This window comes from Malus sylvestris, chromosome 12, assembly GCF_916048215.2.
Source record: "Malus sylvestris chromosome 12, drMalSylv7.2, whole genome shotgun sequence".
In the NCBI taxonomy this organism is placed as follows: Eukaryota; Viridiplantae; Streptophyta; class Magnoliopsida; order Rosales; family Rosaceae; genus Malus; species Malus sylvestris.
In genome coordinates, this window is record NC_062271.1 from 14,447 (window position 1) to 158,625 (window position 144,179).

Below are 144,179 nucleotides of genomic sequence, written 5' to 3' on the forward strand. Positions count from 1 at the left end.
TCAAATGAATACGGGTAATGAGAACATCATCCCACTTTATGGGTCTACGAAATATATTTTCAAGATCCAACTATAAATTTCATAGGTCATCCCTTAAAGATCATTTCTGCCAAAAATATAAAAAAAATATGAAACAATACGACTGTTGAATTGAAAGAAAACTGCTCGAAATACAGATTTTTGAATAAATACGGGCAATGAGAACATCATCCCATTTTATGGGTCTACAAGTTATATTTTGAAAATCCAACGTACATCTCGTAGGTCATCCCTTAAAGATCACCTCTGCAAAAAATAAAAAGAATCCGAAACTTTTAGAGGGTTGAATTGAAATAAAAGTGCCCAAAATACATATTATCGAATGAATACGGGTCATGAAAGCATCATCCCACTCTATGGGTCTACAAGTTAAATTTCAAAATTCCAACTATATATCACATAGGTCATCCCTTAAAGATCATCTTTACCAAAAATAAATACAATACGAAACTTTTAGCATCTCGAATTGAAAGAAAAGTGCACGAAATTCAAATTTTCGAACGAATACGAGTTATAATTCAAAAATCCAACTATACATCTCATATGTCATCCCTTACAGATCACGTCTGAAAAAAAAATAAAAAGAATACTAAACTTTTAGACTGTTAAATAGAAAGAAAAGTGCTTGAAATACAGATTTTCAAATGAATACGAATAATGAGAACATCATCCCACTTTATGGGTCTACGAGTTAAATTTCGAAAATACAACTTTAAAAATAATTGGTCAACCCTTAAAGATCTTTACAAAGAATAAAAAGAATACGAAACTTTTAGACTGTTGAATTGAAAGAAAAGTGCCCGAAATACAGATTTTCGAATGAATACTGGTAATGGGAACATCATCCCACTTTATGGGTCTACGTGTATTTCAAAAATCCAACTGCACAACTCATTGGTCATCCCTTAAAGATTATCTTTGCCAAAAATAAAAAGAATACAAAACATTTAGACTTATCAATTGAAATAAAAGTGCTCGAAATTCAAATTTTCAAATGAATATAGGTTATGAGAATATCATCTCACTTTATGGGTCTACGAGTTATATTTTGAAAATCCAACTATACATCTCATAGGTCATCTTTTAAAGATCGTCTCTAACAAAATTAAAAAGAATACGAAACTTTTGGACTCTTGAATTGAACGAAAACTGCCCAAAAAATAGATTTTTGAATTAATACAGGTAATGAGAACATCGTCTCACTCTATAAGTCTACTAGTTGATTTTCGAAAATCCAACATTACATCTCATGGGTCATCCCATATCACCTCTAAAAACAAACTAAAGAGAACACGAATCTTTTAGACAGTTAAATATAAAGAAAAATGCTTGAAATACAGATTTTCAAATGAATACGGGTAATGAGAACATCATCCTATTTTATGGGTCTACGAGTTATATTTTGAAAATCCAACAGTACATCTCATAGGTCATCCCTCAAAGATCATCTCTACAAATAAAAAATAAAAAAAAATACGACACTTTTAGACTGTTGAATTGAAAGAAAAGTGTCCGAAATACAGATTTTCGAATGAATACAGGCAATGAGAACATCATCCCAGTTTATGGGTCTATGAGTTTTATTTCAAAATCCCAATTGCACATCTCATAGGTCATCCCTTGAAGATCATCTCTGCAGAAAATAAAAAGAATACGAAACTTTTAGACAATTGAATTGAAAAAAAAGTGACCAAAGTACATATTTTCAAAATCCAACTACACATCTCATAGCTCATCCTTTAAAGATCATCTTTGCCAAAAATAAAAAGAATACAACACTTTATTGCTGTCGAATTGAAAGAAAAGTGCTCGAAATATCGATTTTCGAATGAATATGGGTAATGACAACATCATCCCCCTTCATGAGTCTATGAGTTATATTTCGAAAATTCAATTGTACATCTCATAGGTCATCCCTTAAAGATCATCTCTGCCAAAAATAAAAAGAATATGACACTTTTAGATTCTTCAATTGAAAGAAAAGTGCACGAAATACAGATTTTCAAATTAATACGGGTAATGAGAACATCGTCCCACTTTATGGGTCTATGAATTATATTTTGAAAATCCAACTGTACATCTCATATGTCATCCCTCAAAGATCATCTCTGCAAAAAATAAAACGAAACGAAACTTTTAGACTGTTGAATTGAAAGAAAATGACCTGAAATACAGATTTTCGAATGAATACAGGTAATGAGAACATCATCCCACTTTATAGGTCTACGAGTTATATTTCAAAAATCCAACCATACATCTCATAGGTCATCCGTTAGAGATCATCTCTGCCAAAAATAAAAATAATACGAAACTTTTAGACTATTGAATTGAAAGAAAAGTGCCCGAGATACATATTCTCAAATCACTATGGGTAATGAGAAAATCATCCCACTTTATGGGTCTACGAGTTATATTTCAAAAATCCAACAGTAGATCTCATAGGTCATCCCTTAAAGATCATCTCTGCAAAAAATAAAAAGAATACGAAACTTTTAGATTAATGAATTGAAAGAAAAGTATCTGAAATACAGATTTTCGAATGCATATGGGTAATGAGAACATCATCCCACTTTATGGGTCTACAAGTTATATTTTGAAAATTCAACTATACATCTCATAGGGCATCCCTTAAAGATCACCTCAACAAAAAAAAAAAAAAAAAAAAAACGATGCTTTTAGACTCTTGAATTGAAAGAAAAGTGCCCGAAATACAGATTTTTGAAACCAATACGGGTAATGAGAAAATTATCCCACTTTATGGGGCTAGGAGTTATATTTCAAAAATCCAACTGTACATCTCATAGCTCATCCCTTAAATATCATCTCTTCCAAAAATAAAAAGAATACAAAACTATATCGTTGTTGAATTAAAAGAAAAGTGCTCGAAATATAGATTTTCGAATGAATACGGGTAATGAGAACATCATCCCATTTTATAGGTTTACGAGTCATATTTCGAAAATCCAATTGTACATTTCATAGGTCATCCCTTAAAGATGATCTCTACCAAAAATAAAAAGAATACGAAACTTTTAAACTCTTGAATTGAAAGAAAAGTACCCAAAATACAGATTTTCGAATTAATACGGGTAATGAGAAAATCATCCCACTTTATGGGTCTAGAAGTTATATTTCAAAAATCCAACCATACATCTCATAGGTCATCCATTAGAGATCATCTCTGCCAAAAATAAAAAGAACACGAAACGTTTAGACGATTCAATTGAAAGAATAGTTCCCAAGATACATTTTCTCAAATGAATACGGGTAATGAGAAAATCATCCCACTTTATGGGTCTACAAGTTATATTTCAAAAATCCAACAGTACAACTCATAGGTCATCCCTTAAAGATCACCTCTGTAAAAAATAAAAATAAAACGAAACTTTTAGACTCTTGAATTGAAAGAAAAGTGTCTGAAATACAAATCTTTGAACAAATACGGGTAATGAGAAAATTATACCACTTTATGGGTCTATGAATTATATTTCGAAATCCAACTATACATCTCATAGCTCATCCCTCAAAGATCATCTCTGCCAAAAGTAAAATGAATACAAAACTATATGGTTGTCGAATTGAAAGAAACGTGCCCGAAATATATATTTTCAAATGAATACAGGTAATGAGAACATCGTCCCACTTTATGGGTCTCCAAGTTATATTTCAAAAATCCATTTGTACATCTCATAGGTCATCCCTTAAAGATCATCTCTACCAAAAATAAAAAGAATACGAAACTTTTAGACTCTTGAATTGAAAGAAAAGTGCCATAAATACAGATTTTTGAATTAATACGGGTAATGAGAACATCGTCCCACTTTTTGGGTCTATGAGTTATATTTCTAAAATCCAATTGTACACCTCATAGGTCATCCCTTAAAGATCATCTCTGCCAAAAATAAAAAGAATACGAAACTTTTAGATTCTTGAATTGAAAGAAAAGTGCACGAAATACAGATTTTCAAATTAATACGGGTAATGAGAACATCGTCCCACTTTATGGGTCTATGAATTATATTTTGAAAATCCAACTGTACATCTCATATGTCATCCCTCAAAGATCATCTCTACAAAAAATAAAACGAATACGAAACTTTTAGACTATTGAATTGAAAGAAAATGACTTGAAATACAGATTTTCGAATGAATACAGGTAATGAGAACATCATCCCACTTTATGGGTCTACGAGTTATATTTCAAAAATCCAACCATACATCTCATAGGTCATCAGTTAGAGATCATCTCTGCAAAAAATAAAAAGAATACGAAACTTTAAGACTATTGAATTGAAAGAAAAGTGCCCGAGATACATATTCTCAAATCAATACGAGTAATGAGAAAATCATCCCACTTTATGGGTCTACGAGTTATATTTCAAAAATACAACAGTAGATCTCATAGGACATCCATTAGAGATCATCTCTACCAAAAATAAAAAGAATACGAAATGTTTAGACAATTGAATTGAAAGAAGAGTGCCTAAGATACATTTTCTCAAATGAATACGGGTAATGAGAAAATCATCCCACTTTATGGGTCTACGAGTTATATTTCAAAAATCCAACTGTACAACTCATAGGTCATCCCTTAAAGATCACCTCTGCAAAAAATAAAAATAAAACAAAACTTTTAGACTCTTGAATTGAAAGAAAAGTGTCCGAAATACAAATTTTTGAACGAATACAGGTAATGAGAAAATTATCCCACTTTATGGGTCTATGAATTATATTTTCGAAAATCCAACCGTACATCTCATAGCTCATCCCTCAAAGATCATCTCTGCCTAAAGTATAATGAATACAAAACTATATGGTTGTTGAATTGAAAGAAACATGCTCGAAATACAGATTTTCGAATGAATACAGGTAATGAGAACATCGTCCCACTTTATGGGTCTCCGAGTTATATTTCAAAAATCCATTTGTACATCTCGTAGGTCATCCCTTAAAGATCATCTCTGCCAAAAATAAAAAGAATACGAAACTTTTAGACTCTTGAATTGAAAGAAAAGTGTCATAAATATAGATTTTCAAATTAATACGGGTAATGAGAACATCGTCCCACTTTATGGGTCTATGAGTTATATTTCGAAAATCCAACTGTACATCTCATAGGTCATCCCATAAAGATTATCTCAGCAAAAAATAAAAAGAATATGAAACTTTTATACTGTTGAAATGAAAGAAAAGTGCCCGAAATGCAATTTTTCGAATGAATATGGGTAATGAGAACATCATCCCACTTTATAGATCTACGAGTTATATTTAAAAAATCCAACCATACACCTCATAGGTCATCCGTTAGAGATCATCTCTACCAAAAATAAAAAGAATACGAAACTTTTAGACTATTGAATTGAAAGAAAAGTGCCCAAGATATATATCTTCAAATGAATACAGGTAATGAGAACATCTTCCCACTTTATGGGTCTACGAGTTATATTTCAAAAATCCAACTGTACATCTCATAAGTCATTCCTTAGAGATCATATCTGCAAAAAATAAAAAGAGTACGAAGCTTTTAGACTGTTGAGTTGAAAGAAAGGTGCCCGAAATACTGATTTTCAAATGAATATGGGTAATGAGAACATCATCCCACTTTATGGGTCTATGTGTTATATTTCGAAAATCCAACTATACATCTCATAGGCCATCCCTTAAAGATTATCTCTGCCAAAAGTAAGAAGAATACGAAACACTCGAAATGCAGATTTTCGAATGAATATGGGTAATGAGAATATTATCCCACTTTATGGGTCTATGAGTTATATTTAGAAAATCCAACTATACATCTCATAGGTCATCCCTTAAAGATCATCTCTGCCAAAAATAAAAGGAATACAAAACTTTTAGACTCTTGAATTGAAAGAAAAGTTCCCGAAATACGGATTTTCGAATTAATACGAGTAATGAGAAGTTGAGAACATCGTCCCACTTTATGGGTCTATGAGTTATATTTCATAAATCCAACTTTACATCTCATAAGTTATCCCTTAAAGATCATCTCTGCAAAAAATAAAAAGAATACGAAACTTTTAGATTGTTGAATTGAAAGAAAACTGCCCGAAATACTGATTTTTGAATGAATACAGGTAATGAGAACACCACCCTACTTTATAGGTCTACGAGTTTTATTTCAAAAATTCAATTGTAGATCTCATAGGTCATCCCTTAAAGATCATTTCTGCACAAATAAAAAGAATACGAAATTTTTAGACTGTTGAATTGAAAGAAAAGTGCCCGAAATACAGATTTTCGAATTAATATGGGTAATGGGAATACCATCCCACTTTATGGGTCTACGATTTATATGCCAATAACGTGGAATGATTTGTGTTCGGCTAGACATGCTTGTCTATGCCTTGCCCTAACTTTCGATTTGCTTGACACTCTCAGCCTTTTATGACTCTTTGCAAGGGATAGCTTGCCCTTGGTTGCGCAGGATTTTTAAGATAAGGGTTTAGGACGGTGGAATACTTCGAGGAAACTAACCGTACCCACCATCATCTCTTCCTTGCCTACCACTGTTAGGACTCTGGTTTACTAGTAATAAGATGTTTATCATTAGGGTGTTATGGTCTTTTGAATTGTATGATGTTGGTTGCATCCAACGGTCTGTGAAGTGATGATGTGTTTTAATCGCACACACTCTTGCATTAGGGTTGTATATGAACCAGCCTCCACCATTTGGGGGAATTATGAATGAATGCTTTGGTTTATTTCTTCTTCCTTTCCTTTTTCCCAGCTTCCCTCTTTAGTTCGATCCTACCATTTGGTATCAAGAGCCATGCTATGTTGCTCCATGAGCAAAAGCAAAGCCTCCATAGTCGCGGCCGATGTCACGGAGGCTGATCTCGAGCTCGAGTATCAGTAACACCAAATCCTTGAGCAGCTCAACGTGTTCCATAACTCTGTGTCGTTGTTGGCCACCCGCTAGGAGTCATTTCAATCCCACTTGACGGATATTCAAGCGACCCTGGCCAATATCAGCCTTGTTCAATCCCATCTCATAGAGGAGCTCCGGTTCTCCCGCCCACCACAGCCGCCACTTACCCAGGTCTCCCAGATCCCAATCAGTTCTTTCCACATTCTGATTGGTTCTGCCTCCACCCCTCTACCCCACCCTCCTGCTGTCGTCCCTCTTCCTACCTGAGGCTCTCACTACTCCAAATCATTCCACCTCCCTTACACACATTCGCCATGTAACCGGCTACCCCCAGGCTTCTCCCTAGTTCGTCACCGTAACTACCGTTCTCCGTCCTCAGCCTTCCCCTCCCTTTTCCCAACACCCACCCCACCTCATCCTTCCTGATACACCGTCCCCTTCCACTCCTCTCAAATTCATGAAAATTGAACTTTTCTGTTTCTCCGGCGATAACCCATATAGCTGGTTAATGTTAGCTGAGGAGTACATGGACTACCATGGGGTCGAACCTCACAACCGGATCACGGTGGAGGGCCTCTATTTCACCGACGATGCGGCTTTATAGTTCAAGTGGTATAAGTTGCATGTAGGGTCAGCATTATAAGCCACATTCACAGAATGCCTCATTTAACGCTTTGGGTCGAGTGACCAATTGGACTTTAATATGTCCTTCTTTCATGTAGCCCAAAAAAGCTCTTTGGAGGCCTATATGAATGACTTCATCTGTTTATCTTGCCGCGCCTAAAGGTGGACCGATGCACAGCTTCTGGGTGTCTTCCTTGATGGGCTTAAGATGGACTTAAAAGATGATGTCTTAGCCCTGGGCCCTCGTTCGTTGGCCCGCACCATTGATCTTACCCGTATCTACGATAATAAGCAACAACAGCGTCGTACTTCTTTCAGCTCATACTCTTCTCGCCCTTCCCACGAGGTCCCGGCAGCATCATCGATGGTGGTTGTTTCCCACACCAAACCACATCTCTCCTCCCCGGCCCAGCTACCGCTGCACCTATCTCCAGCCGAAGTCCGTGAGCGACAATCTCGTGGCCAATTTATTACCCAGAGAAGTATTTTCCTGGCCACACTTGTACAACCCCCCACTTGTTATTGTTAGATGTCGCAGCTGTCTCTGAAGTTACCTTCGACTTGATCCTCGAAGACACTCCGCCTGTGTCTGACAAGCCCTTGCTGGATAAGACAGTGCCCATTGCCCTCAACACCCTGGTTTCGCCCAAACGCACCCAAGGGCGTGTCATGCACCTTGTAGGGTACAGTGACACATTGCCTATCTAGGTTTTCATCGACTCTGGCGTGGACTTTAATTTCCTCAGCCCCTCGATCGCGATGCATCTTGGCTTGCGCATCGATCATTCTCTGGTGGAACAAGTGGTTGTCGCTAATAGGAGTATCTGCTATACCCAAGGTATCGCTTGCAACTTTACAATGACCCTGCATGACTATACATTTTCCACTGACATTCGCTTACTTGCGGTACAGGGCTGCAATTTGTTCCTCGAGGCTGAGTGGTTAGAAACTTTAGGTTTTATTGGGTGGCATTTCAAGCACAAAGTCATGGAGTTTCAAATTGAGGGCCATAATTATCGCTTGGTGGGACTCCACTCCTCGGATTCTCCTCCCCATTTGCCTTCATCACCGTCGGCATCCTCCAGACCCCGCATTGAGTCCCTTCTCGCCTCTCTTTTGAGTGCTTCGTCACCACCTGAGGCGGTCCACCCTATACACCCATCACTCATCTCCCTTCTGGACAGCTACTCAGACTAGGGCTGGGCACGGGCCGAGCCGAGTCGGGCCGGACCTAATTTTCAAGGAACTGGAGGTTAAAAGAAACGGGCCGGGCCGAGTCGGGTACATCATATATCATTACAGGAATCGGACCGAACCCGGCCCGTTTGAAACGGGCCGGGTCCACCGGTCCTTGGGTTTTTTTTTTTTTTTTTGCGAAACCGCTACGGAAAGGACTCCAGAACCACCGCCATGCTGCCTTCGTCGTCGCACCACAGCTTCTCCACCGAGCCCCGTGCCGGCACCGCCACGTTTCTCACCATGGCCAACATCCTCACAAGCAACACCTCCATGCTTTCCGACTCTGGTGGCACCTGCTCCGTCTCAGACTGCATCCCTCTCTGCTCTCGGACTACCTAATGGAAGAGAACAAAACAAAACACACCATTTTAATATTCAATACCCAATTTTTCAAATGGCAAACAGATCTGAAGCAACTAAATTCCCCAATCAAATTATAAAAACTTATCGACTCACACTCACAGAACCCCCACAACATCAGTCATTTAAAAATCTCCTTTTAATAAAATCATTACGAAGAAAAGAAAAAAACACAGCTGCACAGCCTCATACCACCTCAATCAGAAGACATCAGAACAAGGAATCATACAAAGAACAAATTTAAACCAACCCAATACAAATTTGTAATAAAAAAAAAACAAATTTATCTCATAAAATAAAAAGGTGCGTCAATTGAAATAAAAAAAAAGGAAACGAGGTACCTGGAGTCTGGAGATACTTGAGCAGTTGAGAAGATGCTTTCGTATACGAGTCCAAAGGAAAGGAGAATGCGGAAGCCCGAGCCACCTGCAAAATCCCGAAGAACCCAGATCACCAATTAGATAAACAATTACCAAATTGGTCCAAAATCCACACAATTAACAATTCTTCCCCAAAATATATACCAAAGAACACAAAAAATAGAAGAATTCAGCAAACAGTAAAGAATTCACCTGAACTGGCGGCGGCGATGGAGTGTTCGTGGTCGCGACGGCGGTAATGTCGTTCGGGACGAAAGAAGGAGAACGAGAAGATGGGTGGTATGGGACCGCAGGTGCCTGGGTTCTCTAAGTCTAGGTAGGATGTCCGATGTCGTCGAGGAGAAGAATCGAAGAATACTCGATCAGAGAGGAGAGACAGTTGAGTGACTTGAGTCACAGACGGCAGAGCATGACGGCGAGAGACGGAGAGGGTCGAAGACTGAACAGCGGAGCTGCGGAAGAGCGGAAGAACCGAAGAAGACAGATTCAGAGGAGTCGAAGTCGATCAGAGAGGAGAGAAAGAGAGTAGACTAGGGTAAAATCAACGGTGAAGATTGGACGTTATGTTCCTTTTCAATCTCGTCCGTCCATTTGGTCTAAAAACGGGTAGGTCCGGGGCCCCGTTTTTCTATACATTTGGAATCGGCCCGCCCCTAAAATATCAAGGGCCCGGCCCGGCCCGCCCCGTTTCCCCTATTAAATAATTGAAACTGGCCCGTACCCACCCCGAACCTTAATTACCCGCCCCGACCCGCGGTTCCTGTACCCGTTTGCCCACCCCTAACTCAAACCTCTTTGTTGCTCCAACGAGCCTTCCTCCTCATCAGGAATTTGATCACATAATCACTTTGTTGCTAAGTACTCATCTATCAATGTATGTCCTTACCACTACACCCATGTTCAAAAAAACTGAAATGGAAAAACAGGTGGATGAAATGTTTGCCGCATGCCTCATTCGACCCAGCTCCAGTCCATTCTTTTCTCCCGCACTCTTGGTTCACAAAGTCGACCTGACTTAGTGCTTTTGTGTGGATTACAGGGGCCTTAATCAAGTGACTGTCAAATTTTCATTCCCGGTTCCCATCATCGATGAGCTTCTTGACGAACTCCGGGGTGCTAAGATTGTTTCTAAGTTAAATCTCCAGTACGGATTTCACCAAATTTGTATGTATGAACCAGACATTCTGAAGACAGATTTTCGCACCCATGACGGGCATTTTGAATTTTTGGTCATGCCTTTTGGCCTGTGTAATGCCCCCTCCACATTCCAAACACTCATGAACTCCATCTTCAAGCCATTTTTACGTAAGTTTATCTTGGTTTTTTTCGATGATATCCTCATCTTTAGCCCCAACTTACCTACTCATCTGTATAATATAACCTCTGTCTTTGATGTTTTTAGAGCACATGCTCTGAAAGTGAAGCAGTCTAAATGCTCTTTTGGCCAACCTATGGTGGCCTACCTTGGTCACAAAATTTTGGCCGCAAGTGTAGCTGTGGACTCTCAAAAGGTGCACTGCATCATGAAGTGGCCTCAACCCCACACTCTCAAAGCCTTGCGTGGGTTCTTGGGCCTTGCTGGCTATTACCCAAAATTTGTGCGTCATTTCGGCCTTCTCGCTCGCCCTCTATCATATCTGAAAATTTGTGCGACATCTTCATTTTTAATCTTTAACTGATAGTAACCCAACCTCAAGTCGATCTTAGAAAATACGCAGGCACCTCTGGGTTGATCAAATAAATCGTCTAAATGAGGCAATGGATAATGGTTTTTAATGGTTACCCGATTCAGTTGCCTATAATCAATGCACAGCTTCAAAGTTTCATCTTTCTTCCTCACAAATAAAACTGAAGCTCCCCAAGGTGAAGTACTCGGCTGAATAAAACCTTTATCCACTAACTCTTGTAACTGAACTTTCAATTCCCTTAATTCAGTAGGAGCCATTCTATAAGGAGTTAAGGATATGGGATTCGTACCTAGAAGCAGATCAATAACAAACTCCACCTCTCTATCTGGCAGCAATCCAGGCAAATCCTCAGGGAATACATCCGGAAAATATCTAATCACACGAACATCCTCCACACTACTAGGAGTATCATCATTCAACACCACATGAGCCAAATATCCCTGACAACCTTTCGACAATAGTCTCTTTCCTTTCATAGCTGAAATAATATCATGCCTCACCCCACTAGGTTCTCCTACAAATGTAACTTCAGGTAATCTAGGACAATGAAATGTGACTGTTTTTCCATAACAATCTATCTTGGCACGATTATAGTGCAACCAATCTGTGCCCAAAATCACATCAAAATCCATAATATCCAACAGCATAAGATTAGCCGGCATAATAACGTCATCTACTACCACTGGACATCCTAGATATACCCGATCCACAAAACATCTATCCCCTATAGGCATAGAAAACTCTAAAGTATATCCTAGAGGTGTAGGATGGGGTTGTGTCACTTGAGCAAATGTATGAGAAATAACAGAATATGTAGCACCACAATCAACCAATACTCTAGCAAAATGACCAAGAATATTTAACATACCCATAATTAAATCTGGATTATTTTGGGCATCTTACAGTGACATGTTGTGGATACGCCCTTGTTTCTACTATCGTCCACCGCGACCTCGGTTGGCATGAATACCACATCCCTGCCTCTGCTGACCCGACTGCCTCGAAGATCCTGCACTACTAGCAGCAATCTCTCCCTACTGGGGTTGTCCCCCTTGGTACCACTGAGATCCTCTGGCTGAATGAGGCTAATAAGACATAGATCATCCCTGATACTGAGGGTACCCACTCTGATACTGAAGGTCTTGAGAATACTGATGTTGTCCTGAGGTGTAGGGAGCGGCGTCGCCCTGATAGTGGTAGGCACCTCCTCGTCCAGTCTGAGTATAACCACCAGATCCTAAAGCTTGCTAGGTCGGTGCAGGTGGTAGGAAAGAAGGTTGTTGGGGTCTCTGCTGACTCTGAGGACATTGGGCAGCCCTATGACTCATCTGTCCACAAGTAAAACATCCATTATTGCCTCTTCTACACTCCCAAAATGCCGATTATTACACATGCAGCATAAGAGAGCACCAGATCCACCTGAACTCCCAAAATCTCTCTGTCTCTAGAACCTAGGGCCTCCAGTAAATCCACCACCTCTCCTCTGCATATTAGTACTCAATCCTCTGCTAGAAGAGCTGGAACTGCCACCACTCTTCTTAAAGTTTTGGGTCTTGCGGGGTCCCTAAAATGCTTGCCCTTTTCCTTTGTCATCTTGTCTCTGGCCCCCATTATTTCCTTCCTCATCCTCACTTTCACTAGGCATGTTCTCTGAGTCCTCAATCCTCAGTAAAATCTCATAAAACTCCTAGTATGTAGCACAGTGAATAGATGTTGCTATGGAACGCCATATCTTCTTAGTACCCAAACTGAAACAACGAAGCATCTCTACCGAATTAGCAGTAACCTCCGGATCATATCTCGATAGATCAGTAAACATCCTGTAATACTCATTAGCGGACATCTTTCCTTGTCTCAAATGAGTAAACTCCTATTTCTTACAATCGATATACGCAGAAGGAATGAACCTTTTCCGAAACAGCTCCTTAAACACTCCCCAATCCATAATCTCTATTGGGGTCAACTAGTAAGACTCCTGTCTCCACCAGGATGCAGGCTGTTCTCCCAAAAACTAGGTAGTCGTCTCGACCCACCTATCAGGAGAAAGATTCCCCTGACTCTGCATCACTTGAAAGGTCTTCTCCATATGATTCAGCCATTTTTCTGCCCCCTCATGACCTTCATTTCCAATGAAGTGAGTCAACTTCATATTATAAATTGTCTCAAGATGTGTCCTCTTGGGAGTACGGAATGCAGTCTGAATAACAGAAACTATAGCTTCCCCTAATTGAGAAATATCAGGGAAACTAGATTCAGCTGATTGACGGGGCTCTCTACGAGGTGGCATAGTTCTGACATAAGACATCACAAGGATTAGAACATTCAAGAATTATACAAGACTGCTAAACCTGGCTCTGATACCAAACTGACACATCCCGACCGAGATCAAGGCATGTTGGCCGTCACGTGGGAGTGACGTAGCCATATGCACAGTGTGGAAGCAATATTAAAAAGAAATATACGAATAATCAAAAACCAAATTACTAGAATGCACTACCAAACAGGAAGTGATAGGAGTTAGTTATAAACGTAAACATTCCTAATCAGAGCATAATAAGTCTAGGTGCAGTCCAGTAGGACAAGTACTAGTTATACAGTACGAGGAATGTCCTACTATTATTTAGATAGGTCAGAACTGCCGACGTCCTCAAGCCACCTATAGCAAGCTTACTTAAAACCTAGAGAGGCGCAAAACAGAAAACGTGAGTGGGCAAAAACAAATGCTTAACAAAACCATTTCATTTATCAATATACTAATCCCTTGCTGAAAAACATGTATAATCTTTCCTAGAATCAAGATATAAGCATACACATAATATATATATATATATACATATATATATATATAAACATATCAATTCAATTCATGCATCACATAATCATAATCATATGTAAGTCATGCCAAGATATAACAGAGTAAGCAATTCAGGTAAGAATAAATTCATAGAAACATATCATGTTAGCCGGAACCCCTGTGGTAGTCTGTACGGCATAATTCATAGCTCAAACTCAATCTAGCCGGAGTTACTACTATGACCTATACGGCAATATACTGCACATAAGTCGGAACCACTAAAAGAAAAGTATGTATGACAAGGTTGGGTGTAATATAATTATGCTCAATTTTACTCTCTCATAATAGTCCGGCAATAAATCGCTAGTCACCTACGAGTCGGAACCATAAATAAGGTTTGTACGACAAGACTGTGCACTTAAGTTGGATCCAACATGAGCCTATAATGCGGGAGGTGACATAAATAAACAGGCATGTACTTCATATCTCTGGCTAAATCATAATCACCATCGGTGCAGTTTTATGAGCTCAACATCATTCAATCACATATCACATCATCGATGAGTCACATAACCAAACATAACTTACCTGAACTTACCTATGCCTCCACAGCACCACATTTATATATATGCAACCATGAAATGCATATTCAGAATATAAAAGCATCTGGCATATTATTTCAAAGCATACTTTCCTTAAAAATGCAGTTCTGGGAAATATATCAAGTATATAAATATATACTGAAAACAAAAGCCCACTCACTAGTATGTCGACGGGTCGTAACCCCCGAGTCACCCGTGGATACGCTCGTCCTCGAGATAAGTCTCACCTATATGCGAATTAACTATAAAAACGTTATTTTAAAGCACATAGGCAAAACTAGATAATAACTTCTCATACATTGCTCAAAATGGGTATATGAATACACCACAATGACCTACACAACCTCAAGATCATCCTCATATTTTTAGAAAAAAATTTGGAAGCCTCACGCGCCGTGCCAGGCACACTGACGGCGTCAGCCGTTAGGAATATTCTGGGAATATTTCGTTAACTTCTAACTGTTACCGTTAAATCTAACTAACGGCGTGAGAATATTCTGTCATACTTGACGGAATATTCCTTCACCTCCTACCTCCAGCTCCGGCAACCGTCCCTGACATCGAAAACTGGGCAATTTTTCAAACTCTTTAATCTCGCTCATTTCTTCACTATTTTTCATGCAATTTCCACCAAAATGAAGTTTATGAGGTAGAGAATCGCGTTATACCTCTTTCATGCCTTAAATCACATGAAATCATGTCGGAGAAGTCCTCGAACTCCAGCGACCTCTGCAAAACTCCGTTTTTGAGCTTCCCGTGACTCAAATCCTACCAACGATGCACTCTGAGCATTGTGAGGACCTCCTTGAGCTCACTGTGGTCCTAAAATTCACAAAAACTCAAGGGTTTAAAAGTTGATGAATAGTACCCAAGTCGAAGGTCTATTTTCTGGGGTTTTCTAACGTCCAAAATCGTTCCAATTTATGCCAAAACAACCAAGAGGACTAGGAGATTACCTTTTGAGCCTTAGAATAGCTTGAAACATCCACGAACTGGTTTGGTGTACTGTACACCCACGGCTCCCTTTCAAACTAGGGTTTCTCGAAGGTTTCCTTGTTGAAGATGGGTACCACTCGACTCGTAAGGATCCTAGGAACACATTGGAGACCTCAGAACCTTCGATCCGTGTTGTTTTGGGTTTGATTGTGTGAGTCCGTACGAGTTCGAAGAGGGAGAGAGAGAGTTCGAGTGTGAGAGAGAGAGCACAGGGAGGAAGATAGAGGATGGATGAGTGATGTGTGATCCAAAACTAGCCAACAACCCAATCACAACCAAATTTTCTTAGTTCCTAAGTGGTTCCAAAAACTTAGGAAAAACTTAATTAATCCAATTCAAAATAAATCAGACACCACACATTTTAACATCCAAGGGTAAACTAGTCTTTTCACATTAATGATAAATGTTTCTCGGGACGGGCTATGACACTTGTTTAGCACATCAACTATGAAACTCTCCAACCCTCGAGCTTGTTACAGCCACTCCCAATCCCCACTCAAATCTGGACTAACATTGCAATAGATTTCATAAAGGGACTTCCTTCAACTCATGGTCGTAACCCCATCTTGGTTGTTGTCGACCGTCTCTCCAAGTATGGTCATTTCATACCCATCAAACACCCCTACTCTGCTGCAAAAGTTGCTAACATCTTCATCCGGGAGATATTCCGCCTTCACAGCATGCCTACTACTGTGGTCAGTGATCGGGACCCTGTGTTTATCAGTCAATTCTGGGACTCGTTCTTCAAAATGCAAGGTTCTAAACTTTGCAGTAGCTCGGCTTACCACCCTCAATCCGATGGGCAAATTGAGGTATTAAACCACACCCTCAAACATTATCTCCGCAACTTTGTAGGCGACAAACCAACGTCATGGGTTGACTGGCTGTCATAGGCTGAATGGTGGTATAACTCCATATTTCATTCAGCCATCAAGATGTCCCCATTCCAAGCTGTCTATGGTTATCCCCCACCTCGAGTTCCATCGTACTTACCAGGATCCTCTCCAGTTCACTTGGTTGACACTACGCTCCGTGATCGTGATGCCTTTCTCCACCAGCTGCATGAGAATCTCCACCTTGCTCAAGAACAAATGCGTCACTTTGCCAACAAGAAGTGTTCGAAACATGAATTCCATGTGGAAGATTGGGTTTTCTTACAGTTACAACCTTACCGCCAGTCCTCTGTCAACCACACTAACTGCCCCAAATTGGCACCTCGCTTCTATGGACCATACAAAATCCTTGCCTGTGTCGGCAATGTTGCATACACCTTGGACCTACCTCACAACTCCCGCATCCACCCTACTTTCCATGTCTCCCTCCTTAAACCTAAGATGGGCTCTCATGTGATTCCCTCCACCATTCTTTTGCCCTTGACTGATACTAGGTTAGTTGCCTGGACTCCAGAAACTATACTGCAGCGAGGCATGTTAAAAAAGGGGAAACCGCGCCGTCACTCGCTGGCTGATTAAATGGGTAAGCCTGCCCGACCACAATGCTACCTGGGAAGACGCAGACTCCATCCTTGAACGCTTTCCAGACTTCCACGCTTGAGGACAAGCTATTTCTTAGGGGGGGAAGGTTGTTAGGACTCTGGTTTACTAGTAATAAGATGTTTATCCTTCGGGTGTTATGGTCTTTTGAATTGTATGATGTTGGTTGCATCCAACGGTCTGTGAAGTGATGATGTGTTATAATCGCACACACTCTTGCATTAGGGTTGTATATGAACCAGCTTCCACCATTTGGGGGAGTTATGAATGAAATCATAATGCTTTAGTTTATTTCTTCTTCCTTTCCTCTTTCGCAGCTTCCCTCTTTAGTTTGATACTATCAACCACCATAAGAATCACCTCTACTACCACCTCCGCCTCTACTGTCATAACTACCGAAATAAACTCTATTTGGGTTTGAGCTCAAGGGCTCCATTGTCTCTGCGTTCAAGACGAGAAGAAGGAATTAGTGGTGGTTGAAATAAACCCTATTCTAAACCTTACCGCACGATCACCACCAACACCCGAAGAAGAGAGCGTGCCACACTTACAATGACAAGGTAAAACATGCCAAGGCATGACCGGCTAAGCATGTTCTCCCCTTATCACACTTTGCCTTTGCCTCACTATGCCTTGCCACGGCACGCCTTACCCTTATGTGCCTTGACTTGGCATGGAAAGGCGCTTCCGTTGTTTATCTTGCCTTGTACACGGTTGATATTTACATTGGACACACAGTTGGGTTTTGGGTCGCTATTGTTTTCCAATTGAATTACGTCTTTTATATGCCACTTTATTCTTGTGTAAAATTGAAAGTTAAATATTCATAAAAAGTTGGGTCAAACAATGGTCACTGTTACACTTGCATCACAAGGTAAATTTATCTGTTGCAGACAAATGTCGGGTGTTAACCGCATGGATTACACAAATTATGAAAGGCTCATGAATTTACAATTTGAAGTACCCAATGCTTTTGATTTAGCCGCAACTATGTACAACACATTGATAAGTATAACCAACGTTATAGTTCCTCATGCACATAGTTGAACAAGGAATGCAATCAGCATCAGTGGATAAGGCATTGTCACAGCAGCTGCATACAATTTGTTCAGCCACAACTATGGCAACGAGGACATCTAACATCAAGTGGTCGGCAATTCTCAATTGGACGGTTGGACCTACTGAAAAATTTGTAAAGTCAAAATACAAGGGGAAATGCCATCTATTGGACTTTACTGCAATTACTAATCAGCCAAAATACAAGGGGAAAGCCATCTATATTTTTACCCAATCACGAATACATGCAACAGAGGCTAAAAAATCAATACTTCCAGTCCAAGAAAACAAGCATGAGTATCCCACATCCATGCCCCCTGGCAGGGTAAAATTTCAGCGCCTCAGAGAAGTGACTAACTTCAGTACTTTGCAGCCAAATTTCATTACAAAGTACTTTCCAGCTCCCTCCCCCCATAAGGGTCAGACTAAAAAAGGTCGTACCCAGTGCACAAGGCTCCTGCTTTACGCAGGGTCTGGGAGAGGTGAATGTCGGCTAGCCTTATCCCCATTTATGGAGAGGCTGCTCCCAACCATAAGGGCCAGACTAGAAGAAAAAAATGAGAACCTCAAAAGCTTGTGAAGATACCTTAGTGCTAATATCTCTGTAATACATGCGAGACCGCAAGTATCATATAAGGTCATGTTGTAGGCCGTGTCATAGTTGATAAACCACGCCCAACAGGGAAGATTCCTGGAAAGCCATCCACTGATTCTTCGACTTCTAAAGAAGCAGCACAATACAGGTTTTCATGAGATAGAGAAAGCAAGTTGAACTGATGAATGGAACTAACACTAAAATGATGAGGAAAAGGGTGAGATCTTTCAAGGTCTCATTGCCACTCTAGCTCAAGTAAAAACCATTGTTGATTGATTATACTCTACTGAATTTTTAAGAGTTTCAACTATGGTATGTGGATTGATAAGAGTAGAACACGGTACAAAATATGTCCAACTCACCAGTTATTTCATCTCCAGCTTGAGCTCCAGCAACTCCAATGCACGAGTACAAAGAATCATCGCCTACTTTCAATTGATCATATGCAAGGTATATGTCATCAATAGAAGCAACCTCATATAAATTTGTGAGATCTTTGATGCACGATATGTCCTGGACCAAATAGCACTATGAATCAGAATATCTTCATGTAAACAGTGTATTTGATTATGGACCATTATTTATTTTTATCTTTTGATCGACTGAACAGTCAGAATATCTTCATGTAAACAGTGTATTTGATTATGGGCCATTATTTATTTTTATCTTTTGATCGACTGAACAGCCACCTATTATAAATCAAAGAGATAATTAAGCACTGGTACAGGAAAAATATCAACTTATATTTTTTTATTAGTACCATCTTTAAACACTAAAGAACCTTTCTGTTTACCTTCCTTGGAACAGAAGAAGCCTGCAAATGAGCCAACAGTCCAAGCCAATACGCATTTGACTTGATCTCAGCTTCATGCCTCATCAGAAGGGTCCGCTTTGCCTTAAATTTTGAGTAAATAAACAAGTGACGTGGTCTAGATAATCCCACTTTACTTTAAAAAATGATAACATAAAATAAAAAACCCAAAAGAAAAAAAAAAGGAAGGAGCAACTAACCCTGTCCAACTCCCTTTGGCAAATCTTGTTGCCATGTAAACCTCTAAGGACATTCTTGCATGCATCCACAGCTTTGTGAACCTGAATACTCAATAGACCTAAACATGTGAAGAGAGTGCAAAGTGACGGAACATATTCTGCTCGAATATATACAAATAGAGCATACACACCTTCGCAGGGGTTGATGTTACAGATATGACATACCATCCAAGATTCAGCCTATCAAAAAGGTTCAACTCGAATGATACATCATATGTCAATCCAAGAGAGTCTCTGACAGTCGTAAAAAGCCTGTGCAACACCACATAGAATATTTCACCACCAATCAAAATAACAAGAACCACATATTTGTCTTAAATATCATCTTGAATTAATGATCAAAATCTGTCCATAAAAGAAAAGTTAGTTTCCAATTTTGTCCTTCAAAATCTGTCAATTTGGTTGTTCATTTGTTAGGTGAACAATAACAGGCTTACGTTTTGATGTTGAGGGATTACAAAGCTACAAAAGGCATACAACATAATATTACTGCCACATCAGTAACATGTAAAAGACAAGTAATAAATTTGGTTTAGGTCAATAAATATCTCCATATTTCGGGATAGGTTGACGTATTTTAAATTACTTATAGGTTCCTAAAATGTGTTAAACAAAAACAGGATTATCACCATCACCAACCCCAAAATACATCTGCCATCGTCAGTATCACCACCTCCATATCATTTCAATATCCTTGCAAACCATCTCCCAATTTCTTTGTAATTGGTTACAAAGGAGACTAGAACCCAACTCTCAGCCTACGCGGCTACGCCTAACCAGAGTATCTTGCATAAGAAATTTTGTGCTATAATTTTGAGACTTCCATCCAAAGTCTGCTGTAATAGACAGTTGAGGGCATGACATGGTGTCCACCCACGTTGTACTACTTCGGATGCTTAGAAAATTACACCTCCAAACTTATAACAGTACTCGGTACTGTTTTCAAGAAAAGTATAGAGTTTTTATTTTAACAATCATTTGGTCAATGTGGTTGTTGCCCAAGATGTGCTCCACCCAATAGAGAAAAGTAATACATTTTGCGCATAAATAGCTGACCATTCAGAAGGATGAACACATTCATAGATAAACTACAAGTTCACATGCAAGCTTTGTACTGAGCAAAAAAAAAATTACCTAGAATTTATAATCTCAGCCAGGAGCCCCATTGTGATGCCAAAGAACAGGGGATGACCACAGAGTTTTCTTTGCACATCCTTCTGAGTATCCTCATCCACCATAAGCACCTCCTCCGATTTCAGTTTTGCATCTACATCAGAAATTATAGCTACAACACCTCTCTCAATAAGATGCAAATTCAAAACCTAATTCCAGATTTGATAAACTCACCATCGTGAGTTGAAATATGACTAAATAACTCAAACAGATCTTTGCCATCGACTGTAAAACCCCATCGGTTTGGTGCAGGGCCTGCAATATATGCACATGCTCTCTCATCCGTATCCTTCAAGAATACCTGCTTAGATGTATATGAACCATGAGCACAATTCAAGGTTACAGAACTTCTGTCATCCAAAGTATCAAGCTATAAGTGTACTCACTTGCTGAGACTGCAAATCAGAAGGAGATGATCGGAATACAATAGGATTATAAGCATTCTCCATCTCATAATTTCCTTTCGATCTTACGGTTCCCAAGTAATCAAGAATACAAGACTCAACATCCTCCTCTGAGAAGTCCCCAACAATACTTACCTATGCAATAAGCAGACACAGCCATATATAATGAGAAATGTTTGAGTATTATAAATTATTCGTCATGTGCATACTTTGTAAAACTACAACCAAATCAGCAAATTACGCACCTCCATGTTACTGCCTACAAATTGGTTCATCACTGCATCCTTTACAGATTGCAATGTCAAATTTTGCAATGACTTTGGTGTAGGCTCTACAAACCGCTCGTCTCCGTCCATCATTGCTAACATGAGTTTGTGAGCAGTTGAGCGCTCCAAGCTTTTGGGAATGGACTGATAATATGACAAATACAATTGCCTTGCTCTATCAAATGCATCATCCAGCCAGACACTATGCTGCAAGTGAGCAAACATGCATTATAAATTAACCCATTACAAGGCATGCGTCTCTAATGAGATGACTCCTATGGAGCAGGAACTACAACAACATTGTGCCCAAAACATGTCGACAACAACAATGACGAGAATCCCTCATGGAATCCACATACCAGAACAGAGAGACTAAAAGTTATGATGGGTTACCTCAAGTACCATATGAAGCAACTGGAAAGCCGCACGCATTCCATTATCTCTTAAAGTAAAACGGAATTCCATAGAAATAAATTCCTCGGTGGACTCCAATGAGCAGTTAATCAGGTGATTCACACAGAACAGTTCTACCTGATAAAAACAATTTGCATACATGATACATAATCTCAGCAAAATGAGGAATTAAAGATAGTGAAACGAATGGTGAGATCCTAATATTAAACAATAATTACAGACGGCATATGGATAATCTGAGTATATGATTAAGGATCTCATCTAATTAAGCAAATGCATGTCACAAATATTGCAACTCATTGACATCAGTTGGCAACAAATATGATAAGGAATAAGCTCATGAGCATGCTTCAAATTCACATTTTCTTGGAGGGAGAAAAAGTTTATAGTTATAATTTACAATAACAAACATGCAGCACTGAGCTATTTACTAGATATTTATTTAACACAGAATACAGAAGAACACACCAGCTATTTGCTCTTCCAACAACTAGTGAAGTTGTGCATGCTTGTTTACACAATGAGCATTTATGATACCTAATTTACTTACCAAGAACCTATCTCAAATAAATAATTTATAGAATTATTAAAGAGGAAACAAACTCCTATTTAAGTAGTTTAGCTATACTATGTTAACCTTCAGAAATGTAGAGAGAGAGAGAGAGAGAGAGAGAGAGAGAAGTAGAAAATGGAAAAACTTCATTGTATTAATTTCTTGTCAATTAAGCAAGTACATTCAATAGTATTTATACACTTCTCAACACTTCTAACAACTGAACTAACTATCTGACTCTCTAATCTTCATACATGTGGCATAATCTCAGCCACACAATCTCTCTCTATCATACTATTGGGAAAATAAAAAAAAAAGCTCCGTGCATCTGATATATATACATATATAAAATTGTGACAAAGAGAGGAATTGACATACCTGCTCCCTTGAGAAGTTGCCAACACGACCTCCCTCACTAAGAGTTCGTACACCCACAACAACAGAACCTCTGGACTCAGAACTTTCAGCTGCCCGTCCACCGCCAACTATAAGCCTCATTACGCCTCCCCTTGCCTCACTTTTTGAAATCTGTAATGAACAAAGATATAACTTGTTATTATTAGTAAGTCTTTACTCTGCACATATACATCTAAACACCATAATCATCTACAATAATGTATCTCGTGATTAAGCTCTGCTCACTTTTTCACTGATTCTCTATGTCAATCTAAGATTTTACACAAATAAGTACATGACTCACAAGACAAATGACTGACTTAAAAACATTACCAAATCTTCAATTACACATCAATGAACCCATTACCATATAAACATCAGATGACATACCTTGTAATTTACAGAAATTCCATTTGACAGACGACATTTAGTGATCCCCGTTTCTTTGTCATAAACTTTAGTCACATTTATTTCTGGACTACAGGGAATGAAGGATGGCATGCGCCGCTGCCTTAATTCCTGTAACTGCAACGAAGATATCAATTCTTTTGGCACCTCAAGCTGCGCAAAATAGAAGAGAAAAAGAATCAGCCATAATCTTAAATTTGACAGCATAGATATATATAAAAACTTAAGCCAGTAAAAGTGAGAAAGCTAAGTTTATAAAAAAAAAGACACCTCTGGCTCAGGTTCAATGGGTTCCTCCAATCCAGCTTTTGTAGCAGCTATAATCTCATTAGAGGAAATGGTGAACTCAGTTTCACCTATTCCCTCTACATGCACTCTCTTTGGAACACAAGCAACAATCGCTGCAGGAAGAGGTGCAGTAGGATTTCCAAAATTAGAAACAAATTCCAACACCTTGGTGCCAATAGAGTTGACCTACACACAAAAATTTGAATTATATGTGGTATAGTTCATCAATCTCAGTGCACATTGCCTCATAATATCAAATTTTTCTTTGCCTATAAGTTGGCAGGTAAAACTTGAACTCTTTGAAATCTTGTCAAACTTTGAAAGGAGATTAAGTAATAAGGCTTATTAAGATTTAGCATCATGATCCTGTTTCTAGTTTTCCAACAGTGTGTGTTACCTGGATCACTACACATATACATGTATGCTCAGGACCACTAAATTGACTCCAACTTTATCCTCTAATTATCTTTATGATTAAGAAAGACACAAAAAGTCATTCGTAATTACAAAGTCTTAACCAAGAAAAGAACAAAATTATATATACACAATTTCATTTATGATTAACCATAATACAAGATTCCATCAACAAAGGAATGCGGTCATTGCATTACAAGTTCTTAACCAAGAACAGACACAAAAAGTCATCTGTGTTCCATTACATATCTTTATTACTAAGATATAGTATATAAACTATAAATTAAATCTTATATCATATAAATGATAAATTAAACAAATTCTCACTAGATCAATCTTTTATTTTTTACGTGTCATGACTCGTTAAAAATATACCAAAGTGACCCTACGTAGCACTCCAATGTGTCACGCAGTCCAAAATGGTGAACTATCCTATTTGTAACAGGTACATCTTGGCAATATTGATATGGCATGTATTAGCATTATAAAGTACAACTTCTAAGTGTGCCTTTTTTTTTCCTTGGGAGTTGTGCTTTTTTTTTCTTTGAGAGAGAATCTAGTTATGCTTATATATGCCTTTTATGGTTAATTCAGATCAAGTAACATTAACAAATGATAATGACTTTGAACATCACCTCTTCAAGAGTAACTGTTCCAGCAACAGCAACCAAACTCTCGTGTCCTTGCCTCTGATCCATTACTGTATGCCCCAGTGCATCACTCTCCATAATAAAATCCAAATTATCAACAGAAGACACATTATCTATCATAGCCGCCAGATGTTCACTATCTTTTAATAAGGCATCCATATAGCGAGTTAATTCACCCTTAGTAACACCAAATTCCTTGAGCCTTCTAACCTGCACCGAATAAAATATAACAAATGAGTTATGTAACATATGTAACTGACATGTAAACTACATTCAGAAAATCGTAAACAAACTTCCCTTCCAAAGTGTATGGAAGATCAAGATAGAAATACCAACCTCTTGTACAGCAACTCTAATTGCACCTTGCCAATTCTTGGGTTCAGCAGTTACCGTAAGAGTAGTGACAGTACATCCTTCCCTTCCAGAGTCACTATGATCCAATTCAATTGAAGTAAATGGTGGATTTGAACTCTGTCATTTCTAAAGATTAGCAAACTTACAAAGAGCTGCAAGGTTTCTCAAGCAAATACATAAATTAAGTACATGACAGGATTTCGGGTATACAAATATGAACATTTCAGATATTAGCACTTAAAAAGAAATAGATGGTAACTGATTATTAGCACTCAAAAACGACCTACAAAAATGGGATATTCAGCCTACAATATCTTCATAGAAAACTTTGGTGGTGTGCAATCTTGGCTCTTTTGTGGATTGTTTGGTTGTAAAAATAAAGTAAATTATTTTATTTTGCTTTGAAGGTGTAACTACCTGGATTTTGATGGACTTCTCCTATTTTACCTGTATCTTTTTTTTTTTCTTTAATTAAGCTAATTGTTCTTAGTAATACATAAAAAACAATAAATAAAATAGCTAAATTTTCAAAAAAGCAACGTAGTGACTTTCTTCATGGTGGAAACTGGAAATTGTGCTCGTAACCCTAAAAATGCACCTTGTATCTTGTATTAATTCGGAAATGCAAAGCAGACAGAAATATTCTCTTCATTAGAACATTTCGCAAGTCACCATATGTTTGAACCCTGCTCACAGGAACCTGCAGCAGTTCCACAACAAATATTTGTGAGAGAGAGAGAGAGGGGTAACTAAATCTCTAAAGCACGTAATTAATGCAACTCTACAAGACCCCTTATACCTTGCAGAACATATTAAACGAAAAATTTTGAATCAATTCATGCTGAAAAATCTGTGGAGGCTTCAAATCCATATTACTTCCAGGAAGTGACCAATTATGTTTCACAGGAAGACGAACTGTGTGCCTTTCCTTTTTAAAGATTTTAGATTGATCAACGGAATTAGAAGAACTTCCAGTCAGCCCAACTGAAAGCTTGGGCACAAGGAAACTAGCCATTGCACCAAAAGCACTAGGAGCAGGTGCAGGAACTGTCTCATTTTCTAGGCCAGTTTGTCCAAAGACAGCCTGCAATAAAGCAACTAATTTTATTCTACTTATGACTCTAAAAGTGAACACAAATTACTCAGCTAGACAGGATATAAATGATTCAATAAGTGAGCTCTTGCATACTTCAATCTGGTAAATCGTTTTTGAGATGTTATCAATGTCCCCAACAATGTATAAGGTTGCATTTGCAGGGAAGTACCAACGCTCATGGAATTTCCTTATTTTATCTACATCCCACTTCTTAATCTGCTCTTCTAACCCAATCGGGAACCTTTTGCTAAGCTTGTTTTCAGAATGCAGATGTTGTAATAACTACACCCAAGATCAAACGAGTAAAAGTTGAGATATAGCTGAACAAAAAAATTATTAACCGGCTTCAGAAAATAATAAAACTCCCCAGTCAAACCTGGCAGTCAACGCGATAATCTATAGTATTCATCATCTGTAATTCTGACAGAATCGCATGCCGTTCTTTTTCAACACGAGAAGAAAGGAATTTCGGGTGAAAAGCAATCTGTACACATGTATGGAGCACAAGTAAATAAAACTGAAAACTATCAACTTCCAGTTCAGTCCTTTTTAGTTAATTTTATTTTTCCGTCACATAGATGATTATACAAAGGTATTCTGAAAATAATGAAGTGATGAATTGAAAACAATATAATAAGTCCATACAAATATGTACAATATATCTACACCCAGGAATATACCTAAGCCCATATAGAAAAATCAATCATCCATACCTCATTCAAGGCATCCAGTACATATGGAAGCAGATCACCATCAGAATCCTGGAGAGCAACATATACTCGTGAATATGTTATATGTTTAGAGGCCTAGGTTGTAAGAGTGATATACATATTAGCTTAAAGTGAATTAGTCTTTTCTATTCTTGCAAAAACATAACAAAGTTTTGAAACAAACAGTTACATATTCGTTCTCAGATCCTTGAAGCTATGTATTCGTTCTGTTTGATACATAAATCTACAAATACTTAAAATGACAAACACTCAATAATGTTGGTGCAACGAGAAAGGACCTTTGAACTAATGGGCGAATGGATGTGAAACACTGTATGATGGAAGTCAGTGTAAGCATTAGATCGAGCCCCTGTCCCAAGAAGTTTCTCACGTTTCTTACTTCCAAGGAAAGCAACATGTTCAATCATATGTGCAATTCCTTGCTCATCGTCTTGCTCATCAATTGATCCTGAATGAACTTCCATGTGTGCTTCAAACCTAAACTCCAACAAATGTGATCTATTGGTAAGGGATATGAGATTATCTTATAAGTAAGCTGCACATGAAACCTGGCTTTTGTATTTCCAGCATAAGCATAAAGCATAAACCAATTATAAGTGTTCATGTAAGGAGGCCAACCTGTTTGGCGGAACTTTATTTGGTAAGATCACATAGCGCAGCCCATTTTTTAGTTGCCCTCGATACAACTTTGGATGAGATGGAATTTCAGAACTTAAAAACCCCTCTAACTTTGTTTTTTCTACTCCAGGATATAATAAATCCAGCTCCTGTTTCTCCAGAATAACATCTTGCCAGGCTGTACTTGCTGCATGTGGCTCATCTGGGCCCACGGTTGCATATGAAACATGAGCATGTTTGCCCTTAAAATTATATGGACCACAATAAGTCAGAAAAAAGGCTGTATTGAAAGCAAGAGCAGAAGTTTCCTATTGGAACCTTCAACTGCACCAGCAACTGTTATTTTCCTAATGAAAGTTTTTTTAAAAGTCACTGATAATTGGGCTTGTTGGGGAAGTGCTTCTAAAATGACTACAAGCACTTTGGAGCCAATCCTAGGTAAAAATGCAAGTGAATCCTGAAAAAGCAGTTGAAGTGCTTCCTACAAAGAACACATAACTGATGCTTCTTGCAGGAAGCACTTCAAGTGCTTTTGGAACCCAAAAACATTCTCTCTAAAAGCGCCTTCAGCCGTTTTAAAAACACTTTGTTTTGTGAACACAATTTCTTAAAAATTCACTGAAAGACTTTAAGTTTCACAACTTATTTCACATCTTAAATTATTGTTGCATACATGCAACCCACATAGAACGTGGCTCTGTAATTCAATCAAACTGAACAGTAAGTTTGCTGTTTTGAGCTGAATCATCATTGTAAATCTGTAAATGTCAAATGTTAAAATAATAGTTTCTTTCTCATATTAATATTAGTATTAATAATTTCTCAACTGTTTTTGCAGGGATTTGCCCGCCACTGTACCAAACAAATGAGAATAATTTCCAAACCTCGAATATGTAATCATGAATGCACACACAATACATACGGTACAAACATATCTAAACACACCAGCTAATAGTTAAACACAAGGCATAAAATGCAAGACTGAGTAACAAAATGCATCAACAAAAACTTGGGGTGCTCTACTTACAGCAACATTTCCAAGTTTAGGCTTGAATAAACAAAAAGAAGTTTTGTCATTAAAGACCCTTGGTGTAGATGTCCTACAGTGATGACGACTTCTGTTTTGGCAAAAAGAGCTAGTAATGCAGTTATACTTTCCTGGAAAAAGTGCATCAGTCACTGGCTCTCCAAGCATGGAGACACATTGTTCCCAAGTATTAATTTTCTTTCTATGTACACCTGATCTACCTGCACCAGCTTCAAGTAGACGCCTTTCACCCACAAGAAAGTGGCCAAAAAGTCAACAAGAGTGATATAGAGGGCACTGAAAATGTATTGCACTATAATATAGAGGAACATTTTAACACAAGCAATATATTTAGGTCCATACTACGCAATTATTAAACATGTTAAATAGGCAGTGAGCTGCATAGTGCATAGTAGTCAACACTGTTATCTTCAGGTTAAGTGGGTTGAACTGAAAGACAACCGGTTGGCAAAAAGATTAGGCAGTGAGCTACAAATTGCAAAAAGATTAGCCAGTCATACTTGTTCTAATAGTATATACTACATACTATACACAGAGCCCTTCCATAGAGGGATCCACTCTGGAAGGGCCAGCATATATATATAGCAAACAACAAACACAATCTACCTCAAAATCCAATCGCAAGTGATAACTCACAAATGGAGTCCCTTAAGTGACATCAAGATTGGAAGAATCAATAAATTAAACAAGAATGAATGCCTAATTCTGATGTTTTAAGCAGCAAGTATAGTAGAAGTTGTGCACTTTTTCTTTTTGTTTTAGAATCGGCGTTTATACCAACAATTGGCAGAAACAGGGGTGTGAAAAGCAGAGTCTTCAAAATGACATGTTGCATTTATTACGAGTACATGTGATTAGCGTGACGCTAGCAAGATTAAATATCAAGATTAGGAAAACATACAAGGACTAGGAAGAAAGAGAGAGAGAGAGAGAGAGAGAGAGAGAGCATAGAAACCGCTAAGGCAGAAGCTAGGATTTGAAAGAAAGATAGATGAAATTACCTGGTTGGAGAAAATAAAGACAGACGATTGATATGCAAAACGGTGAGAGGGCCACGAGCACTGCGAACACAGACCACCGAATTCAGCCGCCTATTCGAATAAGTGTCGTCGTCTCTGCTTATTCTCCGGGACGGACGGATTAGGGGGACGTTTACAACAAGAGAGCTTATGGCCGCCATTGCTGCGATTTTAGATTCAGTTGAGACTTGAGACTTGGAGTTGATGAGATAATATGGAGTAGAGACACACACAGAGAGTTGAAGTAAATTATAATCGATGTACTTGTCCTCCGCCTGGGTCCTGACCTGAGTCCTGACTCTCTTGAGTCAGTCGTGCGGCAAGGGGCGTTACACACAAAGGGTCTGTGTGCCGCAAAAGCCTAAGGGGGCTTTGGGTGCGAGCGACATATTGGATAGGAAGCCCTCCTCTTCATTAGAAGGTTTTTTTTTTTTGTGGTAAGAAAATATAATTTTAGTAATCCGAAGGTTACAAGCCAACACAAAGGAAGGCAAAATAATCCTTATACATTTGGGAGAAACAGATACATAAAAGTTCAGTTCAATTAAATAAAACTAAAATGGAAACCCAAATTCCTAATTTCCGGCCGCAAAAAGAAGCGTTCGCCATAAAAGTCTTGCCATCAACAACACTAAAGAAAACGACCGAGTGGTGAAAACAAACAAGACATCGCAATACAAAAGTACCAAACCCACAACAAGAAGCACGCAACATCCATATTTCTTCACCAAATACGAAAAACCAAAAGATAATCATCAGATTCAAATTTCATTTACTAATCCCTACAAATATATACAAATACAGGAACACATGGATAGAATACGAGGCTAAGGGGTACGTAAAAAGGGGTGCGTAAAATACCCTTATTTTAACCGAAACCGCAGTACACTTAGCCTTGAGGGATTGTGAGAGAGGGAAATAAATCTAGCAATCATATTCGGACCGGAGTCTGCGAGTGCAGTTCACAGACTCGATAAAGCTTTTGGGCCTATTCTAGTCAGCATGCCACTCTAGTCTCTGGCAATGTGTACCTCGGTTTGCGTGCAAATGGCGGACCTATGTGATTATTGGGCCTGTAGATAAAGAGTAATGTGAATGAGAAATGCTGGTATGAGGAGATGAGGGGGGGGGGGGGGGGGCACCATATTTTAGTTATTATGTAGAACTTATCGTTGGTGACTAGTTATTTGGTTGTTATGTTTAGTTATTATGTAGAACTTGTATGTTGGGTGACTAGTTATTTGATTGTTATGTTGAATCGATAAGGTAGGGTTTATGGTTTAGGGTTTAGGTTTAGGGTGATGAATTATGTATGATGTGTGATGTAGTTTCCATGTTGTAGTATTTAGCACGTTGGATGTTTGATTATGAGAATGCACCATGTAACAGTGTGGTACATCAATGGTCTTTCTTAGTTAATCCGTATTAGGGGATCATACTATCATAAGTATGCCAAGGGTCCTGCCTGGTTAATCTGCAATGGGGGACCACTCTATTATTTGTATGCTTTTGGTTCTATCTAGTTAATCCGAATTAGGGAACTATGATCATACCTAGTTAATCCGCATTGGGGGACCACATTATGATTTGTTTGTATATAGTTATGCCTGGTTAATCAGCATCGAGAGGTCACTACCTATTTGGTTACATCGTTCCATAAGTGGTCATGCCCAGTTAATCAACATTAGGAGACCATACGCATTTTAAGGATGGTTCCATTGAGTTGGTCTGGAATCCTGCTTCCTATTGGTTATGCTGAATTGGTTTGAAATATTAGATTTTTGTGAATAGAAGTTGCTCAAAATTACGTTCGTGTTTGTAACTGGTAGAAAATTACGGCAAACCTTACGAAAATTGACTTTGTTAAAATTCATGAAGTAATGTTTGATCATATTGATTGATTAACGTGGTTAAATGTGAATTTTTGTGCATCGTTGGTTCATTGAAATGTTAGTAGGTATTGATTATGGTTTTGTTGTAGGAAATTATTTTGAGGTATGTGAAAGATTGAATGACATACCGGTGCATCACTTATGTCAAGAGTTGTCTAGAACTTTATGTTTTCTTGCTAGGAATGCCATGAGAAATGTCTAAGTATAACAAAGAGTGAACTATGAACCGCTTGACCTTGTTTCAGGGTGTAGTCTAATATAAAATAAGAGAAAAGTATAATGCGCTGTTGAATTATGATTTTTTCCGCTACTTCACTTTGTGATACCATTGAATTGATTTAGACGTATCTTGGGATCGGGGTGTGACTTTATTATTTTTGAATTTTTCTTTTACATTCTCATTTGATTGAAGAAAAAAAAAACAAGAAGAGGAAATCAAAATCAGTAAAAAAAATTTGCTTAAAATTTTGAAATAAAATAAAATTATCAGGGGAGGTTGTGGAGTTTTATCGTAATAGATTTTGGTATAATTAAAAATGGATACATTTGTTATTTGCATATAAATTGTAATTTATTTTGAGACAACTTTCAAAGACCATTTTAAATAAGCGGACTCACGTATAATAGAAAATAGATAAGCAAAATTTGGGGACATTATCCACTATTCAATTGAAATATCTTTTTTTGTTTTTTGTTTTTTTCCAATTGAAATATCTTTAGATTTAGGTTTTGAATCCTTGATTTTGAATGCTTAAATATGAGTTCTGAGAGCATTTGCACCGAAAAATACATCAACTATTTACGTAAAGATATATACCAATTGATTTTGATTTTAAACTCATGCTAATTAAAATTTAATTGCTTTCGTGTCATGATTAATCTCTGTAGATGTTAAATGAAGCTAGAAGAAAAACTGATCCTCAGTACTTTCCTTGGTCACGGCCTCACAGCAGAAATGGTCAATTATAAATAGGTACTGCTATCTACACATTTATTTTTACTTTTCACGCATCTCTCTCAATTTTTGACCATTTGATAAAATGAATTAAAGATCTATGGCCAAAATTAACAAAAGTGTGTGGGATGTAAAAATAGATGTATGAATAACACTTTCTTACAAATAATTACAATTATCACAATCATAGTATCTGCATCATTTAACCTCTCTCTATATATATAAAAAAAAAAGCTAGGTTTTACTTCTTGAGCCGGACCAAGACCAAATGCTAAGATGCATCCCAAACAATAACTTCCTTGCTTTGCTCCTTGTCAAAGGATGCCTCTTACGGTTTGAAAATATCACCATAATAAAAGCTACTGCTGACAGTTACCATTGATCCCATTTATTTATAAAGTCATCCCACATTTCTGTGGCAATTGACTCTCTCACTGATAAAGCAACATGTTCTTGTATCGAAGTAAGTAACTCTGTGTCAAGATTATCATCGAGATCAGGCAATTCATCCATTGTTGTCCCTTCCGCACTCGAAAACAGCCAATCCTTTTTTGACATACGCCGGATGTAATTGTGCAGAACACACGCAGCTATAACTATATCCCTTTGAATATGAAATGCGTATTGAGGAGCAAGTTTGAGTATCGGAAACCTAGTCTTCAACAAATAAAAAGATCTCTGGATGACATTGCTAAGAGATGAGTGCCTGTGATTAAATAGCTCCCTTGCATTTCTAGGTAACTGATTTGCACCTCTATATTCATTAGCATGATACCTGACGCCTTGAAATGGGGCAATAAAGCCTTTCATATTTGCATATCCTGTGTCGACAAGGTAATATTTTCCTGCAAGATAAAATCATTGATAAAAGTAAGTTGTAGATGGCGTTACAAAGTGCAATGTCATGATAAATAAATAATGCTTACAGGCAGCATGTTACAGATAATATATCGAAGGCACACCTTCAGGAATACGAGGGAAATTCTGATGCGGATCATCAAGGACTGCTTTCAACACACGGGCTCCTGCAGCTGAGCCTTCCCAGCCAGGATAAATGAATATAAACTGAAGGTCAAACGTGCAAGCTGCCAACACATTTTGTGAAAGAACACCTTTCTTATTTCGAAACCGGGATTGATCTTTGGCTGGGACATGGGCTGGAATGTGCATTCCACCAATGACTCCGAGACAATCCTAAGAATAGACAGATAATTTTGTTGCTATAAGATACAAATCCTAAAGTAGATAGTAACTAAAAGTACATGACAAAATAAATAAATAAATAAAGTGAGAAAAGTATGTAACTTGACTAAAACCTGGAAATATGGATAAAATCTAATGCATCCACGGATTTCTGAAGGTCTGGTGGGGGTTGGTGTTTGTAGAAATTCACGTGACAGTGACTTGACTGCCTTCAACACATTATTGAAATGACGGCTGATGGTTTCACCTGAATGATGAAATCGCTCTTGGATAACTCTGTTGCGTTCATTATGGCCAATAATATTCAAAAAGATTCCCAGCTGCTCCTCTATCATAACACCAGCAGTATCACGTAGCATTCCTCTTTGCCGGAGAACGTCACATAACTTGTGAAACACATGTTTATCCATCCGAAACATTTCCTGGAACACATCATCATGACCACTCAGGACTTCGGTCATAAATCCACATGCTTTACTAGGTGACAGACCACGACAAGGTTGCCTGGTAATACTGTTATAATAATAGTAACCAGCTGCTGCTGCAGTTAGTTCCATCTCTTCCAATTCTACGTCAAAATCATCCATGACAGCTGATGTATCTGCAAAATTAAAATTAAGATACTACACAAGACAATCACTTGAGTGGCGTGGCCAGCCTTCAAACAAAAACAATAAACCATCAAATGGAAACTAATTCCTCTAATTTCATAAAAATATAAAATACAAATCCACTAAATACCCTCTAATATCAATCCAAAAAATGACACAGCCGTAAAGCAGAATGTCATACTAGTTACAATATCAACGGTTCGGAGTGAACTCAATACAACCCATAAGAATCTTTGACACTTAAACTACACATAAAATAAAAAGATGGAATTAGATAAGACTGCTCATCTATTCAATTAGAGGAAGCACTAAACTTGCGTTGCAACCACGGTAGTCGTTTCTCACTTCTAAGAGATATGAAAGTTTCTCTCACATTGGAGTTCTCGAATAAATCCAATGCCCAAAAGTAGATCTGCTGATCGATGCCTGACATGTCATCCAATACCTTTATGCATTTGCTTATAGAAAACCGTTCCTCGCTCTTCACAATTGCTGCTGCCCTCATTTTTGAAGCAGCGGCTATTTCGAGCATAGCATCGACTATAGCATCACCGGTAGCCTTGCGACTTCTCTTTCGACAACCTGAACTGGATGGTATCCCAGAATGATTCTTGTTTCCATCTTGCATGTTTGCATCGTCTCCAGAGCCAGAAGCATCCTCATCCAAAAAATTCATTTGTGCACTAGGACCAATAGAGATGCTTCAACACTCAATCATATTAACAACTGAAAAGTTCTGATTTGAACTTTATTGTTTCCAGAATGACCAAAAACTCAAAAAGCCCATAATCATTCCAATTCTATACTAAAAGAATATAACTTGTTTAGATATTAAAGCAGCGACCACATACAGATTTGATACACATCCGTAGACAGAGTAGGAAATGGATCAAAGTTCCACCCATCATCAACTTCTTCACAAAGTACAGTTTAACATATCACTTTGATGAAGGATGAAACCACGAAACATTGATAGGCGAAACAACAACATATCTCAAACACCAACCGAAGACCAACCTTCAACTGAGTACTAACGACCAGATACACAGAATTTCTACAGTCAAATCTTTCTTTTTGGACAATGGACAGCCAGGGTACCCTATATATAATACTGAATTCTTTTTTCTTTCAATCTTCTTCCACATTCATACCAATTTACACTTGTGGACCCACTCGGAAGGAATGACTTCAAAGTTCAAATATAGGGATTCGGTTAATAATAAAGGAGATGCAGATTTAACTGATTCCTGGTATATAGTTACATCAAATCCATTTGAAGTGTATTCTATCCATAATCCTTTCTTTAATATTACTACATCCTATTGACACCTAGTCTTCACAAGTTTCATTCGTATTTTTCCCGTAAGACTTAACTTCCAAATAATGGTATCTTGCAAACACAAACAGAGATCATGTAAGAGCACTTTGCAAAGTAACAGATTGACTGTCATTGTTATATAAGTTATATTTTTAGGTAAGCTAGGGAGACTAAATTTGTACACCAAATTTTGTAAACTAGATGACATGGAAGTTGATGAGTGGATTATTACATAAGTGTTGATTAACGTGCTTATTTCTTATTCGTGACACATCTTTTAGTTTGCAAATTTAGTCTACAAAATTTGGTCTCTCTAGCATTATCCTATATTTTTAGGTTCAAATTGCATTATCACGAAACAACATCGAATAGAACTGTGATTCTATACTTACCGCTCTCACATTTTAAATTTAATTTAGCAGAAATTAAAATCTTATGCATTCACACAATGCCCATTTATTCTATCTTCCATCTAGAAAGTGAGCTAGTTAGTAATTTTTCACACCACCAGTTAATACACTCTCCAACAATACACGAAGAATCAGCATTACATGTGGTTTTTGAGGTAAAAGTGTTCCAAGATTGAATGTTTAATGCAACAGAAAGTTGAACGAACAATAACACAAGGTAAACCTTTTACTCCATGGGTATGTCCTATGCGAAGAATTCAAAGTTAACAAAATCATTACCATGTTATGGGTTGTTTGGTGCCCCAATTTACTTTGATTACTCTTAGAATTGATTTTGCTTTCTCAGTCACTGTGTTGTGTAAAATCATTACCATTACTGCAAAGTTGAATATTTATGTTCTTCCCTATCCGATTTAAGATTTATATAGCATGTTGGATGACCTGGTAAAGATACAATTACAAACACGTAAGTTAGGTTAACATTCCTAACGCAGTGTTGCACATGATATGAATATGATTCATTAATTCTCAAATACATTAAGTCATTAACAGCTAAGTGAACAGAGATTAAAATATAATCACACCAAAAGAGGGTATTTACCACATACAGTCCATTGCATCTACTCAAATCGCACAAAAGGTTCATATATACAAACAAAGATTTCAAATTCAAAAATCTTAACGAAATTCACACCAAAAATAAAAAATAAAAAGCCTTAACGATATAGCTGTTGGAAAAGCAAATCAATTTTTTCTTTTAAAATCTTACCCATAAAACCAAAGGCTGTGAAATTATTATCCTCTGGAGCCTGGAGCAGGGAGGAAAATCAGTTTGGTGACTGAGAGAGGTAGCACAGAATTTATGTAGCACCAGCGCAACGAGGAAGATGAACAAGCAAGGGAGGCTTCGATGCCAAAATCAATAGTAAGAAAAGCTTGAAAAAACAGTTATGGTCCCTCGGGGAACCGAAGCGACCTGGGTCTGTAAAGCTGCACATCTGTTGGTGAAGAAGACTGGAGATTACTAGGCTGTGTTTTAGGATGGACATGGGCCCATCACGGCCCAATATGAAGGAAATGGGAAAAAGATTTTTTATTTATATATGTGGTTTTAAGAATCGGATCGAACCATATATTCGATCCATAGTTTGAGCGGCAAATACTGGACTGGATCGTGCCCGAAAATCGTACCAAATGCGAATTCAATCTTGGAGAGTGTAATAATGTTGATTCTTCGGTTCAATTCACGGTTTCAGACTAGTGTCTCTCTTTTTTCAATGGCTACATATTAAAAACAAACATGATCAGTAATTAATGCAATTTTTTGTATTCTTACAACTTTCAATAAAAATAACTGAGTTGTTGATGTACAAAATTCGGAGGATAGGAGTCCTCCTGAGGAAGACAGTGTTGTCTCTGAGTTGTTTGAGACTTGTATGTTTTGGGGGTATCCCAGAGTCTGATTTGTGAGGGGGGAGGAGTCCCATTTTATAAAATAAGGGGCTCCTCCTTTTACATAATTATGGGCTGGGTAATGAGGCACAATGTGTCAAAGTTTGAGGCTCAATATTTGTGGTACCAACATAAGTCAAAAATAATTTTTGTAACCACACATCTATCAAACAATAACCTCGAGTTAATCACACTAAACTCGCATTAAGGTTTAATGAGTTTTCACAAAATTCCCTCACGTTTGAAACATTACACAAACCACCTCTCAAGTTTTAATTTACTTTCATATAACCCGTTCAGTCAAAATTTGGCTTATAAACTTACTAATTTACCTTTATCAATTACTTGAAACTAATATAGAAAAACTTTATTAGTATATAAAAATTAAAATTCATTAAACACTTTTTTAAAAAGGCGAATTCGAACAACAATATTACTAACACATTGTGAAGCTAAGTCATCCCCTCTCTGTAGTGTAGACAATATTGTTTGTTAAAAAAAAACACTTGAAAAAAAGACAAGATGAAGACCATGGGGACAAAAACAAATTAAGAAAAAAAAAATCTAAAAAAAGAAGTTGTTCATCTTCTTTTATTTATTTATTTTATTTTATTTTATTTTAGTATTTACAAATCTACTAAACATCATGTTAATTATATATATATTAAAAGTAATCAAATGTCCAACATAACATGCATAGATAATATTACATATTCACAAAAATTATAATTGCCCACGATGAGTTTTTATGTTTTAAAATCATTGTATTATATTTATAACTTCGTCGCCTATACTATTAAATTCAATGAGGTCAATAAAAACTTTACAAACCGCAACTCTCATGTATGATGTAGAATAAAGAAGAAACAATAGAGAACTAAAGAAATTTATAACTTATTTGTTGAATACAATTTGAATTTGGGATGACAATTAACATGTATGAGATTTCAACAAGAAAAAAGGGAATAGCTCTGGAACTTGACAACACTGTTAAAGAATTTATAATGAAAATTGAACGATTTCTATTCAAAGAAAGGCAAAATATTGCTTTGATTTAAATGCTATTAATATATGTTAGGGAAATAAGTATGTTGATGCACAAAATCAGTGAGGACTTTGGTACAACAGAAAGTGTTAAGTTTGTGACCTTCGCTAGGTTGCTCCGGTCACTAGTGTGGATAAGTAAGTAAATGGATAGGGACAGGGAAGCAAACACAAGATGTACGTGGTTCACCCAAATTGGCTACGTCCACAGAGTAGAGGAGTTCTCATTAATTGTGAAGGGTTACACAAGTACATAGGTTCAAGCTGTCCTTTAGTGAGTACTAGTGAATGATGTAGTACAAATGACATTAGGAAATATTGTGAGAGAATGATCTTTATTTATAGAAGAGAGTTTCTAGTTTCATTTTGACATTGACACGTGTCGTGTTGTGATTGACTTCAGCTGTTGACACGTGTCGCGCTATGATTAACTTCTGATGTCGACACGTGTCGCGCTGTGATTGGCCTCCTGCTTAGAGGGAAACTCTTCTGGGTCCTTGACTGTATAACGTTGACTGATACTTAGTAGTTTTGGGATTGGTCAAGTATGGTACAAACAGTTCTCCCCTAAGTTCCCGAGAAAGGGAAGCTCCTCGGTTGGGGACTTGCAAGATCCAAGCCATTGAGTAATCATGAAACTTCTAAGTACCGAAGTGTGGTATCATTTTCACTTGCCTTATCTGTCTCATACGTAGATGTGTCATCTTCTCTGGAAGTACTTTTCTTCCATCCAGGGGTGGTACCTTTAACCGATGAAGATGCATAAGGTAATGTATCAATTTCACTTGAAGCTTACTTGTAGTTTCGGGCTTGGTCAAGTGCGATACAAAACCCTATAGTAGGAGTCCCCCAAGTCGCTGAGCTAGGAGATTTGCCGAAAGAGGTAACAGACAAGGTAAGCAATCAGACTTCCAAGCAAGCAACCTGGATCAGAGGTTCAACTTCGGCTTCCGGTTGATTGTTCTCCTTCTCTTTGTGTCGTAAACAGCAACAAGGATAAGGAAAGGCAAATGAAGAAGAGATGATATGAGATACTTTTGCTTTTGAAGAAGTAACTTTCTACAGGCTTATTCTTAAACTGGGCTGGAGGGTTTTCTGGTTTCCTCCAGAGTATAAGGCCGACTAAAAAATTTGAGGGTCAAAACAAGTCCATCAAATCAAGAGTGCGTTCAACCTTGATGATATGGGATACTTTTGCTGTTGACGAAGTAGTGGATGAATCGGCACGTGTTCTGTTGCAGTTGTCTCCACATGCTTCATTGTATCCTTCTCACTTGCCCTATCTATTCCTCAAGCAGATGTGGTATCTTTTATGGAAGCATAAGATGTTGAAGATGAGTACTCGAGAGCAATGCCAGGTAAGTAGTCAGGCAAGGGGTTCCAGGCAGTCAGTTCCTGACTGGAAGCTTGATTCCAAGTGCTAACTGATTGTTCTCTTTCTCCTTGCCGTGCAGGTAAGAACAAGGCCAAAGGAAAAGACAGGGAAAAAGCATGATATGAGATACTCTTGCTTTTAACCCTGATGATACGAGATACTCTTGCTTTGGTGTGGCTTGTTTGTAGAGGTATTATCAGGAGGAAAAGAAGCTGAGTATTTCAAGAGACTCTGCTGAGAGTGCCCTTTCGGAATTGAAGAAAAGTTGAGCATTTTTTTAATTTGTAGGTTTGCCTGGCTGTGGAGGATGGAGGTTGGCATATATAGGAGTCTCCCTAACAACAAGTAGTAGTGTTATTCCTTTACCCTTCTTGGTCGTAGCAATGTAGTAGGAGCTACAAGCTTCACGTGTTTTAACTTTGTCAGAGCAGTTTGAAAAAGTGGTATGTGGTATGTGGAAAGCTGATGTTGCGTGTGAAGATTGCAGACAAACTTTATCCAAGGAAATCTGGCTCTCAAAGTTCAGAGAGCGATGCCTCTTCGATTTTCGAACAAGCAATCCTGTCGAGGATCTGGCTCTCGAGATTCGGAGAGCGGTGCCTCTTCGATTTTTGAGAAAGCAATCCTGTTGGAAGTCTGGCTCTTGAGATTCGGAGAGCGGTGCCTCTTCGATTTTTGAGAAAGTAATCCTATTAGGAGTCTGGCTCTCGAGATTTGGAGGGCAGTGCCTCTTCGATTTTTGAGCAAGTAATAATGCTATTCGTTTACCCTTTTTGGTCATAGCAATGTAGTGGGAGCTGCAAGCTTCACATGTTTTAACTTTGTCAGAGCGCTTTGAAAAAGTGGTCTGTGGTATATGGAAAGCTGATGTTGCATGTGAAGATTGCAGACAAGCTTTATCCAAGGAAATCTGGCTCTCGAAGTTCGGAGAGCGGTGCCTCTTCGATTTTCGAACAAGCAATCCTGTCGGGGATCTGGCTCTCGAGATTCAGAGAACGGTGCCTCTTCGATTTTTGAGAAAGCAATCGTGTTGGGAGTCTGACTATTGAGATTCGAAGAGCTGTGTCTCTTCGATTTTTGAGAAAGTAATCCTATTGAGAATCTGGCTATCGAGATTTGGAGGGCGGTGCCTCTTCAATTTTTGAGCAAGCAATCTTGTTGGGAGTGTTTTCTCGAATGTGAGTAAAGGTTGGGCATTTTTGCCAATTTGCCTTGCCACGGAGCACGGAGGTTGACACATATTGGGACTTTCTAGTTATCAAGCAGTGGTGCTATTCTTTTACCCTTGTGGGTAATAGTAGGGTAGCTGGACCTTCAAAATTTTTGTGGCTAAACTTTGTCAGAGATCTTTGGCAAAGTTATCTGTGGTACCCGAGGAGCTGATGTTGCGTGTGGAAAGTGGTGCCTCTTCGAAATCCGGAGAGTGGTGTCTCTTCGGAATCTGGAGAGTGGTGCCTCTTCGATTTTTTGAACCAACGGCCCTGTTGCCCTTTCTTTTATAAAGGCACCAATTGTGTGTAAGGAGTACATTCAGAGAGTTATTGCTTGTAGGAATTTTCCCTTTACTTCAGAGATTTATTGCACCTCATTTCTCCTTCATCATTTCTGAGAATGTCTGGCCCATCCGACCGTCGTTTTGACTTTAACTTTGGTGAAGAGGCAGCCATGCCTTCTCAAGACAACATATGATGCCCATCCTTCTTATCCCCTAATGGTCCTCTTACCATTGGGGACTTTGTGATGAAGAATGATATGACCACTGCGGTGGTGGCCAGGAACATTCTCAGTCCCAAAGATAACAGACTACTTTCCAAACGGTCTGATGAGTTGGCTGTTAAGGATTCTCTGGCTCTCAGTGTTCAGTGTGTAGGTTCTGTGTCTAATATGGCCCAACGCCTATTTGCTCGAACCCGCCAAGTTGAATCATTGGCGGCTGAAGTGCTAAGTCTCAAACAAGAGATCAGAGAGCTTAAGCATGAGAATAAACAGTTGCACAGGCTCGCACATGACTATGCTACAAACATAAAGAGAAAGCTCGACCAGCTGCAGGAATCTGATGGTCAGATTTTACTTGATCATCAGAGGTTTGTGGGTTTGTTCCAAAGGCATTTATTGCCTTCGTCTTCTGGGGCTGTACCGCGTAATGAAGCTCCAAATGATCAACCTTTGGTGCCTCCTCCTTTTGGGGTTTTGCCTAGCACTAAGACTCCGAATAATCACCCTCTGGTGCCTCCTCTTTCTGGGGCTCTGCCGACTGCTGAGACTTCTCCTGAGCAACCTTTGTGAAGGCTCCCTCTTGTTTGTTTATTTTGATTCATGTATATGTACATATTTGTAACTTATCGGAGATATCAATAAACAAGGTTTGCTTCATTTCAACGTATTGTGTTAAATACACCAAGGCCTTCTTCACTAAGTTCTTTGAATTTTTCCTTTTGTTGAAGCTTGTATGTTGAAGCTTTGTGAGTAAAGCATGTAGGTTGAGGTAGTGCTCCCTTAATTTCCTGAGTGAGGAAAACTTCACGTTTGGAGACTTGAAAAATCCAAGTCACTGAGTGGTCGTGAGACTTCCGAGTATCAAAGTGCAGTAGCATATGGTAGGAGTCCCCCAAGTTTCCGGTCGAGGGAGTTAACGAATGAGACATTTCCTTTCTAAGTGGTAGCCCAAAACTCCTTCTTCATATATATTTGTTATGAAAGTTGTTAAGCCTAAAGAAGAGGAGGCTTAGGCAATTTTTTTTTTTCGAAATTTTTTTTTTCGAATTTTCGAATTTTCGAATTTTTGAATTTTCGAATTTTCAAATTTTTGAATTTTTGAATTTCCAAATATATATATATATATATATATATATATATATATATATATTTAAAGCTTTGTAGGTGAGGCTTTGTAGGTGAAGCTTTGAGGTTGAAGTTTTGTTGGGCACCATGAATTGATTTTGCTTCACACTATCTTGATCAAGATAGTGTGAAGCTTTTGTAGGTGAAGTTTTGTGTTGAAGCTTTGTAGGTGAAGCTTTTGTGGGTCAAGCTTTTGTAGGTGAAGCTTTTGTGGGTGAAGCTTTTGTGGGTCAAGCTTTTGTGGGTCAAGCTTTTGTGGGTCAAGCTTTTGTGGGTGAAGCTTTTGTAGGTGAAGCTTTTGTAGGTGAAGCTTTTGTGGGTGAAGCTTTTGTAGGTGAAGCTTTTGTGGGTGAAGCTTTTGTGGGTGAAGCTTTTGTGGGTGAAGCTTTTGTGGGTGAAGCTTTTATAGGGTAAGCTTTTGTGGGTCAAGCTTTTGTAGGTGAAGCCTTTGTGTTGAAGCTTTTGTGGGTGAATCTTTTGTGTTGAAGCTTTTGTAGGTGAAACTTTGGAAGCTTTTGTGTTGAAGCTTTTGTAGGTGAAGCTTTGGAGTTGAAGCTTTGTAGGTGAAGCTTTGGAGTTGAAGCTTTTGTTGGGTACCATGAATTGATTTTGCTTCACACTATCTTGATCAAGATAGTGTGAAACTTTTGAGAATTTGTTGTTGTCCTCCATTGATGAAACTTTGTAGGTGAAGCTTTGGAGTTGAAACTTTTGTTGGTGAAGCTTTTGTTGGGTACAATGAATTGATTTTGCTTCACACTATCTTGATCAAGATAGTGTGAAGCTTTTGAGAATTTGTAGTTATCCTCCATTGATGAAGCTTTGTTGAATTTCCCTTTTATTTTTATTTTTTAATTTTTTGGAAACTAGAAATTTGAAAATGTGGGAGAGACAACATATACAAATTTTGCTTCCACACTGTTGAGCAAGAGATTGTGATGCAAGCCACACCTTGTAGTAGTCGAAGGTTTTAGATCAACCTTATAAATTGAATTTTGCTTCGAAGGTTTGAGAATTGTAGTTGCCCTCCATTGATGAAGCTTTTGTTGGCACCATAAATTGGTTTTACTTCACACTGTCTTAATCAAGAGTGTGTGAAGCTTTTGAGAATTATGGTTGAACTCTTTTGGTGAAGCTTTTGTTGGCACCATAAATTGGTTTTGCTTCACACTGTCTTGATCAAGAGTGTGTGAAGCTTTTGAGAATTGTGGTTGTCCTCCATTGATGAAGCTCTTGTTGGTACCATAAATTGGTTTTACTTCGCACTGTCTTGATCAAGAGTGTGTGAAGCTTTTGAGAATTGTGGTTGAACTCCTTTGATGAAGCTCTTGTTGGCACCATAAATTGGTTTTGCTTCACACTGTCTTGATCAAGAATGTGTGAAGCTTTTGAGAATTATGGTTGCCATCCATTGATCAAGTTCTTATTGGCACCATAAATTGGTTTTGCTTCACACTGTCTTGATCAAGAGTGTGTGAAGCTTTTGAGAATTGTGGTTGAATTCCTTTGATGAAGCTCTTGTTGGCACCATAAATCAGTTTTGCTTCACATTGTCTTAATCAAAAGTGTGTGTAGCTTTTGAGAATTGTGGTTGCCCTCTATTGATGAAGCTCTTGTTGGCATCATAAATTGGTTTTGCTTTACACTGTCTTGATCAAGAGTGTGTGAAGCTTTTGAGAATTGTGGTTGCCCTCCATTGATGAATCTCTTGTTGGCACCATAAATTGGTTTTGCTTTACACTGTCTTGATCAAGAGTGTGTGAAGTTTTTGAGAATTATGGTTGCCCTCCATTGATGAATCTCTTGTTGGCACCATAAATTGGTTTTGCTTCACACTGTCTTGATCAAGAGTGTGTGAAGCTTTCTACGAGTTGTAATGTTTGCATTGTTACAGATGTGAAATGTTTGAAGCAGATGCAAAAGAGCTGAATAGCTTGATCTTTGTATGCCATGCACTGAAGTTGTTGTTGGCTTGTAATAAGACTTTGTTTGTGACTATAACTCTTGTTGGGCATAAGTGCTCCCTTAGTTGAGTTGTCAAGCTTGAGGGTTTTTGATTATTTGTGAATGCTAGGAGTTCACATGTACAAGTTGTACCACTAGTCTTCTAGTAGGTGGAGTGAATGGTGAGTTGCTTTCATCACTTGGTTGGTGGTACGAAGGTGAGTTCCTTCTTCCCTTGGTTGGTGGCATGAATGGCAAGTTGCCAAATGATATTAGAGTACAGGTTGTACATTTCATCACCTGGTTGGTGGCATGAAAGTGAGTACAAGTTGTACATTTCATCACCTGGTTGGTGGCATGAAAATGAGTTCATTCTTCACCTGGTTGGTGGCATGAGTGGCAAGTTGCCAAATGATATTAGAGTACGGGTTGTACATTTCATCACCTGGTTGGTGGCATGAAAGAGAGTATGGGTTGTACATTTCATCACCTGGTTGGTGGCATGAATGGCAAGTTGCCAAATGATATTAGAGTACGAGTTGTACATTTCATCACCTGGTTGGTGGCATGAAGGAGAGTACGGGTTGTCCATTTTATCACCTGGTTGGTGGCATGAGTGGCAAGTTGCAAAATGATATTAGAGTACGGGTTGTACATTTCATCACCTGGTTGGTGGCATAAAGGAGAGTACTAGTTGTACATTTCATCACCTGGTTGGTGGCATGAAGATGAGTTCCTTCTTCACATTTCATCACCTGGTTGGTGAGAATAAGGGCAAGGTGTCTAGGCACATTGTAGCAAGTGTCGAATGACACAAAATATGTTGAACCCTTTCAAAGCACAGTTGGCTTATGTATGAATGTGTTGGAATGTATGATTGAACGAATATACTGTGAAGCTGTTCGTTTATTTGTATAATCTTGTTGACATATACTTAGACTTTGTTTCATGTTGAAAGCATTCATGTTGAAGCTTTGAACCCGAGTGTTTCATTGCTAGGAATGTAAAAGGATTAGGATCAAGTTGTCTAAATCACCTCTTTATTGAATTCATGCTAAATAGTCTTCATTACATAGGATGCCGAACGGCTGAAGCTTAACACTTGTACAATGTGAGTTTACTTGTAATAGTACTTCAAGTGATCAGCGTTCCATGGATGGCCAAGGGTCTTACCATCGGAGCTTCTAAGCTTGTAGGAGCCAAGGCGACTGATGCCAACAACTTCAAACAGTCCATCCCAGTTTGGACTAAATGTTCCTTCACTCGGGACTCTGTCGCAGAGTAATCTTTTCTTCAATACCCAGTCCCCCATTTTGAAAGAACGAGGTTTGACCCTTGAGTCATAGTAGTTGGAGATGCGCTGCTTGTAGGCAACATTCCTCAAGTGAGCCTGGTTTCTGTGTTCCTCGACTAGATCTAAGTTGAGGGTAAGTTGTTTGTCATTTTCGCTTTGAACGTAGTTCTGGACTCGGAACGTTGCTTGCTTAAGCTCAACTGGGACAACTGCCTCTGTACCAAAGACAATTGAGAATGGGGTTTCTCCTGTTGATGTCCAATACAAAGTGCGGTATGACCAAAGAACTTGGGGTACAAATTCTGGCCAACAACCTTTAGCCTTGTCCAAGCTGGTTTTCAAAGTCCGCTTGATTATTTTGTTGATGGCTTCAACTTATCCATTAGAATGGGGATGGGCTGGAGAGGCAAAACATAAGTTAATGTTGAACTTAGCGCAAAACATCCTGAACTTATTGTTGTCGAACTGTTGCCCGTTGTCAGTGACTATCACATTGGGAATGTCGAAGCTGCAAAGGATGTTCTTCCATACGAAGTCTTCTATTTTTACCTCAGTAATGGTTGCCAAAGGTTCTACTTCAGCCCACTTTGTGAAGTAGCAAAGATTGCATAGTGAACCTTGCCCTTCCTTGCTAGCATTGGGCCGATCAAATCAAGTTCTCATTGGGCAAAGGGCCAAAGGCTGATCATAGGAGTGAGCGGCTTGGGAGGGGAGTGAGGGATAGTTGTGTAGCGTTGACACTTATCACATGAGCGTGATATTCTGATGGCATCTTGGTGGAGTGTTGGCCAGTAGTATCCTTGACGAAAAGCCTTGTATGCTAGGGATCGAGATCCAGCATGATCTCTGCAGACTCCTTCATGTATTTCCCGAAGGACAGTTTCCGCCTTTGCAGGCGTAAGGCATCTTAGGTATGGTAGGTTAAAACCCCACTTGTAGAGTTGGTCATTAATGATCAAGTAACGGGTAGCCTTGTATCGAATCTGCTTAGCTTGAACTTTGTCATTTGGAAGGGTGCCATGAGCAAGGAATTTATAAATCGGGGTAATCCAACTATCTCCTTGTTGTAAGTTGCACACTTCCGCAGCCATAGTGCTTGGTGCTGCCAACAATTTGACCTGAATTTTTCTCCCAATCTTGTCTTCCACCGCTAAGGCGAGGCGAGCCAAAGCATCTGCATGACTGTTTGCCGCTTGAGGAATTTGGGTGATTTGGTAGTAGAAGTGCTTAAGCAACAATTGTGTTTGTGCCAGATATGCTGCCATGGAGCTATCTTTAGCGTCAAAGTTGTTGGTGACCTGGTTAACCACCAATTGGGAGTCACTGAAGATATCAATTCGTTTAACCCCAAGGTGTTTCGCCAAACGTAAGCCTGCTAGGAGGGCTTCATATTTGGCCTCATTGTTCGACGCCTTGAATTTGAAACGAAGAGCATACTCCATAACCACTTTGTCAGGGGTCGTAAGGACTAGTCTTGCTCCATAACCCTGTTGGTTGGACGAGCCATCAACATATAGACTCCATGCTGGGACTGTTGGTTCTATTTTCTGAGCTTCCGAGGGTAATGAAACCACTTCTTTAAGCGTAGAAACAATGTCAACAAGATATGTGAAGTCGGCAATGAAGTCTGCCACTGCTTGGTCCTTCTTAGCTGGCTTTGGTTGGTAGGAGATGTCAAACTCACCCAATGCTATCGCCCATTTGATCATTCGCCCGGAAGTGTCAGGACTTTGGAGTATCTGTCGAAGTGGATGATTGGTAAGCACGATGATAGAGTGTGCTTGGAAGTAAGGGCGAAGTTTTCGAGCAGACATGACCAATGCTAGAGCCAATTTCTCAATGTTGGAGTATCATGCCTCCGCATTTTGTAAAGCCTTACTAGCGTAGTAGACAGGCCGTTCGACATTACCATCATTTTGAATGAGAACGGAACTTATTGTTGAAGCCGATATCGACAGATAGATAATGAGAGTGTCACCAACCTCAGGTTTAGAGAGCAAAAGGGCTTTACTCATGTAGTCTTTGAGGTTTTTGAATGCCTCAGCACATTCATCAGTCCATGTAATGTACTTCTTACTTCCCTTAAGTGCTTTGAAGAAAAGAGCACATTTGTCGGTGGCCTTAGAGACGAACTTAGTTAAGGCTACCACCTTGCCAGTAAGGCTCTGGATGTCTTTTGAAGTTACTGGTTCCTTCATGTCGAGGATTGCTTTGATCTTCTCGGGATTAGCCTCAATGCCTCGTTGGCTTATCATGAAGCCTAAGAATTTGTCAGAGCCTACGCCGAAGCAACATTTGTTGGGGTTCAACCTCATTCGATACCTCTTCAGAATGGTGAAAGTTTCAGATAAGTTGGTGATGTGGTTGTCAGCATGTTTGCTCTTGACTAGCATATCATCAACGTAAACTTCCATGCTCTTCCCAATTTGTTCGACGAACATTGAATTGACCAGTCTCTGATAAGTCGCTCCTGCATTCTTTAGGCCGAAGGGCATGACTTTGTAGCAATATAGTCCTCTGTCAGTAGTGAAGGCTGTGTGTTCTTAGTCCGGAGGGTTCATGAAGATTTGGTTGTATCCTGAGTAAGCATCCATGAAGCTCAGGAGTTCACATCCTACTGTAGAGTCTATAAGTCTGTCTATGAGAGGAAGAGGAAAACTATCCTTCAGGTATCATTTGTTTGGGTCGGTGTAATCGACACACATTCTCCACTAGACCTTTTGGAGCAGGAGACTTTCTTTGGTCGGATTCTTCTTAACAAGGACAACATTTGCTACCCACGTTGGATAATTGACTTCGTGGACGAAGCCTATGCCTTTGAGTTTTTCAACTTCTACCTTCATTGCCTTGTATCGTTCAGCGTCATAAGATCTTCGCTTCTGTCTCACTAGCTTGGTCTTGGGGTCAATACTTAAGCGATGACAGATTATATCGGGAGAGATGCCTGGCATATCCTTGTATGACTAGGCAAAGACTTTAGTGTTCTCTTGCAAAAAAGAGATCAATACCAACCGAATGGGTGGTGACAAAGTGGTGCCAATCTTCACCATGCGATTTGGATAATCTTTTGAGATAGAGACCTTCTCCAACTCTTCAGCGGGTTGTGCTTGCTGGGTGAAAGAGTCATATCGAGGATCGTCGGGTTGACTGTTGCCACCGTGAAGATCCAAGTTGGCTTCATCTGGGCTGGTCTTTATGACTTGGTCGTGTATAAAAAGGGTTTCCTTGGGCACAGGCAGATGCTGTTGCTTGACCGAAGTGTTGTAACATGATCGTGCACTAAGTTGATCTCCTCTGATGTAACCATTGCCATAGGGGGTTGAAAATTTCATCAACAACATATGTGTGGATACCATGGCCTTGAGATCATTGATGCTTGTGCGTCCCAAGATGACATTGTATGCCATTGGATAATCAACCACCAGGAAGTTAGTGGTAAAGGTAGCTGTGTAAGGGCCTGTACCAATGGTGAAAGGTAAGTGTATGCTCGCCAAAGGTTGCACGATATCATCGGAGAAGCTTATCAAAGGGGAAATCGAGCGATCGAGCAAGTGTTCAACTACATTAAGTGCCTTGAAAGCTTCAGCAAACATGATATTGACCGAAGCCCTCGTGTCTACCAGGATTCGTCGTACTTCAAAGTTGGCTATGTGAGCTTCCACAATCAGTGGGTCGTTGTGAGGGTAGATGATACCTCTTTCTTCCTCAGGGTAGAAACATATTGGATCCCAGTTAGGCTTTTGAAACTTACCTCCCCTGATGTCTTCCACGTGAAACACTTGGTGGCTAGACCTTAAAGCTCGTTCACTATTTTTCATGGCCCTATTGGAAGATTTTGATATGGGTGTGCCACCACTTATGAAATATATCACATTTACCTGGCGTTGGTTACGATTACCCCTTGGAGGGTGAAGGAGGAATTGATCAATTTTTTCTTCACGTGCGAAAGCTTTAATATGATCACTAAGGGTGATACATTTCTCGCCGTTATGCTCGTGGTCGCAGCAAAATGTGCCCGTGTTCTTCGTGGGCTTGTAATCCGGGTGCCTTGGCTTTGGCTTCGGTATCAAGTGGGCTATGCTAGGGTAAATGGCCACGCATGTGGCGTTCAAAGGTGTGTATGCCTCATACCTCGGGGTAGGGGCTGTCCTGACACGTGCTTGACCCACTATGTTGACTGCCTAGGGTCGGGGATTATCATGGCGACACCCTTGGTTATCGCGGTAGTGTCATTTACTCTTTTTACTAAAATGAGACTGGTGAGGATGAAAATCTTTCCTTTTGCCCTGAGATTGATATGTCTATTGACTTGGCAAAGTATTAAGTAAGGCAAGGGGAGGCACCGCTGCCGTTTGGAAGGTCAAGGTCTTCTCATTTGGTTGGATCTGGCTTCCACTCCCTACTTGCTGATAAGGGGTGGTTGTGGAGGGTTTCCCTTGATATGTCCTTGCCTCGGCGGAGGCATGATTGTAAGTTTGTGCCATCACATCAGAGTAAGTTTTCCAAGTGTTGGCATTGATCATGTACTTGAAAAAACAATCACGTAGGCCTGTCGTGAAGGCCTTAAGGGCGGTCTTGCCTTTTGCCTCAGCGTAGCGAGAATATTCATGGCTGAAACGACCAGCATACTCTCGTAGTGACTCGTCCGGCTCTGGCGAATAGTGTACAAGTCATTTGCAGAATGCAAGCGATCGGTCTGGAAGATGTGTTGAGAGACAAACAGTTTCCTCAGTTCCTCAAATGAGTCTACTATCTCAGGTGGAAGACGACAATACCAGTTTAGAGCTCCGCCAGAGAGGGTGGAGGGGAAGAGAAGACATCGCTCTTCGTCGGTGTGCATCCGATATGCCATGGTGGACTCAAAGAGGTTAAGGTGTTCGATTGGGTCCTCCCTTCCAGTATAAAGTTGTAAACCAAGCTTTTGTTTTGTCTTCGCTTGAAGGGGGGTGTCAAAGATCCTCCTTGTGAGAGGGTTAGGCCTGGGTTGGTTCCAGTCAGGTATCTCGGCCTGACGTTCGGCCTTCAACTTGTTTACTTCCTCAAGGAGCTATAGGACAAGGGGGTCTTAAGTGGAGTCATGTACCACTGGGATTTTCTTTCGTAAGTCTCCATCGCCTCTTTGAAGTAGGAAAGTTTGAGCAAGGGCTTGTGATTTTTCCTTAGACTCGTCATACTGACTTCTAGGGCGAGTCAGTCGGAATACCTCAGAGTCCCCTGTACCTTCATGTTCCTCTACGACATGTCGTTCCTTCTCTAAATTGGTAGCTGGCCTAGGTCGTGGGAGGGGACCGAGTCTTTCAGAAACCCTTGGGTCATTGATCTTCGAGCATATGTGGAGAGGATTCTCTCGACGTTGCTTTAGGAAGTCTCGGCAGTCACGATAAACGGCTTTCGATCCTTCCAACCTTTCTGCAATGAGGTGTCTTCCTCCACTTCTCCTGCTTCGGGTCAATGCAGCTGGGTTGAGAGAAGTCTCTTGTTGATCAATGTTTTGATGATTAGCTCGCTCCTCATCAGGAATACCCATGTCGAAGGAAGGTGACCCTCCGTGTTGGGGGGCACACAGATGATGGTTGATGTCCATAGGGGCAACAAGCTCGCGTGTTTGAGTACACATAGTTTCATGGAGCTTCTCATACTGCTCCTGGAGGACCTCATTCTTCATTGCTATTTTGTTGTTTTGAGCTTCTAGCTCATCGACTTTAGCTTGAAGAGCAACACTTTTTCCTTCATTCTTTCGTTGTTTTGCACTAGGTGCAAAATGGGTGTTATTCTGTGTGCTGTGGCTTTCTTCGCTCCCCATGTTGGAGAGGGATGCCTGGTCAAAAGAGAGTGTACGAATGGTGGAAACCAGCTTGACAAAGCTGAAGAGAGTGTGAATAAGTGTCGTTCCCACAGACGGAGCCAAATGTTGATGCAAAAAATCAATGAGGACTTTGGTACAACAGAAAGTGTTAAGTTTGTGACCTTCGCTAGATTGCTCTGGTCACTAGTGTGGATAAGTAAGTAACTGGATAGGGATAGGGAAGCAAACACAAGATGTACGTGGTTCACCCAGATTGGCTACGTTCACGGAGTAGAGAAGTTCTCATTAATTATGAAGGGTTACACAAGTACATAGGTTCAAGCTCTCCTTTAGTAAGTACTAGTGAATGATGTAGTACAAATGACATTAGGAAATATTGTGAGAGAATGATCACTATTTATAAAGGAGAATTTCTAGTTTCATTCTGACATTGACACATGTCGTGTTGTGATTGGCTTCTGATATTGACACGTGTCGCGCTATGATTGGTTTCTGATGTCGACACGTGTCGCGCTATGATTGGCCTCCTGCTTGGAGGGAAACTCTTCTGGGTCCTTGACTGTATAACGTTGACTGGTGCTTAGTAGTTTCCGAATTGGTCAAGTATGGTACAAACAAAGTAAAATACTAAAGTTAATTGTGAGATGAGCCGCTTATGTTTGAAGCTTTTGGAAAGCAGGACTTCAACTCTTCAGTAAAAGAAACATACATAATTCCCCAATATATATAAGTCAAGATGGGCCGAGGCACTCCCTAATCCTTTACTCCCTCTGCTAGTGAGCAATCACCTCCATATCCATCTCCTATTTTCTCCATCACCACCACCATCACCCATTCAAACTTTGAACAAGCCAAAAAACAATCTTTCCATCTCTTACCATGTGTAAAATGCTTATAATTTTACATATGTTGTAGGCCTATTTAATTGAGCTATCTAAGGGATTAGAGAGGGAGGGGGCCAGCGGTGGTGAGAGAGAGAAGAGAGAGATTTAATTGTGAGGTGTAGTGTTGTATCACCCCATTGTGCCTTTATTTATAGTAGTAGGATAGGAAAAAGCCTTACCTTTAAGGATTACAACTCTTAATAGGTAATCAACTCCTAATACGAATATAAGAGATATACTTAGATTTAATAGGATTTACACAATCATATTCCTATTCTAAATTTAATTGCAACACTCCCCCTTGAGTGTGTAAATACTCAACAAACCATTGCATCAGATCTTCAGCAGACAAGGTAGAATAGTTGATAAAGTCATTGGCATAACGGGTGAATGCAAGTCTCAAATTTAAGAAAGTATGCGTTTGTAGTAAAACTTACAAAACCTCGCTATGGTAAAACCCAACGCATAGGGAAAACCCATAAACTAAGGAGAAAAGTGAGAAGTATGCATATGTCTAAAACAATGTCAAACAGGACGTAGGGAATGAACTCAACAGAGTATAATCATGCCAGGATGGGTGTCTCATTAAAACTTCGTTAGGTAGCAAAAACCCAGTGAGAAAAATGCTCCTAATCGTAGGAAAAATAGTACATTAAGATCAAGTGAGTATACTTCTGGATACTCCCTCTGAGTTAGACATAACTTCTAAATAAAAGAGCTACAAATGATTCAACTCAGATAATTTACGCATACCGATTCCTTGGATAAGCTTCTGAAAAGTAGACTTGGGCAATGACTTGGTGAAGAGATCGGCCAGGTTGTCCTGGAAACAGATTTGCTTGACTTCAATGTTCTGATGCTGTTGTTGCTGGTGATAGTAAAAGAACTTCGGCGCTATGTGCTTGGTGTTGTCTCCCTTGATGTATCCCTTGTTTAACTGCTCGATACATGCTGCATTATCTTCAAAGATCATTGTAGGAAGGTCAATGAATGAAGTAAAACTATTAGAGCTTCGAATATGTTGCATGATTGCTCTCAGCCAAAATCACTCACGCGATGCTTCATGCAGGGCAAGAATCTCAACATGGTTCGAAGAAGTCGCAGCTAGTGTTTGCTTGGTAAATCTCCAAGATATAGCAGTGTCTCAAACGGTAAAGACATAACTCGTTTGAGAACGTGCCCTATGTTGGTCAAACAGATATCCAGCATTTGCATAACCAACAAGGCAAGAATCATTTCGAGAACTGAAATGGGCGGCAATACTCAAAGATTCGCGGGTATAGAACAAGCCTAAATTCGTTGTACCCTTGAGGTAGCTGAAAAATGTCTTTAACACCATTCCAATGCCTGCATGTCGGCACATTGTTGTATCTTGCCAAAAGATTAACAACAAAGGAGATGTCGAGTCTAGTGCATTGAGCCAAGTACAATGAAGCCCCAATTGCACTTAGGTAAGGAATTTCGGGTTCCAAAATCTCTTCCTCATCCTCTTTTGGACGAAAGGGATCTCGTTTAGCATCTAGAGTTCGAACGACCATAGGTGTACTCGAAGGCTTCGTTTTATTCTCATTAAAACGTTGCAACACCTTTTGGGTGTAGTTCGATTAATGTACTAGGATTCCATCCGAACAATGGTCGATCTCCAGGCCGAGGCAACATCGAGTTTCCTAAGATCTTTCATCTCAAATTCTGATTTCAAGTGCGTAGTAATTTCCTTAAGCTCTACGGGAGTTCTAATGAGGTTCATATCATCGACATAAACTGCAACGATTGCAAATCCGGAATGTGACTTCTTTATGAACACACATAGGCATAATTTGTTGTTCACATAACCCTAACTTATCAATTATTCACTCAGATGGTTATACCACATCTGCCCGGATTGTTTCAATCCATAGAGTAACCTCCTCAGCCTAATTGAGAGAGTGTTCCATGGTCTAGAACTATTTGAACCAGTCAATGTAAATCCTTAGAACTTTCATGTATATTTTCGTATCTAGATCCTCATAGAGATACGCGATTACCACGTCCATAAGTTGCATATTCAGTTTTTCGGAAACTACCAAACTAATTAGGTAGCAAAACATTATAACGTCCATTACGGGGGAATACGTCTCCTCATAATCAATCCCAGGGCGCTGAGAAAAGCCTTGCACTACGAGGCGTGCTTTGTATCACACTATTTCATTCTTCTCATTACGTTTCCTCATGAAACCCCACTTGTAGCCAACGGGCTTCACATGTGAAGGGGTAAGAGCTACGGGCCCAAACACCTTACGTTTCGCAAGTGAATCGAGTTTGACCTAGATTGCTTGTTTTTAGTTTGACCAATCTATTCTACATCGACATTCATCGATGGAACGTGGATCAATGTCATCACTAAGCATGATGTCAGTAGCTACTGAGTACGCAAATGCATCGTCTACAATCATCTCATTCTGATTCTAAACTTCATCCAACACTGTGTAGTGGACCGAAATCTCACGATTCTCAAGAGGCCGGTGTGTCTCGCCTAAGACATCATCGTAATCTAGAATAACCTCATGCGTTGGAACACATGAGTGAGTGATAGTTGAATTCAAACTAGGGTCACTAGTTAGTGTCGATTTCCTTTTACAGGGTTGTGAATCCTTTGAACTAAGAGGTCTACCATGCTTCAGGGTTGGAGCAGATGATTGGCTAGCCGCTAATGTACTGGGCCGTATGGAAGGTACGGTCTTCCCAGGCAAGATGATGACGTACGTGGGGTACATCTACCCTTGCAAGTGCATTTGCAGTGGCTATATGTGATCTTGTCATCTTTGCTAGATCGGTAAAAGCATCTGGCATGCTCTAATCAACATTCTGAAGATCTATAATTTTGCGTACCTCAGTTTCAGACTGAGCAGTGCGGGGATCTAAATGAGACATAATAGGAGTATACCACGACAATTTGCGGCGTTTTCCAGGAACGTTGGTATGCTTATCTCCCCTTAACAATGGGAAAACTGGCTCATCAAAGTGACAATCCGCAAAATGTGCGGTAAAGAGATCTCCTATCAAGAGTTCTAAATAGTGAACAATTGATGGCGAATCATAACCAACATAGATTCCCATTTTTCTCTTAAAACCCATTTTGGTATATAGTGGCGGTGCTATATGCACATAAATGATGCACCCAAACACCTGTACATGTGAGACATCTGACTCGTATCCAGTAAGCAATTGTAATGGTGAATGTGATTGGGTAGCGATGGGCCTCAGGCAGACCAGCATAACTGTGTGCAATATTGTATAGCCGCAGGCAGATATCGGCAGTTTGGTTCTCATAACCAAAGTCCGAGCTATCAATTGAAGACGCTTTATGAAAGCTTCTGCTAGGCCGTTTTAGGTGTGAACATGAGGTACATGATGTTCCACTTCAATCCCTATTGACATGCAATAATCGTCAAGGGTCTATGACGTAAACTCTCCAGCGTTATCTAGTCGAACATGTGACCATCGTGTCGATGCATCAACCAATACCATAAAATATCTAAATGGTCCACAGGTTGGTTGGATAGGTCCACAAATGTCCCATTGAATCCTCTAAAGAAACTTAGGAGGGTCGTGAATAATCTTTGTAAATGAGGGTTGAGTATTCAACTTCCCCAAAGAACACGCTTTGCATGGCGATAATCCAACGTATGGATGTAACTGATGCTTATGAGATGATTTGAGGAATACTGCACATCATGTCACGTCCAGGATGTCCTAAACAATCATGCCAAAGCAACAAAGTGCTCTAGAACTCAGGCATAGGGTCGGCCACATGATTGGTTTTTATGTTGCGAATGGTTGTGATGTACAACCCACTTGGAAGACATTCCAACTTCCATATTTGTATGAAGTGATACAAAGAAATTCAAAACCATTATCTTTAGTGGTTTTAATATGATATTGATTATCTCAAATATCTCTAAAACTCAGCAACGTTCTTCTGGAACGTGGAGAATATAGTGCCTCCTTAATGGTTAAGATTGTACCATTGGACAGCATGATACGAGCCTTTCTGTATCCTTCAATCAAGTTGGATGGGCCTGAGAGAGTTGTCAAATGAGCTTTCTTGGGTATCAAGTTAGTAAATTAGTGTCTAGGGCGCTCACGCAAGATGGTGTGCATGGTATCATTATCAGCCATACAACTAACTTCCCCACTAGACATACCTAGAAACAGTTGGATTGAATTGGTCACATGCATAAATATAATTCCATTCATTCAAATAAGCAATTCGAGAAAATAATATCCATCACATAACAATCCATAATTCAAAACAAACCAAAACAAAACAAATTATTCCAAATACTTAGAAAAATTGTTCAAAATTAAACCATAAACCTAGAAAAATAGGGGAGAGGGGTTGGCCACTCCTAGTGGGTTCGGCCGCTAGGGGTAAACACCCTAAAAAAATGTCTAATTTATTCGTCCATAGGAGCTGACGCCTCTTGAAAATTTGATATCTCCATTGATGTATTAGCATCTCTCGAATGATCCACATGTGCAAAGTTAGACTCACAACGGGAATTATACTTAGCAATATCCTCAGGGGAAGCTTGGCATATGCGTGACTAATGATCCCTTGATCAACAACGATATCACATGTCTAGTTCAATTGAAGCAGGTTGAACAAGAGCTTTTCCTTTGTTCTTGAAGTTCGGGGCTTTAAAGGCAAGGGGTAGACGCTGTTAGGTCAAATTTCCTCTCTTGGGTCTGGCACTCTATTGACCTTGGGCTTGTGGTTGGGCTTGCCACCTATTACCACGGCCACGACAATTCTTACGTTGTTTATGGCTGTTAGAATGTATCGCATGCGCTTCAGGCGCGACATTCAAGCTAGTCGGTCGAGCTTGATGATTCTTCATCGAAAGCTAGTTCTGCTTTTCAGCGAGAAGTAGTATAGAGATCAAATCCAAAAATTTGGTGAACTCATGTGCCCTATATTATTGTTACAAGACAATATTAGTGGCATAAAAGGTTGAATATGTATTCTCCAGGAGATCTGATTCGGTAAGGTCCACTTTACAGTTATATTCATTCATGGACTTAAAAGTCCTAGAAGCGAAGATGCTGCCAGTCGTGTCTTGCTTTAGGCAAGTATATGTCTTTCTGGTAATCGAAATGGTCGGCCAGAGCAAGCTAGATGGTGCGTGGGTCCCCCTTAACGAGGTACTCGGTCTGCAGTGCATCATATATGTATCTTCGAATGAAGATTATTGCATTAGCCTTCTAAGCTTCGTTGACAAGTTTGTCGTTAGTAAGTGCCTCAATGGTGGCTCTAATGCCCTTTGCAGTTAGATGGAACTTCATGTCTTGAACCCACTTCAGGTAGTTTCTGCTAGATACTTCCAGAGCGGTGAAATCGAGCTTGTTTAAGTTCAACATGTCTCTAAAATGGAGGGAAAAACGCGATTAGTCATATGGTAAACCATAGACATATATCGTAGAACATACAGGTTCTAAGAGACATGTATTCGTTTAATTGATGCATGAAAACTATAGGTTTCATGTGGTATGTTTTGAATGAAAACTTCAGGTTTCAAAGGTACTAAATATGAAGCTACAGGTTCAATTTAGTTTTTATGAACGATTAGTTCATAATGAGATGTTCCTGCAAGAAACACATAATACAATATGCTGATTTAAGTATAGTGGATTTGAGTTTCTTTAGGAACTCAAGTGTGAGAGCTTCGTTACTATGAAAGTATGTCAACGGTTCAAAGTATAAAGATAAATTATTGAATCGTTAATGTCCAAAAGTGATATTCAAGTCAATAATTTTGGATTCATTATCAAATTAATGGACTGCATGTCACTTTTAATTAATTCAATAGATCGGGACTAAATGGGGTCGATCATGAAAGCAAAATAATACCAAATATTATCATTGAATTCAAAAAATCGTAACCTAAAAAGAATTGGGCTGGGTGTCATGAGTAAGGCAAAGCCCTAGATGGCATATGGGCTCGGGTATAGCTGCAGAAGAAGCCCATATGTGGCTGCAGGCTACTGGCCGAGAGACAGGAAGCCCAACAGTAAGCTGCTGGCATGATTGGGCCAGACCAACGCACGGGAGCAAGCCCATGCCTTCGTGGGTGCGAGGAAACCCCAACAGCAGCTAGGTTTCAGTTTTTGGGTCGTAAGGACTAAGCCCAGCCCTGTGGGTTAGCTGATTGAGGCGCGGGCCATGGTAGGTACAAAGCTCAGCAAGCGCAAAAGCTTGCAAGCGGGTCGAGCCAAGCTATAGGGTTTTAGCCTAGCAAGGCTACATGCTTACTAGTGGGCTCTGTGCTTCAGGCCCGTCGAAATTGACCCTAGGCTGAAGCCTAGTTGTTGCATGTAGAAGTAAAAAGCCCAAAGGTTGCTGCGGTGATCCATATGGCTGGGCTTCAGGCCAGCGACGGTGCATGGTGTGGCCGACAGTGGTGCTTCAAAATCCTAATTTCCTTTCTCTTATTTTTTGAAATTTTCTAGGGTTAGAGAAACCCTAAATTACTTCTAATTTATTTTATATACTTTGACTCACAAATTCCACATAGCAATTTAATTGTGTAATGCATGAAACATATACAATATATATATCGGAAGGAAAATATAAACATATAGGGGTTCATGCATTATGAGGAATGTTTTCATGCTTCAAGGTCGTTTCAAATATCTTACTTTATTTTAAACGTACCTGATTGGCAAAAAACAAATAAGAGCCTTTGAATTTTGTAGAAGATAGCCTTCTCATACGATGCGTCAATTCCTTAACTTCTGGCAAGAGCGTGCTGATAACGTGTTGTAGCCTATTTGATTGAACTAATCTAAGGGATTAGAGAGAAAAAGGGAGCCAGTGGTATTGAGAGAGAATGATTTAATTGTGAGGTATGCTTGTATCACCCCATTGTGCATTTATTTATAGTAGTAGGATAGGCAAAAACCTTATCCTTTTAGGATTACAACTCTTAATAGGTAATAAACTCTTAATAGGAATATAAGAGATATTCCTAGATTCACTAGGATTTACACAATCTCATTTCTATTCTAAATATGACTACAACATTTATATAATTATAAAGTTTTTCTTTATTAGTGTTGATGCACAAAATCGGAAGGGACTTTGGTACAACAGAAAATGTTAAGTTTGTGACCTTCGCTAGATTGCTCCGGTCATTCGTGTGGATAAGTATGTAAATGGATAGAGACAGAGAAGCAAACACAAGATGTACGTGGTTCATCCAGATTGGCTACGTCAACGGAGTAAAGGAGTTCTCATTAATTGTGAAGGGTTTACACAAGTACATAGGTTCAAGCTCTCCTTTAGTAAGTACAAGTGAATGATTTAGTACAAATGACATTAGGAAATATTGTGAGAGAATGATCTCTATTTATAGAAGAGAGTTTCTAGTTTCATTTTAACATTGACACGTGTTGTGTTGTGATTGGCTTCTGATGTTGACACGTGTCGCACTGTGATTGGCCTCCTGGTTGGAGGGAAACTCTTATGGGTCCTTGACAGTATAACGTTGACCGGTGTTCAGTAGTTTCGGGATTGGTCAAGTATGGTACAAACAGTGCTCCCCTAAGTTCCCGAGTGAGGGAAACTCCTCGGTTGGGGACTTGCAAGATCCAAGCCATTGAGTATTCACGAAACTTCTAAGTACCGAAGTATGGTATCATTTTCACTTGCCTTATCTGTCTCATATGTAGATGTGGTATCTTCTCTGGAAGTACTTTTCCTCCATCTAGGGGTGGTATCTTTAATCGATGAAGATGTAAAAGGTAATGTATCAATTTCACTTGAAGCTTACTTGTAGTTTCGGGCTTGGTCAAGTGTGACACAAAACCCTATAATAGGAGTCCTCCAAGTCGCCGAGCTAGGAGATTTGCCGAAAGAGGTAACAGACAAGGTAAGCAATCAGACTTCCAAGCAAGTAACCTGGATCGGAGGTTCGACTTCGGCTTCCGGTTGATTGTTCTCCTTCTCCTTATGTCGTAAACAGCAACAAGGATAAGGAGAAGCAAATGGAGAAGAGATGATATGAGATACTTTTGCTTTTGAAGAAGTAACTTTCCACAAGCTTATTCTTGAATTGGCCTGGAGGGTTTTCTGGTTTCCTCCAAAGTATAAGGCCGACTCAAGAATTTGAGGGTCAAAACAAGTCCATCAAATCTAGAGTACGTTCGACCCTGATGATATGGGATACTTTTTCTTTTGACAAAGTAATGGATGTATCGACACGTGTTCTATTACGTTTGTCTTCACATGCTTCCTTGTATCCTTCTCACTTGCCCTATTTGTTCCTCAGGCAGATGTGGTATCATCTCTGGAAGCATAAGCTGTTGAAGATGAGTACTCGAGAGCAATGCCAGGTAAGTAATCAGGCAAAGGGTTCCAGGCAGTCAGTTCCTGACTGGAAGCTTGATTCCAAGTGCTGACTGATTGCTCTCTTTCTCCTTGTCTTGCAGGTAAGAACAAGGTCAAAGGAAAAGACAGGGAAAAAGCATGATATAAGATACTCTTTCTTTTAACCCTGATGATATGAGATACTCTTGCTCTGGTGTGGCTGGTTTGCATAGGTATTATTGGGGGGAAGAAAACTGAGTATTTCAAGAGGCTTTGTTGAGAGTGCCCTCTCAGATATGAGGAAGGGTTGAGCATTTTTGCCAGTCTGCCTGTTCGTGGAGGATGGAGGTCGACATATATAGAAGTCTCCCTAACAACAAGTAGTAATGCTATTGCTTTACCCTTTTTGGTCGTAGCAATGTAGTGGGAACTACAAGCTTCACGTGTTTTTACTTTGTTAGAGCACTTTGAAAAAGTGATATGTGGTATCTGGAAAGCTGATGTTGCGTGTGAAGTTGCAGACAAGCTTTATCCAAGGAAATCTGGCTCTCGAAGTTCGGAAAGCGATGCCTCTTCGATTTTCGAACAAGCAATCCTGTTGGGGATCTGGCTCTTGAGATTCGAAGAACGGTGCCTTTTCGATTTTTAAGAAAGCAATCCTGTTGGAAGTCTGGCTCTTAAGATTCGGAGAGCGGTGCCTCTTCGATTTTTGAGAAAGTAATCTTGTTGGGAGTCTGGCTCTCGAGATTCGGAGGGCGGTGCCTCTTCGATTTTTGATCAAGTAATAATGTTATTCCTTTACCTTTCTTAGTCATAGCAATGTAGTGGGAGCTGCAAGCTTCATATGTTTTAACTTTGTCAGAGCGCTTTGAAAAAATGGTCTGTGGTATCTGGAAAGCTGATGTTGCGTGTGAAGATTGCAGATAAGCTTTATCCAAGGAAATCTGGCTCTCGAAGTTAAGAGAGCGATGCCTCTTCGGTTTTCAAACAAGCAATCCTGTCAGGGATCTGGCTCTCGAGATTCAGAGAACGGTGCCTCTTCGATTTTTGAGAAAGCAATCCTGTTGGGAGTCTGACTCTTGAGATTCGGAGAGCAGTGTCTCTTCGATTTTTGAGAAAGTAATCATGTTGGGAGTCTGGCTCTCGAGATTCGGAGAGTGGTTCCTCTTCGATTTTTGAGCAAGCAATCTTGTTGGGAGTGTTTTCTTGAATGTGAGTAAAGGTTGTGCATTTTTGCCAGTCTGCCTTGCCACGGAGCACGGAAGTTAACACGCATTGGGACTGTTTAGTTATCAAGCAGTGGTACTGTTCCTTTACCCTTGTGGGTAATAGTAGGGTAGCTGGACCTTCAAAATTTATGTGTCTAAACTTGAAGGAATTATTTTGTGAAACATGTTCATTTGAATAACATCTATAGCATGCAATTAACAAATTAAAGGCGGAATCATGTTAATGTATGCATTCAAAAACAAAACATTACCCATGAAATTCAAAGCCTAGTAGATTGGTGAACCAATAATCAACTCAAAACAAAGTGAGTTGAAATTAATACCTTTGTAGATTCCTCTTTGCATAAGCAAAGGTTAATCACCCAAAGAGATAGGGGCCTTCATTCCTTGCTTCTTAGATCCATGGATTTGGATGGAAGAATAGGTTTCTCCAAGTTCCCAAAATAGGGAACCTCTAAGTCTCTTCACCAAGGTTTGATTGTAGAAGAAATGAGTGACCTTGGAGTAGTAGGATTGCTAGATGTACCCTCCAAGGTGTTAGCTTCTTTAGAGAGAAAATGGAGAGACAATTCTCACCAATTTTCCCCCAAAATAAACCCTTAATCACTTAATGAATATTTAGTTATAAAGTCATTTATATAGTCACTTCTTTAAGTGACCTAAATAACCAAAACCCTAATTCATCACACTATGGCCGGCCATTTAGGGGATTTTGGGCTTTTGGGCTTTAATGAATCTTCATTCATTAAATTGTCATACAACTTAAGTTAATGGGCTTGACGTTCGAAGCTCATTGGGCCTTAAGGTCCAAAACTATCCCGAAGTCTTTAACGAACTTATTCGTTTGATTAATTAACATATTAATTAATCCTTGCCATAAATAAATGATTAAACCATTTAATCATTCTTACTCATTTCCGTTTAATCTTCAATCTCCACCTTTTATGGTGTGCGATCCATTAGGTTCCTTTTAGCGAGGTAGTGGGCGATTAAAACCATTTTACATTGATTGTGAATTGAAACTATTTTCAATTCTCCCTTTAGTGATTACACACGTTTAGGGCTTCCACAAACCATGAGTGACACCTAGCAGCATATCATGGTTACCCAAGCTAATCAGAAGAGGATAGAGAACCTATTCAGTTTGGGATTACAAATGCAATACGGTCCTTCTCTAATCTAATACTCTTGACCACATTGTTTGGTATGATAGTTTATTTATTCATGTCTACTATCCAATGTGATTCGTGTGCTTATATGATTTCCTTGAATGTGATTTGGAACGCATTCCCTAATCTCATTCATACTCTGGCCAGAGATTCCAAATCATATCATAGAGTATTCTCCCTCAACTGTTTGAAGGTTAGAGATCCCTTGTTGCGCATTCACTTGTCTCCATAGCTAAGTGGCTTAACCCCAACGATGCCGTGGACACCCCGAAGGGGTGACTTTGACATAATCAAAGATCAAGGACTTAACCACAAGACAACTGTGATGCCTCAGGTCAAAGGACTACTTTGCATTATCCCAACCATGAGTTCTCATGTGACATGGAATATAAGAACTCTTCGTTGATCACGTTCAGTGAACTCATTCTCTATTGAGCACCTACGTACTTGTCTTGATGTCACACACACCAATGACTCGAGACTAATCACTCTCCCTGAGAGAAGACATAGTACGTACTGATCTTAACGGACTGTCAACGCCCAATTGGCAATCCTATGATCAGGAACATTTAGGATGTGTCTACGAAAGAATGGTCTCATGAATCTAACTTCATTAGATTACATTCTCCCAATCACATATTCCTTGGACTTTATCGTTTAAGCATATAACATTTATATGAGACGGCTCAAACAATAATTTATGCCCTTTATATGTAAAACTAGATTAGTTTAACATGTGAAATGTCCGTAAAGTATCATCACATGATTGGCTTTAGGGCACATTTCCAACAATCTCCCACTTGCACTAGAGCCAATCAGCTTGGTCATCTTGATGATACCTCTTCTGTAGTCATTTCATAAATGGCTGAATAGTAGGCCTAGACAGTGGACATCTATATGTGTTATCCATAGAAGCAACCTTGAGAATAACGACGTCACCATTATACATGATTCTCAATCATGTGGTTCAGTCTCTCATATGAGTTCGGATCTTGATGAGACCTTGATTCCCAGGCTTGAGCTATCGCCCCATTAGTGTCATACACTTTCTGGTTGGAACCGAATAGAGAGTTCATAAATGAACTTTCCCATCTAAACAACATTGTTGTAAACTTCTATATGGCAATATATCTTGCATTCATAATGGAACACACTAAAGTCATACTTTAATGTTTCCATCCAAATATCTCTTTAGTCATAATAAAGAGATATTTGTTTATCTCTTCATTCATAATGAAGAAACATCCAATAATGGATTAGATTCATAATCTAATACATTTACGCTTCCATTACGTCACTTTGATTCTTCCTCGATCTTTGAGGAATTTATCCTTTAGTATTTCTCAAATACTTAAGGACTCACTTGACAGTTGCCATGGTTCTGATCCTGGGCTTGCACTGATATCATCTTGTACCGTTCTAGGTACAACTCATATCAATGTTTTTCATACAATATGAAATACATAAATCACCTTTCTGCGTATGCATAAAGAATTCAATTTACGCATTATTTCTTTGGGAGTCAAAGGGTACGTTCCCTTTGAGAAGGGCAACTTGCTAGTCTCACTAGAATCGTCCTTCTTATTGAAGTTTATCATCATATGAGAAACTTCCTAGCATCCATTGTCTATTATTAGGGATTGATATAATCCAATTATATCATGAAATATATCATTATAGATTTCCATCCCATGTATATAGACTATATCTCCCATATACATTCTATCGTTTATAGAATGCTTAAAGTCATAACTTTAACGAAGAAGCTTTCTTTTCATTTCCAAAATTAATATATCATATATACTTAAATTTTAGGAACATGATTAACTCCCACTAATCTTTTGTAAAACTAGTAAACAAAAGATTCATTTACATCTTTATGAGAAATCAAACGATTTGATCCTTTTCTCATAAAATGCAAATAGCTCCCACTAACTTGCTAAGATCCATGATGGATGGATCTCTACAACTTACATGTCTTGTGATTTATAGTTTTAGACATATATTATCAAGACTATCTTAATAATGGTTTCGGAAACCCATATTATGTCAAAACATTGAATCACCATTTAGTTGTAGCTAGCAATCTTCGAATTAATTGAAACCAAGACTATCTCAAAGATGGTTTCTTCAAAGTCAACCATTCTCTTTGATTGTAGTCACCTTAAGCTACCAATTAGCTTGAAGGTTTCATTATTTCGAGTCAAATGGTACTTTACCATTTTCTTGAGTATATATCGTATATGCACTCAATGTAGTCATAAGGATTTTCATTCTTATCGACTACCTTGGAAATTGTGGTATAGGAACTAGGTTGTTATATTTGTTGATTACTTTCTTGTCTCTCAAAGAACCCATTCTTTGAGTTCTATCTCTCGTTCATTTGCATCTTAGGCAAATCACATTGTAGGATTACAATGAACTACCTAACAAAACAACCTTTGTTAGTTGGTTTATAGAAGCGATATCCAAAAGTTATTTTAAGGATATCCTACAAGATTGTTATCAAACAAATATTGCTAGTTAGCACACAACCCCAAATCTTTAACATGCTTAAGATTTGTCTTTCTTTTCCAACTACATCTTATGGAGTTATGAAAATTTTGGAAGATCTTCTAATTGACAATCATATTGTTTTAGAAGTATATATCCTATATATGGGTAATAGATAACATCTAACGAACTAAATCTTATTTGAGTTCGTTCTTCTCCTAATGGAGAAATACATTATCTTATGATGCTATTTTCCTTGATATCTTTCAAGGAAACTCATCTAAAGTGTTACCTTTCCTTGGATCAAATCTAAGGAGGTAAATACTTTAGATATCTTACTCATCTATTTACATTTCTTGAATTCTTTGAAACCTTTTGCAAAGTATTCGGACTTGTGTTTATTCAAAATAAACTATAGTCCAACCGAGAGTGATCTTCGGTGAATGTCATATAACATGAGTAGTATTATGTTGTGGACAAGTGCCACTAACATCTAAGTGAATTAACCTCAACAACTTTGTGATTCTTTCTTCTTTCCAAAAGAATAAAGATTCGAACATTTCGCCTCTATACAATTTTAACAAGAAGGTATTGGATCCGGATCTAACGATCCAAAGCATCCTTGTTTCACCAACTCGTAACTTATGTTTTTAGAGGTATCACAATTTAGTTGGGATTAGTCACTACCTTGCAACCTTTTGGGTTTTAAGCATCATTATATTCTAAACAGTTAACACTACCATATCATCTCTACTATAGAGACAATCAATTAGATTACTATAATCCAATTTCTTTGGTAGTTCATATGAGGAAGTAAGTACTATCTGCTTTCGCAGAGATCTATATCTTATTCACGTTCCGTATGTGAAGCACCTTTTCTTCTCTCATATATCTTCTACTTCTTATTAGTCACACTTTTACAACGATTTGTAAAACATAGTTACTAATACGGAATCATACATTCAAGTAGAAGAACCAACTGTTTTGAACTATTCAAGAACAATTTACAACACCTTCGAAAGGTGTGTTCTTGACACTTGCAAGACATTTCTTGCAAATACCCCTTCCAATGTCCATCCTTTCATAAAGAAAGTTTGTTCCCTTGGAGTTATTTATCTTCTTTATTTGACTTTCACCTTTGACTACATTAGTCATGGTCCCTAAACTCCCACTATCTCTCTTGAAACCTTTTTCAATTGTGTTATACACATCAAACAATTTGGAGAGTATGTGGTTATTGTTCACTACATAGTTTACCATAAACTTAGTGAACCATTAGGATAGGGAAACAAAGGTGAAGTCCTTGCCTAGTTTCCGTCTCGTTAAGTGGTTTAACACTTCAATACTCAATGATTCAAAATCATCATAAGTCCATGTTAATGGACTATTTTTGTCAACCAACCATTATGTTCTAAACATAATTACAAACTTTCAAGAGTTGTACAAGGCAACTCTCATTTCTTCATACAACAATTTGTAAGTGAAGAATCATGGCACATAAAGTGTCCATGCCCTTGTGCTTACTTCTCAAGTTCTTTGTTCAATTAACAAAGAAATAAGCACTAAGTGTTTGTATTGACTAAGGGTTGTTCAAAGCAACTCTTATTTCTTCATACAACAATTTGTAATTGAAGAATTATGACATTAAAAGTGTTGTCCTCTCTATGATAGACCTTTTCTAACATATTCTTCTAATGATACATTATCAATAGGAAGATTGTGAGGATGAGACTACTTAGGTACATTTACAAGCCATTAAAGACAATCTATGGTTTTGTAGTACCAAGTCCGTAAACTAAACGTTCGGCTTTTATTTGTCAAGTGTTGGATAGCGTTTGCAAATATATTGGTAAACAAATACATAACGAATATAAATTGATTGATTTTAAGCCATTTGATTTGGGTCTTTAAATCAAATAGCACCACCCACTATTTTTGGCAAATTCCATATCCCTCATAGGAATTCGAGAGTTTTGGATGAAACTCCTAGTAGGTTATGGGAGGCTCACTATTACCAAGCCCACCTCACGATGATACGATATATGGCTAGCAACAATAATAATGAGAGAGTACGCTTACTCTTTTGCAACTCATGCAAGTACCAATCTTATTTGGCCTCTAGAGAATGTAACCTCACAATGATATGATATTGGTTCCATTGCACTTAGTTAAGTTCTTCCCACCATGCTTAGTTCATGAAGGGGTTCAAGAATAGCCTCACAATGATATGATATTGGCCATCCTCGTTGCCTACACTCACCTCATCATATGTGTATGGATTCCTCCTGAGTATAAGCATGCACTTTGTACTCCCCCATGATAGGGTGAAGCCGGTGTACAAGTCATAAACGATTGGATCCCACCACGGTGGAAGGCCACGAAAGAGTGTTCTAAGCACTCTCCGCTTATCAACTTAATATTGGTTTGGTTGAGGGTTTTTGGTCTCATCACATATAAACATACATTTTAATCTCTATTAAAACAATTTTGGTCCTATTACAACTATTGGTCCATATAATTGTTTTAGTTGTACATAATACTCCCACTATGCTTTTAAAACGGTTTTTAAAGCAAGAGTATATGTTACTACTAACATAAGGTTTGCATTCATTTGATGGACTATATAGTTGCCTTAGGGCCTTAGGATGACTATGAACCTTTGTTTAGATTCAACACGAGCCTTGTGTTGAATCTCGGTCTAGGGATGGAGATTGATTTTAGTTACGCGTTTAATCACATTAAGGCGTGTTGTCTTAGGGGCGTTGGACCCAATTACTTCATTTTCATGCATATCATATAAAGCAAGAAAGAAATACTTCAAAGTAAAGGATGAGCTTATGCTCATTACAACATTTGCATAAAACAAATTACCTTAAAGTAAAGAAGGACTTATGCCCTTTTACAACATTTGATCAAATCAAATTACAACCAAAATCTAATCTACACATTCCCATGGTTCAAACAAATTTGAAACGCCTTTCACATAGCTCAATTATATTAGGCTTAGGTTCATAATCATCCTTTAATTAATTAACGCTTTAACTAATTAATTGAATGCAACATTTTCATTTGGTTTTTGTATCCATAAAATTGATTTAAGTGGAGCTAAACAAAATGAAAATCCAATTCTCATTTAAAGAGACAAAACAATTTTGTTCTCATCCTATTTGGGCCATCATGCAATAACCACAACTTTTTGGGCCATATTGCGAAAACATAAACTTTTGGGGTCACTTTGTAAAAACACAAAAGTCACTACTTCATGTAAATACAACTAGAACCCAAAATTTAAATAAATTCAAAACTTCATTAAAGGAGCAAAACAATTTGTCCTTTAGCGTTTTTAGGCCTTAACGTCAAAACGTAAACTTTCGGGTCAAAGTACAAATACACAAAAGTATCAAAACTTTATGTAATTGCATAAAAGCCCAAAAAATACCCTATTTTATTAGGGTGGCCGGTTTTTAGGGATAAAAAGGAGTGGTGGATGTTTTGATTTATTAGTTTTGTCAAAAACAATCAAGTAGTGCTTTCACCTTTCATAAAAATAATATATGTTTTGATGATTGATATTTCTTTCATCATTTATACAAATATTTAACACTTTAAATACTTTCATAAAAATAATATATGTTTTGATGATTGATGTTTCCATCATCATTTATACAAATATTTAACACTTTAAATACATGATAAATCATTTGAAAAAACATATATCATAAACTTTATGAAATAAATCAAAACTTTGAATCAAAACACCAAACCTTTTTGTTCTTGGCAAGAACATCAAGAACAATGAAGAACATCCATGAAAAACCCAAATTTTTCCATGAACTTTTTTCACCCAAAAACATTCCAAAACCATTCTTACTTAAGGGAAATAACATCTAACCAAACTAGGGTACTTAGGGATTCCAAAGAACACATTAAAACACTTTTAACAAGTCAAACAAGAACCCAAAATTCCACCCTTTGGATTTGGCCGAATTTTCCCAAAAGCATGGCACCAAATTTTAGCTCCAATATTCATGCTCATATGAACAACATCTACAACATTTGAGATAGCAAATTTTCCAACAAAATTTACTTTCAAAGAAGCAAGAATAAAGCTTGTAACAATTACAACTTTTAAATCACAAACTTATGAACTACAAAACCCAAAAGGATTCACCAACTACTAGACCTAGGCTCTGATACCACTTGAAGGAATTATTTTGTGAAACATGTTCATTTGAATAACATCTATAGCATGCAATTAACAAATTAAAGGCGGAATCATGTTAATGTATGCATTCAAAAACAAAACATTACCCATGAAATTCAAAGCCTAGTAGATTGGTGAACCAATAATCAACTCAAAACAAAGTGAGTTGAAATTAATACCTTTGTAGATTCCTCTTTGCATAAGCAAAGGCTAATCACCCAAAGAGATAGGGGCCTTCATTCCTTGCTTCTTAGATCCATGGATTTGGATGGAAGAATAGGTTTCTCCAAGTTCCCAAAATAGGGAACCTCTAAGTCTCTTCACCAAGGTTTGATTGTAGAAGAAATGAGTGACCTTGGAGTAGTAGGATTGCTAGATGTACCCTCCAAGGTGTTAGCTTCTTTAGAGAGAAAATGGAGAGACAATTCTCACCAATTTTCCCCCAAAATAAACCCTTAATCACTTAATGAATATTTAGTTATAAAGTCATTTATATAGTCACTTCTTTAAGTGACCTAAATAACCAAAACCCTAATTCATCACACTATGGCTGGCCATTTAGGGGATTTTGGGCTTTTGGGCTTTAATGAATCTTCATTCATTAAATTGTCATACAACTTAAGTTAATGGGCTTGACGTTCGAAGCCCATTGGGCCTTAAGGTCCAAAACTATCCCGAAGTCTTTAACGAACTTATTCGTTTGATTAATTAACATATTAATTAATCATTGCCATAAATAAATGATTAAACCATTTAATCATTCTTACTCATTTCCGTTTAATCTTCAATCTCCACCTTTTATGGTGTGCGATCCATTAGGTTCCTTTTAGCGAGGTAGTGGGCGATTAAAACCATTTTACATTGATTGTGAATTGAAACTATTTTCAATTCTCCCTTTAGTGATTACACACGTTTAGGGCTTCCACAAACCATGAGTGACACCTAGCAGCATATCATGGTTACCCAAGCTAATCAGAAGAGGATAGAGAACCTATTCAGTTTGGGATTACAAATGCAATACGGTCCTTCTCTAATCTAATACTCTTGACCACATTGTTTGGTATGATAGTTTATTTATTCATGTCTACTATCCAATGTGATTCGTGTGCTTATATGATTTCCTTGAATGTGATTTGGAACGCATTCCCTAATCTCATTCATACTCTGGCCAGAGATTCCAAATCATATCATAGAGTATTCTCCCTCAACTGTTTGAAGGTTAGAGATCCCTTGTTGCGCATTCACTTGTCTCCATAGCTAAGTGGCTTAACCCCAACGATGCCGTGGACACCCCGAAGGGGTGACTTTGACATAATCAAAGATCAAGGACTTAACCACAAGACAACTGTGATGCCTCAGGTCAAAGGACTACTTTGCATTATCCCAACCATGAGTTCTCATGTGACATGGAATATAAGAACTCTTCGTTGATCACGTTCAGTGAACTCATTCTCTATTGAGCACCTACGTACTTGTCTTGATGTCACACACACCAATGACTCGAGACTAATCACTCTCCCTGAGAGAAGACATAGTACGTACTGATCTTAACGGACTGTCAACGCCCAATTGGCAATCCTATGATCAGGAACATTTAGGATGTGTCTACGAAAGAATGGTCTCATGAATCTAACTTCATTAGATTACATTCTCCCAATCACATATTCCTTGGACTTTATCGTTTAAGCATATAACATTTATATGAGACGGCTCAAACAATAATTTATGCCCTTTATATGTAAAACTAGATTAGTTTAACATGTGAAATGTCCGTAAAGTATCATCACATGATTGGCTTTAGGGCACATTTCCAACAAAACTTTGTCAGAGATCTTTGGCAAAGTTATCTGTGGTACCCGGGGAGCTGATGTTACGTGTGGAAAGTGGTTCCTCTTCGAAATCCGGAGAGTGGTGCCTTTTCGGAATTCGGAGAGTGGTGCCACTTCGATTTTTGAATCAACGACCCTGTTGCCCTTTCTTTTATAAGGGCACCAATTATGTGCAAGGAGTACATTCAGAGAGTTATTGCTTGTAGGAATTTTCCCCTTAATTAAGAGATTTATTGCACCTTATTTCTCCTTCATCATTTCTGAGAATGTCTGGCCCATCCGACCGTCGTTTTGACTTGAACTTTGGTGAAGAGGCAGCCATGCCTTCTCAAGACAACATATGGCACATATCCTTCTTATCCCTTACTAGTCCTCTTACTGTTGGGGACTCTATGATGAAGAATGATATAACCGTTGCGGTGGTGGCCAGGAACCTTTTCACTCCCAAAGATAACAGACTACTTTCCAAACGGTCTGATAAGTTGGCTGTTAACGATTCTATGGCTCTTAGTGGTCAGTGTGCAGGTTCTGTGTCTAATATGGCCCAACGCCTATTTGCTCGAACCCGCCAAGTTGAATCATTGGCGGCTGAAGTGATAAGTCTCAAACAAGAGACCAGAGAGCTCAAACATGAGAATAAACAGTTGCACAGGCTCGCACATGACTATGCTACAAACATGAAGAGAAAGCTCGACCAACTGCAGGAATCTGATGGTCAGATTTTACTTGATCATCAAAGGTTTGTGGGTTTGTTCCAAAGGCATTTATTGCCTTCGTCTTCTGGGGCTGTACCGCGTAATGAAGCTCCAAATGATCAACCTTTGGTGCCTCCTACTTTTGGGGTTTTGCCTAGCACTAAGGCTCCGAATAATCCCCCTCTGGTGCCTCCTCGATCTGGGGCTCTGTCGACTTCTGAGACTTCTCCTGAGCAACCTTTGTGAAGGCTCCCTCTTGTTTGTTTATTTTGATTCATGTATATGTACATATTTGTAACTTATAAGAGATATCAATAAACAAGCTTTGCTTCATTTCAACATATTGTGTTAAATACACCAAGGCCTTCTTCACTAAGTTCTTTGAATTTTTCCTTTTGTTGAAGCTTGTATGTTGAAGCTTTATGAGTGAAGCATGTAGGTTGAGGTAGTGCTCCCTTAATTTCCCGAGTGAGGAAAACTTCTCGTTTGGAGACTTGAAAAATCCAAGTCACTGAGTGGTCGTGAAACTTCCGAGTATCAAGGTGCAGTAGCATATGGTAGGAGTCCCCCAAGTCTCCGGTCAAGGGAGTTGATGAATGAGGCATTTCCTTTCTAAATGGTAGCCCAAAACTCCTTCTTTATATATATTTGTTATGAAAGTTGTTAGGCCCAAAGAAGAGGAGGCTTAGGCAATTTTTTTTTTTGAATTTTTGAATTTTCGAATTTTCGAATTTCCGAAAAAAAAAATTATATATATATTATATATATATATATATATATATATTTTAAAGCTTTGTAGGTGAAGCTTTGGTGTTGAAGCTTTGTAGGTGAAGCTTTGGTGTTGAAGCTTTGTAGGTGAAGCTTTGAGGTTGAAGCTTTGTTGGGCACCATGAATTGATTTTGCTTCACACTATCTTGATCAAGATAGTGTGAAGCTTTTGTAGGTGAATCTTTTTTGTTGAAGTTTTGTAGGTGAAGCTTTTGTGGGTCAAGCTTTTGTGGGTCAAGTTTTTGTAGGTCAAGCTTTTGTGGGTAAAGCTTTTGTAGGTGAAGCTTTTGTGGGTCAAGCTTTTATGGGTCAAGCTTTTGTGGGTGAAGCTTTTGTTGGTGAAGCTTTTGTGGGTCAAACTTTTATAGGTCAAGCTTTGTTGGGCACCATGAATTGATTTTGCTTCACACTATCTTGATCAAGATAGTGTGAAGCTTTTGTAGGTCAAGCTTTTGTGGGTCAAGCTTTTGTAGGTCAAGCTTTTGTTGGGTACCATGAATTGATTTTGCTTCACACTATCTTGATCAAGATAATGTGAAGCTTTTGAGAATTTGTTGTTGTCCTCCACTGATGAAGCTTTTGTTGGTGAAGTTTTGGTTTTGCTTCACACTGTCTTGATTAAGAGTGTGTGAAGCTTTTGAGAATTTTGGTTGCCCTCCATTGATGAAGCTCTTGTTTGCACCATAAATTCGTTTTGCTTTACACTGTCTTGATCAAGAGTGTGTGAAGCTTTTGAGAATTGTGGTTGAATTCCTTTGATGAAGCTCTTGTTGGCACCATAAATTGGTTTTGCTTCACACTGTCTTGATCAAGAGTGTGTGAAGCTTTTGAGAATTGTGGTTGCTCTCCATTGATGAAGCTCTTGTTGGCACCATAAATTTGTTTTGCTTCACACTGTCTTGATCAAGAGTGTGTGAAGCTTTTGAGAATTGTGGTTGAACTCCTTTAATGAAGCTCTTGTTGGCACCAGAAATTGGTTTTGCTTCACACTGTCTTGATCAAGAGTGTGTGAAGCTTTTGAGAATTGTGGTTGCCCTCCATTGATGAAGCTCTTGTTGGCACCATAAATTGGTTTTGCTTCACACTGTCTTAATCAAGAGTGTGTGAAGCTTTCTACGAGTTGTAGTGTTTGCATTGTTACAGAGGGGAAATGTTTGAAGCAGATGCAAGAGAGATGAATAACTTGATCTTCGTATGCCATGCACTGAAGTTGCTGTTGGCTTGCAATAAGACTTTGTTGGTAACTATAACTCTTGTTGGGCATAAGTGCTCCCCTAGTTAAGTTGTTGATAAGAGCATATTTATGCGACTTAGTTAGCTTGTTCTTGTGCATTTATGTTGTTATTTCTTAGTCAATTATGTATTTTAAGCTATTTTCGTGTGTTTGTAGGTTCAAATAACAAAGTTAGCAACAAAGTGCTATTTGAAGCATTTTGGAGCATTTTTGGGCCAAGATTGGATAGTGCAAGCATGGAGACATGAGGATGGACGTTTTTGAAGATTTGAAGGCTAGAAATCAGCATGTGTGTGTGCAAGTGTGTTGACCTACAACTCCAAACATCCATCCACTACACCCATTACATCCACTCATTACCAAACATCAATCCACTACACCCATTACATCCACTCATAACCAAACATCCACCCACTACACGCACTACATCCACTCATTACCAAACATCCAACCACTACACCCATTACTTCCACTCATTACCAAACACTCATCCACTGCACCCATTACATCCACTCATTACCAAACATCCATCCATTACACCCATTACATCCACTCATTAACAAACATCCATCCACTACACCCATTACATCCACTCATTACCACAACATACACCACTACCACCTTAATTAGATGGTGGTCCTCTCCCTAGCCTATAAATACATCCACCCTTCACCATAACAAGGGGGAGGAGAAAAATCCATCAAAAGACACTACATTCACATTTCACAACTCCATACACTTACACTTTCATTCCTTGGCCGGGAGAACACAATCCACCCATCCACCCTTCACCATAACTCACCTATATCCATCCACCACCATAATTTACCACTCATCCATCAAACCACACCTTGTGCCGCAACAAAGAGAAGAAGGAGGACCCTTGGACGTGCTTGCCATTCAAGTTGGATTGTTGGAGCGTTTTTAAGTGTTTTCATTCTTTTGTTTTCAATGTCTAAATTTGTTTATCTTTGCTTTGTGAGTATGAGGAACTAAACCCCCTTAGCTATGGGAGAATTCGAAACCATGTTCATGCTTGCAATATGATTTGATTACCTTCAGTTGTGATTTCATAAGTTGTGAATTCAATTTGTTTAACTGCTTGATTGATAACTTTTTCGTGTATGTTTATTAAAAGTGCACACTTAGTTTGCATGCATGAATATGATGCTAGAGTATAAGGGAGTTTCACCTAATAGTTACAAACTTATATTTACAAGTAGTGGAGGTCGCTTATAAACGATCGCGTTAAATAAATTCTTGGCAGAAGTTTCATGCTCATCATAGTAACGAATGCCTCGTCAATACTTATAGTTTTCATAATGCTTAATGATCTTTGATTGTATCTTTATTGTGCTGTTCACATAAAGAACTTTTGAAGAATGCTTGAATTGTTGTATGCGCTTTCCCATCCAATTCAATAACTTAAGGAGAACTTGAAGGTTAATTTAAGCGGACTTAATTAACCTGGGGTGTTGAGTTTCATGATTGATCGAAAGAACAACTGAAAATTGGTTTATGTGCAAGTATGTCATGTGTGGAGAAGAACCTCCTAACTAGCCTTCCATCCATTCAATTTACTCAAATTCGTGCAGATTTCATTAGTTCTTTAATTTACTTGTTTTGTTTTCAAATTCGTCAAAACCAAAACCCCCTTTACTTTAAAGTGTTTTATTAGTCAAAATCTGTTTTGATTTGTGTTTTTTGGTGTCCCAAAAGTGTGTTAGAGTCCAAATCTGCCCAATTTGTGTGTTTTAGGCAGATTTGAGCGTTTTTAGCTTGTTTTGAGTCATTTAAGTTTGTTTAAAGTTCTTTGAGTCTAGTTTAGTGTTTTTAACTTTGTTTATATGTTTTTAAGTCAGTTTAGAGGTTTTAGCAAGCCCTCCTAATCCCCGGTTTAGAACGATCCCTACTTGCATTTATACTACAATTTGACAACAAGAGGGTTTAATTTGTGTGTTAAGTTAATTTTCGCATCAGTTGTCATGCTTGGGGGTTTTTGATTATTTGTGAATGCTAGGAGTTCACATGTACAAGTTGTACCACTCGTCTTCTGGTAGGTGGAATGAATGGTGAGTTGCTTTCATCACTTGGTTGGTGGTACGAAGGTGAGTTCCTTCTTCCCCTGATTGGTGGCATGAATGGTAAGTTGCCAAATGATATTAGAGTACGAGTTGTACATTTCATCACCTGGTTGGTGGCATGAAGGAGAGTACATGTTGTACATTTTATCACCTAGTTGGTGGCATGAGTGGCAAGTTGCCAAATGATATTAGAGTACGGGTTGTACAATTCATCACATGGTTGGTGGCATGAATGGCAAGTTGCCAAATGATATTAGAGTACGGGTTGTACATTTCATCACCTGGTTGGTGGCATGAAGGAGAGTACGGGTTGTACATTTCATCACCTGGTTTGTGGCATGAAGATGAGTTCCTTCTTCACCTGGTTGGTGGCATGAGTGGCAAGTTGCCAAATGATATTAGAGTACGAGGGTATACATTTCATCACCTGGTTAATGGCATGAAGGAGAGTACGGGTTGTACATTTCATCACCTGGTTGGTGGCATGAAGATGAGTTCCTTATTCACTAGGTTGGTGGCATTCGTGGCAAGTTGTCAAATGATATTAGAGTACGGGTTGTACATTTCATCACCTGGTTGGTGGCATGAAGGAGAGTACGGGTTGTACATTTCATCACCTGGTTAGTGGCATAAAGATGAGTTCCTTCTTCACATTTCATCACCTGGTTGGTGAGAATAAGGGCAAGGTGTCTAGGCACATTGTAGCAAGTGTCGAATAACACAAAATATGTTGAACCCTTTCAAAGCACGATTGGCTTATGTATGAATGTGTTGGAATATATGATTGAACAAATATATTGTGAAGCTGTTCGTTTATTTGTATAGTTGACATATACTTAGGCTTTGTTTCATGTTAAAGCTTTGAACTCGAGTGTTTTATTGCTAGGAATGTAAGAAGGTTAGGATCAAGTTGTCTAAATCACCTAAGATGCTGAAAGGCTGAAGCTTAACACTTGTACAATGTGAGTTTACTTGTAATAGTACTTCAAGTGATCAGCATTCTATGGATGGCCAAGGGTCTTGCCATCGGAGCTTCTAAGCTTGTAGGAGCCAGGGCGACTGATGCCAACAACTTCAAACGGTCATTCCCAGTTTGGACTAAATGTTCCTTCACCCGGGACTCTGTCGCAGAGTAATCTTTTCTTCAATACCCAGTCCCCCACTTTGAAAGAACGAGGTTTGACTCTTGAGTCATAGTAGTTGGAGATACGCTGCTTGTAGGCGACATTCCTCAAGTGAGCCTGGTTTCTGTGTTCCTCGACTAGATCTAAGTTGAGGGTAAGTTGTTTGTCATTTTCGCTTTGCACGTAGTTCTGGACTCTGAACGTTGGTTGCTCAAGCTCAACTGGGACAACTGCCTCTGTACCAAAGGCAAGTGAGAATGGGGTTTCTCCTGTTGATGTTCGATACGAAGTGCGGTATGACCAAAGAACTTGGGGTACAAATTCTGGCCAACAACCTTTAGCCTTGTCCAAGCTGGTTTTCAAAGTTCGCTTGATTATTTTGTTGATGGCTTCAACTTGTCCATTAGACTGAGGATGAGCTGGGGAGGCAAAACATAAGTTGATCTTGAACTTAGAGCAGAACATCCTAAACTTATTGTTGTCGAACTGTTGCCCGTTGTTAGTGACTATCGCATTGGGAATGCCAAATCTGCAAAGGATTTTCTTCCATACGAAGTCTTCTATTTTTGCCTTAGTAATGGTTGCCAAGGGTTCTACTTCGGCCCACTTTGTGAAGTAGTCAACTGCAACGATTGCATAACGAACCTTGCCCTTCCCTGCAGGCATTGAGCCGATCAAATCAAGTCCTCATTGGGCAAAGGGCCAAGGGCTGATCATAGGAGTGAGCAGCTCGGGAAGGGAGTGAGGAATAGTTACGTAGCGTTGACACTTATTACATGAGCGGGATATTCTGATGGCATCTTGGTGGAGTGTTGGCTAGTAATAATCTTGGCGAAAAACCTTGTGTGTTAGGGATCGAGATCCAACATGATCTACATAGACTCCTTCATGTATTTCCCGAAGGACAGTTTCCGCCTATGCTGGCGTAAGGCATCTTAGGTATGGTAGGTTAAAACCCCGCTTGTAGAGTTGGTCATTAATGATCAAGTAACGGGTTGCCTTGTATCGAATCTGCTTAACTTAGACTTTGTCATTTGGAAGGGTGCCATAAGCAAGGAATCTATAAATCGGGGTAATCCAACTATCTCCTTGTTGTAAGTTGCACATTTCCGCAGCCATGGTGCTTGGTGCTGCTAACAATTCGATCTGAATTTTTCTCCCAATCTTGTCTTCCACCACTGAGGCAAGGCGAGCCAAAGCATCTGCATGACTGTTTGCCACTCGAGGAATTTGGGTGATCTAGTAGTGGAAGTGCTTGAGCAATAATTGTGTTTGTGCCAGATATGCTGCCATGGAGCTATCCTTAGCATCAAAGTTGTTGGTGACCTGGTTAACCACCAATTGGAAGTCACTGAAGATATCAATTCGTTTAACCCTAAGATGTTTGGCCAAACGTAAGCCTGCTAGGAGGGCTTCATATTCGGCCTCATTGTGCGACGCCTTGAATTTGAAACGAAGAGCATACTCCATCGCCACTTTGTCAGGGGTCGTAAGGACTAGTCCTGCTCCACAACCTTGCTGGTTGGACGAGCCATCAGCATATAGACTCCATACTGGGCTGTTGGTTTTATTTTCTGAGCTTCCGAGGGTAATGAAACCACTTCTTTAGGCGTAGAAACAATATCAATAGGATATGTGAAGTCGGCGATCAAGTCTGCCACTACTTGACCGTTTTCAGCTGGCTTTGGTTGGTAAGAGATGTCAAACTCACCCAATGTTATCGCCCATTTGATCATTCGCCCGGAAGTGTCAGGACTTTAGAGTATCTTTCGAAGTGGATGATTGGTAAGCACGATGATGAAATGTGCTTAGAAGTAAGGGCGAAGTTTTCGAGCAGACACGACCAATGCTAGAGCCAATTTCTCAATGTTGGAGTATCGTGTCTCCGCATCTTGTAAGGCCTTGCTAGCGTAGTAGACAGGCCGTTCAACATTACCATCCTTTTGAATGAGAATGGAACTTATTGCTGAAGCCGATACCGACAGATAGATAATGAGAGTGTCACCAACCTTAGATTTGAAAAGCAAAGGGGCTTTACTCATGTAGTCTTTGAGGTTCTTGAATGCCTCCGCATATTCATCAGTCCATGTAATGTACTTCTTACTTCCTTTAAGTGCTTTGAAGAAAGGAGCACACCTGTCTGTGGCCTTAGAGATGAACCTAGTTAAGCACACCTGTCTGTGGCCTTAGAGATGAACCTAGTTAAGGCTGCCACCTTGCCAGTAAGGCTCTAGATGTCTTTTGAAGTTACCGGTTCCTTCATGCTGAGGATTGCTTTGATCTTCTCGGGATTAGCCTCAATGCCTCTTTGGCTTATCATGGAACCTAAGAATTTGCCAGAGCCTACGCCGAAGGCACATTTGTTGAGGTTTAACCTCATTCGATACCTCTTCAGAATGGTGAAAGTTTCAGATAGGTTGGTGATGTGTTGGTCAGCATGTTTGCCCTTGACTAGCATATCATTAACGTAAACTTCCATGTTCTTCCCAATCTGTTCGGCGAACATTGAATTAACTAGTCTCTGATAATTCGCTCCTGCATTCTTTAGGCCGAAAGGCATGGCTTTATAGCAATATAGTCATTTGTCAGTAGTGAATGCTGTGTGTTCTTGGTCCGGAAGGTTCATGAAGATTTGGTTGTATCCTAAGTAAGCATCCATGAAGCTCAGAAGTTCACACCCTGCCGTAGAGTCTATAAGTCTGTCTATGAGAGGAAGAGGAAAACTATCCTTCGGGCATCCTTTGTTTAGGTCGGTGTAATCGACACACATTCTCCACAAGACCTTTTAGAGCAGGAGACTTTCCTTGGTCGGATTCTTCTTAACAAGGAAAACATTTGCTACCCACGTTGGATAATTGACTTAGCGGACGAAGCCTATGCCTTTGAGTTTTTCAACTTCTACCTTCATTGCCTCGTACCGTTCAGCGTCATAAGATCTTCGCTTCTGTCTCACTGGCTTGGTTTTGGGGTCAATACTTAAGCGATGACAGATGATATCGGGAGAAATGCCTGACATGTCCTCGTATGACCAGGCGAAGACCTCAGTGTTCTCTTGCAAAAAAGAGATCAATGCCAACCGAATCGGTGGTGATAAGGTGCTGCCAATCTTCACCATGCGATCTGGATAATCTTTTGAAATAGAGACCTTCTCAAACTTTTCAGCAGGTTGTGCTCACTGGTGAAAGAGTCATCTCGAGGATCGTCGGGTTGACTGTTGCCACCGTGAAGATCCAAGTTGGCTTCGTCTGGGTTGGTCTTTATGACTTGGTCATGTATAGAAAGGGTTTCTTTAGGCACAAACAGGTGATATTGCTTGACCGAAGTGTTGTAACATGATCATGCACTAAGTTGATCTCCTCTGATGTAACCATTGCCATAGAGGGTTGAAAATTTCATCAACAACATATGTGTGGATACCATGGCCTTGAGATCATTGATGCCTGTGTATTCCAAGATGACATTGTATGCCGTTAGGCAATCAACCACCAGGAAGTTAGTGGTAATGGTAGCTGTGTAAGGGCCTGTACCAATGGTGAAAGGTAAGTGTATGTTCCCCAAAGGTTGCATGATATCACCGGAGAAGCTTATCAGAGGGGAAATCGAGCGATCGAGCAAGTGTTCAGCTACATTAAAGGCCCTGAAAGCTTCAGCAAACATGATATTGATAGAAGCCTCCGTGTCTACCAAGATTTTTCGTACTTCAAAGTTGGTTATGTGAGCTTCCCCGATGAGTGGGTCGTTGTGAAGTTAGATGATACCTCTTTCTTCCTCAGGGTAGAAACATATTGGATCTCAGTTAGGCTTTTGATGCTTACCTCCCCTGATGTCTTCCACGTGAAACACTTGGTGGCCAGACCTTAAAGCACGTTCGCTATTTTTCATGGCCCTGTTAGAAGATTTAGATATGGGTATACCACCACTTATGGAATATATCACATTCACCTGGCGTTGGTTACGGTTACCTTTTAAAAGGTGAATGAGGAATTGATCAATTTTTCCTTCATGTGCCAAAGCTTCAATATGATCACGAAGGGTGATTCTCTTCTCGCCGTCATGGCCGTTATGCTCGTGGTAGCAGCAAAACGTGCCCGTGTTCTTCGTGGGCTTGTAATCCGGGTGCCTTGGCTTTGGTTTCGGTATCAGGTGTGGTATGCTGGGGTAAATGGCCACGCATATGGCGTTCAAAGGTGTGTATGGCTCATACCTCGGGGTATGGGATGTCTTGACACGTGCTTGACCCACTGTGTTGACTGCCTGGGGTCGGGGATTATTACCCTTGGTTATCGCGATAGTGTCTCTTACTCATTTTGCTAAAATGAGACTGGTGAGGATAGAAATCTTTCCTTTTGCCCTGAGATTGATATGTCTGTTGACTTGGCAAAGTATTAAGTAAGGTAAGGGGAGGCACCGCTGCCGTTTGGAAGGTCGAGGTCTTCTCATTTGGTTGGATTTGGTTTCCATTCCCTACTTGCTGATAAGGGGTGGTTGTGGGGGGTTTCCCTTGATATGTCCTTGTCTCGGTGGAGGCATGGTTGTAAGCATATGCCATCACCTCAAAGTAAGTCTTCCAAGTGTTGGCATTGATCATGTACTTGAAGAAACAATCACGTAGGCCTGCCGTGAAGGCCTTGAGGGCGGTCTTATCATCTGCCTCAGTGCAGAGAGAATACTCATAACTGAAACGACCAGCATACTCTCCTTGTGACTCGTCCGGCCTCTGGTGAATAGTGTACAAGTCATCTGCAGAATGCAAGCGATCGGTCTGGAAGATGTGTTGAGAGACAAACAGTTTCCTCAGTTCCTCAAATGAGTCTACTGTCTCAGGTGGAAGACGGCAATACCAGTTTAGAGCTTCGCCAGAGAGGGTGGAGGGGAAGAGAAGACATCGTTCTTCGTCGGTGTGCATCCGATATGCCATGGTGGACTCAAAGAGGTTAAGGTGTTCAATTAGGTCCTACCTTCCAGTATAGAGTTGTAAACCAAGCTTTTGTTTTGTCTTCGCTTGAAGGGGGTGTCGAGGATCCTCCTTGTGAGAAGGCCAGGCCTGGGTTGGTTCCAGTCAGGTATCTCGGCCTGACATTCAGCCTTCAACTTGTTTACTTCCTCAAGGAGCTGTAGGACAAGGGGATCTTGAGTGGAGTCATGTACTACTGAAATTTTCTTTCGTAAGTCTCCATCGCCTCTTGGAAGTAGGAAAGTTTGAGTAAGGGCGTGTGATTTTTCCTTAGACTCGCCGTACTGACTTCTAGGGCGAGTCTGTCGGAATACCTCAAAGTCCCATGTACCTTCATGTTCCTCTAGGATATGTCGTTCCTTCCCTAGATTGGTAGCTGGCCTAGGTTGTGGGAGGGGACCAAGTCTTTCAGAAACCTTTGGGTCATTGATCTTCGAGCATATGTGGAGGGGATTCTCTCGACGTTGCTTTAGGAAGTCTCGGCAATCACGATAAATGGCTTTCGACCCTTCCAACCCTTCTGTAAGGAGGTGTCTTCCTCCACTTCTCCTGCTTCGGATCGGAGCAGTTGGGTTGAGAGAAGTATTATGTTGATCAATGTTTTGATGATTAGCTAGCTCCTCATCAGGGATACCCATGTCGAAGGAAGGTGACCCTCCGTGTTAGGGGGCACCCAGATGACGGTTGATGTCCACAGGGGCAACGAGCTCGTGTGTTTGAGTACGCCTAGTTTCATTGAACGTCTCAAATAGCTTCTCATACTGTTCCTGGAGGACCTCATTCTTCATTGCTATTTTGTTGTTCTGAGCTTCTAGCTCATCGACTTTAGCTTGAAGAGCAACCCTCTTTCTTTCTTTCTTTCGTTGCTTTGCACTAGGTGCAAGAGGGGTGTCATTTTGTGTGCTGTGGCTGATGCGTAAAATAACTAAACACACAAATTAAACCCTCTTTTTATCAATTGTAGTAAAGTATGTAAGTAGGGATCGTTCTAGGCCGGGGATTAGGAGGGATTGCTAAATCACTTGGAAACTGACTTGAAAACGTAAAAACAAAGTTTAAAACACTAACTAGACTCAAAGAATGCAAAACTATACTTTAAAACACTAAAACAAACCAAAAGACTCAAAACAGCCCCTAAACACTCAAAACTACCTTAAAAACACAATCTGGGCAATTTTGGGACTCTCACACAAACTTGGACAAATTTTGGTTTTCTAATGAACTAAAACACTTAAATACATGATCTAAGACAAGTTCTAATTAATATGACTCAAAGAAATAAGATGGGGTTGATTTTCGACGAAAATAATTAAATTAAGACAAGAACAAAGTAAACAAATTCTTAGACAAATTTGGGTGAATCAAAACACTCTAACACACAACCAAAACAGAAATTAAACACTTTGAAACAATAAAGTAAAAGGGGGATTTTGGTTTTAATGAATTTGAAAACAAAACAACTTTGTAAAACAAAACAGATTGTAAGTGAATTTGAATGAAACTTATGGATGAAAGATTAGCTAGGAGGTTCTTCTCCACATATGTCACACTTGCATACAAAACGATTTCTAGTTGCTTTTCGATAAGCTATGAATACTCAACGCCCCAAATTAACCGTGAATTGCACTAATTAACCCTCAGTTTTTTCCACAAGTTATTAGGTTGGATGATTGCATACGACAACCCAAAACATTCCCTACAAGTTCCCTACATGAATTGCATAATAGAGATACAAGCAAGAATCATTAAGTTCTATGAAAAACATAAGCATTGACGAGGCACTCGTTACTATGATTTGCATGAAACTTATGCCAAGATTTTACTTAACGTGATTGTGACTAGCAACCTTCACTACTTGTGAATATAAGTTTATAACGATTAGGTGAAACTCCCTTATATTCTAGCGTCAAATTCATGCATGAAAATTAAGCGTGCACTCTTAACCAACATACACAAATTAGTTTTTATATGAACGGATAAGTAAATTGAATTCACAACTTATGAATCACAACTGGATGTAATCAAATCATATTGCAAGTATGAACATAGTTTTGAATCACCCCCTAACTAAGAGGGGTTTAGTTCCTCATACTCACAAAGCAAAGATACATAAAATTAGACATTAAAATCAAAGGAAAGAAAACACCTAAAATGCTCCAACTTGGTAGCAAGTGCATCCAAGATTCCTCCTTTCCCTATGCTTGCGGCAGATTGGGTTATGGACAGATTTTGGGTAGTTTTATGATGTAGAATGGATGGGGAATGGTATGGAAGGGTTTAGGGTGAGTGTGGAGGAGTGTTTGATGGTTGGAGGGTGGTGGAGAACTAGGCAAAGAGGGTGGAAGAAGGTGGAGTGGCTGTTATGTTTTCTAGGCACTAAAATGGTGTTTTTGGGGTGTTTTGCTTCCTAGGGTGTGTATGGACGAATTTTTGTGATAAAATGATGAATATGGGGGATTTTCCTTTGGCCAAGGGGTGTAAACATGTATTTATAGGCCCCAAAAACCTTAGAAAATTAGGTTAGGTTAAGGATGAAATGCATGGCAATTTGTGTGTGTGGTGTGCAATGGTCCAAGGGTGAAAATGAAGTAATGATGCAAAGTGTGAAGGGTAAAATGGAGTGGTGTTGTAGCTAGGGAGCATGAATGATTGTGTACATTGCATAGAGATGGAAAGGGAGGTGAATTGTGTCAACAAATGGGTCAAAGGTGCAACAACATGTGTTGCACATGGCATTGGATTCCAAATGTGAATGATGGAGCATCAATTGGTGCATTTAATGGATGTAAATGTTGTCTAAAATCTAATGAGTGAAGGGAACAAGAGGTATCAAGCAATTGAGTGTAATAATTAAATGAATTGAAGCATGAAATTAGAAATTATGTAGGGGACAAGAGTGATCAAGCATGGTATGGAATCCAAAGGGAATTCTATGTGGTTTGCATGGCAAGGAATGCAAGTTGGGGTGACAGATTTTTGGGCTGTTTTCTTCATCTTTTGGACCATAAATTCTTCATATTCTTGGCCTCTTTAGTTCTCAAATTCGTCCATCCACTTGGCCCATGCATTTGCTATCCATTCCAAGCCCGAAACATGCTCCAAAGGCCTCCAAAATGCATCTTCTTGCATACTTTGTCCATAAAATCTGAAAACACACGAAAATGACTTTAAACATTAAAATAACTAAGGAAACACGACATAAATGCACAAGAACAAGCCAACTAAGTCGCATAAATGTGCTCCTATCAGTGGCTTCCTTCGCTCCCCATGTTGGAGAGGGATGTCTGGTCAAAAAAGAGTGTACGAATGGTGGAAACCAGCTTGACAAAGCTGAAGAGAGTGGGAATAAGTGTCGTTCCCACAGACGGCGCCAAATGTTGATGCACAAAATCGGAGGGGACGTTGGTACAACAGAAAGTGTTAAGTTTATGACCTTCGCTAGATTGCTCCGGTCGTTTGTGTGGATAAGTATATAAATGGATAGAGACAGGGAAGCAAACACAAGATGTATGTGGTTCACCCAGATTGGCTACGTCCATGGAGTAGAGGAGTTCTCATTAATTGTAAAGGGTTTACACAAGTACATAGGTTCAAGCTCTCCTTTAGTGAGTACAAATGACATTAGGAAATATTATGAGAGAATGATCTCTATTCATAGAAGAGAGTTTCTAGTTTCATTTCAAAATTAACACGTGTCGTGTTGTGATTGGCTTCTGATATTGACACGTGTCGCGTTATGATTGGCTTCTGATGTCGACACGTGTCGCACTGTGATTGGCATCCTGGTTGGAGGGAAACTCTTCTGGGTCCTTGACAGTATAACGTTGACCGGTGCTCAGTAGTTTCGGGATTGGTTAAGTATGGTACAAACAATTAGTTTTAAGTAATTGATAAGGATAAATTAGTAAATTTATAAGCAAAATTTTGACTCAGGAGTTATATGAAGGGAAATTAAAATCTAAGGGAGTGTTTGTGTCTTGTCTCAAACTTGAAGGAATTTTATGAAAACCCGATAAATCTTAGAAGGTGTTAGTATAATTACCATATAAAGATTTCACTTACACAAGTTACGTCAGCACTACCATACCAAATAAAATCCCTTGGTTTGACCATAGAAAAAAAGAAGGGAGTTCTAATAAAAAAGGCTTTCCACTGTTCATTCTTAATCAAAAGGACATTTTATGTATGAAAAGTCTATAATGGGTCAAGCTCTTTTCTTTATTTACTCTTATGCCATTATTTCATTATTGTAGCAGGGTCCATAATGATGTTGATATTTTTGTCTGATTACAATACATTATTTTGCATGATGCTATTCATCTTATGCTACTTTTGCTAATTTGTTGCCAACTCTTCATATTTCCATCATGTTGTCGATGTTATGCAGCTTTTCTTCTGTCAAATTGTTCCAGTACTGTTCATCGCCTTCTACTAACTCTGCATCTCTTTCTCTATCTTCTTTCACCTTGTAGTACATTTCTGCCGTTCCTTCTTTGAAATTTTGAGGCTTCCAATATGGCTGATGGCTGATCCTTGTCTTCCTGTAAATATACATTTCTTCTTCTTCTACTAATAGTACCATATCATACCTAAAATCTTCAAACTCATCTAGGGCAAACATTTGGATTCCTCTAAATTTTAAAATATCTTTGTATAAAGGAGTCCACTTATATGAGGAGATAAGGGATATTCTAAAAGACTCTTAATTAATCATGGTTATATGCCTAACTTTCTCCTTATGCATATGTACATACCAATCTGGAGGACTACTAATAAAGCTTATGCAAATTTCTTTCCACTTTTCCAGATAATCTTCTGTTACTTTTATAAGTTTTTCAGGAAATGATTCTAGTTAGGAAATACGGTTAATGAATATTTTATCAAGATAGCCAAACTCTAATAGTAAGGCAAGGGTAACTTCTACCACATTATGTTTTTTCTGATGCTCATAACTAAAATGTCATGGTTTATAATATCTCATGTTAATCCTGACTACAACTATGTTAACCTCTGGTTTACAAATACAATTCTCTGTACTATCACAATGACATGATGGATACATCTTTGTAATAATATTCATCCCTGGTTTTGGATCACAGATGGACTGATACAAAGCACATTGTAATTGTAACTCCTTTATGAACTGTAATGCTCTGCTCAGGATCTCATTTTGCATATCTAATGGCACTATTCTTAATTTTTCTTTTGAAATTTCTTCTAATAAATTATCATCTAATATTAAGTCTAAATATATATTCCTAAGAAAACTTTCATATTTTTCTTGTTTTTTTTTTTCACTCAGAATCTGATGCTGCTCATTATTTTGATGTTGCTCCATTTCAATGTCTTCTTCTAAGAGCTCAGTCTTAATTTTTTCTATGGGCTCATTAGCCTCTTGTTCTATGGGTTCAATAACCTCTTTTCCTTTATTCTTATGCTGATCAATTTCTAAACTTATTTTCAATTCTCTTTTCAAGGTGTCACTTGCCTTTTGCGACATTCTAAGAGATTGGAGTTCTTGGTTCATTTTGGTAAACTTACCAAGTAATGACTCATGGTCCCTAAAGAGGACTTGAAGGTTGTGCTCAAGAGAATGAATATGATGCTGGCTTTGATGGAAATTAAAATTAAAGCTATCAAACTCTTGTTCTAAGGCTCTAATTAATTTTTCATGACCTAACCTCATGCTTGGCTGTTTAATTTGGATGTTCCAAAAATTATCTAAGAGAACCTGTTGCCTATCAGAAAGTCCTGGTACTCTTGACCTATACCTCAGAGTTGGATTTCTGATTCCTTTAACAATATTGCCATTAAAGTTGAAAGTAGGTACTGGTGGTGATGCTGGTCTACTTATGCTATTTTGGAATCCACTAAATGGTGGAGGTTGACGGTGCATGATTATGCTCCTGAAAGATGCTCTTCTACCTTGTAGTCTTGTGCTATTCGATGATGGTCCACGATATTCCATTCTTGTTCAACAAATTAATCTTGATAAGATATCAGTTAATGTATTGTCATTACCTTTTATATGTTCAAAAATTGGTTTAAAAACATTTCCTGTATTTGAATCAACAAAATTAACCCATCTTCGGGCTACTTGTTTATTAGCATGTATCTTATTATAATGAGAAACTATATTTTGACAATCTGTTCTAATCGTAAATACTTCATTATGTAAAAATAAAGAAAATGCTTCAAGTGAATTAATTATCCCTAAAATTTCTAAATCTGTTGATTGTAATCTTGACTGTACATCACTAAATTTTCCTGATGAGTATCTACAAACTTGTTCGTCAGACTTTGGTGACTCTTTATGCTTTTTCTGGTATAGTATACCTACCTATCCTAATGATGAAGTATCTATTTCAACTATCTTGTAACTATCATCTAATGGTAATGTTAATAATTTAAGTTGAGTAATTTCTTCCCTTATATTTTGAACTAATTTTATATCATCACTATTAAAATATTTTTGTCCTGTTTTGCTAGTTTTACTATGTAATACTGCTATTTTTCTTCCTAAATCAAGGATAAAATTTCTTGCATAATTTAACAATCCTAAAACTACCTGTAACTATTTTTTGTCTTCTAACTTATCTGGAAATTCTAAAACCTTTTTAGCTATATGATCTTGTAATTGTATTGTACTTGACTTTATATACATTCCTAAAAATTCTATATCTTGTTTTTCTAATGCTATTTTATTTTTGCTAATCACAATTCCATTATTGATAAATTCTTGTAAAACTATCTCTAAGTGCTTCCTATGTTCATTTCTATTTTTACTATGTACTAAAATATTATCTACATAAACACTACAAAAATTATCATATTTCTTGAAAATTAGATTCATCTTTCTTTGAAAGATCAAAGGAGCATTTTTAAGTCCGAATGACATAACAAGCTACTCAAAATGTCCTTCTAGACAATGAAAAGCTGTCCACTCAATTGATTTTTCTGCTAATCGTATTTGTCAAAATCCTGATTTACAATCAAATTTAAAAAAAATATTTACTCTTTTGAATTTTATTTATAAGCTCATCCTTATTTGGTAACTTATAACTATCTTCATATATATTATCATTTAATCTCTTGTAATCATAAACTATTATAGCCTTACCTCTTTTTAATTCTAAATGTTTTCTCACAATAAATGCTGTTGATTTATGTCTAGACTTAAAGGGTCTAATTACTTTTAAATTAAACAACTCTTTTATTTGCTGCTCAAACTCTTGTTTATCTATTAAACTACAAGGCATATCAGTCATCTTAATGGTTAAATCTGGATTAATTATATTCAATTTTGCTACTATTTTATTTTTACTCCAATGTGACTGTGGGTCTTCTCCTATAATTCTAGTTTCTTCTGCTAATTGTAACAATTCTTCTAAACTCTTTGGTTTATTTAACTGTAATATTTCTATACGATTTCCTTCTTCTATAATTGGATATTCATGTTCAAATATTTCTTCATTAAATTCTTTTATGTTATTATGCTCATAATTTTCTTTTAAGTTTTCCAAATAATAATTATCTTGACTACTAGATTCTTCTATACTTATACTTTTGTACGCTTATACAGTATTGCTTTGATCAGTTATTGTATTGCCTCTTTTGAAAAATGTTATGTTAGGGTTCATAAATAAAAAACCTTGTAAACTTTTCAAAAAATTTAAACCTAAAATGAATGGGTATGATCCTACTGATGAAACAAACGTTAATGGTAAATTAAATTGTTGCTTTTCTACTTTAATAGACTCATTATTAATGCAATGTGTTAAGTAAACTGGTCTCTCATCAAATTGTGTTATTTTTACTGGTTTTGCTAATTTTTGTCTATATTTTTCTGGTACTAATTCTTCTCTTATGACACTCTTTGTACTCCATGTATCTATTATAGCTGTTGTTTGTATCTTATGTTCTTTTGCTAATTATATTTCACAATTTATGGTAATTAAAGAACTATTTTTTGACGTCTCTATACTATACACAATATTTCCTAATATTTCAGTATTTTCTTGTGATTATGCTGAATTAATTTCTAATACTCTATTATTATAACACTTTTCACATAATATTGAATATGTATTATAATATTTATTTGCAACTAATTTACTACAATTACGACATTTTTCTGGCCAACCTAAATTAATGTATTTATTTTCTTCTTCATATTGCTCTTCTATGAATGTACACATATACTCTTCTAAATCACTATTTGTGCTACTTGAATCTTCTGAGTCTGAATCTATCATGTTAATACTCTCTATACTATAAATACTCTCATTATCACTTAAATCATCTAAACTATATATTGACTGAATATCCTCATCTTCGTCTAACTTAAACAACTCCATCAAATGTACTTTTTCTTTCGACTGTTTACCTAATTTTGGACATTTAGGTCTAATATGTCCAGCTTCTCCACATGAATAACAATTACAACTACTCTTATATTTTGACGCTTTATATTTTCTAATCCAAGGTCTGCCACTTCTTTTTCTAAATTATTTTGGAATATATTTTCTTTTCCTATATGTTCTTGAAGATCATATACTGAAATTCTTATGCTATTTGTAAGGTTTATATGACTTATGTTTGTACCATACTTGACCAATCCCGAAACTACTGAGTATCAGTTAACGTTATACTGTCAAGGACCCAGAAGAGTTTCCCTCATACTAGGAGGCCAATTACAGTGCGACACGTGTCGACATCAGAAGCCAATCATAGTGTGACACGTGTCAACATCAGAAGCCAATCATAGCGCGACACGTGTCAATATCAGAAGCCAATCACAACACGACACGTGTCAATGTCAAAATGAAACTAGAAACTCTCTTCTATATATAGAGATCATTCTCTCACAATATTTCCTAATGTCATTTGTACTAAATCATTCACTAGTACTCACTAAAGGAAAGCTTGAACCTATGTACTTGGGTAAACCCTTCACAATTAATGAGAACTTCTCTACTCCGTGGACGTAGCCAATCTGGGTGAACCACATACATCTTATGTTTGCTTCCATGTTCCTATCTATTTACTTACTTATCCACACTAGTGAACGGAGCAATCTAGCGAAGGTCACAAACTTAACACTTTATGTTGTACCAAAGTCCTCGCTGATTTTGTGCATCAACATTTGGCGCCGTCTGTGGGAACGACACTTATTCCCACTCTCTTCAGCTTTGTCAAGCTAGTTTCCACCATTCGTACACTTTCTTTTAACCAGGCATCCCTCTCCAACATGGGGAGCGAAGGAAGCCACAACACACAGAATGACACCCCTCTTGCACCTAGTGCAAAGAAACGAAAGAAGGAAGGAAAGAGGGTTGCTTTTCAAGCTAAAGTCTATGAGCTAGAAGCTCAAAATAACAAGATAACAATGAAGAACGGGGTCCTCCAGGAGCAGTATGAGAAGCCCTTTGAGACGCTCCACGAAACTATGCGTACTCAAACACGCGAGCTTGTTGCCCCTGTGGACATCAACCATCATCTGGGTACCCCCCAACACGGAGGGTTACCTTCCTTCAACATGGGTATCCCTGATGAGGAGCGAGCTAATCATCAAAACATTGATCAACATGAGACTTCTCTCGACCCAGTTGCTTCGACCCGAAGCAGGAGAAGTGGAGGAATACACCTCCTTGCAGAAGGGTTGGAAGGATCGAAAGCTGTTTATTGTGACTGCCGAGACTTCCTAAAGCAACGTCGAGAGAATCTCCTCCACATATGTTCAAAGATCAATGACCCAAAGGTTTCTGAAAGACTCGGTCCCCTCCCACAACCCAGGCCAGCTGCCAATCTAGGGAAAAAACGACATGTCCTAGAGGAACATGAAGATATAGGGGACTCTGAGGCATTCCGACAGACTCGCCCTAAAAGTCAGTATGGCGAGTCCAAGGAAAAATCACACTCCTTTTCTCAAACTTTCCTACTTCCAAGAGGCGATGAAGACTTACGAAAGAAAATACCAGTGGTACATGACTCCATTCAAGACCCCTTTGTCTTACAACTCCTTGAGGAAGTAAACAAGTTGAAAGCCGAACGTCAGGCCGAGATACCTGACTGGAACCAACCCAGGCCTGGCCCTCTCACAAGGAGGATCCTCGACACCCCCTTCAAGCAAAGACAAAACAAAAGCTTGGTTTACAACTCTATACTGGAAGGGAATACTCAATTGAACACCTTAACCTCTTTGAGTCCACCATGGCATATCGGATGCACACCGACGAAGAGTGATGTCTTCTCCTTCCCTCCACCCTCTCTGGCGGAGCTCTAAACTGGTATTGCCGTCTTCTACCTGAGACAGTAGACTCATTTGAGGAATTGAGGAAACTGTTTGTCTCTCAACACATCTTCCAAACCGATTGCTTGCATTTTACAGATGACTTGTACACTATTTGCTAGAAGCCGGACAAGTCACTACGAGAGTATGCTGGTCATTTCAGCCATGAGTATTCTCGCTGCGCTGAGGCAGATGACAAGACCGCCCTCAAGGCCTTCACGGCAGGCCTACGTGATTGTTTCTTCAAGTACATGATCAATGCCAACACTTGGAAGATTTACTATAAGGTGATGACACATGCTTACAACCATGTCTCTGCCGAGGCAAGGACATATCAAGGGAAACCCCTCCCCCCCACAACCACCCCTTATCAGCAAGTAGGGAGTGGAAGCCAGATCTAACCAAATGAGAAGACCTTGACCTTCCAAACGGCAGCGGTGCCTCCCCCTGCCTTACTTAATACTTTGCCAAGTCAACAGACATATCAATCTCAAGGCAAAAGGAAAGATTTCCATCCTCACTAGTCTCATTTTAGTAAAAAGAGTAAGGGACACTACCGCGATAACCAAGGGTATCTCCATGATAATCCCTGACCCCAGGCAGTCAACACAGTGGGTCAAGCATGTGTCAGGACATCCCCTACCCCGAGGTATGAGGCATACACACCTTTGAATGCCACATGAGTGGCCATTTACCCCAGCATAGCACACCTAATACCGAAGCCAAAGCTGAGGCACCCGGATTACAAGCCCACGAAGAACACGGGCACGTTTTGCTGCTACCATGAGCATAACAGCCATGACAGCGAGAAGTGTATCACTCTTCGTGATCATATTGAAGCTTTGGCACATGAAGGAAAAATTGACCAATTCCTTCTTCACCCTCCAAGTGGTAACCGTAACCAACGCCAGGTGAATGTGATATATTCCATAAGTGGTGGCACACCCATATCTAAATCTTCCAACAGGGCCATGAAAAATAGTGAATGAGCTTTAAGGTCTGGCCACCAAGTGTTTCATGTGGAAGACATCAGGGGAGGTAAGTATCAAAAGCCTAACTGAGATCCAATATGTTTCTACCCTGAGAAAGAAAGAGGTATCATCTACCCTCACAACGACCCACTGATTGTGGAAGCTCACATAACCAACTTTGAAGCACGACGAATCCTGGTAGACACAGGGGCTTCGGTCAATATCATGTTTGCTGAAGCTTTCAGGGCACTTAATGTAGCTGAACATTTGCTCGATCGTTCGATTTCCCCTCTGATAAGCTTCTGCGGTGATATCGTGCAACCTTTGGGGAGCATACACTTACCTTTCACCATTGGTACAGGCCCTTACATAGCTACCATTACCCCTGACTTCCTGGTGGTTGATTGTCCAACGGCATACAATGTCATCTTCAGACGCACAGGCATCAATGATCTCAAGGCCATGGTATCCACACATATGTTGTTGATGAAATTTCCAACCCCCTATGGCAATGGTTACATCAGAGGAGATCAACTTAGTGCACGATCATGTTACAACACATCGGTCAAGCTACAACACCTGTCTGTGCCCAAGGAAACCCTTTCTATACATGACCAAGTCATAAATACCAGCCTAGACGAAGCCAACTTTGATCTTCACGGTGGCAATAGTCAACCCGACGATCCTCGAGATGACTCTTTCACCCAGCAAGCACAACCCACTGAAGAGTTGGAGAAGGTCTCTATCTCAAAAGATTATCCGGATCGCTTGGTGAAGATTGGCACCACCTCGTTTTTGCAAGAGAACACTGAGGTCTTTTCCTGGTCATATAAGGACTTGCCAGGCTTCTCTCCCGATATCATCTGTCATCGCTTAAGTATTGACCCCAAAACCAAGCCAATGAGACAGAAGCGAAGATCATATGACGATAAACGATACGAGGCAATGAAGGCAGAAGTTGAAAAACTCAAAGGCATAGGCTTCGTCCGCGAAGTCAATTATCCAACATGGGTAGCAAATGTTGTCCTTGTTAAGAAGAATTCGACCAAGGAAAGTCTCATACTCCAAAAGGTCTTATGGAGAATGTGTGTCGATTACACCGACCTAAACAAAGGATGCCCGAATGATAGCTTTCCTCTTCCTCTCATAGACAGACTTATAGACTCTACGGTAGGGTGTGAACTCCTGAGCTTCATGGATGGTTACTCAAGATACAACCAAATCCTCATGACCCTCCGGACCAAGAGCACACAGCCTTCACATATGACAGGGGACTATATTGCTATAAAGTCATGCCCTTCGGCCTAAATAATGCAGGAGCGACTTATCAGAGACTGGTCAATTCAATGTTCGCCGAACAGATTGGGAAGAGCATGGAAGTTTACGTTGATGATATGCTAGTCAAGAGCAAACATGCTAACCAACACATCACTAACCTATCTGAAACTTTCACCATTCTGAAGAGGTATCAAATAAGGTTGAACCCCAACAAATGTGCCTTCGGCGTACGCTCTAGCAAATTCTTAGGCTTCATGATAAGCCAACAAGGCATTGAGGCTAATCCCGAGAAGATCAAAGAATCCTCGACATAAAGGAACCGGTAACTTCAAAAGACATCCAGAGCCTTACTGGCAAGGTGGCAGCCTTGACTAGGTTCATCTCTAAGGCCACAGACAGATGTGCTCCTTTTTTCAAAGCACTTAAGGGAAGTAAGAAATACATTACATGGACTGATGAATGTGCTGAGGCATTCAAGAACCTCAAAGACTACATAAGTAAAGCCCCTATGCTCTCCAAACCTGAGGTTGGTGACACTCTCATTATCTATCTGTCAGTATCAGCTTCAGCAGTAAGTATTGTTCTTATTCGAAAGGATGGTAATGTCGAACAACCTGTCTACTACGCTAGCAAGGCCTTACAAGATGCGGAGCCACAATACTTCAACATTGAGGAATTGGCTCTAGCATTGGTCATGTCTGCTCCAAAACTTCGCCCTTACTTCCAAGCACACTTCATCATCGTGCTTACCAATCATCCTCTTCGACAGATACTCTAAAGTCCTGACACTTCTGGGTGAATGATCAAATGGGCGATAGCATTGGGTGAGTTTGACATCTCTTACCAACCAAAGCCAGCTAAGAATAGCCAAACAGTGGCAAACTTCATCGCCGACTTCACATATCATGTTGACATTGTTTCTACGCCTAAAGAAATGGTTTCATTACCCTCGGAAGCTCAGAAAATAGAACCAACAGCCCCATCATGGAGTCTATATGTTGATGGCTCATCCAACCAACAAGGCTGTGGAGTAGGACTAGTCTTTACGACCCCTGACAAAGTGGCGATGGAGTATGCTATTTGTTTCAAATTCAAGGCGTCGAACAATGAGGCCGAATATGAAGCCCTCATAGCAGGCTTACGTTTGGCTAAACACCTTGGGGTTAAATGAATTGATATCTTCAGTGACTCTCAATTGGTGGTTAACCAGGTCACCAACAACTTTGACGCTAAGGATAGCTCCATGGCAGCCTATCTGGCACAAACACAATTGTTTCTCAAACACTTCCACTACCAGATCACCCAAATTCCTCGAGCGGCAAACAGTCATGCAGATGCTTTGGCTCGCCTCACCTCAGCAGTGGAAGACAAGATTGGGAGAAAAATTCAGGTTGAATTGTTGGCAGCACCAAGCACCATGGCTGCGGAAGTGTGCAACTTACAACAGGGGGATAGTTGGATTACCCCGATTTATAGATTCCTTGCTCATGGCACCCTTCCAAATGACAAAGTCCAAGCTAAGCAGATTCAATACAAGGCTACCCGTTACTTAATCATTAATGACCAACTCTACAAACGGGGTTTTAACCTACCATACCTAAGATGCCTTATGCTTGCAGAGGCGGAAACTATCCTTCAGGAAATACATGAAGGAGTCTGCGGATATCATGCTGGATCTCGATCCCTAGCACACAAGGCTTTTCGCCAAGGATATTACTGGCCAACACTCCACCAAGATGCCATCAGAATATCCCGCTTATGTGATAAATGTCAACGCTAAGTAACTATTCCTCACTCCCCTCCCGAGCCGCTCACTCCTATGATCAGCCCTTGGCCCTTCGCCCAATGGGGACTTGATTTGATCGGCCCAATGCCTGCAGGGAAGGGCAATGTTCGCTATGCAATCGTTGCAGTTAACTACTTCATAAAGTGGACTGAAGTAGAACCCTTGGCAACCATTACAGAGGCAAAAATAGAAGACTTCATATGGAAGAACATCATTTGCAGATTCGGCAACAATAAGTTCAGGATGTTCTGCTCTAAGTTCAACATCAACTTATGTTTTGCCTCCCCAGCTCGTCCCAGTCTAATGGACAAGTTGAAGCCATCAACAAAATAATCAAGCGAACTTTGAAAACCAGCTTGGACAAGGCTAAAGGTTGTTGGCCAGAATTTGTACCCAAGTTCTTTGGTCATACCGCACTTCATATCGGACATCAACAGGAGAAACCCCATTCTCACTTGCCTTTAGTACAGAGGTAATTGTCCTAGTTGAGCTTGAGCAAGCAACGTTCTGAGTCCAGAACTACGTGCAAAGCGAAAATGACAAACAACTTACCCTCAACTTAGATCTAGTCGAGGAACACAGAAACTAGGCTCACTTGAGGAATGTCGTCTACAAGCAGCGTATCTCCAACTACTATGACTCCAGGGTCAAACCTTGTTCTTTCAAAGTGGGGGACTGGGTATTGAATAAAAGATTACTCTGCGACAGAGTCCCAAGTGAAGGAACACTTAGTCCAAACTGGGATGAACCGTTTGAAGTTGTTGGCATCAGTCGTCCTAGCTCCTACAAGCTTAGAAGCTTTGATGGCAAGACCTTTTGCCATCCATGGAACGCTAATCACTTGAATTACTATTACAAGTAAACTCACATTGTACAAGTGTTAAGCTTCAGCCATTCAGCATCCTATGTAACGAAGACTATTTGGCATGAATTCAATAAAGAGGTGATTTAGACAACTCGGTCTTAATCCTCTTACGTTCCTAGCAATGAAACACTCGGGTTCAAAGCTTCAACATGAATGCTTCCAACATGAAACAAAGTCTAAGTATATGTCAACAAGACTATACAAATAAACGAATAGCTTCACAGTATATTCGTTCAATCATACATTCCAACACATTCATACATAAGCCAACTGTGCTTTGAAAGGGTTCAACATACTTTGTGTCATTCGACACTTGCTACAATGTGCCTAGACACCTTGCCCTTATTCTCACCAACCAGGTGATGAAATGTAAAGAAGGAACTCATCTTCATGCCACAAACCAGGTGATGAAATGTACAACCCGTACTCTAATATCATTTGGCAACTTGTCATTCATGCCACCAACAAGGTGATGAAATGTACAACCCGTACTCTCCTTCATGCCATCAACCAGGTGATGAAATGTACAACCCGTACTATAATATCATTTGGCAACTTGCCACTCATGCCACCAAACAGGTGAAAAATGAACTCATCATCATGCCACTAACCAGGTGATGAAATGTACAACCCATACTCTCTTTCATGCCACCAACTAGGTGATGTACAACCTGTACTCTAATATCATTTGGCAACTTGCCATTCATGCCACTAACCAAGTGAAGAAGGAACTCATCCTCGTGCCACCAATCAGGTGATGAAATGTGATGAAAGGTGATAAAGGAACTCACCTTTGTACCACCAACCAAGTGATGAAAGCAACTCACCATTCATTACACCTACCAGAAGACGAGTGGTACAACTTGTACATGTAAACTCCTAGCATTCACAAATAATAAAAAACCATCAAGCTTGATAACTCAACTAGGGGAGCACTTATGCCTAACAAGAGTTATAGTCACAAACAAAGTTTTATTGCAAGCCAACAACAACTTCAGTGCATGGCATACAAAGATCAAGCTATTCAGCCCTCTTGCATCTGTTTCAAACATTTCCCCTCTGTAACAATGCAAACACTTCAACTCGTAGAAAGCTTCACACACTCTTAATCAAGACAGTGAAGCAAAAGCAATTTATGGTGCCAACAAGAGCTTCATCAAAGGAGTTTAACCACAATTCTCAAAAGCTTCACACACTTTTGATCAAGACGGTGTGAAGCAAAACCAATTTATGGTGCCAACAAGAGCTTCATCAATGGAAGGCAACCACAATTCTCAAAAGCTTCACACACTCTTGATCAAGACAATGTGAAGCAAAACCAATTTATGGTGCCAACAAGAGCTTCATCAAAGGAGTTTAACCACAATTCTCAAAAGCTTCACACACTCTTGATCAAGATAGTATGAAGCAAAACCAATTTATGGTGCCAACAAGAGCTTCATCAATGGAGGGCAACCACAATTCTCAAAAGCTTCACACACTTTTCATCAAGACAGTGTAATGCAAAACCAATTTATGGTATCAACAAAAGCTTCATCAAAGGAGTTCAACCATAATTCTCAAAAGCTTCACACACTCTTGATCAAAACAGTGTGAAGCAAAACCAATTTATCGTGCCAACAAAAGCTTCATCAATTGAGGGCAACTACAATTCTCAAACCTTCGAAGCAAATTCAAGACTGTTCGAAGCAAATTCAATTTATATGGTTCATCCAAACCTTCGACTACTACAAGGTGTGGCTTGCATCACAATCTTTTGCTCAACAGTGTGGAAGAAAAATTTGTATATGTTGTCTCTCCCACATTTTCAAATTTCTAGTTTCCAAAAAAAAAAATAAAAAAGGGAAATTCAACAAAGCTTCATCAATGGAGGACAACTACAAATTCTCAAAAGCTTCACACTATCTTGATCAAGATAGTGTGAAGCAAAATCAATTCATGGTATCCAAAAAAAGCTTCAACTCTAAAGCTTCACCTACAAAGCTTCAACACAAAAGCCTCACCAACAAAAGCTTCATCAATGGAGGACAACTACAAATTCTCAAAAGCTTTACACTATCTTGATCAAGATAGTGTGAAGCAAAATCAATTCATGGTACCCAACAAAAGCTTCAACTCCAAAGATTCACCTACAAAACTTCAACTCCAAAGCTTCACCTACAAAAGCTTCAACACAAAAGCTTCACCCACAAAAACTTCACCAATAAAAGCTTCATCAATGGAGGACAACTACAAATTCTCAAAAGCTTCACACTATCTTGATCATGATAGTGTGAAGCAAAATCAATTCATGGTACCCAACAAAAGCTTCAACTCCAAAGCTTCACCTACAAAGCTTCAACTCCAAAGCTTCACCTACAAAAGCTTAACCCACAAAACTTCACCCACAAAAGCTTCACCTACAAAAATTCAACACAAAATCTTCACCTACAAAAGTTTCACACTATCTTGATCAAGATAGTGTGAAGCAAAATCAATTCATGGTGCCCAACAAGGCTTGACCTACAAAAGCTTCACCCACAAAAGCTTGACCCATAAAAGCTTGACCCATAAAAGCTTCACCTACAAAAGCTTGACCTACAAAAGCTTGACCTACAAAAGCTTCACCCACAAAAGATTCACCTACAAAACTTCAACACAAAAGCTTCACACTATCTTGATCAAGATAGTGTGAAGCAAAATCAATTCATGATGCCCAACAAAGCTTCAACCTCAAAGCTTCACCTACAAAGCTTCAACACTAAAGCTTCACCTACAAAGCTTTAATATATATATATATATATATATATATATATATATATATATTTTTTTTTTTTTTTTTTTTTTTTTTTTTGAAAATTCAAAAATTAAAAAATTCGGAAATTCAAAAATTAAAAAATTCGAAAATTCGAAGAAAAAAAAATTGCCTAGGCCTCCTCTTCTTTGGGCCTAACAACTTTCATAAAAATATATATGAAGGAGTTTTGGGCTACCACTTAGAAAGGAAATGCCTCATTCGTCAACTCCCTCGACCGGAGACTTGGGGGACTCCTACCATATGCTACTGCACCTTGATACTCAGAAGTCTCACGACCACTCAGTGACTTGGATTTTTCAAGTCTCCAAACGAGAAGTTTTCCTCACTCGGAAAATTAAGGGAGCACTACCTCAACGTACATGCTTCACTCACAAAGCTTCAACATACAAGCTTCAACAAAAGGAAAAATTCAAAGAACTTAGTGAAGAAGGTCTTAGTGTATTTAACACAATACGTTGAAATGAAGCAAATCTTGTTTATTGATATCTCCGATAAGTTACAAATATGTACATATACATGAATCAAAATAAACAAACAAGAGGGAGCCTTCACAAAGGTTGCTCAGGAGAAGTCTCAGCAGTTGGCAGAGCCCCAGAAAGATGAGGCACCAAAGGGTGATGATTCGGAGCCTCAGTACTAAGCAGAACCCCAGAAGGAGAAGGCACCGAAGGTTGATCATTTGGAGCTTCATTACGCGGTACAGCCCAGAAGACGAAGGCAATAAATGCCTTTGGAACAAACCCACAAACCTCTGATAATCAAGTAAAATCTGATCATCAAATTCCTGCAGCTAGTCGATCTTCTTCTTCATGTTTGTAACATAGTCATGTGCGAGCCTGTGCAACTGTTTATTCTCATGCTTGAGTCTTCTGATCTCCTGTTTGAGACTTATCACTTCAGTCGCCAATGATTCAACTTGGCGAGTTCGAACAAATAGGCGTTGGGCCATACTAGACACAGAACCTGCACACTGAAGCCAGAGATTCCTTAACAGCCAACTCATCAGACCGTTTGGAATGTAGTCTGTTATCTTTGGGAGTGAGAATGTTCCTGGCCACCACCGCAGCGGTCATATCATTCTTCATCACAAAGTCCCTAACTGTAAGAGGACTAGTAAGAGATAAGAAGGATGAGCACCATATGTTGTCTTGAGAAGGCATGGCTACCTCTTCACCAAAATTTAAGTCAAAACGACGGTCGGATGGGCCAGACATTCTCAAAAATGATGAAGGAGAAATGAGGTGCAATAAATCTCTGAAGTAAGGGGAAAATTCCTACAAGCAATAACTCTCTGAATGTACTTCTTGCACACAATTGGTGCCCTTATAAAAGAAAGAGCAACAGGACCGTTGGTTCAAAAATCGAAGAGGCACCACTCTTCGGATTTTGAAGAGGCACCACTTTCCACACGCAACATCAGCTCATCGGGTACCACAGATAACTTTGCCAAAGATCTCTGACAAAGTTTAGACACATAAATTTTGAAGATCCAGCTACCCTACTATTACCCACAAAGGTAAAAGAACAGCACCACTGCTTGATAACTAGAAAGTCCCAATATGTGTCAACTTCCGTTCTCTGTGGCAAGACGGACTGGCAAAAATGCCTAACCTTTACTCACATTCGAGAAAACATTCCCAACAAGATTGCTTGCTCAAAAATCGAAGAGGCACCACTCTCCGAATGTCGAGAGCCAGACTCCCAACAGGATTACTTTCTCAAAAATCGAAGAGACACTGCTCTCCGAATCTCAAGAGTCAGACTCCTAACATGATTGCTTTCTAAAAAATCGAAAAGGCACCGCTTTCTGAATCTAGAGAGTCAGATCCCCGACAGGATTGCTTGTTCGAAAACTGAAGAGGCACCACTCTCCAAACTTCGAGAGCCAGATTTCCTTGGACAAAGCTTGTCTGTAATCTTCACACGCAACATCAGTTTTCCAGATACCGCATACCATTTTTTCAAAGCGCTCTGACAAAGTTAAAACATGTGAAGCTTGCAGCTCCCACTACATTGCTATGACCAAGAAGGGTAAAATAATAGCATTATTACTTGTTCAAAAATCGAAGAGGTACCGCCCTCTAAATCTCGAGAGCAAGACTCCCAATAGGATTACTTTCTCAAAAAATTGAAGAGGCACTGCTCTCCGAATCTCAAGAGCCATACTCCTAACAGGATTGCTTTCTCAAAAATCGAACAGGCACTGTTCTCCGAATCTCGAGAGCCAGATCCCCGACAGGATTGCTTGTTCGAAAATCGAATAGGCATCGCTCTCTGAACTTCGAGAGCCAGATTTCCTTGGATAAAGCTTGTCTACAATCTTCACACGCAACATCAGCTTTCCAGATACCACATACCACTTTTTCAAAGTGCTCTGACAAAGTTAAAACACGTGAAGCTTGCAGCTCCCACTACATTGCTACGACCAAGAAGGGTAAAGGAATAGCATTACTACTTGTTGTTAGGGAGACTCCTATATATGTTGACATCTATCCTCTACGGACAGGCAGACATGCAAAAATGCTCAACCCTTCCTCATATCTAAGAGGGCACTCCCAACGAAGCCTCTCGAGATACTCAGCTTTCTTCCCCCTCCCCCAATAATACCTATGCAAATCAGCCACACCAGAGCAAGAGTATCTCATATCATCAGGGTCAAAAGCAAGAGTATCCCATATCATGCTTTTTACCTGTCTTTTCCTTTGCCCTTGTTCTTACCTGCAAGACAAAGAGAAAGAGAGCAATCAGTCAGCACTTGGAATCTAGCTTCCAGTCAGGAACTGACTGCCTGAAACCCCTTGCCTGATTACTTACCTGGCATTGCTCTCGAGTACTCATCTTCAACATCTTATGCTTCCAGAAAAGATATCACATCTGCCTGAGGAACAGATATGGCAAGTGAGAAGGATACAATGAAGCATGTGGAGACAAGCGCAACGGAACATGTGCCAATTCATCTATTACTTTGTCAACAGCAAAAGTATCCCATATCATTAAGGTCGAATGCACTCTTGATTTGATGGACTTGTTTTGACCCTCAACTTCTTGAGTTGGCCTTATACTCTAGATGAAACCAAAAAACCCTCCAGCCTAGTTCAAGAATAAGCCTATGGAAAGTTACTTCTTCAAAAGCAAAAGTATCTCATATCATCTCTTCTCCATTTGCTTCTCCTTATCCTTGTTGCTGTTTACGACATAAGGAGAATGAGAACAATCAACCGGAAGCCGAAGTCGAACCTCCGATCCAGGTTGCTTGCTTGGAAGTTTGATTGCTTACCTTGTCTGTTACCTCTTTCGGCAAATCTCCTAGCTCGGTGACTTGGGGGACTCCTACTATAGGGTTTTGTATCGCACTTGACCAAGCCCGAAACTATAAGTAAGCTTCAAGTGAAATTGATACATTACCTTGTGCATCTTCATCGGTTAAAGATACCACCCCTGGATGGAGGAAAAATACTTCCAGAGAAGATGCCACAGCTATGTATGAGACAGATAAGTCAAGTGAAAATGATACCACACTTCGGTACTTAGAAGTTTCGTGATTACTCAATGGCTTGGATCTTGCAAGTCCCCAACCAAGGAGCTTCCCTCACTCGGGAACTTAGGGGAGCACTGTTTGTACCATACTTGACCAATCCCGAAACTACTGAGCACCGGTCAATGTTATACCATCAATGACCCAGAAGAGTTTCCCTCCAACCAGGAGGCCAATTACAGCGAGACATGTGTCGACATCAGAAGCCAATCATAGCGCGACACGTGTCAACATCAGAAGTCAATCACAACACAACACGTATCAATGTCAGAATGAAACTAGAAACTCTCTTCTATAAATAGAGATCATTCTCTCACAATATTTCCTAATGTCATTTGTACTAAATCATTCACTAGTACTCACTAAAGGAGAGCTTGAACCTATGTACTTGTGTAAACCCTTCACAATTAATGAGAACTCCTCTACTCCGTGGACGTAGCCAATCGAGGTGAACCACGTACATCTTGTGTTTGCTTCCCTGTCCATATCCGTTTACTTACTTATCCGCACTAGTGACCGGAGCAATCTAGCGAAGGTCACAAACTTAACACTTTCTGTTGTACCAAAGTTCTCGCTGATTTTGTGCATCAACAACTTATATTTCTTTTTGTATATTTGCTTACGCTTATTTTTCTTATGGTAACCATTCTTCTTTGGATGCTTTTGCCATTCATTCCAAATATTTTCACCTATTCGTCCTTTTATTTTTGTCAGATAAGTATCTAATAAATTAATATCACTAATTTTACTTGTTCTTCCTAAATATTTAAAGAAATCTGTGGTATACTCAGCTATATACTGTAAATCACAAATATGTAATTGTTCTAAATTTTTAATTGCTCTTATTTGTTCTTGTTCGCTTTTGCCATCTAACATATTATGATCTAAAAACTCTTGTTTAATCAAAGTAACAAAACCATCAATATTAAAATGTGTTTTAGCTGCCTAATGCTGTTCTGGATTTTGGACTTTCCATGACTGGAAATAATAAAAAACTAAACCATCCAAAGTATGCTCAAAGTAATATAACATATTTTATGAATTACTAAAATCTAACATTAATGCTGCATGTACGCAGCCTTTTTCCCATCTCTTTATCATTCTTTCCCAATCTTGTGGATCTACATTATCTAAATTTAATATATTACCAGCTATATTAATTTGTTCTAACCCTCTCAAATATGGAATCCTATTTTTTCTAGGTGGTTTTATCATACTTTCTTCTATGTAATCTACTTTTACTTTTTCATTATATTGTTCATTTGTTGGTCTCAAAAATTGTTGATTGGTTGTACTTGCGTGTCTTGGATTTTGTACTCCTGATGTACTACTTTCTTCTGCTGGATTACATTATGCTTTCAATTCTAATAAATTATTATATTCTTTTAATCCTAAAATATGTTCTACTCCTATTTCTAAGATTAATTTTTTCATCTCTTCGTCTGAAATTCTATGTAGTCCTAAATCATATGTCTTATATATTTCCAAATATTGTTCTTCATCTAAATTATCAATATCTTCTATAAGCTTATCTACAATATGATCAAAATTTTGCTCAACTAAATTAATATCTAAATTATCAAAAGTCATGTATACTCTCATTTTCGATCCTACTCCCATCCTCTTCTATTTTTTCTAGTTGCCTATAATTACTAAACCTAATTGTTGCTTGACCTGTACTAGTTTCATATATTTGTACTTTATCTGGTTGTCTAGTTGTTGCTACTTATAAATTGGGCAATGTCCACTGAGTTCTTTCTAAAAAGCTATTATCTACAGGTTTTTCTTTTATCATATTTACATGTTTACTACAAAGTGTTTGAACTAAATTTTGAAACTCTAAATTAAACTTATGATTATATCTATCAAACACTTTACCAATATACGTTAAGCTAATACAAAATTTTTTATATTCTCCTTTCATATTATAATTTTTTGTTCTTATGCTTACTTTAATATATTTACTAAATTCATTAATTGTCATAACATAATTTGGAATACAACCTATGACTGCTAAGTTTGAACTTAAGTCTACTTTAGTTATTACTATTGCTGCTTGTTGGTGATTATCTCATCTATCATCGTATATGTATATTGATGCTTTTGTGCCTGCTTGTGCTCTGGTTAATCCTGCTATTCCAATTAATATTGATCCTATATGAATCTGACTAAAATGTGATTTTCTTAAATGAGTAATTGTTTCTTTACTAATTAAATTAAGTGTGACTTCTTTATCAATACAGCTAACTTCATGTTGACTGATGATACTTACAATTCTACTTCTGTTTTCAAATAAACCTAATTGATACAAATTATATTTATTTTTCTGTGTTCTCTCAAAACCTCTTCTAATAAATTCTTGTGCTGCTTATTTATTAGGATAAATATCTTCAGTTCTAACTATTTCTTTTCCTTTTTTCCTAAAAAGTTATATTTTCTATTATCAAAAGGATTTAGCTTAGGTCTTCTAATATTATTATTTGCACTTAAAGTTAAATTTTCTAATTTATCTAGCAAAGATGGTGGAAGTGATGAAGATGCGTTATGTAAGACTTGGTTTATTTCTGCTATTTGTTCTTCAACTTGATCTAATTTTTCAGCCAAACTTAAAACTAATTGAATAATTAAATTATTTTGCCTAATGGGAATATTACTACTGGATACTTGTGTTGAAAAATCTGTTAAACCTACTGGTTCTTTATCTAACTTACTAATTTCTTTCAAAGTTTGGATATATTTTTTGCTAGTTGTTTCATTAAACTAATAATTTATCTATTTTATTATGCAACTTATCTATTTGTTCACTTAACTCTTTTTGCACTAATTGAATTTTTTGAATTTCTAATTTTAATTGCTCAACTATTTCTAGTGATCTAAGTTCTACTTGCTTCAGCTTACTATCTATGAGGTCAACAAGCTCTTTTATCTCTCTTTTGCTAGGAAATCTTTGAATATTTTTATTATTATCTTCTAACTGAGATGTAATATAGTCTAAATTTTTTCTAATTATTTTTATGGAATTTTTCTGAAAATGCTCTAACAACTGGTTTAACAAATGATTATACTTATTATTTTCTAATTTTATATTTTCTGTTTGACTAATAATAAGATCTACAATACTATTGGCTTGTGAATTTTCTTCATTATGCAAAATATGATTATGTTTTCTCAATGAAAAATAACAAACTAAACTATTTTGGTCTAAGGCTATTTTTCTTTTTTGAGGTTCACTAATTTCTAAATTAAAATAATCTATCATAAACTACAATCTACTTTTCTCTAAAGTTATTGCTAACTGGTTTCTTAGAAACTCTCTTTCTTCTCTCAAGGTCTCTAAAACTTGATCTGTTGCTCTTTTTGCTTCTAAAACTTTATGATATACTTCTGTGTTATTATATTTACTAATAAATGAAGAATGTTCAAGATAATCAAGATAAAACTTTTGCTTCTTCAAGGTCCTGCTTATTCTTTTGGATATATATGCTAATATTCTCTTTATGCTATTTATAGTTGGGTGTCTGGGACAATAAATACCTGGTGGTTGTCGTTGACAAGGTCTACAAGGGCAATAATAGATATTGTTCATACAAAATAAACAAGTGTGATATTAGTTGTATCAATGACTTCCGTCCTCAAGGTACTTTACTATTATAATTATACTATTAAAAAGCTAAACTTGGCTCTAATACCAAATTCGCAACGCAGGCCCGGTTAAATAGTTGGATGACCATTATAACAACTTGACATAAAACCTTACACATGGAACTCGACATGTTTCAGCATGACGGCCACTCACAGTACAAGTATAAGGCCTTAAAGGCTGAACTCAGAGGTACCTTGGTTAATATCCAGTTATTTGTATGGCAAGCATTCAACTATAATAGAGTGCTCGAACAAAGTATGATCGTCAGTTTAGCAGGTTAATAATATAACTATAATAGTGTTTCCCTATTTTGGACTAGAAGTCTAATTAAACAAGCACACTAGAGAAAGAAAAGAAAGCTTACTTAAGACTTGGAGATTGCTTGAATATGTACACTTGAACTTTTATTGATATATAGAATGTTTACAAAGAAAAGTGTTTACAAAGAAATGTTTGCAAAGGATGTTAGGAAGATTTTGGATGCTTGAGTGTATGAGGATTGAAGGATGGTGTGTGTATGGTGTGTCTCGGCTGTGTTGAGATATTAAGGTGTATCTGTATGGGAGGAAAAGCTCTGTTATATACAAAACCAAATTCCTAAACAACAAACAACTTTTTTAAATAGTGCATTGTTTCTGAAATTGCTGATCTTGTTTTTGCATCTGCCAAACTTGTCTTTTCCTTTTGCTTTTTAATGAAGGCCATGTGAATTCATGTGAAATTTTCTGCATATTGTCTTGGTTGCTGCATGTTTTGTCTCGTTATTCAATTGTGTCTGAAGGCTTTCAAAGGCAACCTTGATATTTTCAAAATTGAATGTCCTTATGGTTAAACGAAACTTTTTTAGGGTGTTTTGGATAGTTTTCCCAAAAAAGAATCTCTTGGTATAACGGTGTTTCTCTTATTCCTTCCAAGTGCTTTGCACCACGTTTTTTCCGAATTCATATATTCAATGTTTTATTGTGTACTTTTTACTAATGTAGTCTAGATTCATGAACAGTTATGTGTCATTTTGCAAGGAGAGAAACTTATTTGTAAATTAATAGCTTAAGAAATATTTTTATTTTTTAATCAAAATAAATGTAACCAATAAGAAATAAGCACGTTAAATTTAAGTAATAATTCAATCATTAATAACCACATCATCATTTGGTTTAAAATTTTGGTCTGTCTTACATTACCTTGAGATAAATGACCAAGTGCCAACAAATGGAACATGTCATAAAAAGAGGACAAAAAATTTTGAGTGCAAAAGATTTGATCCCCAAAAGAACGCACATTTTTGTCTCCAAGTTATTATGGTCGTCCTCCCAGAATTATTCCCAAATTGGCACATAATTAATAACGGTAACAAAAAATAATAGATAATGCTAGGAGGGAAATTTGGAAAAATAACCAAAATTTGAACACTATATAGAATTATAGCCACCTTTTTAAATTTATGATATGTATAACCAAAAGTTGATATGAAAATACTAATATTCCTTAATGATTAAGAATTTTTTAAAAACAAATTCAAAGCCTCACCTCAACAACCTGACAATTCCTGCCCTTCCAAAAAACTCAGCCAATTTCTGATTATTAACATCAAAAGCTAAATTTCCAACAAATACCTTGGCCTCCTCCTGTGGCTCGACATTCGAATCGTCCTCTCTCTCTCTCTCTCTCTCTCAAAGACCCATTTTCCTCGTTGCCGTCGTTCCGTCAATGGTGAGCATGTTGTCCTCTCCACCCCAATCCAAGGTCTGGGCTATGAAGGCGATGGAGGAGAAGCGGGTTTTGCACCTGAGGGATAGCTCCTTTGTTTTCCACACTCTAAAGTTCACTTAATTTTTTTCTTGACAGATTATATTCACACAACCCAAATTACTTGTCCCACATTCTTTTATTTTTTAAATACTTTTTAGATATTCTACACACCACTAACACTTGATAAAAAAATATTAAAAAATTAAAAAGATGTGAGGGAAGTAATTTGGGGTGTGTAAATATAATCTCTATTATTATTTCCCTTCTGTAGACCAGAAAATCACTCAAATCCCACGCTTCTTCCGAACTCGGCAACCAAGATTCAAATATGCATAAGGAGTTTCAGTCAAATGAGGAGACCTTCAGTCAATTGAACTACATTCGTTTCACCCAAGAACCCACATTCATCCAACTCTTTCCTTCTATTTTTTGGACAAAATTTTGTGTTGAAAAACAAGAACAATCAAGTGTGAAGGAAAACATTGAAGATCGAGAAGCGTAGAGTAGCAAAATCATTTGGGTTTTGAGTCTCTTTGGATTTGTTTTGTTAAAAGTTATAGTCATCAAGGGTATATTAGTAATTTTATATCAAATTGTGATTATAATTATCATTAATTTTAAAAGTTGGCTATAATTGTATATGGAATTCAATTTTTGGTTATTTTTTCAAATTTCCCATGCTAGGAAAACCAAATTTCCCATGCTAGGAAAACCACATTTACATATAAAATTTTGTAAACCAAATGATATGAATGTTAATAACTGAATTATTACTTAAATGTTAATTAACATGTTTATTTATTACCAGTAATACATTATTTGATTTGTAAATTTAGTTTAAAATTTTAATCCCCTATCATTATCCATAAATAAAAATAGAACTCAAGTCGTGCTCATTGGTCCAATAAAATACAGGAGCTACAAAACTGGGATGCTACACGTTACACTCAACCAACTATTCCACAAAATTGCATCATCGTTATTATGGTCCGCAAAGTTTCGGGTGGCAGCCGGAATAGTTTAAAAAATTCCATCAAGTTCAGGTGCATCATCTCTAGTGTGGTTTTGGAACATAGCCATCGACAGCAAAGTTTCGGGTGGCAGCTGGAATTGCTAAACGAATTCCATCAAGTTCAGGTTTTGCAATGACTTGACAACCCAAGCGAGACCTACAACACAGAAACATAATTTTGACATGACCACACACACAAAAAAAAAAGAAAAGAAAAAAATTACAATAATTCTAGAAGAAAACCTACGTTTCAGTGAGTCCAAAGGCCAAGTCCAACATATCATTTTCCTCATCAGTTGGGTCTTCTAATTTGCTGTAATAGTCCACGTCCTACATTATTATTCTATAGTTAGCTCCTCGTACTTTATGCAACTTTCTTAAAACATATAAAACATACCATCACAATCACATGACATGTTGAACAGGCAAGTGAACCTTCACACGCTCCTGATATGAGATAAGAAACAGAATATTAGATTCAGCAAATATGATTAAAGAATTATTTGACAGGGTAGTGACTGTCGTTGTTACCAAGTCTGATCCATTTTAAGAAGGGGATGTTTGCACAAATACCACTTGAACTATTAGAGGTGTCTGTCCTAAACTCTCTACTTTGTGTGAATGTACTGCCTCCAACCTAACTCCATCCAAATATTTGTTCAATAAATTTAAGAGCACCCTATAATTTTCTTCAGGCACCCACTCAACAAAATTTTGTTCAAAAATTCCAATATTACCCTTGTATTAGAAAACCCAAAAGAATAATAAAAACCTCAATGATTAAATAATAAAGGAGTGGGATGTGGAGGGGAAGTGTGCGCTGAGGATGAGAAAGGTCGGAGTTGAACAGTGGGTACATGGCTTAAGAGCTTTCCACTAAACTCCACCCACCAAAAGTTCTCCCCACATATCCCTTATAACTTTTTTTTCAGTGTGAAAATAGCAAAATGACTTGTTGCTTGAAAAAGTTCTGCTTCGACCACCACCCTTCAAGGAATCTCACCCACCCCATTACCACCCTATGTCATTCAATCACAAGTAGGTGAAGGAGGTAATGGAACTGTCTACAATGCCCGGCTAGACAATGGCCAAGTAATTTCTATTAAACGAGCAAATAATGAAGACTCTAAAAAGGCAGGCTTGAAATTGAACTTGGATAACCTTCCTTCAACAAATTCAAATTTACAGGCCTCAAGCTGAAACCCGAGTTTACCCAAGTGTTCAAACAGGCATTAAAAGTCTACTATTTGAAACTCAGACATAGTTTAGACTTTAGAGTATAGGGGTAATTATGGGACAATTGCTGGGTTTTCTTAGAAGTAATGAAATTTGAATTAGAAAGTGGGGTGTACTTAGAATGGCGGGTGAACTCAGATGATCATGGAGTTTAAAAAGAAAACTTCTTTAATTTCTTTATTTTTTAATTTGTTTTTTCTTTGTTCATGAATTCTTTCAGCTTTTTAATTTGTTTTTCTTCTAATTAATATAGAGGACATTTAACGAATTGTCCTCAGAGTAGTTCATGAGAGTGGCACCAGGACTTGATTTAGCAGCATATGGATGGCGACCAACCTAGGTGGTAGATTTGCACCAAAAATGAAGTTTAGATATTTGTTGCCAATTTTTTTTCAAGGTGGTAACTGCACACGCCACTGCTAGTCTAGGTGGTACTTGTGCAAATTCCCCTTTCAGGAAATATGCAGTCTGAAGCAATCAAAAATTATTTTCCAAACTGATTTGACAAACACCTATCAGTCCTATCAGTAGAGAGACGCATGAAAATTATGAAACCTGAAACAAATGATGCGGTAGAACGACCATCTAGGGGACGACAGTAATTAATGGAGCAGATTTGGGTTTAAGGTGAAAAAGACTATTAAATAAGTATCAGAACCTTGCCTTCAAGTTCTATATCATTTTCGTGGGCAGCTTCAAGCATAGACATTCCAGTAGGAACCTTGATATGTTTTTCCTCTCCATCCTTATCAACAAATGTCACAGATATCCTGCAAATAGTTCATCTGTGTGTGAAGAAACAACATAATAATCTTACTGCAGATCTCACTCAAAGGAAAATTAGGGCCATGAGGTGAAGATAAACCACTGCAACAAATTTCGCACAAAAAAATGCGGAGATATATGGTTAAATCATGCATGCAATTTCATTTGACTTTGTTCTCCTCCTATTATGCTGCTTCTCAGACTCGCATCTTCTATCATTATTACTAATTATAATTTTTGAACCAACCTCAAAGAACTTACTTTTCTTTCTGCTCAATCCCTTCATTCGAAGAATGGCTGGCACTACTGGTAGAAAAAAGACGATGCTTCTCAAAGATGGTTCCTCGCAACAAATTAGTTTCAGATTGTTGATCAAACTGTTCATAAGACAAGGAAACCACAAATATAATCTAAATGAGAATAAAAACACGAACGCATATGCAAGCAGATTCTAAATAAATACATAAATTTAAAACTACTCAGAACTTCATAATAATCATCCTTCAAATATATTTACAAGTCCCAACTTCTTCATAAAATACTTAAAATACTACAAACAATTTGAAGGACATATATGCCTTCACTTAGACAGTTCTGACAATTCCCAAACTGCTTGCCAAATGTATATTATTAAACTGGTTTTGTTTTATCTCCATTCTTCGTAAATGCTGACCTAAGTTTAGTGTTAGAAGAAAACATGACTGCTTCACTCCTTTGATAAGACCATACTACAAATAAGACCTATTGCATGTTTACTTACTAGAATGAGAATGCAAGATATGTGTATCATTCCTATTCTTGACATATCCTGCATTTTCTAACACACAAGGAATTAAAAAGTAAGTGGGTCCCACTTTGAAATTATGTATTCAATACCCAATTTTAACCAGGTATCCTTACCAAGGGGGGCTTGTTTATCCCCTATCTGGACAATTGGATATCCTTCCCATACTATTCTCTTATCGTTCTCATACCTTAAAAGGTAAGTAAACAAGCCCCTAAATTGGAATGAATGTGGTCCATTTCATCTTCAACACTCCCAAGGCATGACATCCAGCTATCCTAGATATACAAGAATAACTCATTCCATACCATATAACAAAGAATAATGTGCACTTTGACATTAAGCAGAAAAGAATGAACATAGGTAGTAGTTAATTCAACTTGGGCTTCTCAAATGTCAGAGTGAAAGTAATGGTTCTAATATAGCACCACCAAGTAATGGCTTCTCAAATGAACATAGGTAGTAGTTAATTCAACTTGGGCTTCTCAAATGTCAGAGTGAAAGTAATGGTTCTAATATAGCACCACCAAGAAATGCAAGAAGAAATCATATAGGCCCTGTTTGTTTCACCTTCTTGGGTAGGAATGGACTTGCCAATCACACATGACCCCCCCCCCCCCCCAACCATCCTACACCGTTATCCCAACCCTCCAGTCTGAGATAGTCCGGTGTAACAAATGCACCCATATGGTTAACGGCTCTCCTTTCCTACCCAATAATTCTCATAGGACTAGACCTTGCAGATCATACCAATTAGTACAAGTACCCCATTATTTGAAGATGAAAGTGGTCACTAGAAAAATAAGATCCAGATCAATTCATTGGTGGAAATTCATTAATGATTTCTTTGATTGCTTGGTTTCTTCTGCCCATCATGAGTACAGACTACAGATAAACATAAAAATTAAGCATACAGGATGATTACTGCTAAAAAAAAAAGGTTTCACCAATAGCTGTTCAAGTGAAGTGATCACTCATAGGATATTAATTTATATTGGAGGTAATGGTAACTGACCAGAGGTTGCAAGTAATGTCTGTAAGAATTACTAGTATCTCCTGCTCTGGTTATAGACACAGATTTGCCTGCAGTTTGCAAAAGAACCATGATATTGGGAAACGTTTTGAGAATGATCACAGAATAACATCAAAGTGAGTAGAAAATACTTTAGAAAAAACAGTTTGGCTTTTAACAAGGTGAGCTTCAAACAGGGATTAGCTAAATAAAACATTTTAGTACATACCTCTTGAGAGCTGTTTCAGTATCAAAACTCCAATTCTTGATACTTGAGAAGCAAACATAATCGTCAGACCTCTTGGTAAACCCTAATTCCACCAAAGCAAGTTGAGGAACTTTAATCTGGAAAAACAAAAGGAGAGATTCAAATTCTGATTTTTCATTTTTATCAAATGAAAACTTTATTGTCAAATTATCTCCAGACTTAGAAGTATTCAAGTTCCAGGCAGGAAGAAAAGAGGATGTCCGCATTTTAAGAGAAGTGTAAAATCTTCCCCCAACTACACTACCCCTGCAATATAGTTCAATAGTTCTAACCGGCCATCACTTTAGGTTTTCAAGGATCATCCTCTGCAAAGGATCAGCCTTAACTGAAATTGTTTATTAAATCACTAAGCAAGTTGAGATTTGGCTAATTTTTTGCAAGGCTATTTGTCAAAGGAGGACCTAAAAAGCTGATGATTTCAAATTATTGGACTGGGAAGTCCACACTCTTCATATTTTTGGACATCATCACCTGAACCTTGTTAATTGAAGTTGGGAAACTGCAATTGCTATTTACAATTCATAGTTTCACCAGGCTCCAAAAACCAAAGGTAACTAATCAAACAAAAAATCAAATTAATAAATTAATAACATTCAGAGCCTAGGGATGAACATGAAACTTCTTTACTGTTATTTCTAGTGGTAGCCACAGCCATGAAAGCAATGAGAGAAGTGAAAAATTCTGCGAATCCATGAGAAAACAAAGACCTAACCAAATTGAAATTGAAATTCCCAGTAATGGATCCACTGGGACGAGGAGGAATTTGAGTAATTGAAATAAACAGACTCAAATTTGTGTTGTGCAACTTGTATTTCTCTTATTCACATGCAATATTTGCATCGTCTCCAGAGCCAGAAGCATCCTCATCCACAAAATTCATTTGTGCACTAGGACCAAAAGAGATGCTTCAACACTAAATCATATTAACAACTGAAAAGTTCTGATTTGAACTTTATTGTTTCCAGAATGACCAAAAACTCAAAAAGCCCATAATCATTCCAATTCTATGCTAAAAGAATATAACTTGTTTAGATATTAAAGCAGCGACCACATACAGATTTGATACACATCCGTAGACAGAGTAGGAAATGGATCAAAGTTCCACCCATCATCAACTTCTTCACAAAGTACAATATAACATATCACTTTGATGAAGGATGAAACCACGAAACATTGATAGGCAAAACAACAACATATCTCAAACACCAACCGAAGACCAACCTTCAACTGAGTACTAACGACCAGATACACAGAATTTCTACAGTCAAATCTTTCTTTTTGGACAATGGACAGCCAGGGTACCCTATATATAATACTGAATTCTTTTTTCTTTCAATCTTCTTCCACATTCATACCAATTTACACTTGTGGACCCACTCGGAAGGAATGACTTCAAAGTTCAAATATAGGGATTCGGTTAATAATAAAGGAGATGCAGATTTAACTGATTCCTGGTATATAGTTACATCAAATCCATTTGAAATGTATTCTATCCATAATCCTTTCTTTAATATTACTACATCCTATTGACACCTAGTCTTCATAAGTTTCATTCGTATTTTTCCCATAAGACTTAACTTCCAAATAATGGTATCTTGCAAACACAAACAGAGATCATGTAAGAGCACTTTGCAAAGTAACAGATTGACTGTCATTGTTATATAAGTTATATTTTTAGGTAAGCTAGGGAGACTAAATTTGTACACCAAATTTTGTAAACTAAATGACATGGAAGTTGATGAGTGGATTATTACGTAAGTGTTGATTAACGTGCTTATTTCTTATTCGTGACATACCTTTTAGTTTGCAAATTTAGTCTACAAATTTGGTCTCTCTAGATATTTTTAGGTTCAAATTGTATTATCACGAAACAACATCCAATAGAACTGTGATTCTATATTTACCGCTCTCACATTTTAAATTTAATTTAGCAGAAATTAAAATCTTACTCATTCACACAATGCCCATTTATTCTATCTTCCATCTAGAAAGTGAGCTACTTAGTAATTTTTCAAACCATCAGTTAATACACTCTCCAACAATACATGAAGAATCAGCATTACATGTGGTTTTTGAGGTAAAAGTGTTCCAAGATTGAAGGTTTAATGCAACAGAAAGTTGAACGAACAATAACACAAGGTAAACCTTTTACTCCATGAGTATGTCCTATGCGAAGAATTCAAAGTTAGCAAAATCATTACCATGTTATGGGTTGTTTGGTGCCCCAAATTACATTGATTACTCTTAGAATTGATTTTGCTTTCTCAGTCACTGTGTTGTGTAAAATCATTACCATTACTGCAAAGTTGAATATTTATGTTTTTCCCTATCCGATTTAAGGTTTATATAGCATGTTGGATGACCTGGTAAAGAAACAATTACAAACATGCAAGTTAGGTTGACATTCCTAACACAGTGCTGCACATGATATGAATATGATTCATTAATTCTCAAATACATTAAGTCATTAACAGCTAAGTGAAGAAAGATTAAAATATAATCACACCAAAAGAGGGTATTTACCACATACAGTCCATTGCATCTACTCAGATCGCACAAAAAGTTCATATATACACACAAAGATTTCAAATTCAAAAATCTTAACGATATTCACACCAAAAATAAAAAATTAAAAGCCTTATGGATTTCAAATTCAAAAATCTTAACGATATTCACACCAAAAATAAAAAATAAAAAGCCTTAACGATATAGCTGTTGGAAAAGCAAATCAATTTTTTCTTTTAAAATCTTACCCATAAAACCAAAGGCTGTGAAATTATTATCCTCTGGAGCCTGGAGCAGGGAGGAAAATCAGTTTGGTGACTGAGAGAGGTAGCACAGAATTTATGTAGCACCAGCGCAACGAGGAAGATGAACAAGCAAGGGAGGCTTCGATGCCAAAATCTATAGTAAGAAAAGGTTGAAAAAACAGTTATGGCCCTTCGGGGAACCGAAGCGTTTACCTGGGTCCGAAAAGCTGCACATCTGTTGGTGAAGAAGACTGGAGATTACTAGGCTGTGTTTTAGGATGGACATGGGCCCATCACGGCCCAATATGAAGGAAATGGGCAAAAAGAATTTTTATTTATGCATGTGGTTTTAAGAATCGGATCGAACCATATATTCGATCCATAGTTTGAGCGATAAATACTGAACTGGATCGTGCCCGAAAATCGTATCAAATGCGAATTCTTCATGTAATGTTGGAGAGTGTAATAATGTTGATTCTTCAGTTCGATTCACGGTTTCAGACTAGTGTCTCTCTTTTCTCAATAGCCAACTTTCAATAAAAATAACTAAGTCAAAAATAATTTTTGTAACCACACATCTATCAAGCAATAACCTCGAGTTAATCACACAAAACCCCATCACATTTGAAACATTACATAAACCACCCCTCAAGTTTTAATTTACTTTCATATAACCCGTCCAGTCAAAATTTGGCTTATAAATTTACTAATTTACCTTTATCAATTACTTGAAACTAATACAGAAAAAGTTTATAATTATAAAAAATTAAAATTCATTAAACACTTTAAATAAAAAGACGAATTCGAACCACATTATTACTAGCTCATTGTGAAGCTACGTCACCCTCTCTCCGTAGTGTAGACAATATTATTTGTTAAAAAAAAGACAAGACAAAGACCATGTGGACAAAAATAAATTCGGAAAAAATGAAGTTCATCTTCTTTTTTCCCTCCCACCCAATCGAGCAACCACAGTGGCGAAGCCAGACTTTTCAGTGAGGAGGGGCCTCTCACAAAGGGTTTTTTTTTTTTTTTTTTTAAAGTATAGTATTTCCAAATCTACTAAACATCATGTTAATTATATATATTAAAAGTAATCAAATGTCCAACATAACATGCATAGATAATAAATAAAACTAATGAAAAAAACTTGAAAACTTTGAGTTTTAACGATAAGGACAAAATAAAGGGTAAAGTGAATAGTACCAGGATTGACAAAATGTGGTTTTTCGTTAAAGTGAACAGTACCGAGAGTTTTTCATTAAAGTTCCCATAATAATATTACATATTCACAAAAATTATAATAGAGAACTAAAGAAATTTAAAACTTATTTGTTGAATACAGTTTGAATTTGGGATGACAATTAAAATGTATGAGATTTCAACAAGAAAAAAGGGAAAAGCTCTGGAACCTGACAACACTGTTAAGGAGTTTATAATGAAAATTGAACGATTAACGATTTCTATTCAAAGAAAGGCGAAATATTGCTTTGATTTAAATGATATTAATTTGTGTTAGGGAAATAAGTAAAATACTAAAGTTAATTGTGAGATGAACTGCTGTAGTTATGTTTGAAGCTTTTGGAAAGCAGGACTTCAACTCTTCAAGCAAAAGAAACACGCATAATTCCCTAATATATATAAGTCAAGATGGGCCCAGGCACTCCCTGGTCCCTTACTCCCTCCGCTAGTGAGCAACCACCTCCATCTCCATCTACTTTGATATATATAATGGCTAGCAGCCGTTGGTTTCAAACATTTAGCCCGACTCGGGGCTAGCTGGCTGTGTTGGGCCAGCCGGTTGGCCCTTTTCTCCTTTTTTGGCCTGATGAGGCCCACGAGCCCTTTAGCCTAGCCCTCGGTTAGAGACAATTTTCGTGTCATTTTGAGCTTTTTTCGGCCCTATGGCCCTCTGACTGGATCGATTGGAGATGGCCTTAGGTTTCGGGTTTGAGATGTTACTTTTTTTTAACAAATAATATTACATGGTGGGAAGTAGGCTAAGTTTCACACTTGCCTAGTAATAATCTGATTCAAATTTTCCTTTGACGATCATTAAACCTAAGATCTCCCACTTACAAGTGAAGAAGAATACCACTAGATTGAGATGTTACCAAAAGTTTTGAACAAACGATAGTATTCACACTAAGGGGGTAGGAGAGTGGGCTAAGCCTTACAATCAGCTTGCCAGAATAATGTGGTTTAACTTCTCCCTTGCAAGAATTGAACCTAAGACCTTTTACTTACAAGTAAAGAGGAATACCACTAAACCGTAGTACTAAGTAGCATATTACCAAAAGTTTTATAATGCATGGGGGTGCGACTGCGAATTTAAGAACTTTATTTTCTTTTCTCCCTCGTGGAAACGATATATTTACATTATATAGAGGACAAATAAATTAAACATAGGCGTGGGGGTGTGCAAAAGGTGCAATGACACAATATCTAGAATTTTTTAGGGGCTCCAAAAAATTTTATCTTCTTATATATTAGGTATAAGTATAAATTTTCTAATAAAAAACTTTTTAATTGAGAAGAAAAATTATCATCATATGATTTTATCTATATTATTATATTACAATTGATTAAGTAGAGCTTATACTTAATATATTAATTTTCCCTTTTTTTCTAGCAATAAAAAACCTTGTGTATTACCTTCTTCCAAAAAAAAAACTAACTTGTGTATTACTTTTTTCACAAACATAAACGTATTTTCATATCTCTTTTTCAGTCATATTCCATGTTTTCATGGATGAACCCTAAATCATGATTTCATGGCATTTGAAGAATTTTTTCAATTAGTAAGAGTGAGATTGTGACATCCCATCCCGAAATTTAATGTATTTTATTCCCGGTACCAATGAAATTCCTAAAATATCCTTGAGATGCCACATGAGCCTTCCATGTGGACCTCAATTTTTCCTTCACTTTTCCACTTTTATTTTACTATTTCCAAACAGTACTCATTAGATTTGAGCCCTAGATTCTTAAATAATGATTTTAGCCTAACATTTTTTTTTGGTAACTTTTTGAAAATGAAATTTATGTAGATTATCCTAATTTATTTTTATGAAAAAATTTAATCTAAAGATATTTAAATTCCGATAAGTAATAATCATACAAATACATAGGTATTTATAAAGTTTTACATTAAATTTGATTTAAATAATTTTAGACGTTAGATTTATTTTTAGGCCGTCAAATCTTTTCTTTACCATTAGATTTGATCTCATTTGATCATAGCCGTTAGATTATAAGAAAAAAACAAAAAAATGTTTGAAATATGACAGTTTGGTGGGTCCATAATAATTTTAAGCCAAGCTTAAATCCTGGGGGGAATAAATACCTATGTATTTGTATGATTTTTAATTACTTATCGGAATTTAAATATTTTTGGATCAGGATGTTCATAAAAATAAATTAGGATAATCTACATAAATTTTATTTTCAAATATCTAAAAATATTCATAAAAATAAATTAAGATAATATACATAAATTTATTTTTCAAAAAAGTTACCGAAAAAAAAAATTCTAAAATCATTATTTAATAATCTCGGGCTAAGATTTTAAGCCATAAGGGTTATAGGAGAAAAACAGTGTATGGGTTTTGACTTAAAACTTTCTTGCTTAAATTTTTGGCTAAATAGCCAAAATGGTCCATGAGATTTGCATAACTCATCACTTTGGTCCCTAACATTTCAAATCAATAAAAGTGGTCCCTGGGATTGTCCACCATCCATTATTTTGGTCATTCCATTAAAAACTCTGTTAAGTGTCCCGGAGCTCTTGGCCGAAAGTTTGGGCAATTTTCAAAGCTTTGTAACTCAATCGTTTCTTAACCAAATTTGACCCATAATGTATCCAAATGAAGATAGGAAAGTGTAGAATAAGATTATACCTATTTGGAAGCCCAATGGTTCTGGAGATTGCCAAAAAATAGCCTCAAAGTTGACTGGTCCGAGGGAAAACTTGAAAACTCATAGGAAACTGGGTAAACTTTAAACGTTCATAACTTCTTCAATACTCAACGAAATCAAGTGATTCAAAAATAAAAATCATACTTCTCGACGAGACGAAGAGAATGGTACCTTTTTGAATGGCTAAATCTCCGTGGTTTGGCCGAAAAATGACTCGAAAGTAGCTGTCTTGGTTTCGAGTTAGCCACTTTCGAGCAGTTTTTCGACCAAACCACGGAAACTTAGCCATCTAAGAAGGTAGCATTCTCTTCGTTTCATCGAGAAGTATGATTTTTGTTTTTAAATCACTTGATTTTGTTGAGTATTGAAGAAGTTATGAACGTTTAAAGTTTACTCAGTTTCGGGTGAGTTTTCCAGTTTTCTCTCGGACCAGTCAACTTTGAGGCTATTTTCCAGCCATCTCTGGCAGCCATTTGGCTTCCAAATAAGTATAATCTTATTCTACACTTTCTTATCTTCATTTTGATATATTATGGGTCAAATTTGGTTAAGAAACGATTGAGTTATGAAGTTTTGAAAGTTGTCCAAACTTCTTGCCAAGAGCTCCGGGACACTTAACGGAGTTTTTAATGGAATGACCAAAATGATGGATGATTGACAATTTCAGGGACCACTTTTATTGATTTGAAATGTTAGGGACCAAAGTGATGAGTTATACAAATCTCAAGGACCATTTTGGCTATTTAGCCTAAATTTTTTAAGCTTTATCCCCAAGGGTTGAAGATGGTCAAAGACCATCTCCAACTCATGGGATAAAACTTAAACTATAAGCTTTAAAACCCCCTCAAACTATATCTAACCATTAGGCTAAAATAAGTCTTGGGAAGAAAATATATCTATGGGTTAGATTCCCCCCAGGATTTAAGTCTTGCTTAAACTATTCTAGACCACCAAGTTGTCACATTTCAAACTTTTTTGTACTTTTTTTCTTATAATCTAACTACTGTGATCAAATGAGATCAAATCTAATGGTAAAAAAAAAGATTTGAAGACTCAAAATTAAATCTAACGTATAAAATAAGTTAAGAAAATTATTTAAATCAAATTTCACTTTAAAACTTTATAAATACCTGCATATTTATATGATTTTTAATTACTTATTGGAATGTGAATATGTTTGGATTAAAATGTTCATAAAAATAAATTAGAATAATCTATATAAATTTTATTTTCAAAAAGGTTACCCAAAAAAAAAGCTAAAATCATTATTTAATAATTTCGGGCTAAACTTTTAAGCCATAAGGGTTGGAAGAGAATAGTAGTTTATGAGTTTGGCTTAAAATTTTCTGGCTTAAATTTTTAAGCTTTATCCCCAATGGTTGGAAATTGTCTAACAATTCACTCAACCATAATTGTCATCATTACTTTCACACTCTCTCCCACATTAACCCTCATGTCTCTCACTCTCCTTCCACTGAATTCACTCAACCTCACAACTCTCAACTCTCTCTCACACCTCTCAGACTCTTTCTTTCCCATAACTCTATCTTCACTTTCTCCCTCTCATTGGCACGCCAAAACACCACCAAACCGACGCCACACCATCTCTTATCACCACCAACACTTCCAAAATTCTCTCAAAAATTACCTAGGACGCTCTACAACTCGTTCAAAATGTCATTTCCGTGCCTAGCTCGAGGAATATGCGATGTTTTCGTTTCATATCTCAATGGAACCCGATGGTTCAAACCACCTCCATCTCGGTAAGCTTCGATTTCTTCACTTTGTGAGCTTTCCTCAAGTTGTTCAAACGATTCCTTAACATGCATGTGGCTTTTGGACATATCATTTAGCTTTTTCCTTATGCACCATGTTCTCCGACGAGTTGTAGGATTTTTCCAAGCTAACCCCAACCAAATCTTATTGGTTTGGTCAAGTTTGCAGGTGTAGAATGACTATCTATAACCCCTAGGCCACGGGTTTGAGCTTGCATGCTCGAATCCACTTTGAAATCAACGAAAAATGAGGACTCCAACTTGGGCCGTCACTTTTTGGTCATTTTTCAACAAGCACGGGCCAACTTTTGGCTTTAATTCCTCTTATCCTAAGCTTCGTTTTGTTATATTATGGTCAAAATTTGGTTGTGAAATGGCTCTGAACGGAGCATTTGAATTTCTTCCCAAATTTCCAACGAAAATTCCGTTTTTGTCAAAGAAATTAAGTTTATTGCATTAATTATTAGTCTAATGATTAGTGTAGTAATTTCCCGTATAGGAGATGACCATCCAAAGGTGGCTCGCGGGCAAAATAGTTGGACGGTTACGACTTGCATATACCTATGAGTGGGTCTTTTCATTTTTACGTGTGTGTATATATATATATATATATATACATGTATATGTATATGTATATGTGATTTTTCCCCGACAACTACTTTTATATATTATGATGTGACATGCCATGTTTAGTTTTACAAATAGACTTTCACACACTTTATGTTTATAATTTTATTTGTGAGCATAAATTTGTGGCATGACATCCTTGTGTTTTATATGCTCATTTTTACATGTTTGCTTGGTGTCTCTTAGTTATTTGTATTGTCCTGGGCTGATGACCAGTTTCATATGTAGTTCACATGCACCGTTTACATTCGTTTTGGATCCAGAGTTAGGTGTCAGCTTGTCCTTTTGTGTGCTTGGACTCATATGTGATGCGACTAGCGCAACTCATGTGATGTAGTACCAAAATGTAAAACCTACACCTAGCCTGTTCCATTGTTTGAATATCTCTACAATGGACTTGTGTGCCTACATAAATTAATGAGCATTGATTTCTTGTAATAACGAATTGAGATTTGATGTTGAGATACCTTGTTGTTGTGCCCTACATCCTTTAACTCACTTGTGTTGCAGGGTACCTACTACATGCTATTATAATGATATTTTCAGAAAACTATATACTTGTTTTACAACGAGGGTTACACTTTTCAAAAAGGTTTTACAAAATTTTATTTTCAGGCCCATTCACCCTTGTTTTTTGCCATTCCAGGATTTTAGTGACAGAGATTTTGTGACGACGAGGATTGATGGTAAAAGCTGTCATGTATGGAGACTTTTCCTTTTGGTATAAATGCCCTTACTATTATTACTACAATTTACTTATGCTCTGTACATCACTTGTGTGAAATGGGTTGGTCCCACTCACATACGCACTCTAGAATTAGTTTCTTTAGGTTTAAATTAGTAGCACTTTTCACATCGCCATCACTTCATGGCTTCGTCACCTTCAGGGAGTCGGTCAACACAACTCAATTCGGGTGTCTAGGTGGATATTCCAGGTCGTGGTGTGTCAAAGATGTTGATTTCAATCAAGTTTGAATATTGATTGTTGAATTATATATGATGATATTGTCCAAAAAAAATATTTAAATAAAAAAAATGTTGCAATCCTATTAGATTAGGAATGTGATTGTGTAAATCCTAGTAAATCTTGGGATATTTCTTATATTCTTATTAGGAGTAGATTACCTATTAAATGTTGTAATCCTAAAGGGTAAGGAATTAACCTTCCCTACTACTATAAATAAAGGCATATTGGGGTGAATCAAACACACCCACAATTACACATCTCTCTCTTCTTATTCTCCATTGCCGCACCTTTCTCTCCCTCTATGGCCTCCATAATTGTTCAGTAAATTATGCCTATAACATGTTATTAGCATGCTCTTGACGCTGCGCTAAAGAGAGTTTATTCTTCAATCAAGGGAGTATTACATTTTAATCATTCTTTTTATGATTAATTTATTAATTTATTGAATTGATCTACATGCTATTAATTCAATTTAATTTTTTTGTGTGTTGAACACGATACAACACATTGGAGATGCAATTCTGGTTTTCCGAGAATGATCTTCTACAAATTCAAAGGATTTTGCTGTTTTCTGTCAATCAGGTACACTTAAAATAAAGTAAGATATTTGAAACAACCTTGAAGCATGAAAACATTCCCCATGATGCATGAACCCTCTATGTTTATATTTTCCTTCCGATATATATATATATATATATATATATATATATATATATATATATTGTATATGTTCATATATTTGTCAATATATATATTTGTTTCATGCATCGCACAATTAAATTGTTATGTGGAATTAGTGAGTCAAAGTATCAAATTAAATTAGAAGCAATTCTAGGGTTTCTTAAACCCTACCTATGTCGAAATTTTTTGGGAATTTGGATATGGTATGGCACCACCCCTGGCACAAACTAGGCAACAACCCTCTAGGCTTTGCTGCATTCGCGTGAACCTTGACAGTAGCCTTGCTGCAAGCAGATAGTCACCCCAGGCCTTCTGCCTGGTTGGGATGACTCGGGCCCGTAGCCCATATTCATCAAGGAAGCTTGCAGCTTTCCTTTTTGGACCTTCATATGCTCTCGGCCCATGCCAGCAAGTTGTCATGCTTGTTGGGCCCTGTCCCGCACACCACTGTACTGCCAACAGCAAGCCCGCGCTACTTACTGGGTCATTCCTACGGCCTAATTTGATGCCAGCCATTCGATTGGGCTTCTCGTGCATTATCAAGCCAGCAAACTTGCTAGGCTTTGCTCCCGTGCCTACCCCCTTTGGTCCAAAATGCCAGCCTTAATGGCTGGGCCTATACCCTCTAACCTGTGGCCTACAGCTCACATCCAAGGCCCTTTTGGGCCTTACCTTTCACTCAAGGCACCCAACCCGAGCCCAAATATTTTTTGGGGCTATATTTTCAATCCAATAATATCATTTTGCTTCTACAATCGACCATGTATGGCCCGATTTATTGAATTAATTAAAGGTAACCTAGCAGTCCATTAATCTGATAATGAATCCAAAATTATTAACCTAAAGATCACTTTTGGACATTAACGATTCAATAATTTATCTTTATACTTTGAACCATTGACATACTTTCGTAGTCCCGAAGCACTCACATTTGAGTTCCTGAAGAAACTCAAATCCACTACACTTAGTTGTATATTGCATTCTATGTTCTTGCAGGAACCTCTGTTTTATGAACTAAACGTTCATAAACTACATTGAATCTGTAGTTTCAAATTTAATGCCTTTGAAACCCGAAGATTTCATAAAACAATACACCCATGAAAACCCGACGTTTTTTCATGAAAACCATGTCTTAGAACTCGAATGTTCTAACTTTGATGCTTATGGATGATTCATTCCCATAGCACCAATCACAATCTTGTTCCCTCTAATTCAGTGGATTATTGAACTGTCACAAGTTCGATTTTCCTGATGTGGACATTTCTAATAGGAACCATTTTATGTGGAGTATAAGACGTGAATCTCCACTTAACTATCAAGAAGTCGAGAAACCATTAAAGCCAACAATGGCATGGAAGAGCTGAATAAGCCTCCGCCATGATCTTCATTCGAAGACTTATGCTCAAAGCATTACAAATGGAAATACCTCCCGATTGAGGATTCCATGGCTCTTTGGCTCGCTCATATGGGCTGTCTAATCATGAAAGACATTGTATGAAGCACACCATGATTATGTCTATGAATGAGTACAATTTTGAAGTTTATAAATTCGATTGAATTTTGACTGGAGAATACTTTTCTCGCCCTTCCTTGTTTCTAACTCTCCTTTGAAGCAGTAGTGTAGAAAGCAGAAGTTTACCAAATTCTTGGATCTAATTACTACCACAAACATATGGTAGAAACAGGGCCTGCCAAGGTGTGGCATCCCGCCCGAAGTGTGATCCTTGGCATCTAAGACCTAAAACTTCAAGAATAAGGGATAGTATTCCTAAACCTTAACCTTGCAGAATCTACTTCCATGTTGTTAAGGAGTACCATTCTAGTAGTCAATATGTGAGACTAATTTTGCTCCACCAAACATCGTTGGAAGAGCAAAATTTTGACATGGATGGCCTTGTTGGCTGAATTAACCATTTACTTTGTGAACATTTTCCCATGTTCTTGTATTCAAGTTTGGTGTATGTTTTACTTATGGATAATCTTATTGATATTGTCTTCGAATATGAGTTAATTGAATCATGTTTCTTAATACATGTGACTGATTCGATTAAACACGTGATTAGGTAGGAATGTGGGAAAGTTAGTTGTCTAGATGAATGTGTACTACGCACACTAACTTTACACCTAAATCACATCTCTAACAACGACTTCAGGTTTATCCAACATGATTAAGAGCATTGGCACACTCCTTGTTGTAGGAAAGGTACTGAATTACCATTTAAGGGACCTTAAATTCTCCCTGATGTCAAGTTTTTAAGGATATTCGAGATGACAATGATCATAAATGAAACCACTGAAGAAAATAGAGTGAAATATCTTTGCATCACCTCAAAAAATGAGCCTGAAGCTTTAATTTGGGGCCAATGGGCTATCTCCCAACTAGAAACATGCCACATGTGGCTGGGCTGGAGCTTGGTAATTGAGCAGTTTACTTGTTTTGGCACGACCTTTTGGGACACTTAGGTCGCATAATGATGCTTCGATGCATCTCTTTACCCGAAGTAAGGATCTTGTGCCTACAAGCACACTTTGCCAAAACCCACTCATTTTAGGAAATTTGATTTCTAAATCATCCCTAGCAAAGATCCGAATTGACTCTTTTTTCACAGTGGATTCAAGGGAATATATGTGGACTAATCCAACCAAAATGTGGACCATATAAATACTTATGGTTTTGGTTGATGAATCGACAAACTGGTCGCATGTTTGTCCACACACATTGCTGCTAAACCTCATGGCTGATTATGGGTTCACCACCCTACTTATCCCTTAAGGTCCAGGAGACTGGATAATGTTGAAGAGTTTATATCGATGGTTTTCGATAAAGTATTGCATGTATTTTGGGTTTATAATTGAACATCGAATTCCTATGTTCACCCCAAATAGTCTCACCTAGCGATCATAAAGCACAATTTAAATGATCGCTCAGATTTTGGTAAACATACCAAGTTTTTTGTTTCTGCTTAGGGCTATGCAATCCTTGTACGCAGTTATATTGGTTTACCTTAAGGCCTATTGCCACCCAATCTATATGACGTTACTGTTGGTTACTGGGTACGAACATGACGATTTTCGTATTTACGCATTTGGGTGTGCATTCAATGTGCCAAGTTGCACCGCCGCAACGTACCACCATGGGTCCTCAAAGAAGGATGTGTATCTTTTGTCGATTATGATTTTCCTTCACACTAGCTCTCTTTGAGCCCTTGGACGCAATCTATTTACCGCTTATTTACGGGTTGTCACTTTCATGAGACAATCTTCTTGACGTTGGGGGTAGATAAAAACGTCAACGTTTCTGTAGAACAGTGCGACGTGGACATTACCCATTATGTCTCATCTCGATCCCCGTACCGCACATGTATGATAAGTAAGTGCGATGAATTCTAGCTTTCAGAATGTTGCCCTAGACGCATTCCTCTGCTCTAACTAAAGTGACGAGATCATATATTAGTTGCAAACATACCTGCAAGGATAGACGTACTTAAGACGTCAAGTCAACATCCCTAGAGGGTGTGCCGCCCTTGTTGGACAGTTTAGACGCCCCTGTTGGACGGTCCGGTACACCAGCGGATAGCTAATCAATTTGTCTTAGCCTGAAGCACAACATATCACTCTGCTCGTAAGATTCATTTCCTTAGAAGAGGAAGACATGGCACAACAATGAATCTAAACTCGATTGCTGTCTCAAATCATTTCAATCTCAATAGATTAATCCGGATTTCTCCCGAGACTTAAAGTTCTTGGTCCAGTATACTAGTTTGGATCAGCTAAATGGAATTGAAATGAGATTATCATCGATGAGGTTTTCACTTATACGGTAGCTACTGACATAAATGAATAGCGACGATATCGAACTGTGTTCCGTTAATTAAGTGACAACGTAGAACTGATTGGACAACTGAAGTTACAATCCAGGTCAAATTCTTTACCAAAATGTGTATTGGACCTGCTATTCCTACACTGCCCAAGGTAACCCTGTTATGTTACAAGTGGGAAAGGAAGCGTTATGAGATGAATGAAATAGTGCAATATGATGCACACCTTATGGCGTAAGGTTTCTCTCAAACGTCCTATGATTGATAGCAACATTATGAAATGTGGTTAGTGTTTTCTCCATGGGGATATAAATATGGAGATTTACATGTAAGTTCCCAAAGAATTACTTGGACTGGTTGAAATAGTTCCAAAACCACATAACACCCTCTTACCTTGCTTGAGGCGTTCACTTACAATCCGACGGATGTGGTATACCCGTCTAAGTGATTATTTGATCAGTCAGGGATATGAATTATGCCCTTGCGTGTTAAACTATGAAGTCTTATTCCAAATTGCTAGAGTTACAGTTTATGTCGTTGACACGAATCTCACTAAGACTCCGGAAGAGCTTAAGAAAATTGCCTCGCACATGAAGATGAAATTTGAGATGAAGGATCTTGGGAAAACTCCTTTATGTCTTGACCTGAAGTTGAAGCATTGTTCTGACGGTATTTTGGTTTACCAGTCGAACTACACCCTGAATGTGTCACCTTTGAGTATACCTATAATCGTCTATACGTTATATACAAATGAGACCTTATAAGAGGTTATGAAATCCGAAATTCCATATCTGAATTCAACTTTGTGCTTCGTTGTACTTAGCTCATTGTATTTAGACAGGACATCTCATTCGCTGTTGATCTTGGTAAAGATGCAACACCGCGCCTACACACAACCATTGAATTGGTATTAAAGACGTACCCTGAAGGTATTACATTGGTAAATCTCAACGCATCTCAGCAGATCCAACCCCCTTGATCCTCGGAATGATGCTTACCTTGTTTGTTATGTTGATGCTGGTTACTTATCAAACCCGCACAAGGCAAAATCCCTAAATGGTTATGTCTTTACCGTTAGGGATATCGTAATATCTTGGAGGTTCACAATATGACCTTAGTTGCGAAATCTTTGAATCGTTCTAAGACTTACCTCACTTCACTACGCCACAAGTGAGACATGGTTAGGAGTTCTTGTTAAGCATATTCGACGTACTTGCTGTGTTTTCATTCATCGTTGAGTCCCAACGATGATCCATGAAGATTATGACACATGTATCCATTTGACCAAGACATGATACATCAACAAAGTCAATGCCAAGACATATTACGTCTACATCAGCAAAGCATTAGGAGATTGAAGTCATGCAAGCCGATCCCAGACAACCTTGCCGGCCTCTACATGACGTCACTGCCGAAGTCAACCTTCCAGAAGCTTGTTAGAGAAATTGGTATGCCTAACTATTCATATGCAATGCTTGTAGTTCTCATTTGAAAGTTATGTTAAACTCATGTGGAGTATCTAGAAGTATACTCACTTGATCTTAATGTACTCTTTTTCCCTACGATTAGGAGCATTTTTCCCACTGGATTTTTGCTACCTAACTAGGTTTTAACGAGGCACCCATCATGGGCTTATCATACCCTTGTGAGCTCTTCTACTTGTGTCCAAAAGTAGTATAATTTTGATTTAATGCAACTTCTCACTTTTCTCTTTAGTCTATAGGTTTTCTCCCACCTTGGGTTTTACCATAGCGAGGTTTTGTGAGTTTTACTTTTTATGCATTCTTCCATTGATTTGAGACTCGCATTTGCTCATTGTGCCGACAACTTCATCAACTGTACTTACATCATCACTGAAAACCTGATGCGCCATTTACTTGAGTATTTACACACTCAATGGAAAGTGTTGCAGTCCTATTAGATTAGGAATGTGATTGTGTAAATCCTAGTATATCTTAGGATATCTCTTATATTCCTATCAGGAGTAGATTACCTATTAAATGTTGTAATCCTAAAGGGTAAGGAATTAACCTTTCCTACTACTATAAATAAAGGCACAATGGGGTGAATCAAACACACTCACAATTACACATCTCTCTCTTCTTATTCTCCATTGCCGCACCTTTCTCTCTCTATGGTCTCCATAATTGTTCAGTAAATTATGCCTACAACAAAAACCTTTTTATTAAATTCACACATGACCTTCAAAATGTTAGAGACCATGAAATTAATTAATCATTAGTTCTAACTCTGTTTACTTTTCCATCTCTTTTGCTTACATGACAGGCACATAGGACCTACATTTGTTATAATTTGATGCCCTGTGAATTAAAAAATTAGGATAAATTATATTTCACTCTCCATGTTTGGTTGATTTTAAAATGGGCCACAAAATTTTAATTTTTTCAAATTGGCCCCTAAAGTTTTGTCATTATTGTTATTATTATTTTGGAAACTGTTTTGTTTTGTCATTATTTAAGTATTCATAAATCATCTACAAGTGGCCCCTTACCACATGTCCACAGTGGTGGAAATGTGTTAAATCCTTGCATGATGACGTGGGTTCAAACCCTGTTGGTGACTAATCTAACATCTAATTTAACAAAATTTATCGTTTGACAAAAAAAAAAAATTTCATAAATCATCTTTACAGAAATTAAAGAACATTTAAGATCTAATTATGATAACAAAATATGAGTAAACGTAATGTTATCAACATACTGTCAAAATGTTCAAGTCAATAATCAAATGGATAAATGATTTTGAATTTGGGTGAATATTTGTAAGAATGAAATTTAAATGAAGACATAACAAATAAACAGTTAAAGTCATGAGAATACATTGCCTATTGGCTCACACGAGTGATTCATACAAACTTATTAACTAGTTAGTGCTTGAGCACTGCTTTATTTTTTATACATTGATATATTTACATGAAGGGGCGAGAGAGAATAAATTGGTATGAAACTTGTAATTCATGAAATTTGAACTTAAGACCTCTTACTTATAAATGAGTAATATCATTAGACCATATTATTACATAGAAAAAAATAATTAAATTAATGTTACTATAGCATACAAATTAAGTGGTCCATCATAATCATATTATATACAAATAGAAACAAAGAATTGACTACTAAATATTAAGGGGAAAAAAAACCAATAATAGTAAAACTTCTCTAAAGTTATACACTTGGTACCAAACTATTCTATAATTTTTGGAAGGTTATTACTTAATAGAGGTGTTGTTAAAATTATTATTTATTGATTTATTTATCTTTAATGAATGTTGTATTTCCTCAATGGGATTCCTTGGGCATCATGTATTTTATTTCTTGCATATTTTGTACTGGTTGACATTATAATTATGTGGAGGTGTGTTTTCTTAAGATGATAATAAATATATATATATAACTACTTACAATATGGAGTTTCTTCCAATATATAACTAAAAATATTATTGTACTAAAAAAACAAAATATTATTTATTGGTTTATTTATGCTTAACAAATGTTGTATTTCTTAAATAGGATTCATTGGGCGCCAAGTATTTTATTTCTTACGTATTTTTTGTACTCATTGACAATTATAACTATGCGGAGGCATAGTTCTTTAATATGGGATAAAGAAAATTTACAACTTATTACAATAAGGAGTTTATTCAAATATTATAGAGTATTATATTAAAGAGGTTTAATGTACATGTACAAATTTTGATAAACTTGTGAACGTAAAAATCACATTATGCTCTAAAAATTTTGAGATAGGAATAGTTTTAAAAATTTTAAATACTCCGAGAATTTTGAAATGAGAAATTTTATTTAAACTCATCTAAACTCTTTCTACACCCAACTTAAATTTTAAATCTTAATTATCTATTTTACCATCTTGCATTATTACTATTAAGTACAAAATGAAATTAATAATAAAAATCAAATTTATCAATAGACCCACATACTATAATTAAACACTAGCATCACCCTTTGTTTATCCTATGTTCATTGCGACTAAAACCCTAATAGCTCTAATAGAGAAAAACAAGCTTTTCTATTGATGGATAGTGATTTTGAAGTTTTTAATCCTCCAACTAAGGTATGACTCAATTTATGGATATTTTGTTTGTCCGTATGTGCCCCAAAACACCAGTGCAAGGACTTTTGATTAGTACTGTAAAGACATAAAACTTGATTCTTGGTGCAAATAAAGATTGATCAACCTTAACCACGAACTAGCAGGTGGCATGTCTTGCACCTTTTTTATTCGAAATAGCTCCAATTTGTTTATTTGTTTATTATTAACATAGCAGCAAAACACCCAGCCCTATGTCACTTCAAAGTTTCTTAAAAAGTACATGAAAATGCTCGATTTAAAAAGGACTGAATTGGAGTTTGCATAACATTCTCTTGGCAAATTCAAGTCTATTGAATGATCTCTTGGATCTCAAGTCCATGGATGGGTTTTGGTAGCAAAAATAATAAAAAAGTAGCCATGGAAATGCTTAAATGCTAGTCCTATACGGCATATGCAATTATAGATGGGCAAAGGATGCCTCTTTGAAAAAAAAAATTCAATTATTATTTTATAAAGGGAATGGGTGTAAAGATAATTTTACATTTTGAATGGGGTTTGAGAGAGTAGTTTAGGTAATAGATTTGGGTTTAAAGAGAGATTAATATTATGTATCAACTATCAAGAACCTCCCCTTTGGTCTTTTTATTTTATTGGGTACATGAGTAGAAGAATGGCTAAGCTCACATCTACTTGTTGGCCGAGCCCAACTTCTAGAGGCATACAATTTTGGCCCAAATTCTTTCGCATCACAAAAAAGTACGGAGTTGACGGATATTTGAATTATAGCCGTTGGGGCTCCAACGGCTAGTTCCTTTTTCTTTTATTTGTTTGTGACCTGTCAACGGCTAGTTTGGCAATACAGAAGTTGTTTAAAAACTTGAACGCAGCCGTTTTGGGAATCTCATTGTGATAAAAGCAGATGATCAGCTTCCTTGTTTGTTGGATTTCCATTTGAAATTTAAGCATCTGATTCTGATATACATCGACTAGTTCTTGTTCAAATTTTTGCCTAATTCTCCTTCATATTATAAACAAGCAACTGAAGTAGTACGGGCTAGCTCATCCAACTCCGTAATTGGAAAAAAAAAAAAGGTACGCATAAATTAAATCCCTCTTCCAACTAATTCATTTCGATTTCCTAGGTCTAGAGGTAGATAGTTGAATTTACTATTTAGTGGATCAATCTGGATCTAATCCAGTTTTGTTTAATTGTACAATGAATTTTATAAATGCAGGATCTGATCTGATCTTTCCTTGGAATTTTGGAACGAACAAAGAAGAAGAAGAAATAAAAGGAAAGAAAGAAAGATGAACGACCTGATGACAAAGTCGTTCACCAACTACGTGGATCTAAAGAAAGAGGCTATGAAAGATTTGGACTTGGAAGCCGGGCATAATAACAATGTGGAGATGTCATCCTCCACCACAAATATGCACACCGACCTTGGTCTGTTCCTGGAAGAGGCCGAGAAGGTGAAGCAGGAGATGGCATCTGTTCGCGACATTCTCATGCGTCTGCAGCAAGCCAACGAGGAGAGCAAGTCCCTCCACAAGTCCGAGGCATTGCAATCCTTGCGCAGCAGAATCAATGCGGATATTACGGCAGTGCTGAAGAAAACAAAGACCATCAGATCTCAGCTAGAGGACATGGATCGTGCCAATGCCGCCAATAGGAGGCTCTCCGCCTACAAAGAAGGCACCCCGATTTACAGAACGAGGATGGCGGTGACGAGTGGCTTGCGCAAGAAGCTCAAGGAGCTTATGATGGATTTCCAGGGTCTGAGGCAGAGGATGATGAGCGAGTACAAGGAGACTGTTGGGAGACGCTACTTCACGGTGACGGGAGAGCAGGCGGATGAGGAGGTGATTGAAAAGATAATCTCGAATGGGGGTGGGAACGGGGCAGAGGAGTTTCTGGGGAAGGCAATACAAGAGCATGGGAGGGGGAAGGTGTTGGAAACGGTGGTGGAGATACAGGACAGGCACGACACGGCCAAGGACATCGAGAGGAGCCTGTTGGAGTTGCATCAGCTTTTCTTAGACATGGCAGTAATGGTGGAGGCTCAGGGGGAGCAGATGGATGATATAGAACACCATGTGATGAATGCTTCCCACTATGTCAAGGATGGAACAAAACATCTCAACACCGCCAAGGGCTACCAGAGGAGCAGCAGGAAGTGGATGTGTATTGGGTTGATAATTCTTCTGCTGCTCATTCTCGTCATCGTTATCCCCATTGCCACCAGCTTCTCTCACTCTTGAATTCAATTTGCTTTCAGTTTAGTACTACTACTAGCGTGTACTTTTGCTTCAATTGCTTAGGTTGAGGCCTTGAGGAGGAGAGGGTGGGGTGGGGAGAGGGGAGGGCCTTAACTGTTAAAATGTTTGTTCCTTTAATTTCCTGTGGAAATATGATATGATAAATAGTATTATCCCTTTCTCAATCTGTGTTCAGTTCTCTCATTCCAGTTTTCACATGCGAATAATCCAACTGACTGCCCTGCTGTTACAATTTAACTAACAGAATGTACTAACTCTTTCAACAAAGAAATTCACTTTTATCCCTTTCTCTCCGTCCCAACTCCAAAGCATACGTGTATAAACGAAACACAGAATGATATGCTTAAGTTTAACATTGGAGACACTTTCCAATCCACAGGCTTTGGGTGCGGTGGGTGGAGCACTGGCCATTAATGAGGTCATCCCACAGCACAAGCACATGCTTGGAGGCCCTTCCTTAAAAGTTGACTCGGCGCTATTGCTGAGGGGGTCATGACTTTCATCATCTCCTTTCTGTCCTTGTAATCATACTCAAGGGTCCTCGTTCCTCATTTCTCAAATCGTGGCTGCTTGCTGTGGTTACTGTCGCATTGGTTGTTACTGGTTCTGTGTATACCAGCCCTTCAATGAATCCCGCCAACATAAGTAAACTATGTCCTGTTTGTTGGAAATTTTGAGTAGAATTTCATTGTCGCACATTGCTCACCATCACAAGGTTTCCTCACTTTATAAGGCTTTGTCCCTTATAAAAGGTAATCGGAGTGATGGACTTAGAGAATAAAATTGGGCTCACACTTGGGATTGGGCTTTAGGATGTGCTAATTATAATTAATATGTGCTAATTAATTATCAAAAGATGGGCATTGGGCCTTGGGGCTCAGGTTCTAATAATTAAATACTTTAATTAATTATTTTCAGATTTAATTAATTAATTAATTAATTATTATTTTATCAATAGACTCATCCTTTCAGATGAAGTCTGAAGTGTGAAAGAATGCAGAAAACAAACACCCATCTGAGAAGATGTCTCCGAATAGATGCATCCCTTCCTCATACCTGTTGCGAACATGTTGGAAATATGCCCTGAAAGTCAATCTTTGGAAGAAACCTTTCAGGACAATGAATGGATGTATAGATGATTCTTGTACATCAAATGGCAAAGATACTAATTAGGACTATCTCAACACACGATATATGTCCTAAATAGTGAATCCATGGACAATGGATTGATGGAAGAAGTAATCTAATGATGTTAGACTACATAGACCTTCTTCACATAACCATCATGTCCAAAAGGTTCCTGGTCATAGGATTGTCGGAGGGATACTGACAATGCATAGACCGGTACATACTATGTCCGCTTCAATTGGAAGGATGGAAAGTCTCGTCCCATTCGTGTAGTGACACGAAGACAGGTATGTAGGTGCTCATTAAGGGAATGAGTTCACTGAACACAATCGAACGAGAGTACTTGCATGGAGGTCTACTCACATGTCAAGCAAGTAACTCTAATGGTTGGAATAATGTAAGTAGTCCTTTGACCTGAGGCATCATAGTTGTCTTGTGGTTAGGTACTTGATCTTTGATTATGTCAAAGTCACTCCATCCGCGGGTGTCCACGGCATAATTGGGGTTAAACCACTTAGTCATGAAGGCAAGTGAATGCGCAATAAGGAATCTCTAATCCTCGTTAAGAGAGGATGAATACTCTAAGATATGATTCGGGAATCTTTCGCCGAAGTATCGAACGTAATAAAGGAAAGCGTTCCTATACGACTCAAATGAATCATATAAGATGGAATAATCGCATTAGGGGTTTGACATAATATATCCATACCCTAGTAATGTGATTGAGAGTATTGTTTTAGAGAAGGATCGAATTACATTGTAATTCCAACTGAATAGGTTCTCCGAACAAATTCTACATTAACTTGGGTAGCCATGATATATGGTTAGATGTCACTCATGACTTGTGAGTTCTTCTAGATGATTAAATGTAGTCGTCAAAGAAGAAGGAGAATTAAAAGTAAGTTTTAATTCACTAAGTGATTGGATTAAAAATAATCAATTGGATTGGTGCCAATCACCTCACTGCCTTGCTAATTGAACCCAAAATGATTGTTCACCAATACACTCTTGTAGTGAGTAACTAATGGATGATGGAAATAATTAATTGGATTAATTAAGTGTTGTGATTAATTAGAATGTCTAAAGAAATCATAAAAGCGATAAAAGATCGTTTTGGGCTTAAAGAAAAGTTCGGGTCTAATTGGGCCCATTGGGCTTTTATTCAAGCATATGATGACTTGAAATAATGAAAGCCCAAAGCCCAAACAACACTAAAGGGGCCGGCCAAAGGAGGGAGAGAGAGTCAAATGTTGACTTGTTTCTTTTTGGTTATAAAAGGAACTTTATAGCACAAAGTTTCATTAGGGTTTTTGAAGTGTTAAAACAACAAAAGAGAAAAAGAAAATATCTCTCTCAACACTCAAAGGGCCGGCCACCAAAGGGGGGTTTAGCTAATCATCTTCTCCCCCTTTTGGTTATTCCTTCATCCTTCTCACTACTTTAGTGGGTGAGGATCTTTAGAGGTCTTCAACTTTGGAGACTTAAGGAGAACCAAGGAGCACTCATTCTAACAAAGTGGAGGAGGCAAGGAGGGAGGCTATGCTCAAGGAGTTCCAACAACAAAGGGCTTGGAGGTGGTCTATCCTTGGTCTAAAGTCTAGATCAAGAGTGATCGGATCATATTTATATATATTTTTACTTCGAATTCACTCGTCTTTTCTTAGTTAGTTCCTTATATTTTTGAGCTATTTACGTTATTTTTGTGTTTATAGGATCTGTTATGCAAATTTACCTTTTATTGTCACATGATAATACTAATGTACATTTTATAAACAAGTTATTATTACAATTTCAGAATGGTAAGAGTTCTTCCCAATAAATTTATATGCCTCATGGGACGTGAAGCTGCCGAGTCAGTCAGGAATTAATCATCTTCCCCATATGATTATCGTCGACTTTTCCCACATGTTTCCAATCATAACTTTGGCTTCACATGCTGATAATGTCATATTAACAACCCCATTGCAACCACCATCCAATTGCCAAAGCGTGCAAAGATTCCAAAGGGGAGGTAGGCTGCTTTGGCAGCCGGGAAGAAAAAGAAAATAAAATAGAAAAAGCAGCAAAAATTGAGGAGTCCACACGGTAGTGCGCAAGAAGTGGAGAAAAGAAAAATAATAAAGAATAGAGAGAAGTGGGAGGTCAGGGACACGGCATAATGGAGAAGGAAAAGGAGCTGCTTTGGCAGCTGGAGGTAGTCAGTAGAGAGAGGGACGGAAAGAAGTAGCCAAGCTGCCTTTGGCAGCTCAGAAGAAAATATAATAGACTGACGGGGAGAGCAGCACGGATTGGAGGGAGAAGCAGAGGGCAGCGTGAGGAGAGCCTTGCGGGGAGCAAAGCTGCCTTGCGGCAGCAGAAACCAAGGAGGCGCAGGAAAGCAGCGACTGACAAAGGGGGAGGGCTGCTTTGGGCAGCGTGAAAACGCGGAAAGGGGGCGAGAGGAGAAACGGAGAGGAGAGAGTCCAGAGGTAAGCTGCCATTTGGCAGCTTGAGCAGGGGGAGCACAGCGCCAGGCACGGCTGACAAGCGGGGACTGAGGGCAGAACGTGCAGCAGAAGAAAAACAAAAGGGTCGTATATTTTCTCAAACTCATGTTTAATTTCTGGTTTAATTTGAAAATAATGTGTAACTAAATTTATTTTGGTTAGAGGTTAATTCAAAGCCATGAATATATTTGTAATATGAATTGATTACCTTCAGTTGTGATTTCTGAGTTATGATTTAATTTGCTTAACTGCTTGATTGATAACTTATTTTTGTATGTCGATTAAGAATGCATACTTAATTTACATGCATGAATTTGATGCTAGAATATAAGTGAATTTCACCTAATCGTTATGAACTTATATTCACAAGTAGTGAAGGTTGCTAGTCACAATCACGTTAAGTAAATTCTTGGCAAGAGTAACATGCGTATCCCATAGTTATGAATGCCTCGTCAATGCTTATGATTTCCATTAAACTTAATGATCTTTGATATGTGTCTCTATCATGCGTATTCCATAGTTAGGGTCCTTGATAAGAATAATTTGGTTGTAATGCGTATCCCATTCAATTCAATGAATCTAGGGAAATCTGAGAATTAATTGGTCGATCTAGTTAATTTGGGGCATTGAGATTCACAATTTATTGAAAGAACAACTGAAAATCAATTTAGGTTGCATATGTGTCATGTGTGGAGAAGAACCCTCTAGCCAGTCCGTCACCTATCCTTTTATCTTAATTTCATGTTTTTATCAATTCTGTAATTTATTTAAGTTTAATTTATTTCTCGTCAAAACCAAACCCCCCCCCCATTATTAAATTATATTATTTAGTTAATTTTCATTGTTGTTAGTCTTTTAATTCAATTTCCGTCCATTTCAGTTCCTAGTGTCCAATTCGATTGTTTTCATTATTTTGAGTCATTCTAAGTGTGTTTCGAGTTATTAGAGTTTTTAGCCTAGTTTTGTGTCCTTGAGTCTTGTTTAATATTTTTAAATTAATTTAGAATAGATTAGCAATCCCTCCTAATCCCCGACCTAGAACGATACCCTACTTACATCTATACTACAATTGTCAAAAAGAGGGTTTAATTTGTGTGTGCTTATATTATTCGCATCAAATTTTGGCGCCGTTGCCGGGGATTAGCAACTTTGCTAATCCCTTTATTTTTGTTTTTGTTTATGTTTATATTGGTGTTTGTGTATTTTACTTTTGATATTTGATTTATTTTTCTTTCTTTGATTTTAGGTACAAATGGAGCAAGACATGGCACTTGCGACCATTCAAGCTCAATTGGCACAGCTCACTGCTCAATTGACTCATAATGCCGAACGGACCACAATGCCAAGTGTCCCTACACTTGATGTGCCCTATGGGCAAGGATATCAAAGTCCTCAATTTTCTGCCAATGAAGATGCTTGGGGTTATCAAGGCTATGATCAACCAAGCAACAACATGTTTTCCAACGCTTACAATTCGGCTTGGAGAGATCATTCAAATTATATGTGGGGGGAACCTCAACAATTCCAACAAGAGGGATATTGGCAGCAAGAGGAGGATTTCTATTCAAAACCTATGCAATATGCTCAATCAAACTCAGGTTCGTCAATAAATTATAATCAAATTCTTAATGAATTAAATTCTTTGGTGAAGGGCTCACAAAATCAAGCCAAGGAGGCTCAACAAGATGGATATTGGCAGCAATCTGAGGAGTTTTATTTAACGCCTATGCAGCCACCACCGCACACCCCACAACAATTCCAATCAAATTCAAGTATGTCCATGGATAGTGATCAAATTCTTCAAGTACTAACCTCTTTGACGCAGGATCAACAAAATCAAGACAAGAAGTTGGATAAATTGATGAGTCAAATGGGAGAGATTATGGAATTCATGGTACAAATTCAAGAGCAAAGTGAACTCTCCAGCTCAACTGTTGAAAATTCGAAGGAAGATTTTGAAATCCACGATGCTATCACTTTGGAAGGTGACATGAAGGATGAAGCTGTCCCAGAACCATCCAAACACAGCCCGAACATGGATGAATTGCTGCTGCAAGCAGAAGAGGAGGAGGACGACCTGGGCAGTTTAGAAGAATTCTTGCTGCAAGCTCCTCAAATCCCTATGTCATCCAACTCAGGTGAGGAAGTTCTAAATTCACTTCATTCTAACATTATTCCACCGAATGTCCTTTGTCCTTGCAGGTTTTTGATTCCAAATATCAAAGAGAGTGAAAAAGACATTGTGGAAGCTCTTCCAAAGGTGCAAAGTGATATCCCAATTCTTGGTGCACCAAAACAAGTTCCCGATGGTATTGAAACGTTCAAAGAACCTTGCACACCAAGAAAAGGGATTCAAGAGAATAAAGTGGTTGAAGCATATCAAGAGTACATCCAAGAGGCTATGCATGAGACAATCAAGCCCAAAGTAGTTGAGTTTGATGACACGGGACAAGCCACAACCATCATAGTAAACCTGGCCAAGTTCAAAGTCCCGGAAATGTTCAAAAATGTGGTGTTTGTCATTGAGTTTGTGTCGGAAAAAGAAAGTAAGCCATCTTCTCCAATTTTAATTTTAATTTATACTAACATGTTTCTGATTTTGATGATTCAGGCACCCACTCTTGAATTTAAACCATTGCCGAATCATTTCAAGTATCACCTCCCATTAAAAGATAAATTCCATGCTTTGGAGCCGAGGGGAGTTTAAAGGAAAGATTCGTCCGACTGCGGACGTTAAAGCAAGCGCTTCTTGGGAGGGAACCCAAGCATTCAACTTACACCCTTATCTTTACTGCTTTCATTTTGTTTTGTTTAGTTAGTTGTGTTATTTGGTTGATTTCTGTGAGTTTGTGTTATTTAGTTTAAGTGTGGGGGAAGGTTAACCAAAGTCTTTTTACATTGATTTACATATTTTACATTGATTTAAAAAAAAAAAAAAAACATTAAAAGTAAAAATATTTTACAATGATGTGTAAACTAATAGCTTTCATTGGTCAGGTGGTGCTTCAGTAGTCGGCGGAGCTTCAGCAGTCGGCGGGGCCACGGAAGGAGGAGGTATCGGAGGTTGATCAGTTGGAGCTTCACTACGCGGTGCCGCCCCAGAAGACGAAGGAAGATGCGGTTGGAACAAACCCACAAACCTCCGATGATCAAGTAAAATTTGACCATCAGTGTCTTGCAGCTGGTCAATTTTCCTCTTCATGTTTGTGGCATAATTGTGTGCAAGCTTGTGCAATTGTTTATTTTCATGCTTGAGTCCTCTAATTTCCTCTTTGAGACTCTGTATTTCAGCCACCAACGATTCAACGTGACGGGTTCGAGCATATAGGCGTTGGGCCATGTTGGACACCAAACCAGCACACTGCACGCTAAGAGCCAGAGACTCCTTAACCGCCAATTCATCAGACCGTCTAGCGAGCAGTCTGTTATCTCTGGGGGTGACAAGGTTCCGGGCCACCACCGCAGCTGTCATATCATTTTTCATCACCGAATCCCCCACGGTAAGGGGACCGGTAGGGGATATGAAGGATGGGCGCCATATGTTGTCTGGTGAAGGCGGAGCTGCCTTTTCACCAAGGTTTAAGTCAAAACGAAGATCGGAAGGGCCAGACATTTTTCAGAGGTGGTGAAGAAAGAAGAGAGTCGGACAGATCAAGATTAAACAAGTGCAAGAAGGGAGTGTTTACAGGAGGGAGCTCAAGTGTGTTGTGGAACAAAATTAACGCCTCTATAAAAAGAAGAAATCAAAGAGGCGCTCCTCAGAAATTGAAGAGGCGTCCTCTCGCAAATCGAAGAGTCGGGGCTCCTTTCTCAAACGCCTGATTCTTTTCTCAAAAAAGGAGTTTCCTTTCTCAAAAGCCGGATTCTTTTCTCAAAAGAGGCGTTTCATTTCTTAAAAGTTGGGCTTGCTCAGAAACCACGAGCCGAACCCCGGATTTCAAAAGATCAATTTGTCCAGACGTGTCGTCACTTGTCACACGCAAATTGCTTTGCGAAAATCTCGGGCAGTTTGTCGAAGCACCAATTCAGAAATCGAAGAGGGAAATTCAACAGTCAAAGACACGCTAGCTTTCTCAAAAGCTGGGCTTCAACCCACGGGCAAATCTTCTTTTCCAGATTTATCCGCACGTGTCACATGCTACCTCTACAATCGACGATGCTCAGAGCTCGAAGCGCCGATTCCAGATATCAATGAGGAATCTGCTTTGCGGAAATCACGAATAGCTGGTCGAAAATTTATGGTGAAGTGGGAAAGCACGTTGCACTGTTCTTTTACTCGTGTCGGTAACCCTGGGATAATTGAACAGTACCTCTACCAGCCATTAAGAAAATTCTATAAATGTTAAACTTCATTGCAAAGTAGCCTCACTCAAACCTTCTTCATCTCCGAAAATGCATCCCCAAAGAATCCTCTCGAGTCACTCTGTATTCCTCATTCCCTGGGATACCCCTGCAAACAATCCATCCAGAGCAAAAGTATTTCATATCATAAAGGTTGAAAGCAAAAGTATCTCATATCATGCTTTCTCCCTGTCCTTTCTCCAGCCAGAACTTGCTCTCGAGTACTCATCATCTTATGTTTCCTCTTCCTCTCTCACGTATAAGGGAAGTGAAGATGATACCTCGAAGCATGTGGAGACAACGTGCTGATTCATCCTCAGTTAGGGACAAGGAGAAAGAAAGCAAGAGGTGGGCACTTGGAAAGATTGAAGAAAGAAACAGACCAATACCTCTACCTCGTGCCTGCCCGCCATGCAGAGGAAACAAGTAGAGAAGAATGCAGCTCGTACAATCAACCCAGCACAAGGAGTCCGAGCTGAAGAACTAGAGAAGCTGCCACATCTGCTTGGAGAACAAATAAGGAACTGCAACATCACCAAAGAGCAAAG

At 38.3% G+C, this 144,179-nt stretch overlaps 4 protein-coding genes across 10 annotated transcripts; 1 reads left to right on the forward strand and 3 right to left on the reverse strand.

Annotated features, from left to right (window-relative positions):
• Positions 1-8,759: 8,759 nt before the first annotated feature.
• LOC126593558 (uncharacterized) lies at positions 8,760-9,893 on the reverse strand (the record flags this gene model as incomplete). Its single annotated transcript, XM_050259654.1, has 3 exons — positions 8,760-9,126; positions 9,493-9,577; positions 9,724-9,893. Coding segments are annotated over 3 exons (447 nt in total), but the record flags the coding sequence as incomplete, so codon positions are not given.
• Positions 9,894-17,896: 8,003 nt separating this feature from the next.
• LOC126593186 (stromal processing peptidase, chloroplastic-like) lies at positions 17,897-30,003 on the reverse strand. The gene is made up of 24 exons (XM_050259113.1): positions 29,620-30,003; positions 28,598-28,841; positions 27,571-27,812; positions 27,231-27,429; positions 26,935-26,982; positions 26,598-26,705; positions 26,315-26,503; positions 25,925-26,209; positions 25,724-25,825; positions 25,108-25,242; positions 24,757-24,981; positions 23,690-23,893; positions 23,402-23,572; positions 22,994-23,143; positions 22,042-22,179; positions 21,628-21,855; positions 21,365-21,517; positions 21,153-21,279; positions 20,940-21,072; positions 19,937-20,057; positions 19,767-19,847; positions 19,549-19,650; positions 19,118-19,268; positions 17,897-18,881 (listed from the first exon to the last, which is right to left on the reverse strand). Exons 1-24 carry the CDS (start codon positions 29,796-29,798, stop codon positions 18,799-18,801), a joined length of 3,798 nt encoding a protein of 1,265 aa, XP_050115070.1. The 5' UTR covers positions 29,799-30,003; the 3' UTR covers positions 17,897-18,798.
• A 2,591-nt stretch (positions 30,004-32,594) lies between these two features.
• On the reverse strand, positions 32,595-117,790 carry LOC126593136 (uncharacterized). 7 transcript variants are annotated; one of them, XM_050259037.1, is made up of 8 exons: positions 117,543-117,774; positions 114,751-114,866; positions 114,525-114,592; positions 112,987-113,102; positions 112,624-112,730; positions 111,122-111,171; positions 110,972-111,054; positions 110,480-110,881 (listed from the first exon to the last, which is right to left on the reverse strand). In XM_050259037.1, exons 2-8 carry the CDS (start codon positions 114,806-114,808, stop codon positions 110,767-110,769), a joined length of 597 nt encoding a protein of 198 aa, XP_050114994.1. In that variant the 5' UTR covers positions 114,809-114,866; positions 117,543-117,774; the 3' UTR covers positions 110,480-110,766. The 7 variants fall into 7 exon arrangements, with proteins under 7 accessions (XP_050114992.1, XP_050114990.1, XP_050114991.1 ...); XM_050259035.1 differs by lacking the exons at positions 110,480-110,881; positions 110,972-111,054; positions 111,122-111,171; ... (2 more) ...; positions 114,525-114,592; positions 114,751-114,866 and adding exons at positions 32,595-33,329; positions 33,447-33,678; positions 33,801-34,279 and having other exon boundaries at positions 117,543-117,790; XM_050259033.1 differs by lacking the exons at positions 110,480-110,881; positions 110,972-111,054; positions 111,122-111,171; ... (2 more) ...; positions 114,525-114,592; positions 114,751-114,866 and adding exons at positions 32,595-33,329; positions 33,447-33,678; positions 33,801-34,288 and having other exon boundaries at positions 117,543-117,790.
• Positions 117,791-134,593: 16,803 nt separating this feature from the next.
• On the forward strand, positions 134,594-135,969 carry LOC126591896 (syntaxin-related protein KNOLLE). Its single transcript, XM_050257605.1, has one exon. The coding sequence runs from the start codon at positions 134,705-134,707 to the stop codon at positions 135,656-135,658; it is 954 nt and encodes a 317-aa protein (XP_050113562.1). The 5' UTR covers positions 134,594-134,704; the 3' UTR covers positions 135,659-135,969.
• The last annotated feature ends 8,210 nt before the right edge of the window (positions 135,970-144,179 follow it).

Excerpts from the sequence above, each read along its gene's own strand:
- LOC126591896 (XM_050257605.1), top strand. The coding sequence starts at position 134,705 with ATGAACGACCTGATGACAAAGTCGTTCACCAACTACGTGGATCTAAAG.
- LOC126593136 (XM_050259033.1), bottom strand. Across the intron at positions 33,679-33,800 it reads GATTTTATCCATATTTCCAG|GATTGTCTCGGAGTCATTGG; the intron begins GTTTTAGTCAAG and ends GTCTATTCTTAG. Across the intron at positions 33,330-33,446 it reads TTTCCCTCGTATTCCTGAAG|GAAAATATTACCTTGTCGAC; the intron begins GTGTGCCTTCGA and ends TTTATCTTGCAG.
- LOC126593186 (XM_050259113.1), bottom strand. The coding sequence starts at position 29,798 with ATGGCGGCCATAAGCTCTCTTGTTGTAAACGTCCCCCTAATCCGTCCG. Across the intron at positions 26,983-27,230 it reads ATTCGCCCATTAGTTCAAAG|GATTCTGATGGTGATCTGCT; the intron begins GTCCTTTCTCGT and ends GTTGCTCTCCAG. Across the intron at positions 21,280-21,364 it reads CTGATTTGCAGTCTCAGCAA|GTATTCTTGAAGGATACGGA; the intron begins GTGAGTACACTT and ends ACATCTAAGCAG.